This window comes from Arachis hypogaea, chromosome 16 (genome assembly GCF_003086295.3).
Source record: "Arachis hypogaea cultivar Tifrunner chromosome 16, arahy.Tifrunner.gnm2.J5K5, whole genome shotgun sequence".
Classification (NCBI taxonomy): Eukaryota; Viridiplantae; Streptophyta; class Magnoliopsida; order Fabales; family Fabaceae; genus Arachis; species Arachis hypogaea.
In genome coordinates, this window is record NC_092051.1 from 2,073,755 (window position 1) to 2,217,933 (window position 144,179).

Genomic DNA, 144,179 nt, shown 5'->3' on the forward strand with positions numbered 1-144,179 from the left:
CAAGTGAGTCTAACTCAGTTTTCATAGCTTCTTTCCATTTTGGCCAATCATTTCTTCGTCGACATTCTTCAACTGTTCTTGGATCAATATTCTTACTTTCATGCATGATATTTAATGTCACATCATAGGCAAATATTTCATTAACAATTGTCTTATTTCGGTCCTATTTTTCTCCTGTAAAGACATAATTTATTGAGATCTCGTTATTTTTACAATTTTTATGTACCTGAACGTCTTTTGGCATTAAAACTATATCAAAATTTTGGACAACTGCAGGTGTCTCTACTATATCTTTTTTAACAAGAATAGTATTTACCTCTTTTCTTTTTCGAGAATTTTTGTCTTTGGAACCGACATGCCTGCCACGCTTCTGGTGTGAATTTGTTTCAGTGGCTATTTGTCCGACTGGGACATCAATTCAAATTGGGGCATTTTTCGCTGGTATATAAGATTTGGTTATCCTCTTTGTATCGAAAAATGCATCAGGCAATTTATTTGCTATTCTTTGCAAATGTATAAGCTTTTGAACTTCTAGTTCACATTGCCCTAATCGAGGATCTAAATGCATTAAGGATGATGCATTCCAATTAAGTTCTGAAGGTTTTATAAGGCTTAGACAAGGGGTTGAATTTATGACCTTCTTTAACTTTAATAAAATAACCTTTCAAAACAAACTTTTAGTCTGATTCTGTTTGAACTCAGCAGCGAAAAATTTATGAGACAATTTCATTTTGTCTCATGATTATCAGAAAACAGAACAGAGAAGGGAAGAGAGAAGCTGACACCATCATGTATCCTAGTTCAGTTGCCTTGTGCAATGCAACCTACATCCAGTCTCCACTACAACAGTGGTAAAATTTCCATTATAGTTAAAGTATTACATACACCAATTCCACAGGATTGACACAATCCTTTCACTCTCAAATTCTAACCAATCTGATTTGGTTATGCTAATACCTAACTCTTCACTCTTAGTGCTCACCCAACAAAAAAAGGGGTACCTCACTGGTACAAGATACAAGACACTTAACCAACCTAAAGAAATCTGAAATCACTCTAAGCTTTTCACTCAAGTGTTTCTCTCTGCCTCTTTCTACTCTTAGGCTCTTTCAAAAACTCTCTCATTCAGCCTTTTACCTCAAGAAATTACAGAAAAATAAACATTGAAAAGAAAATTACAATCTGTAAAACATGAAGGAGATTGATGCTTCAACAGCCTCTTTGCTATGTGATGAACCAAATTTACTTGCCTCTGATTTAGTTCCTCATTCTGGCGGAATGCTCCTTTGACTAGGAAGCACTGTCCAAGTTAATGAACTTCTTCAGAAAACTCTTCTCAGAACATAAACTTCAAAATACTGGTTCTCTCTCCTTGTCTTCAGAAAAATGAACAAATTTTCTTTTGTATCTCTTTGCATGTTGTTGAGTTGCTCTCTCTTAGGTCAACTCCTTGAGCTGTGTGCTACCAACTTACCACATCACTTTTTCAGTTAATTCCTAAATTAGAAAGTTAAGTCTGACTTTCTCTTACTTGACCGAAAGTCTCAGGGAAGCATTCAAGAACAGTATTTTAATGGCAATCCCACATATGAATCCTTGAGATATTACTTTGTCCCCAAGAAACAAATTTGACCATTGATTTACAGCAGTGGTGAACAGAGATCACTTTCTTCATTTATCTCAATTTAGAGTAGTAGAGAGTTTGAGAAGAAGAGAAGAAAATTAGATATATGCAAAGGAAAATAAATTACCTTTAGCTTGATATGGTTTGATTTTTGGTGATTAGACTTTTATTTTTTGGATTGAGCTTTCTCTTTCTTTCTTCTTTGATGAATGGCTTAGGGACGAAGCTCTCTCTCTCTCTCTCTCTCTCTCTCTCTCTCTGAGTTCTAATTGAATAAAAAAGGTGAACGTTGCTTTAGTGGAAGCAATTTGGAGGGATTGGCTTGAGAGATGAATTCGGGCTTGGGTTGATTTCTTTCTGGTTCAGCCCATTTGAATTTCTTGCTTTGTTTTCTTTGGGATTCCATTGTTTTGACAGCCCACGAGCAGATTCATTTTGTTTCATATTAGGTTGCTGCTATGTTTGCTTATTATGGCCTGCATCACTGAATCAAAAATAATCAACACTAATTGGGTAATTTGCCTAATAAAATAATATTTGTCATCATCAATTAATTTAGTTAATTACTTAACTCAACAAGTTCCTTTTCAGGAAGCTTATTCTCTCTCTCTAATGTTGGAAATTTTGATTCATCAAAATGACAATCCATAATCCGGACTTTAAATACATCTCCAGTTTGTATCTCAAGATACCTCACTATAGAGAGAGAATCATATCCAACATATATCCCCAATTTTTTTTTGGGGTCCCATTTTGGTGCGAGAAGGTGGTGCAATGGGAACATATATCGCACACCTAAATATTCTTAAATGGGAAATATTTGGCTACTGGCCAAAGGCTAATTGCATAGGAGAGAACCGATGGTAACTCGTTAGTCTCAAACAAATAAGTGCTGCGGCATGTAAAGTAACATGCCCCCAAGCTGAAGTTGGGAGATTTGTTCTCATAAGTAAGGGTCTAACAATTAATTGGAGGCGTTTAATAAGTAATTCTTCTAACCCAGCTACTGGATGTTCAACACTTATTCCATTAGCCATACAATAAGCATCAAAAGCTTGAGAAGTAAATTCACCAGCATTATTAAGACGAATTGATTTGATTGGATTTTCTGAAAATTGTGCTTTTAATCGAATAATTTAAGCAAGTAATCTCGCAAACGCCAAGTTGCGAGAAGACAATAAGCACACATGTGACTATCTCAAATATGCGTCTATTAGGACCATAAAATATCTAAAAGATCCACATGGTGGATGAATAGGTCCACATATATCACCTTGAATCCTTTCTAGGAATTCAAGGGATTCAAATCCAATCTTTACTGGTGATGGCCTTAAAATTAAGTTTCTCTAAAAACATGCAGCACAACAAAATTCACTAGATTTAAGAATCTTCTGGTACTTTAGTGAATGTCCATGTGAGTTTTCAATAATTCTCCGCATCATGGTTGTTTCCGGATGACCCAATCGATCATGCCAAGTTATGAATTCATTTGGGTTAGTAAACTTTTGGTTTACAATAGCATGTGATTCAATTGCACTAATTTTAGTGTAATATAACCCAGATGAAAGTGAGGGTAACTTTTCTAATATCACATTTTTATTTAAATCATGAGTTGTGATACATAAGTACTCATGATTTTCCTCATTCATTGTTTCAATATTATATCCATTTCGGCGAATATCTTTAAAATTCAATAAGTTTCTTAGAGACTTGGTAGACAATTGTGCATTATTTATTATGAATTTTGTTTCTCCGGAAAATACAATTATAGCTCTTCTAGAGCATTCTATCACATTGCTTGAGCCAATAATAGTATTAACATATTCTTCTTTTGGACACAATATGGATAAAATATATATCACTTTTGAGAATGGTGTGTGAACTTGCACTATCCGCAAGGCAAACATCTTCACTATATGTCCTTGTCATTCTCTTCAAAGACAAATAATAATAAAATGAATAGAAATATTTACGCAGTAAAATTATTTCCTTAATTGAAAATATATTTTTCTAAGAAGTATAATATATACTAAAAATTTTATTATTATTATCTTGACACATTCAGTAATTTTGAAATTTATAAGTATTTTATTATACATCATATTTAAAATTCAGATGCATAAAAATAAAACTTAACAATAAATTTCTTACGTTATTATTTACATAAATATTTAACAATCTCACATATTAAACTATTCTATCATTGATCAAATGACCAATATTTCCTTCAGGACACTCAAAGAAATCAGATACATCATAATGAATGGTATAATTTTCAGCATCATTTGAAACAAAATTTGTTTCCTTTCCTTTGTCATCCTTTTTCAAAGATGCTTGATAAAGATCGACTAGGTGTCTTGGTGTACGACAGGTACGCGACCAATGACCCTTTTCACCACAACGGAAACATTTATCCTCTGCTGATTTATTTTGCCAATTGTTTGTTTGTTTATCCCACTTCTGGTGAGATCCTTTATTGTGAATATATAATTCTTCTTCCTTCTATAATTTTTCTTGTTACTAAAACCTTGCCATTTATCTCTCTTGGGGGAATGATTTGCCGCATTTGCTTCAGAAAATGGGACGGCGCCAGTTGGGCACGCTTCATGATTTTTTAAGAGCAACTTATTGTTTCCTTCAGCAACAAGAAGACAAGAAATTAACTCAGAATACTTTTTAAATACTTTTTCTTGATACTGCTGCTGCAGGAGTACATTCGAGGCATGGAAGGTCGAGAAAGTTTTCTCTAACATATCATTATCATATATCTTTTTTCCACATAATTTCATTCGTAAGGTAATTCGAAACATTGCTAAATTATATTTATTTATGGATTTAAAATCCTGTAGACGCAAGTGCGTCCATTCATATTGGGCTTGAGGAAGTATTACCGTCTTTTGATGATTGTACCTTTCTTCAAGGTCTTTCCACAGATCTGCAGGATCTTTTAATGTGAGATATTCATTTTTCAATCCTTCGTCAAGATGACGACGAAGGAAAATCATGACCTTGACTTTATTCTTTTGGGATACATTATTTTCAGCCTTAATAGTATCTCCAAGATCCATTAAATCAAGATGAATTTTAGCATCTAGTATCCATGATAAATAGTTATTTTCAGATATATCAAGAGTATTAAATTCAAGACGAGAGAACTTCGACATAAAGAAAATTTATTACCTGAGTCTTCCAAAAATTTGATTAGAGTCTCGTGCTGATAACGTATTGTAAAATAAAAAAACAAGAAAGATAAAATAAATAAATATAAAAAGAAGACTCTAGTATTAATATTAGCCAATATAATTATCTCAATATAATAAAGATAATTTATATATATCTACTAATATATGTAGCAACTTATTTGTAAAAGAGAGAAAGAAAAAAACAGTATATAAAGAAAGAGGGAATGATTTTATTGTTGATTGTATTGTTCCTCAATTACTTCTCTATTTATAGGTCTCTGAAATTTACATTTTCAACTTCATTCAATATTAAAAACAAAATTAACCACCCATATTAATGGACATCCAATTTAATTTTAATACAACAATTTGGACTCTTTTTGTCTCAAGGCAATTGATTCGATATTTATTTGTTCAGATTTTGTCAATAAATAGGGTCAAAACATGATAAAAAAATAATAATTGATAAAAAAAAGTTAAAAAAAAAAATGCGCTCTAGATGAGTAAACTATTATTTTTATTCAAAAAGTTTAAAATGTTGATAAATTTATTCAAAAAAATTAAAATTAATTTTATATTTATAAAAAATAGACTTTTGTTAATAAAACAATTCAAACTCTAAAAAATTATTTAAAATTTTTAAACTATCCTCTTTACTTATCTTAACCCACTCTCAATCCTTAATCCTTCATTCCTAATGCTCAAGTTTTCAATCCTTGACCATTAATATAAAAGTCTATCGTCATCCAAATTTCATTCTCAATTACTACTATTGTCATTGCTGTTGTCTATCTCTGCAGTGGACAGGATGAATATGGTGGTGGCTAATCTCACTCGCCATTCCCAAATAGCAACTCTTCTTATATATATTCTCTTCTTCTCATTACACAACGTTCTTTCTCTTCGCCTCAACGGTAGCGATAATGACTCCTTCTGTCATTGTCGTCCTTATTCATCACCATCGTTCCTTTTTTCTTTTTCTCTCATTTTTTCTATTTGGTCTTTATCTCTTTCTATCCTTCGGATATCTCAATATGGCCGTAAATTGCATTGGAGCGTTGAGAAGAATCGAGGTTGAAGAAAGAAAATTGTTTATTTGCATGTTCAGATCGTTTAATCCAAAAGTAGTAATCGTTATTGAGGAAGAAGCAAATTTTAAGAACAATCAAAATGACTTTGTTTAATGATTTGAAGAGTGTATTAAATTTTACTGCGTATACTTCAAGATGTTAGACGAGTTTTTCATTAACGAGTAATGAAAAACTGATGTTGGAGAGGGATTGTTTTAGAAGCATAGTTAGAATTTTGGCTTGTGACGATGATAATGATGAACAAAATAATAATTATCATAATAATGAATAATAGTTTAAAGATTGTTGTGAGAGAAAAGAGAGAAAAACACAGTAATGTAAGAAGTTAACAAAATTTTCAATTTGTAATTTGTTCCCACATGATACTAAGAAGATTTGTGGTTTATTCCAAATGAGGCAAAAGATGAGTTCAATGGCAGTGAATTGGAGGGAGATGAGATAATGGGATGATGGAAGTGGTGGCAACAGAGACAGTAATAGTGGCAACTGAAAACTAAAAGAGTGGTGAGAGAGAATTTGGATGGTGGGACTTTGGAATGAGGGTGATAGTGGTGGTGTGAATTAAAATTAGAATTTAGGATTAGGTTATATAATAAGGTAGTTTGAAAATTTTAAATAATATTTTACGATTTAAATAGATTTTTTAATAAAATCTTATCTTTCATAAATTTAAAGTCAATTTTATTTTTTCATTCATAGATTTGTCAGTATTTTGACCTTTCATGAGTGAAAATGATAATTTATTTGCCGTAAATTGATAAAGAAAATTATGAGAATGGTACAGTTGGATGGAATTTTATAGCGAAAAGAAGAAGAAGAAAAAAGTATGATAAAAAAAATCGAAATTTTAAGTAAAATAAAAAAATAAATTAAATATATAAAACATAATATTATAACAAGATTCAAATCTTAAAATCATAAGTTCTAGTACAAATTTTAGACAATTGATTTGACCTATTTAAAATTATAATATCAAAAAATTTTAAGAGTTAAATCAAATTCTATCCATTGTGATTAGAAGTGTTTTGGACTTTTCATTTTTAAAAGTAAAATTAAAACAAAAATACAAATTTGGATATAATTAAAAATAATTAAACTTATGAAATAAATTTAAAATAAAATAAAAGAGTCGGACTATAATGGTAATATATTTATATTGATATCTCTTTTGTTGCTTTTTTTTTTTCCTTGAAAAAAGTCATATTGACTTCCAATTAAAAATAAAAAAAATTAGCTGTAAAATTGATTTTATCCATTTATGAAATGGTTTAAAAAAATTAAGAAAATATATATTTTTTTAATTAAATTCAAATGGTCCAAAATATTAAGGGACCATCAAATTATGTGCCTTGATGGTTATCGTTGTATTGATAACAATGAGCGAAATGTCATGCTTTCATCCTATGCTTTTCAAATCATTATAGGTTTATCATTTGATTGGCCAAAAAATTTTAATGCGAAAGGATGGTGGGTGTGTATGTCTAAATATGATTTTCATGATGTGATTCCCGCATATATAAAAACCTGAAATTTGTTGGAGTAAAGAGTTTTCTTAATGTAAGAACTAAAAACACGAATTAACAGCAGCAGAGTTAATAGATTTTTTGTTTCTAGTATAATTACTTAATTACATTTCGTTTCTAACAATTTCTCATTTTTCATATTTTTGTATAAAAACATTTTGATCCATTTTTTCCATCTATTAAATGTTAGAATATAATTATGATCAATTATGATCAATTAGTATTGTTTAGTATATGTGAGTATTATTATAAGAGATTACGTCTTTATTATTATGATTTTTTTAGTACCTATAAATACCATTTTATATTGTATTATTCTAAACAACTTGAATAGACAACTACAACACATTCAATAATATACAAATCATTTCTCGTGTTTAATCTCTTGTTTCTAACATGGTATCAGAACCATGATATCCTCCTGGAAGAGGATAGATTGTTTTCCTTGCGATGAAATCGCCGTAGTTTTTGTATTTTTTTCTATGCCATTTTTCTTTCCCTTTTGTCACTCTTTTGATGGTTTTTCACCTCAGCGACTAGCCTATTTTCTCTGTCTTGTTTTTTTTAAGTCGTATGATCAAACACCATTGTCACCCGCGGCATGAAGAAATCATATAGTTTTCGCTCTCCTTCGACAGTTCTGTCTGCGTTCTCTCGTGGCAGTTCCGTCTGTGCTTCCTTCAGACGTTTTATCAATTTATGCAATTTTTTTAGTTGTTTTAAATAAGTTTCAAACTCAATTTGTCACTTGAGTTTGAGGAGGGATATTATAATATAATTAGGATCAATTAGGATTAATTAGTATTGTTTAGTATATCTGAATATTTATTATAAGAGATTACGTTTTTATTATTACGATTCTTTTAGTACTTATAAATACCCTTTTATATTGTATCATTCTAAACAACTTGAATAGACAACTACAACACACTCAATAATATACAAATATTTTTTCTAATTTAATCTCTTATTTCTAACATTAAAAAAACAAGAAGTCGTTCATTTTCAACATTTTTATTTTTATTTGTGTCGATGAGTGTTGATTTTCATTAGCTTCTAAATTTTTTAGAAGTATATTTTATAATTTATACAAAAGAAAAGTAAGAGAGAAAAATCTAATCCGTGGTCCGTACGAAACCGAGAGTCAAGATCCAAATTAGCCAGCTAAGGTTGAATGGGTCAGTGTCATATAATTTTGTTTTTGTTCAACTGATTTTTATTTTCTGATTAAAACTGATTTTCATTTTCTGAATTAAGAAGAAAATATAAAAGAGAGAAAAAAAAAAGGAATTTAGAATATGCGAAGATGTATTCTTCTCTCTATTGACAAGTGAGGAGGCTGCCCGGGCACGCAACCCAACCCAAAACCCCCCATGCAATTTGCAAATTCAACATTTTAATTTTTAACTTTTAGATACAATTTTACATTATCAATAAATCTAAACTAAATTCTCAAATAATTTTGTTAACAAAATATTCGACAATTTTACTTTAGCCAGTAAATTATTCTTTTTTTTTTCTTATACGCAAACTCTTCTTATGAGACCCCTCTCATTTTTTCAATTATTATCTATGATAAAACGAAAAATATTAAACATATTGTGTATTATTTTAATTAATTTTTATTTTGACAAATAAGTTTGCTTACCAGTAAAACAATCTCTAAGTTTAATTTATCTGCATTAGAAGGAAGTCTTATAAATGCAATGATGAATTAAACTTATTGTGTATTATAATTTAGCATTTTTCATCAAATTTTCTTATGAATTATAAATCTTTTAATGAAATTGGATGAACTATTGAGACACAATAATAATCAAAATAGATGAAAATTCGTACGCATATAAAGTTAATAGTAAAAAATTATTAAATAATTTCTTAACTATTAATTTCACATAATGATATATATGTAAATTTTTATTGTAGAAATAATATAAAATAGAATTTAATATCATATATTAATAGTATAATACAAAAATATTGAATTATATATTTTGACATAAGTTAAAAATAAAAAAATCTAAAGAATTAACTATAATATAAGTCAACTTTTTATATTTCTAATTTTAAAATTTGAAAAATTAAGATAGTAGAAAATAATTTTTTTTCTTTTTAATAAGAGAAAATGACAAATAGATTCCTGATCTTTTGCCTCACGGACATTTTCGTCCCTAACTATTGAAAAATACTTTTAAGTTCCTGACCCTTTACAAAATTTGGACAAATCAGTCCCTGACGGAGGCATTTGGACGGATCGGTCCCTGATGGAGGTATTTGGACGGAGGGACTGATCCGTCCAAATTTTGTGAAGGTCAGGAATTTAAAAGTATTTTTCAATAGTCAGGGACGAAAATGTCCGCAGGACAAAAGGTTAGGGACCTATTTGTCCTTTTCTCTTTTAATAACAAATCTCCTATTTTTCAACTATTTAATTCTAGTTGGCTATTCTCTTTGTTATTTTCCAGCGGAACCGAATAAATAACTAGTAATTTGTAAATGGTAAAAATTCAAGTGGAATCAATTTTATATAAAGTTGATAATTGAAAATTGTTAGATAAAAATTTAGTCAAATTAATTAAATTATTAATTATTTTCAATTATCAATTTTACTTAAAATTAACAGCACTGAATTTTCAACTTTGTAAAATTCAACTTTGTAAATACCTAAGTTAAAAAATAAATAGTGTGCTATAAGAATTAAGAAATTAGTGAGATGGAGAATGGAGGAAGGGATTTGGCAAGTAAAGAGCAGCATAGCGTAGAGCATTGATTCACATTGATTGATAATTGCATTGGCCTCTCTGTCACTGGGGTTTCATTCATTCATCAAATGCAATGCAATTTGTATAATCATTCATGTAACCAACCATAACTCATCGTTGCCGTTTCCATAGCCTCGCTCGCACCCAATTCCTTACCCTCTCTTCTCTCTTCTCTCTTCATATTCCCCTCTTTGTTTCTCTCCGTACACTCGATTCCGTTCCTTCTTCGCTGTTAGGTAAATTTTCCTTCTCTCCTTCTCTCTCTACTATCTTTCCCTTTCTCGTTTTCAATTTTTCTTCGAATCTTTACCCTCACAAGATGCTTAATTTATGCGTTTTTCTTTTCTTTCTCATTTTCACTTGATCGATTACCCCTTACTTAATACTGTTCCTCAATTTCAACTCAGTTTCCCCTTTACCACTTCACAATCCTTCTTCTACTTGTATTCCTTTGTTCAAATTAATTAAGAATTGTAGTACTTACAAATGTTAGGGCTGGAATCCTAATTTGAATTCCATCAGCTGTCTTGTGTTCTACTGCTTTTGCATGTCAAAGGTTTTTACTTTCTTTTCAGTTTTGTTTTGGGAGGAAAGAGGCGCGTTTGGGGTGAATGCATTTTCGGAAAATTTCAGTTCACGGGTTTTGGTTTTGGATCATGTTTTAGAAAAACCGTGGGAAGCACTATTGGCAAAGCTAGTGCATTTTCCTCATCTTGTGAATTCAGATGATGATCATATTTGCTTCCGTTTCTCGCTTTTCCTTTTACATTTACCCATGGATGTATTTATTTTATTTATTTCTCTCTTTATTGTCTTGTTACAGATCAATCATCGATATCCTCTTTGCCATTGACTTTGCTTTGGAACATCAGGTATATTGCATTATGTGGCTGGATTTATGCCATTCGTAGTTCCCTATTAAACATTGTGCTTTAATTTGTGCCTGATTAGAAAATGGGTGTGTGGTATGAATATTACTCTTTTGCAATTTCAGTGACTTAGGCGTCTCTGACCTAGTTCTTCCATTCGTGGCTGATTTATCAGTTGTTTTCGCCTTTTATTTTCTCTTAGAGTTGGACATTCGGTACTCAAAGTTTTAAGAGATGAATATAATCATAATCCCTGACTTTTAATTTTGGAGCAAGTGCATTGGCTGTGTCCAGTTCAAGTTAATGCAGCGTAGAGAGGACCTATTTATAGGAATGGGAATGTAACTGGTCTGTTTATAAGTTATAACCCATCCATACTCCATAATCTCATATATTAAGTTGCCTCCCCTCTGCTGGGGCCAAGGTTCACCACAATGTCAATATTGAAAAAATGAAGTTGGAAGTTAAAACACATGTCAGAGTCCAGTAACAGATGGTTATTAAGCCATTAAGCTAGCTCTTTTTTTGTGTCCTTCATATTAGAACTATCAACATAAATTGCTAGGTTGCACTATTGTGCTTCTCAAGTTCATTTCCTTTAAAATCTTGAATAGCCTCTGATTGTTGTTATTCATTTGTCTAGAATGAATTAATGTCCCTAATATTAGATGTGTAAGTGTAAACCATTTAAACTTTGAGGGTTGGGTGGGTTGATTTAAACACTTAAGTACTTAACTTATGCTTTTTTATGCTTTTTTAAAGGCTGAGCAATCAAGCAAGGGTTGGGTGGGTTGATTTAAACACTTAACTCATGCTTTTTTTAAAGGCTGAGCAATCAAGCAGCAACTTTAATCTGCTTGCTAATTTTTTATGTTTTTTTATTTTTTTGGAGAGAATGAGACAGAAAGAACTTTCTGCAAATCATATGCAATCTCAGTTATACAATGGTGGTAGGCAAACACATAAAATGCAAGCTGTTAACTGAAAAGTATTGTAGAACATCCCAACATGGGGCAATTGCTTTGTGTGATGAAAAAAAAAAAAAAAAAAAAAAAAACATAAGAGATATCTCAAACTATTATGTTGAGTGTCTACAGTATCATCATGTCTTCTACCATCAGCCTATAAGGTTGAGGCAGGGACCACTCATTTGAAAACTTTTATCTCTATTGTCTCTATATGAGACCTACTAGTTATTATCTCATCTATCATTCACAATGAGTTTGGAATGCTTTATGTTTGTTGTCACTATGTGAGCCTTACTAGTCATGGTATATCATTCCAATGATAAAACTTGTTGAATATGTTTCTATATCCAGTTCAAACATTCTATTTCCTAGCATTGTTGCTACTTCAATGATCTGCATCTTTTCTGAAGTTCATATATATATATAGTTTACTTATAAAAGTACTCTTTGATGAAACAACACAATATAATCATAAAACTATATTCAACTGCATTCTTTGGTTATACTTACTAATGTTTCTACTTCGTATTGGATTTGAGTTTTCTCAAGTATAGCTTACAAAATTTGTATACATTGCTGGATATATATTGTGATTTCAGGGGTGGCTTCCTTTATAGCAGGAAATCACAGTTGGAAAGTTATCTGTGTCGGATGAAAGAGTGGCTATCCACTTACAATGGCTGGACTTATTGAAGGACTCCCTGATGCTGTTGCAATAAGGTGCCTTGCTCGGGTTCCCTTCTACCTCCATCCGAAGTTAGAGGTTGTCTGCCGTTCTTGGCAAGCAGCTGTTCGTAGCCCTGAACTATTTAAAGCTCGGCAGGAGGTTGGTTCATCAGAGGAGTTGTTATGTGTCTGTGCTTTTGACCCAGAGAATGTGTGGCAGCTGTATGACCCTCTACGAGATCTGTGGATTACACTTCCGGTTCTTCCCTCAAAAATAAGGCATCTTTCGCACTTTGGTGCTGTTTCCACTGCTGGAAAGTTGTTTGTGATTGGCGGTGGCAGTGACGCAGTTGATCCCTTGACTGGTGACCAAGACGGCTGTTTTGCAACAGATGAAGTCTGGTCATATGATCCGGTAGTCCGGCAGTGGGCCCCTCGAGCATCAATGCTGGTTCCGCGCTCTATGTTTGCATGCTGTGTTTTGAATGGGAAAATTGTTGTGGCTGGGGGCTTCACCAGCTGCCGAAAATCAATATCTCAAGCAGAAATGTATGACCCTGAGAAGGATGTATGGATTCCAATGGCTGATCTTCATCGCACCCACAATTCAGCCTGTTCAGGAGTAGTGATAGGTGGAAAGGTGCATGTGCTGCACAAGGACATGTCAACAGTTCAAGTTTTAGACAATGCGGGGCCTGGATGGATTGTTGAGGAATGCGGGTGGCTCCAAGGTCCTATGGCGGTTGTTCAAGATGCACTTTATGTGATTAGCCATGGATTCATCTTCAAGCAGGACAAAGAAGGGAGAAAGGTGGTAGGTTCAGCTTCCGAGTTCCGAAGGAGAATTGGGTTTGCAATGATAGGGGTGGTTGATGATCTATACGTGATTGGAGGCTTCATTGGCCCTGACAGATGGGACTGGGACATTAAGCCATTATCAGATGTCGATATTCTCACACTTGGGAGTGAGAGACCAAATTGGCGTCAGGCAGCTCCAATGACAAGATGTCGTGGTACTATTCTTGGTTGTACACTGCTGAGAATTTAGACCTTGGCAACTTTCTTAGGCCTTTGTGTAATTTGTGGCTCATGGGGGATTTGGGTCCCCTAAACTAGACAAAGAATTAGTTGTTTCAATGGCTTCCTTATTTTGTATGTAAGCCATAATATTTATCCTTGTCTTTGTGATGATTACATGCTGGTAAATTAGGCAAGCCCTTTGTCTGTTCTGTTCGAAACAAAACAGTAGGTGAAGGACCATCAGTTAGGCAGGAACAAGCCGGTTCTACAACAATTGCAAGTTTGTCACCTTTCTTTAGGAAAAAGGACCACTTCATAGTTCATAGTTCCTTTTTGTCATAGGTCATAGACTCATAGTCATAGGGTTAATGTTCGTAAACTTCATAACCAGGTCAACCGATAAAATGTGACAATTAAACTAGCAGTGAAAATGGAGTTTCACTTTGCAAATTATTTCTGTAAATTGTGTTCGTGTGTTTGAGTTCTGCATTTCAGCTGTATATCTATTTTTGTATTTTGGTGTTTAACTTTTTGGTCTTAAAAAAGAAGTTACTTTTATTTCTGATTTTCTATGATGATATATATATTTCAATTAGACGGTGACCAAGTGTTATTTTTTTTTGTGGTGCACAGGAGTGTATCTTGTTTGATTCATCCGTACAAACATTAAGCAAGTGTCGGTTGCATGCAGTAACTATTTGTTAGACAAACTTGATTTGAAAACTGAAAAAAAAGTTTAAAAAAGATAGTGTTGTAAATCACTAAAACAACAACTATTTAAATTTTTTATAATCTTTTAATTTTGATGGACTAGAATAAAATTTTTCATATAGTCATAACATTTACATGAGTTTTTGACTTTTTTCAAATATGTGAAAACTAAATAGTTTTACTAACATGTCAATATGTAATTGGATTTTTTATTAAAATTAAATTCTTCTAATTAATATAAAACAAGTGTATCAAAATGACTTTAATTGTAGGAATAGTCAAAATATTACTTTTCTTTACCTAATTCATATCTTAAATATAAACTTTTTTCAAAAAATATTATGTGTACTATATTGTGTATGAATATATATTATTTTTTTATTTTAATATATATTTTGCATTTCAATATATAGTCTATAATTTATTTGGTAACTAATTTTTTATATACATGTAAGATAATTATATTTTTGTACAATGGAATTTGGATATTGAGTTTTTGTCAGAATATTTTTCATTTTGGGCCATATATAAGACGTTGATTGGGCTTAATTAGAGTGACGAAAGCCCAAAAGAAGGAGTAGTGAAGCGCGAAAACCCTAACACGATACTACGTGTTTGCGGAAATGACGAAACTGCTATCCACGCTCTTTCGTTCGTAAATCCAACTTTGAAAAAAGTCAGTGAAAACAAACAGAAATGGAAGAAACAGAAGCAGAAGCAGAAGTAGAATCAAACCGAGACAACGTTGAAGTAGCTCCGGCGCTAATCGCGGTTCACCCGGAACAAACCTCCGTCGCCGTCGCCGTTGGACCCGACCTCCGTGTCTTCGACCTCCTGTAAGTTTCTCCCAACCCAAACCCCCAAGTAACGACAAACCTAACCGTTTTCTCAACTTTTTTTCATACACACGCACAGTGCTGGTTCCGCTGCTTCTCTAGTCGACGAGTGCGGTGCACCCTTCCACAAGGACTCAATCAGAGCTATCAGATTTGGCTCCAGAGGGAAGCTCTTCGTGTCCGCCGGCGACGACAAAACTGTCAAGATTTGGTCCACGGAATCGTGGCGCTGCGTCTGCACGGTGTCGTCGGAGAAGAGGGTGAGTGCGGTTGCGATAAGTGAGGACGGTTGCCACGTGTGTTTCGCTGACAAGTTCGGTGTTGTGTGGGTTGTGGACGTGGCTGGGTCCCATGAACACGTGGCATTAGGTGATAGGAAACCGACGCCGCTTCTTTCTCACTATTGCAGTATCATCCCTAGCTTGGTCAGATTTTTTATCAACTTGTTTTCTTTTTTACAATGTGACTTATGTTTTCTATTTCATTTTCTTATGTTATTATTTGTGCTGTGCAGGAATTTTCCCCTGATGGCAGGTTTATTTTAAGTGCTGATCGGGATTCTAAAATTCGGGTAAGCTAATTTAGTTTATGATTGATTGATTATGCTGCTTTTTGTTTAGAGTACTTTGTGTAATTGTGTGAATGCAACAGGTTACTAATTTTCCCAAGAAGCCGTTGAATGGAGCTCACGAGATACAAAGTTTCTGCCTTGGTCATACAGAGTGAGTTTTGATTCTATTTAATCATCATGCTTACTGCTGTGTTTGATTTCTTGATGATTCACAATGCTCACTTTGTATGATCGTAAGGACTAGTTTACCTTTCTGCCCATTTGGTTATAACTCATGTCAAATGATTAAGATTCCATTATGCAGTTTTTACTTTTAGAATTTTACATCCTAACAAAATTGTGAAGCTGACATTTCTTTTTTTATCCTAAGGAGGGAGGTTTCTTCCTATTCGTAGATTTTGACATGTCCCTATTTGCAGGTTTGTATCCTGCCTTGCCTTTGTTCATGCTCGGGAATGCCCTCAAGGCCTTCTTGTCTCTGGCAGTGGTGATTCAACGGTCAGTAACCAATTCTATCCTTAGGGACTCAGACATTGTTTTTATGTCTTATACTTAAATTGTTCCGTGTTAGGCAAAAGTAATGCGGAACTGATTTCTGCAGGTTCGATTGTGGGATATCTCCTCTGGGGTGCTCCTAGATACTTGTGAGGTTGCTGCTAAGGTATAGCTATTGTATATATCCCGTTGATCCTAGGGTTGTATGTTTTTTATTTCTTAGTCAATTATGAATGCATTTTGTTAATTATTGCTTGACTTGTCAAATACTCATTAAAATTTGTAAAATAATGTTGGTGATTAAATAAGGCTCCGCTCACTTACTATTTCCCGGGGTGATGAGTCTGACTTTCTTGATCCTCACCTTCTGTTTCTAAAGGCAGGACTTCTAGAGTCTAATGGTGAAGCAGAGGAGCATGGCCATGCTGTTACTGATTTGTGCACCACCATCAGTGGTTTGCTTATTGCTGTGGCCATTCAAAGGTAAGTCTTTCATTCTTCAGTCATGCCATATTAGTCCGGTATAGTTTTATGTTCATTACCTGACATGTTTATATTTGATACAACTCTAGCTTGCAAGGACTAGTATTGTTGAGCTGTGATGTTTCTGCACAAACACTTTCTGTTTCCAAGGTAAGAAATATGATAACACATTTTTCAAATGACACTCATTTGCATGATTACTGTCATATTTAGTGTGCCTTCTTTCATTTTGTGATCTATTCTTCATGTATAATGTTAGATTTCTAAAATCAACTCATGCATTATCTGTGTAAGAGTGTAGCAACCACAAAACCTTTTCTAGAGACAGGAATTTAAACTGATGGGAACACTGCAGGTGGTTTCTATTGCGGGAGAGGCCTTTGTTCCTACCTGCTTGGGGTTCAGCCCCGCCGAAGGGAAATTGTGGATGGTAACTGGTGTTTCTAGTTTACCTGCTTGTAACTACCCGCCGTTGTCTCGCGTGCGAGTAATCTCTGCTATTGATGCTGAGCAAGAGCCAGTAGTTTTGGGAGATGATGAGATACCTGGTGGAGAGAAGCTGCTAGAAACGTTGCAAGGAAGTGCTTCTGTTGATGAGAGTGCTTTCTTGGCTGCAGCTGAAGCTGTCAAAACAGCAATGCGCAACCTATTGATTAAAAAGCAATACCCTGCAGATAATAGAGAATCTAGGAAGAAAACTAGAAATGATAGAAAACTGAAAATGTGACAGTATTTTTTCCTTTTTCGTTAATTGTTGTTTCTATTAATATAAATGTTGATTTCCTTGATTTGATTTTATCACTAGTTCTATTATTGGTTCCTTGTGACCCATTTCATTTATTTTCTCATCAGTGAGTCCGAAAATTTCAAACCAAACTGCCATCAATTTTCTGTCTGCTCTTTTACTAGTAATTGTCGCAAGCATTTTAACTATATTAACTGTGGTATGATTAGACCTGATCCAGTGTAATTAGTGTGATGAGTTACACATCAGTGATGCATTTTGGACCGTCGTCATCATGGCAAATTGGTAATTAGAGTTGATAGACTATCGCGTCAAGATAGAACTTCTTGTAATTTGATTTAAAAATAAGTTTTCCGATGAGAAACTTGAATTTATTTTGTCAGATTAACCATGAAATGTAAAGCTAAAATCTCATTCATTTGTTGTAGGTACACCATGTGTAATTGTTCATTTATTAATTGGTAGTAGATAAGGCTTATCCTGAATTTAACGTAACCATCACATTCACAATAACCATTACAGTCGTACACACTTTGTGACTTTCCACTAAATTCAAGTTAGTGACTCACTCTAGCTAAAATTACCACTGATACTAAATAAAAACCATAGCCTCTAACAAGTAATTTTATTATTTTAAACTAAATTTTTTAATATAATTTTAAATATATTGTCAGTATAAATTAATTTTACATGTACATTTCAATTACATATTATTGCATCAACAAAATTAATTAATTTTTATATTTATTACATGAATTATCATCTAAATGAACATATATAACTGAATAACTGTACAATATTTTATATGGTTAGTTTATTAAAATTAATCTTATTTGATATATTAAATATGTTGATATCTTCAAAATATTTTATCTTAGATTTCTTAATCAATCAACAATTTAACAACTCTATATAGGCTCCACCTAGTTCCTCATAGCCACCTGTTGGTTTCCCCTGCAGAAAAATTCAAAAATAATGATGATGAATTGATGATAATATTTTACTTATTTCCTTCAAAATGAAAATGAAATATCCTACCCGAAATTATTTGCCTATTGGACTTATCTCTTGTATAATTTTAATTTGCTTAATTATGTGCCGTATATGACCAAGCAACACACACGTTAATGTTATCCAAAAATGTATGAAGAAAAATGCCGGAGAGAGAGAACTCTATTTTCTATCCTCCAACCGTAAATTTTACTTTATTTTTTTGATGCATGTTTAACAGAAGGTGAAAACTCAGGTGAAGTCGACTTCACGTGAGATTGATACTTAAGAGTCGTTAGATGAAAATTTAGTCAAATAAGTCAAATCATCTAACAATTCTCAAATATCAACTTCACGTGAAGTCGACTTCATCTGAATTTTCACCTTAATAGAAACCTAGAATATTATTTTTTAAACAATTTCTTGATAAAGAAAAACATAACCATACCTTGACAATTAATGTAGTATCCTATATATGATTTTTTTTTCTCTTTTGAAATTTTTATGCAGTCCTTATGCAATAAAATTGATAAAAGGATCATACACGAAGAGATTTTTTTTAACTCTTTAAGAACATTTTTTGTCCAAAACAGTCACATACAAAAAGTAAAAAAAAAAAAAAAGGAAGAAAATCCATACCAAAAAGTAAAAGAAAAAAGAAGAAATAACTGATTTGACCAAACTCTATTGCCCACTAGTAAAATTGGTTGTAACATCATTTCGTTGTTTGCCACATGATTCTTAAATTAATAAATGCATCTCAATTGATTATAAATAGTTCCCTTCTATAGTATATTTAATAATTTAAAACTTTTTTCGACAGAGTTAATAATTTTGAGACATAAAACTGACTAAAGAAAAGACATACATCAAAATAAATTAATAATAAAGAAAATAAAGTTTTCTTTCCACTGTAAAAAGAACCGAGAATAATAGGAGTGTTAATTTTGGTCGTGACATGGGGGAATAAATTCAAGAAACATAATAAGCATATTTTTTGTCTTACTACATCACCCGATATACATTCAGCCCAATAAGGCAAAATGTGGGCCTATGAATCATAAAGATGGCTCCCTTTTGGTGGGGCCCATATTGGGCCCATGGGTGAAAAAAGTACGTTATGTGGGGCAGGTAGGTTACATGGTGGGTCCCTTCCCACGAGCACATTAGTATTCTTTACCAAAATGTTGTCTATAAAATTGACATAAAATAAATAAGTCTTATTCTTGGCGAGTCCTAATGCGTTTCAAAATAAATAAATAAATAGTAGAAAAAAAGTAGAAATATGTCCCTAACTTTTTGATTCGCAAACATTTAAATCTTCGAGAATTTGAAAATACAGTTAAGTTTATGACCTTTTCAAAACCTAGACATATTGATTTTTCATGTTCACTTGGGTCTGTCAGATTCAACGGAAAAATCAAGCGTAACTCCTGTTGTACTGACCTGGTTTATACGAATGTACACGTGAGAGAGATTTTAAAATTGAACAAATGAAACTCAATAATCGATATGTTCAGAATTTGAAGAGGTCAGAGACTTAAATATATTTTTAAATCCGTGTTATTTTTAAATCCCCAAGAATTTAAATTTCTACGGACCAAAAGTCAGGATCGATCTGTCATTCTCTCTAAAGACTATAATATTTTTAAAATTTTAAATCAGATCTTAATTTTAAATTATAAAATTATAAATTCTAAATCTTAGAATATTAGAATCTACATTTTAAATTTTAGATTTAAATTATTAATATAAAATATAATAAATGAAAAATTAAATATTTATTTAATTAACAAAAAACGACATTTATTTTCCAATAAGAAGTATTTAAATATGAATCTTTATTTTTTATATAATAATTAAAAAAATATAAATAACGAGTGTTATTTCTTGCTGCTGTCTATATATGAATTTGGCCTCTGCAATAAGATGTATATAAAGGGTGCCAAATAATATATAACTTTGTTATTATCTAAATTTAAGTTTGAAATTGATTTGATTATTTAGTTTTAGCATCTCAGATTTAATTTTTATGTTTTTTTTTTATTCATTGAAATATATATAATAACTCTGATATAATTTGTATATGAGTTCGACCAACTTTTATTCAAAATATTTTAATAATATCAGAATATTTTATTTCTTAATATTAAAATTAATATCACATAACATCTTCCAATGGATAATCCCTCCCAAGCACAAAAATATCCTTAAAAATAGGTTTGACCAATTAATTAAATTTAGACTTCTGTATTGGCAATTTTGTTTTAATTTCCTCTACTGTCGGCTTTTAGTTTAAGAAAATTAATTACAAAAAAAACACATTTTTCTGAAACTTGGTAAATCTCTTTCTATGGTGCAGTGAAGTTGCTGCCCCTCCCCATCAAATGGGGCTCACTAGTGCCTCACTGCCTTTTTTTTTATTAGCAATGAGATAACGACACAACACAAGATCTTTGAATAAGAAAATATAATAATTAATAAATAAACAAAACAAAGAAAAATATTGTAATTGGAATTCAGGATTACTATTTTACCTAATCTTATATTTTAGAGTTTGGACATAGCATGGAGTATAAGAAACCAGAAGTGTTACATATATTGCTAAAAATATCAGAACTATTATTGCATTTTGTATACAATAATTTAGGGATGTCCCTGATCCAAATTGATCCAAAGCAAAAACCTTACTTGTCTTGAACACTTTGAATTAGATTTGACTCCCCATATAATTTTTGTTTAGCTGGATTGGAATATTCCGATCCAACTCAAATAATATACATATATAATATAAAATTTAATTTTAATGCGTTATTAGTGTGTTTCAGTCCGGCCCGCTTGATGCAGCGTCCCGGCCCGAGTGGCCGATTCAGCGAGTGGCTGACAAACGACCTGATAAGAACGCTCAAGTACCTCCTCTCTTCTAGCATTGTTCATTACAGCCAGAAGGGAAAAACTGACAGAATATATAAGGGGAGCGCCCTACCCCTCTTCCTAGGTACGTCACTAACCCGTTACTTTTACTGCCACCTATACGACCCCTGACTAGAGCGTTGGAGTGTCATTGCAGGTGACTCTCCCCTTTCTCAACACCACAGCTCGGGAGGTCGTCAAGTTTCTGTCTTCCACTCTCCAACACCACAACTCAAAAAATCCGTCCGTTCGTCATCTAGGTCCAGATCCTCCTCATCTCATTTGTCCATTCCACTTACCTGATCCGTTTGGGACCCGAGAACCGAACATAGTATAAAACCGTTATATATATATATATATCCAACCATATATATAACGTTAATATTAATAAAAATAACTACATTTTATATTAATTGGGTGAATGTTTATTTAAAAAAATAGTTGTGATTATACGACTGTGTAAAACGTTTTATATTGTCAGTACATTCAAATTAAACTCATATAATATAATCCTTTAAATGGTGTATGTTTTAATAATAAAACTTGTGATGACTTATTAATTTTTTATGCTTCAAATTATTACTTATTGCTACGTATGTTAATTTATATTGAAATGGATTTACTTAAAAAGTGTTCTAAAGATATTGATTAAGAGAGTAAAAAAAAAGTTTTAACTCTTTTAAATTTTAATACATTTGTAATGCATTTAATGCATTAGAAAGTGTCTTTACGATGCTTATTAATATAAGACTCTATTTATTTTTACGACAATTTTTTCGATGATTAAAGATGCAATTACACATTGACAATTACATTCAAATTTCAATTATGCTTATATGTATATAAAAAACTAATAATTAAATTATTTATTAATATAAAATATATATTAAAAATAATAATTACATGATTAATTTAGTAGCTAATATATGCATAGTATACACATAATATTTTTAGTTAATAAAAAAATTATATGCATATAAAAAATAATTACTAAATATTTTATTTAATTTATTTTTAATCTATATTTTATATTATTATGTAATTTAGTAATTAATTTTTGGTGTACATTTAGTATATATAAGAAGGAAAACAGCACACATGCATTATAAGGATAGATAGAGAGCTTAGTAATGTATAGATCATAGACATTTTTGTTGTTGCATGCAACAGTGCGTTGATTGAATGCTAACAATGACATTTTATTGCAGCAAAAGACCAAACACCTTTAAGTTTTGGTTGAGTTTGGTAATGTTTTATCTTTTCAAAAGTTGTAACAAGAATATTGTTTGTAAATTAAAATTAAAATATTTTTAATAAGTCCAAATTATAAAAAAATATACTTGAAAATTTTATTTTTAAATATTAAAATAATTTTAGTAGATAGATATACATATAATAAAGAATTGTAAATGTAGATATTTATTAATATAAGTTATATTAGATTTTTGGTTTCGCTATAATAAAAATTATTTTTGGTGGCAAATTTTTAGTGACAATAATATAATAGTCATTATATGTCTTATTTAACTTATATTTTTACGACAATTATATATTTGTCGTTATTATTATAACATATAATATAAATTATATATTTTTTGCGACTATTAAAAAGGTCTTTTTTGACAATTATATAATTGTCGCTAAAATCTTTTAAGGACAAAATATAAGATGGCTAATGTCTTATTATTGTTAAATATATTAGTGACTATTTTTGTTATTACTAAAAATAATTTTTTTTAATAGTGCTTTAAAAAGCATTTTTATAAATGCTTTCAAGATTACTTTTAAATTTTCAAAATTAAAAACATATATACATGATTCTTTTTGTTTCTCAAATATAAAATGAAGTATTTGTATTTTTTAAAAATACAAAATACTTCTTAATAAAAAAATTATACTAAATGGGAGTTTTCTCATCCATGGTGTTTCCTTACTAAATAATTGTTTCTTGCTCCATCTTCTGGTTTTTCCAATATCTAATTTTACACTTTGCCGCAATCGCAGACTTATAAGTGAAGAAACAGGGTTGTGGCATGATTGAATCATCATTTGAGAACAAATTATTCGCCCAAGTCATTAACATGCAAATATTTCACGCATTTATTTAAAAGATTAACTCAACTAATTAACTACCTTAAGAGATTCATTTATATATAGTTTTATAAAAATATTATTTGTACACTAAAATTAGTTATTAATATATATTTGTATATAAATATATGTATAGTTTAATTTATTTTTAGTGTATTTATATTTTAATATATATTTTATATTAGTAATTGATTTTGATGACTGATTTTAATGTACACGTAATATAGTTATAGATTTATACTCATAGGTGTTTATTTTATTTTATTTAATTACTATCTACCAACGATTATTTTGGGAGTGTTCTCTTAAAATCAAAGGAGTGTATATATGTGAAATAAATTTAATTTTTTCAATTGAAAACATTCTACGATATGAAAGGATGGAAATAATTTCATTTTTGTCTACTAGTTTAGTGTCAGCTGGAATATTTTGTAAGGTATTTAAGGGGTGACATATTATTCTTTCAAAAAAAAAAATTAGAAAGTTCAAGAAAAACATTTATACATTTTAAAATAATAAATGTAATACGCGTTATATATTAAGATGAAATTGAAGAGTGTATATTATAAAGTGTAAACTATATAACTTGCTTAAAAAATAAACAACTCTAAGAAAATAACAAGTAATTGAAAGATTGAAACTGATGGTAGGTAGAAGATAAAACCTGTACGACATTATGACGGCGATGACGATGATGCTCCGATCCATGTACTGAATTATGAAGAAGATAAAAATAAGACAGGTTTGGTTGACCTAAGTTTTCGGTTAAAATTGCGTGAGCTGCGTGTTTATATATAATTTTATTTTAATCTAATTAATCTAACTAACTAATTTGTAAATAAAGTCATGATAAGACACGTTGTCATGAATCATGTCATTTACTTTTACTTATCCATCCGGGACTAGCACCCAGATATTTTGTTCCTAGATCCAAAATTATTTTACCTTTTTGCCGAAATACAATATTTATTTAAAGAGAAAATATCTAGTGTTTTGTAATTACAAGCTTTACAAACTTGAAGAGAACGAAATTTACTAAACGTGTTGTTTATGTTATATGCATCTTTAACAGACTTTTAAATCAATTCAAATTAATTAACGCGTAAATATATAACTTCTATTTTTTAAAAGATTTCGTTTCTTTTTTCGAGTTTCTTGTCAAATTTGTTGGATCTCCTTCGTGCGTTTTCTCTTTGCCTTTTCATTCGTTGTTTTACCAGCGTTTATCACTGGTTTCTTCTTCGTTATTTACGTGCGTTTTCTCTCTCTATATTCTTGCTTAGTTTTTTTTTTTCGATTTTCATGGTTTTCTGAAATCAAGCTTTGAAATCGTTTTGAAGATAATGGAACTTAGAAATACACCCAAACGATTACAGAAATACACCAAAACGATTACAAAAATACACCCAAACGGTTACAGAAATACACCCAAAGAATTACAAAAATACAACCAAAACATGGGAGAGACAGTATATTTCTTCTTGAAATCTTTTAATGTTTTACTGGTTAAGGATGAGGCACATGACAGAGACAATCTAGAAAAAAAAACCTAGAAAAACAGTAAAACAATACCTTGAATAATGTTTCTTCGTTTTTTCTGGTGATTTTTTATGGAGATTTGTATCTTTTCTTCTTGATTTCTTCTACTCTTCGCAAGGAGTTGGAACGTTTCTGCAAAATCATAGTTTGTTTCAAATGTTGCTTGAATCTTGATGATTTGCGTTTTGATTGAGTAAGAAGAGGAAGAGTGAACGTGTTGTGGAAGGGTGATTAAGGCGCGTGCGTTGGACGCTCGATTCTAAAAGAGTGGTGCGCGTATTTTTTCTTGAACTTGGACCAACTTATATAGCTTACAAGCCAAAAAAGCTTGTATATATAGCAGACCTGTTATTTAAAAGATAGTTAATTAATTGTTACATGACTTATGAACAAATTTTAATTAAAAGAATCATTCTTTTTTTTTTTTTTGCGAGACAGATTGAACCGTCTCCAATCCAAAATATTACATCACAAACTTATATATTATTTACTCACACATAAAAAAATATTCTAATATGTCATCTCAACTGCAAAAATAATGCATATTTAATAAGTACCTATGCAAACAAAATAATCTTCAATGAGAACATCTCTTTGAACTTTGAAGGAAAAAATGTACAAATCCATTAGATTTTAGTTTTGATGAATGCACTACTATTCGTGTGTTTATTTAGTGCTCTTCTATCTAGTATCTAGGCAAAAGTAGGATTTTTTATTTATAAATAAAATAAATTTTTTATTTATCAATATGTAATTTTTATATTATTTACAAATTTAAAATCTAATATACATTTTAGACGCAATACATATAAGATAAATATACATATACGTCGGATACACTGAATTCGAGATATAAAAAGAATTTACACATTTTGTTAAAAGTAGATTCTTTTTTTTAAAAAAAAAACTATTACTTTTAACTATGTGAAAATATGTTTAATTAGTTAGGTTTAGGTGTAAATTTCTTTTCAATATCTACGTAGAACTTTTTAGGATAAAACTGTGTATACAAATTAAATCTTAATGGTAATGTTAATTAGAGGCGCTTAAATAAATTTAATGTTACATAAAGTACGTTGTTTATAAATAAAGGGTTATGCTTTGTGTATACTAAAATTAACCATTAAAGTTATTTATCAGTATAAAATATATGTTAAAATATAAATATACATTGAAAATAAATTAAACCACACATATATTTATATACAAATACATTGATAACTGATTTTAGTGTTTAATTTTGGTGTAGAAATAGCATTTCTCATCAATAAATAAATAAATAAATAAATAAGGAGAAGAGCTTTCGTTTCCGTTCCCTTGTCTTATGTCACTATTGAAGCGAATATGGACAAAATACATTCCATCAAATGAAGAAAGAATTAGAAAAAGACAAAAACTAGGCTGTTTAATGACACACTTATGATCACAAGAGAGAGAAAGAAATACAAAACAATTCAGATTGGAAAATGGGAGATAAAGTTATGCCCATGCCACTCACTTTATTTATATGTGCTCATTTATAATTAATCACATTGTTATTAATGTAATTTATATCCAACTCTATAGGACTAAGATAATAAGTTTTTATTAAAATAATCCTAGATATACATTTAAATTAATATTTATTTGGAATATTAAGTTAAATATACAGTCTAATTATGAGAGTATACAAAAGATGAGTTATTATTTTATTAAGTAGTGGTCAAATTATATATTATAACTTACCATCTATTATGTATTATCTATAAAAGGAATAAAAAAATTAATTTTGTATACAAATTTTAGTTTTTAAACTTCTTTTTATTGTTATATATTAATCCATTAAAATATTTTTTAAAAAAAACTTAAATTCAAGACTTCTTAATTAAAACATTACTATTTATATTTTAATTAATTTCATATTTATTATTATATATAATAATTAAAAATGTTAATTAATAGTATTAGTTAATTAATTTACTAATATAAATAATGATGACAATTGTGCAGTTAAATACATAGGTGTACAATTAAAATATTTATAAAAATTAAAGATAAGAGAAAAAAAATAACTATGGTAATATATGTATTTTATATTTATAATTAATATGTATTTTATATTTATAATTAATTTTAGTAGTTGAATTTAGTGTACAGATAATATTTTTATAAAAAAATAAAAAAAAAGTAAAAAGTAAAAATGTATGAATAATATTAAGGATGTATAAAAATAAAACACTTATTTTAGAATCCATAAGAGATATTTTGTACTAAGAAAACAATATTATAGGCCTTATTAACAATTATTTCTCAGTTTAACCAGATCCAATTCGTGTTTAACAATTATTTTGATTTTCATGCACACGACTCTCTCTCTCTCTCTCTCTTAAGCTCAAAGTTTCTCTCTTTTTTCCTCTCTTTCTGTTTTTTCTCCATAAAGCTGCACACTTTCTCAGCATCAAAATTGAAACTCTTTTTTCTCTCTCTCTCTCTCTCTCTCTCTCTCTCTCTTTTTCTCTCCAAAAAAAAAACATGAATTATGGTGATTCGTGAAGTTGCACTTAGCTTAGCTAGGTAACAAAAACCAAACGAAAGGGTTCAATAATTTTGAGTATCCGTTTCATGGTGCCTTGTATCCATCAAAAACCGTTTCTTTATCTTCTTCTTATTCTGTGATCTACTATTGGTTCCTGAAAACACATGTCAATGGTGTTATGGTGCTTGAACTGTTCTTAGATCACATGTCTCACACTGTTTCCTCTCTTGTTCATTAACATTCACTAAAAACCAATACGCAATTCAGTTTCCCTGACACTACTCTCAGATCACATAACATAGCTTCTCTGTTAAGTCCCTTTTCTCTGTTCTTGACATTCTCATCAGTATTCAGTGCTCTATAGGATTCTCGCAAAAAAGTATCCGACTTTGATCCTCAATTTCAAACTGAAAAGACCAATTTTGGGTGAGTCATGAGTGAGTTTCTTCATGGGGATGGATGAATAATAAATATCTTATTCAATTATTATTTATATAATTGTTATTGTTTTTGGGTTTTGTAGGACTGAGTTTGTTCCTTATGCTGCTGAGGAACAGATCAAGGGCAGTGACCAAGCCAAGTTTGATGGCTGATCACAGCTCTTCTTCACAGCAATCTTCTCAAAATCAAAGCTTTTCAAAGAGGACAATCCCTTCCCTTTTTGGGTCACCAAAGTTCATCAGAGATTTCACCTCAAAGTGCCTTTCTCTCTCACCACCACCGCCAACTGAATCCTTGAGGAGCCCAACTTCAATCCTTGATGCAAGGGCAGTGTCCCCTTTTGCCTTTGGGAACCCATTTTCACATGAAAACAACACCAAAAAAAAGTGCACACAAACTGTTCACCGAAATGCCTCATCGGAAAACACAGCCTCTGCTGATGATTCCAGAGGCATTGGCCTTGCTCTTGTAAAAAATTCTGCTGAACAAAACAAAGGGAATGTCCTCTTTGGGACACGTCTTAGAGTGAAGATCCCTCCCCTTCCACCACCCTCCACATTTTCCCCACAAACATGTGATGCTGATGATGTTGTGGTTGGAGGCAGAACCAGCAAGGATTCTCAAAATTCAGGAATCTATGCAAATGATTCTCCTCCTACCAAGGTTGTTTTTAAGGATGGTGTTCTGTCTCTGAGTGAGATGGAGCTTTCTGAGGAGTACACACGTGTCATATCCCATGGACCTAACCCAAGAACAACCCACATATTCAACAATTGCATTGTAGAAGGCTATTTTTCCCTACCCAGAAAACCTCCACTTCCTTCTGGGAATTTCCTCAGCTTCTGTTACACTTGCAACAAACACCTTGATCATACACAAGACATTTTTATCTATAGGTATAAAAAATTCCACTTTATTTTCAGTTCTTAATAATGTTCTATATATATGTTTATCACTATCCCAAAATGAAAATAATTGTGTATGTGATCTTCTATATTTTCTACTATATATTGATTAGTTTTATTGATCTTAGATTATCTTTGTTACTTTTTGCAGAGGAGAGAAAGCTTTTTGCAGCCCTGAATGCCGCCACAAAGAGATGGTGTTAGATGGTGTAGAAAATATTTAGTAGGAGGATTTTGATAGTAACGGACGTTATTATTCTTGACTTCAACATCCTTTACATGCACCTTTGCCGCAAAGTCCTGCATTTTGAGGAGGATAAGAATAAGATAACCAACCAGCAGCAACAGCAGAAAAAGTCAAGTCAAAATTTTTCCCATTTCTTCATCATGGGTTTCATGACCTGTAGTATATATATGTTTCATCATGTAATCAGTGTATGATCTTTTACCCCTTTTTGAAGTCTTTTTTTTTAAATCTTTTTTGCCTCTCCCTGCAAATAAAGAGATAAGAGAGGATGTAGAGTTCAATCCAAGTGAAGTAATGACCAATTTGATTGCTTCTGGTTTTTGCCCCCATTGTTTTCGGCTGAAGCAGATGATGATGTGTGATTGATGAAAACTGAAAACAGTGTCTTTTTTTCCCTTTCTTTTTTCCTTTTTTAATCTTTTTCTTCTGCTATAAGTTGATGATAATGATGATGCTGCCTATTATCTTAAGATGGGGACCGGTTAATTATTTCTCACAAAGATTCCCTCTTTGCATGAACTCTATTATTATCTTCCCTTTCCTCTCACTATTCATCTATGGGTTGAGAGAGAATTCAGCAAACTAATATAATACTCTAAATAACCCTGACATTGACAGAAAAATATACATTTTGTTATGAGTCCTTTTCCTTACCCATTACTTCATTATCCAATTATTTGAATATTAGGTTAATACTTAGAAACTTTGATACGTATATGACAGAGAGGATCCCCATATATTTTTCAAACTTGGGAGGGTTAAGAGTTAAGACTTAAAAAGCAGTTCCTGATTAATTAAATTATCCCTCACTCCTAAGCCATTATAAACAATGATGGGAATAATTACTGTGTGTTCTGATCAGGCATAGACAAGAAAAAGGTATAAAATAACTGGAGTCATCATTAAAGGGAACCATCATAGCAGAAGTAAATGGACTTGAAAATGCAAAAAGGGTCATGTACCACAAAAGCAAAAAGCCAAAAGAGTTATGGTTAAAGGTGTCTATACTCTATACCATGATAGGCCTTAATAAGCTTCTTCATTCATCTTTTTATTTGATTATTAGTTATGCTTTGATTGAATCATATTTGGCTTTGAATCTCCTGCAATATAAGTACATTTTGTAATTTGGATTTAAATTTGAAATAACTGCTTAATTTAGAGCCTGCCACAAGTGAAACATAATGCACTCTTGAAATAAGTTAATATACAAACCATCATTCATTCTTTGACTTACATCCAATTTTAAACATATAAACAACACAGTCAAAATGGTATTAGTGCAAACCATGAGTTACCACACATGTGTCCAATAACTAAAGAAAAGGGACAACATATATATAATTACTATATAATAAGATTTAACTAACAAATGATCTTATAATACAGCTTATGGAAAACAAGCAGCAACCTTAAAAGTAAAAATTGCCCTGTGAACACATTGGGATGGGGATGGGACCCATGGAAGCAAAAAAGCACGCATGCTAATATGCCAAGATGCTCAGGAAAATGATGATAAAGAACAAGGCAAGCTAATAAGGAAAAGGAACCTTAGAGATGGCGACTCCTTTGGCATCTTTCAGTGTCCCTGACACACATCATGAGATTGATTGAGAAACAGTTAAATGCATGTCGTTCTGACATCTATGGACATGCTTCATGTATTTTCATAAGAGAAATCATCTCAAGGGTGGTAACATAAATAAAACCAATCATTCAATTCAAAACCATCACTACTAGAGTAGTTGTTGTAAGTTGAAGCTTTAAATTAAACAAGTGTCTATGCTCTAAATTTGTAAACATTAGGTGTAGTAGTAACTAACATAACCTCCCAAATCGGCTGAGTCAATAAGATAATTGCATTCAGACTTTGGTAAAGTCCGACAGGAAATCAAATCAGTGAGGGGGGGCCAAAATTTTTTTAGTTGATATGATGGATAAGACAAAGGAGGAAAAAGAAAGAGTTTTCTTAATCAGCTTTTAAGATGCTCATTAAATTTTTAATAATAAAAACTTTCAACAAGAAAATTCATTGATTTGATCCTTATGAAGAGTATCTATAAAAGCTATTCCAGATATAGTAGGACATGTTCTCTTCGAATGATTTCGTGTACTTTGAAAACGGATAGAAATACATTAATTGAGTATGTATTTATTTTATTTCTTAACATATTTTATTCTTTAATTTAATCAATAAATTAATTCTTTATCAAATTATAAGATTAAATAAATTGAAGTCTTTTTTTTTGTCAGATGGATTGAACAACCTCTAATTTTTAGTTTTTGATACTGATGGGACTCGAACTTGAGACTTTCAAGTAAGGAGGCAGAGATTATGGGTCAGTTTGGCTAAACTTCTTAAATAAATTCTATTAAAATAGGAGTTTAAAATATAAGAACTTTTATTAATAACAACTTTTAAATAAGTTATTTTGTGTTTGAAAATTATTATAAAATTCTTTGTTTTAAAGTTGTGCATTAAATAGGAGTGATAAAATAGCTTTTGAAAATAGAAAAAGTCACATTTTTTAACTTCTTCAAAAACTCTTAAATAACTTTTTGAAAAATTAAAAATTTATCTAAAAAATTGTATCAAACACTGTTAATATAACTTTTTATAAGTAAAAGCTAAAAAAAAGTAGTTTTGGACTTTTCAAAAGGACCTATGTCACTTAAACTATAGTTTTTTTACTTTAAGTCATTTAAAACGGATAACACACTTGTTCCTATCTAGGTCCAAGACTAAAGCCCAAAGGTCCACTAAGTCCATCTATTCACTACCAACAACACCCTTTAAGGGAATCAACTTAGGCCCAAGGACACGTGTCTGACTTGGCCCAAAAACAAAATTGGATCGCATCAACACAATTGGGTTTTAGCTTGGGTCCTCCAAACTCGACACCTGACCCGACTTGAGGAGTATGCAAGTAACCTGCCACTTAAGAGAGGATCTCACAGCACTGCAAGGCTTGGTTTGTGTATGTCTGGCTGAAAAGTAGTTTTGGACTTTTCAAAAGGACCTATGTCACTTAAACTATAGTTTTTTTACTTTAAGTCATTTAAAACGGATAACACACTTGTTCCTATCTAGGTCCAAGACTAAAGCCCAAAGGTCCACTAAGTCCATCTATTCACTACCAACAACACCCTTTAAGGGAATCAACTTAGGCCCAAGGACACGTGTCTGACTTGGCCCAAAAACAAAATTGGATCGCATCAACACAATTGGGTTTTAGCTTGGGTCCTCCAAACTCGACACCTGACCCGACTTGAGGAGTATGCAAGTAACCTGCCACTTAAGAGAGGATCTCACAGCACTGCAAGGCTTGGTTTGTGTATGTCTGGCTGGAGAGTGCATCAGGATTCAAATCATAACTATGACTAGGAAGTAGTTATATGGAACCCAAAGAGAGAATCTCACACAACAAATGTAATTTAACCTGCTACAACATGAATGGCGACTTTACTAGGAATGGTAACCATTGCTCAATCTTCAATTATTTTTGTCTAGAATCAAAATCATTTCTAATATTTTTTTTTCTTTCAAAATCGTCCCTAGTCATTCTGTTAAGAAATCTTGATTTTTTATGTCATTTACCCTAGTAAATAAAGATTTAGTTAATTTATACACTAAAACCACATTTTAAAAATATAATAATAAAAACCTTTTAATACTTGATCTATTCAATGCATTAGAAATATATAAAAAAATGCATTAGAAATATGAAAACGTTCATTTTTTCAACTTCTATAAAACACTTTCTCATATGGTGTTCTTAACTCATGCCCTTACAGCACAAACTAGCAAAATCCAAAGTCCAAAATCCATTAGTTCGGCAAAAACCAAACAATTCAATTGAAGTGCGTGGTATTGTAAGAAATCCACACCTCTTAACAGTAACTTTCATCGGACTCCAATAAATTAATGAGATCAGAGCCTTAGTTGGCCTTCAATTTCTATTGTTTTGTACCGTTTTTTATTTCCTCGTGCAGCAAGTTATATATCAATACCCGAATCATAGTGATATAATTCCTTTATCAAAATGCTTAAGCCATGGTTTTATGGATTTCCAAGAAAATGCTATATAAATAACAAGTACTTAATTCTGATAATAACATAGTAGAATTACAAATACCAACATAGTAGCATTATAGATATCATAGTCACAAACTCTATTTCCAAAGGATTATCGAACTATAAAGCACATAAATAAACACAACAAAACAAATAACTGAACTGATTTGCATTCTAACTAACAACTTTGGAAGGCCATGACCACACCTTCGAACAAAGCAGCTGATGCCATTTCGCCGACCTGATTCACATATCGAAACGATTTATCATTCAACAGTGATGAATGAATAAATGGCAGTAACAATTAAAGCAGAATATAAATTGATCTCGAAGTAAGATCTTACCTTGATGCCGGAGCATGGTATGATCAACATTCTCCATGGAAGATAAGCCGAGTGAAGACTAAAGGAAAGAAGCATTTACCAAAGGCAGAATAATGGAAGAACATCAAGGACTTACTGTATTGCTAACAGGTAATGTAACATGGATTGACCCTAAAAAACTAAAGCAATCAGCTATAGAAGATTATGACTAAAGTAGAAAACCCTTCCAACTTTTCTTTGAAAAAAAAACCAGAAAAGATTGTGAAGGGGCAAAGTGAAAGATAACTAGAAGAGGAGGATCAGTAGGCAGGGGAATAAAACTACTAACTAGCAAGGGGGAGAGAGAGAGAGAGTTATCAGACAAGAAAGAAAGCAAGGTAGTAAAACACTATCTACTAAGACAAAGGAGAAGGAAGGAAAACACAATGAAATAAGTAAGAAAGGCAGATAAAGTGATAAACTACTAGATATCTAAACATTAGATCACCTATGGATATTGAAATATATGTTAGAAAAGGTTGAGAGGCCTAAAGGGTTTCTGAAAGTTTGAGATTCTACACCCTACAATATGTACTTAGTATAAGAGGGGTACTAAATCCTATGTCAATTTAGAAGTTAACCATTTCTATGAAGAGATTATGCCTTTAAGCATATCTAACATGAAACCATGAGTCGGCTGGAATATATAAATTTCTTCAGGATAGGTATAACCAAAGTCTATTCCATTCCAAGCCACTCCAACCAGTTACCATCATTCAACTTCTATAATTTCCCAACCATTTTCATGGCAGCTTCTTCCCAACCATTTTGATGGAAGCTTCCATCCACATCACCTGAGTCACATGAGTCATAGTAAACCCTGTGCCCCCCATAAGAGCCTTGAATACCTCTCTCCACTACTAAGCTTGATCCAATTCCCAAAAGTCCGGAGATTGTTAACCCACCACACCACAGCCATCGATCAACATTGTCATCACACCACTACTGACAACTACACAAACTCAAGAGCTACATACTTTTATTTGGTCACTCTATATACATCTAACACTAACCCAGCTTCACTGAAAATAAAAACATATTTACAAGAAACCAGTTTCCCCTTCAACCTCATTCCCCATCCAAGTTAAGATTGAGAATTCGACACAGGGTCTTCGTGGCAGAATCAGCATTAGCAAAGATGTCTCTGGTGGAAGGGGAATACTCCCTGCGTGGGGATGAGGGAGCAGACTTGGCAACCGGATGCAGCTCAATCTCAGGGGAGGACCGAGGCAGCTCGAGGGACACAGTCCTCTTTGGCCTAACTGAGAATTTCGGGATAGGCAATGAACTAGGTGGCGGCGAATTCGAATAGGTAGGTCCAGCCCAAAGCTCTGAGAGAGAAATGCATCTTCCACCAGGAAAATGATGCCCTTCACTGAAATCATCAACCTTTCTACACGGTTTGCCATGGATAGCAACTGGGGCACTCCTTGGTGTGGCAATTTTGCTGCGGGGTTTGTTATCTGGGACAATACTAGATGGTGTTCTAGGGGAAGGTGATGGTGGAGATGCCATTTTGGCCATAGGTGAAATAGTATCAGATTTCAATGGTGTTGGTAGAATACCAGTCCCAGTTTGAAAAGTTCTACAATTGATGCCCCTAAAATCCCTAGAAGGAGAAGAAGGACCAAACCTAGGATGGCCTTGGGTCTTAGACCTGTGGAATTGGTTCCTATGCTGTGCCACAACAACAAGCGTTTCCATGGTTCACAAAAGAGCACAAATTCACAGAGATTCAAAACTTGTGTTTTTTTCCACTAGATCTCACTGCTACAACAGCACCAACAAGAAATGAGAGTGTTTCACAAAACCAACGGTTGTCGCCACGATTACCAACACAAATCTTCTCCCACTAAGTGGATCCAAAACTGAACATGCAATTTATCCAAAACCCCGTTTCTTAAACCACCCTAGATTGTTACGAATCTCAGTGATCCAGATCTCCCAAGTAACGAATCGGAACCAGAGACAAAAAGCTTTTTCAGAACTGAAAACATAGAAACGAAAACAAAAAAATTAAAAATTAAAAATGAACAAACAGTAAATCATCATCTAATAAAACAGTTGGGGGAAAAAGAGGCAAAAAAACCCGGAAATGATTTAATCCGATAAAAAAGATCAGAACTTTGAATTCGGATATGAACAATTTTGTTTCGAAGTGAGAGAGAGAGAGAGAGAGAACGAAATTACCTAATAGAAATGAAAGTTTAGAAGACTGAAAGAGAGAGTGTGAGGGTAGATGTCGGTGATTGTTCCGTTTTGTTGGAGCTGGTGGTGTGTTTGTTTCAGATGGAACTGCCACGGTAGATCGGAGGAGGGGTTGGTGGTGGCCTTGAAGAAGAAGAAGAGGTACAGAGAGGGTTTGATAGGGATCTGAATTCTGAAGAGAAGAACAGTGAATAGTGATATTATATATATTGATATTTTTTCAGTGTTTGCCAAATTGCACTTAGGTTTTGAGACTATTTACAAAACATGCCATTTTCTACTCTACTCACTCACTCATCATATAAAACGACCACTCTTTGCTATCCTATATTTGCCCCCCATACTTCCTTGTTTCTCGGCCAATAAAGTTAGATATTTTTTGTTTGCTTGTTTGAACTTTAATTTTGCTTTCAATGGAGATGATGTAACCAGGTGAACCAATGCCTAATGTCATGCCATCTTCTTGACCAAGCTTTTGTTTACTCGTTCCTTTACCTTAAACCCTAAAAATAAAGAAGAAAATATCCAATTTATTAATTTGAATTTGATTTATGTATTCTATAATTTTGTGTTAAATGGACTTTGGATAGTGGATACCAATGAGGAACAACAAAATAGGTCTTATGTGGATATATTGCTATATTATTGAAAAAATAAAATAAGTAGCTAGCATTTATTATTTTTTACCTTTAATATACAAATATAGAGTATAACCAGATTATGGGAGTGTAAGAGACTTCACGAAGATATGACGGTTGTGATAAAAAAATCGGACAGTCCAATTTGAATTAGGTCTAATTAGAGGCATGGCATGTACACAAATTTGATTGTTCGATTTGCGCATCCCAACTATGCGTCAAACATGCATGCACTCCAATCTTCCTGTTTGTATACTTCCTGCTGAATGCCTCATTCCTTTCACTCTCGTTCCAACCTTCTCTCACTCACCCCAAGTCTCCAACCCCACCTTCAACCCCACTTATTTTACTCTCCATTGTTGATTAAATCAGATCTTTAAAAAAAAAAAAAAAGAAATTGGACCACCAATCTTTAATAATGCCAAGGAGAAGGAGAATAAAAGACATCAATCGTTTGAAACTCTACATTACTAATTATCTTGATCATCTTAATTATATAAATTTTTATTTTTAAATATTTTGATTTAATTAAAATAATAATGATAATGTTAGAAATTAGTAAAATAGTGTAGTAATAATTTTTATTAAGATTATGGATGTATGATAATAAATTAATTATTATTAATTGTTATTAATAGATTGTAGTAATAATTTCTATTAAGATATAGGTATGATAATATAATTATTATTAATTGTTATTAATAAATTTATTGTATTAATAATTTGTTATTAATATAGTAATAATTTTTATTAAGATTATAGGTATGATAATAAATAAATTAATTAACGAATTATCTGATGTCAGGTGGCGTAATTGGGAGCGTGCTGATCTTGAAAATTTGTGGCCCTAGTACAAGTGTGACTATCATTGTACCTCTTTATCTCCCAACAGTATTTTCTGGACATTTTACTAACCCTGATCAGCCAATCACAATCTGCGCCGTACTAAGTACATTTAGTATAGAATGTCGTCGGTTCTGACTCATGTACCCGATAATTTATACCTCTACGAATGGTATAATCTTTCATCGCCTTAATTACTACCTCCCTAGAATTGAATTTCATTTCCACGATGAATTCACCATCCATCATAACAGAAAGTTCTGCTGCAAACACACCACAAAATTTATATTTCAATAAATAATTCTTAAATACGTTTCTCATTAATAAAATCTATCTATCATTCGTAAATCAAGAATAAATCATTCAAAAGTTAATAAATTAATCAACTAGGTTATCAAATGCTATTTAATAAATTAATAATCACACAAAAATGCGAAATACTAAATTTATCAACATACATATTTACTTGATAATTAAAAATTAAACAATTACTAATTATACGCTATATTTTATCTATTTATCGTTGCCTTAAATATTTGTCTCAAACTCAAAACCTACGTATAAATCATAATTTAAAATTATTACATACCTGCATTTATATATTGAGAAAACTTCGATGCATGCATGACCTCAAAATCTAACGACCGCATGAAAGTCGACTCCTCAAACGGCTGCTGGTTTGCTAGTGCATTTGCCACATCCGCTATATCTGCCGCTATAGTATCGTCAGCTTGATCTTCGTCTACACCCGGATCAACGACCTCATAATTAATTTCAAACTCTTCCTCGCTATCACTTTTGTATTCTTCCAATTCAATATCTCGGTCCGCTGCAGGTTGCTTGAACTCAATATACAGTTCGATGAATGATATTTAGGACCGACTTTCAAGATATATACACTGAAAACATTTTTTTCATGCTCGCTTCATTGGTCACGTATTTCGTTTGAAATTGAACGAACCCACCAAATACAGATACAGGATATCTGTACAGAATACACAACACTCTCCTAGATATTTGAGAATCCATCTTCTCATAAATCATATCTTTTAATTCTTCAAATGACAGTGTGAATAGAATTATAATATCTAATGGATTTTCACACACAAATTTTACTCCTTCAGATGTTTGTAATAAAATTTGACCATGATAATACACTTTTAACATAACTCTATGATCCATGATAATATACTAACATTGCACACTCTCAACTTTGGTTTTAATCTTTTTCAAACAATAAAGAAGAAGAGAAAGATCAGAGAGGAGTTTCAGAAATTTGAAGAGTGTGAAAAGAAGAAAATGAAGTGGATAGCTCGGTTATGGAGTTGGTATATATAAAACTAAAATCGGACCGTTCGACCGCCTTCTTGACAGTTCACATTTTTTGAAAACTTAAACCGGACAGTCCGATTAGAGGCACGACCTGCCAAAAAATTTGTTTGCATGAAATCGGTGGGTTTAATTTCATTGTCCAACAAAAATTTTGTCCTATAGCCTAGAAATCAGTGGATCTAATTTCTTTAGACAAAAAAAATTTCACTCTGTAAGCATGAAATTAGTGGATCCAATTTCTTTGCAATCAAAATGTATATCCAGCACAAATCAAACAGTCCGATTTGTGTCCCTTCTCACTTCCAAAAAATTGAACTGTCCAAATTTTTTTCATCAATTAACTATCGTCACAGCAGTGTAAAATACCCTAACTTTTATAACTCAGTATTACAACAACCTAAATGTCATATCCCAAAAAAAATAGCCTCAATATTCAATCCTCTTTTTCTCATAAAAAAAGATGATAAACAACCATCTTAACTTTAAGAGATTGAGTCATATTATTATACAATGAATAATATCATAAAAGAAAAGTCTAGGGCCAGCAATTTTTGTATTTTTTGGCCAGCACTTAACCATCAAAAGAAAAGATAGTGATTTTTCACCATTAGATGTAATCTCACATTATTAAAAACACTATTGATGGCTAATTGATGGTTACAAAATACCAAAATTTCTACCCCTAACATTACTCTATTATAAATTCATAATTAATATATAGTTAATAAATAATTAAAATAATAATGAAACTTCCTTTCTCACTAAAAAATTATAAAAGTAATTTTTTTTTTCATGTAAACTTACACACAAATTAGTACATACAATATATCACATTTACCAAAATACTATCTAAAATTTCAATTCTATTTGTCATGTCTATATCTATAACGAAATCCACTAGTATTGGTATCAAATCATCCTTGCACCAAAGTTCAAACCACTATATATATACTCAGGAGAGAGAAAGCAATAATACACTGATACACTACAGCCATGTAATGCACAATAAATTTCAACTATTTGCCTTCTTTACACGTAACCTTTGAGGATGCAATAAGGTTGTGCTTCACCATTACACTAACATGCATATATACATGATCTATTCCATCCTTTTTGTTGCAAAACCCAACAGTCCCCACAAACAAAATTTTGTTAATATAATAATAAATGATATCACTCAAACAAGGATAATAAAACATAGCTTCTTATTATTCATATATTATTTTATAAATATGTGTATGTAACATATGTAAACCGCTATTAGAATTTAGAAGAAGTTAAAATGCTTTTAAATTTAGAGAAAAGAGTCAAAGCTTTTTTTAAAGAAAAGTCTATAGAATTAGTAATTTTGTTAAATTTTGGCTAGTATATAACTAATAAAAAAAAAGTAAGTTATTGGATAAAATCTCACACCAATCTCACATCATTAAAATCATCATTGATGATTATTTGATGACTACAAATCACAAAAATTACTGGCCCATAATATTTCTTTTATTTTAATACTACTTAATATATATTTAATAAAAATTTCTAATGCATATTTTAATGTTTATGTATTTATTATATATAAAAGTGATGAGTCATGAATTAGGATATGAATCAATCAATGAGAATTTGCCAAGTAGTCACCAGGTGTCACCATTGCTGCATGCGGTTCAAATGCTATCGGTCGCCGCTTACTCTAACCACAACATCATACGACACCTATGAACTCCTAACACTCTCAATTATAAGTTCATGATCTTCTTGGGAAGGTATACGAATATATTTAGAATAATATTTTGTTTAAGTAGCCAAACAATATCTTTAATGAATTAAACTCCTATGTTGTAGCTCTCTGCTTTGGAATTTACATAGACTCACGTGAATTTCGTTCGTAGTCATAAAATTAGAAACTCCTTAACGGTCAAACCCACTGTTTGACTGCAACGAACTACGATGACGAAATTTGATCCTTGGGGAGAAGAAAGCTAATTAACACTGCATAATAAGCATATATAATAAGTCACAGTAACACTTTGGCTATATTTGGTTGAAAGAAAAAAAAAATTAAGTGAATTTTTATTTTTTTAGATGTATTTAGATAAAAAAAATAAAAAAAATAATATAAAAAAATAATTTTATTCTTATATTATAAAATATATTGAAAAAAATAAATAGATAATATTAGAAGTAGAGAGAGAAATAGTTTTTTTTTATTTTTTTTATTATTGGAGAGAAAGAAAATGATTGGTCTCACCAATATTTTTTTATTTATTTTTTTTTCTTCCATTTTTTCCCTCAATCAAATAAAGAAAAATAACTATTTTTCTTTCAATTTATTTCCCTTCTTTTTCCTTCCTCCCATTTTCACCTCAAACAAACACATCATTAGAATTTATTAGGAAATTTGGTAAACTACCATTTAATTATAAAAATTTAAAATATTAACAAATATATTATAAATAGAATTAGTTTTCTATTTAAAAAATATGTATATAAATTTTTTAATTATATTAAATATATATTAGAATTAACTATAAAAATCAATCGATAATATAAAATTTATTAATAGTTAAAATTTTAATATACAAATAATATATTTGAATAATTTTTATACATAAAAAGAAATTTTTATTATTATTAAAGTTTCCACAACAATATAAAATATATAATTCTATATATGTGTGCAGGATAATGTGATAGTTATCCACTTCAATTCCTCTTATAAAGGTGACAATTTCCAGCAAAAAATGCAAGGCTGAAGGAAAACAAAATAGCTGAAATATAGGCAGAGAAAGCTATTAGAATACAATATCTTGATAATAATTATGAGCCAGCAGAAATCACGGAGAGATGAGGATGAAGCAATCAAGTATGGGGAAGTGTTCAACGTGTCCGGGGAGCTAGCATGCAAGCCTATCACCCCAAGAGACGCAGCCACGTTGCAATCCGTCGAAGGCCAAATTCTCGGAGAAACCCGAAAGGGTGGCCCTGCTGCCGTGATGGAATCTGCGGCTGCAAAAAACCAGAGAGCCGGTGTTGTTGGCCGCAAAGACGTCACAAACATCGCCCGAAACGAAGGGGTTACCATATCGATACAGAAAAATGAAAGGGGCAACCGTGTCGTCACCGAAACTCTTGGTGGACAGGTTTATATGCTAAAGAAAATTGTTAAATTATTTATAATTGTTAATTTACATAAAGATAAGAGTATTCACCTGATAAAATATATATTGTTAGAATTCAAATTTTTAATATTTGTTCAAGCTTTCGTATATAAGCATGAGAATAGATGAGCATAAGTAGATGAAAGAGCTTAATTACTTGATCAATTTAAAGAAAAAAAAAAAAGAGATAGTTCTTATATATTATTTGTTGGACAATTTTATAATGTTTTTATTTTGATGTTTAAATTATTTAATTTATTATTTAAAATAAAAATTTTAAATATTTAAAATATTTAAAATTTATTAAATATTATTTTTTTTAACAAATTAAATACTAAGTTAAAAATTCCATAAAAACGAACAATCACTTTATTTATTATAGTCACCAAAAAAAAAAAATCACTTTATTTATTATACTATCGAAATATTTATTATTAGTAATGTTACGTGGTTAATAAATGTAGTTATTTTAAATAAAAATATTATTTGTACATTAAAATAAGTCACTAAAATTAATCACTAATTTATTTATGTATAAATATATGTATAGTTTAATTTATTTTTAATGTGTATTTGTATTTCAACATGTACTTTATACTGATGACTAATTTTGATGACTGAGTTTAGTGTACATGTAGCATAATTCTATTTTAAATTACTATTTGAACATTAATAATTTATATTTATCAAAATTTATACATATAAATTAATAAAATTTATTTATTAATAATAATTTAATATTTGTGTTAGTAAATTACCGGATTAAATTACTAAAATTTCTTAGCATCCAAGACTTTAATTTCTGATTTTCTAAAGCGACGAAAAGTATTTGTTTAATTCTGGGAAATAGGTTGTGGCCGCAGTACGAAGCAGCAGATGAGGCAAAGGATGAGTTAGATTTTAATTATGGTGGTGATAGTGGCGGCGGTGCTTTAACCCAAGCTCCACATGTGAAACCAACGAAAGATGATGAGTACGATTTCATAAATAACCAAGACGATGCTACTTCTCTTAATCCGCGCCTTTTTGCCACTGACCACCTACAACAGAATACACTGCCTACTGTTTCAACGGTATATCAATTATTTTCTGTTCCTGCTTTATTAACCTGAACATTTTTTGGGATAGCAATATATATTGATGAATTTGGCAATTGCATGGAAACAGGGTCAGGAGAATCCGAATGTTACTATAAGTAGCGTACCTGGTGGCATGGCAGCATCCATGGCCACCGCTGATCAGAGGCTCACAAAAAATAAGTGACACACTTTCTTAAACTTAATTACTCTCTACCTTGCCCTTATAAGTTATAATCTGGTTGTGCCTCTCTCTCTATGCATGTACATTTTATAATATATGATAAATAAATTAGGGTGTTTTTAATTACTTTTCTTTTGTATATATTTTATGATTCCTTTAATTGCTACCTTATACTTGATTAAGTATCATCCAAATATACATGATCTATTCCATCCTTTTTGTTGCAAAACCCAACACACTACCGCAGAAGCGGAGAGTAGTGGCGGAGAAACAGCGGCTGTGGCCAAAATCGCCACATATTGGACGGATAGCTGCAGAGATGACCGGCGGTCTGGATAAATGACGCAAAACGCTCCTGGATAGCGGCTGGGCAGCGAAGACCGCAGCTAAATCAGGATATATATCATCAACATTCCTCATCTGACCCTATATTCTTGGCGCGCACCAAAGCAGAGCAGAGGCGCGAAACACACCCACCCCCTGTGCCACAATATACCCGGCGACTACTTCCATAAACGCCGCTAGGTGAGTTTTGATTCAGTGTTCCAATTCCCCCTTTTATATCACAACCAATAATTTTTTCCCCCCAATTGTGCAGAAACCCGCGAGTTTCTTTTAGCAGCGCGCCAACCAAGAGCAAGAACAGAGCCGTGAACTTCAGCGCAGGAACCCACCCAGGTGAGGATCTTATCATAATTCATTGTGTCTATTCCCCCCCCCCCCGTCATCTTATACCCTTTAATTGAGTCCCCCAATTTTGCAGAAATCCCTAAAATTTTCGAGCTATTGCCTGTCATCCACGAGTCCTGAAACCATACTCTCTCAGCCATTGTGTGCAAAATCCCTGAACTTTGCTCCACCTTGCGCTTTCGTGTTGGTTGTCGAGCCGCACAGCTGCCATCAGTGCTTCTCTCACCGGGGTTGAAGTTGAGCATATCCCCCTTCACTGGTTCGTTCATCTATATTGACCTCTTTTTCGTGTTTTCATTCTTGGTTCAGACTTTTGAACAATAATTTGTCTATATCTTCTATGTGTTGGGGTTAATTGCTGTTGTTTAGAGTTAGGGATTTGATTCATGTGACTTGATCCACTATGAGCAAGCTCAGCTGCCTAATCATTTATCTGTTGTTGTCATTACTTTAACTATTTGAACAATAGAGAGTTGATTATCTAGATAGATAATTCAGTATGATTAATTAGTGTATTACTCTATGTATGATTAGCAAGAATTGAGTATGATGAGTTAGCATATTACTCTGTCCATGATCAACAAGAATTGAGTATGGTTAATTAGCTATGTTAAAAGATTAATCTAATTAGAGTATACATACAGCTGCACATCTGTGTATGATCAGCCTGAATAAATTGATCTGTTAATATTACTATGGTTGTCTACCCCTAATAACTTACTTTTTACTATGGACTTAGTATAGACCTTGCTTGTTTAATTTAATTTATCATTTATTTAATTGACCTCAATTTCTTTGCCTTCACGAAAGTTTCCTCTTTCTTTTTCATATTTGGTTAATACAGTTTACCGTTTCATTGCAAATGAAGACAAAATTTCAATTGAACTCAGTTATATGCTTCCTTATTGTTACTATAATTATCATTGTTATAGCATTTTCCTTCCATGGCTCAAATCCTCATAATGGTATCCCAATAATCAGCTGTGAATCCCATTATCTCTATTCTATTATTCTTGTTCCCTGCAGAAAATTGAATTTTCAGTTAGATTTGTTGGTCAAAATATTAACTAAGTTGTTAGTGTGTTTCTCACAAATACTAAATTTCTATTTGTGGAGTTTTATAACAAAATTCTTTAAGTCATGGAATACAAAAAAAAAACAGGGCTAATATATTCGATGGAGGGTTGGTGGATTGCCAAATAAAATTAGCAATGTTTATGTTTACCAAAGAATTATTTATTTTTGTTTTCTCAAATGTGATAATGTGATTCTTCTGCAGTTTATTTTTTTTTTTTGTATTTATAAATTCAGTACTTAGTAATAATTGGTTACTTAGTTGTGATTATTTGATTATAACGTTTAATTAATTGGTGTTAGTTTTTTTTTATGAACTGTGATATTACTTCCGCAGTTTGATCTCAGTTCAAGTGAGAACATTTAAATTCCTTTTGAACCTTGAGATGTGTTTTTCAAATCTACTACTACTAGTGCATTTCAACAAAGATGCATTTGATATAGTTTTACCTGGATTGGATTCTTGCAGCAACTAATTTTATTCTGTTGCATTAACAAAGTGGTTTTTTTCCAAACCTTACAATAAAAATCTATTTGGTTAACACTTATAAATCAGTACTATATAAAACCTTTCTTTTTATTCCTGTGTTTCTTAAAACTGCCTTCTTTTTTTTACCTTCAACTTGGCTGATTTTTTACTAGCATGAAAAGTGATCTAATGTTGACTTTTTTTGGTATTTATTGTGCTGTCTATTTATTTTATATGTAATACTAAATGTAATCTTATAACAACTATTTCAAGGTGTTTTTTACTTATGCACACACACAGTTTTCAACATCGTGGACATGATTTTTTGGGTGGTGCTATTTTATACGAATGTTTTCTGCATGAGAAGTGTTGAACATTAGTGGTCTGTGATGTAAAAATATATTATTAAAAAGTTGGCTGATATCATTAGAAGAGGTGAAATTAAACTTTGTGAAGCTGAATTTGTTATTTCATTAATTATGTATTGGTACATAGGATTTTGCTGCATATTGGTTAAAATAGCTTAGGACAAATTTAGAGTAATGCACTTGTGCCATGCTTATACAGTGCTACTCTGTTAACTCTAAGCATATAATAACAGATGGAAAAGGGCCAAAGGGCTAAAGTGATAGTGTCCCAATTCTTATATATAACAAGCTGCTTTATCAGTGTCTTTTTGCTTCCTTTCAATTGGCGAATAGAAGATACTGTTAGTACAATACACATCTGTGTCATGACACATGTTTGAAATGCTCATCTACATGATGCATGGGCTTCACACACAGCTTGTGCCTTTCTTTCCTCTCATCATTTACCATTTTTAAATTCCTGTACTATTGTTATCAAGTTAGTCATAAAATGGGGCTTTTCTTAAATAAGTAGTTAATTAAGAACCCATCTTTAAATACTCTTAGTTAGCTAGTAAAGAAGATTCTATTATTTTTTTTAATTAAACAAATATTATAACTTTATGCCAATAATTTAAGGTTACGATTTAGATCTTATAATAAGTTAATTATCCGTGACCAATTTTATTCAATAATTTTCATTGCTTTATGATTAAGATCAATGATCAATCATGTACTAGATCACATGTAGTTTCAGTTAATATATAATCCCATAGGCATAACCAAACCAAGTGCTTAGCTTTTCAAATAGTAAAGAACAAAAATTCTATTCTTTCTATCTCTCGCATTAACAGTTAATACCAAGAGCATATCATAAACTAATCTGTTTCCTTTTTCATGATAAATCCATTTTGACCTCCACTTTTGACTTTCAAATTCCAAACACTACTCCAGCATATATTCTTTGTATATTACATTAGTCTTGAATTTATTTTTCCACTATACATGATGCCTGTTGACAATTTGTTATGCTTATACTAATTCAAAAAATTCAGTGCTATTTTCTTTTTTCATGACTGTTTAGTTATAATTTTTTTTTCATTATTTTTTAAATCTAACTTTCATTTTTATTTTCTTTTTTTAATTTTTAAGGAAGCTTTTATTTTCTTTTCACTTTTTGGACTTGGAACCAGCAAATCTTTCACCCAGTAATTTTTTAGAAAGCACAGAATTTTGCAATGAGTAAGCCTCCTCCCCAATATCTTTCGTGTGCTACATGTTATCTGGGATGCAAGTAAATTTTATTTCTGTTTCCATTTTGAGTTATTCCGTCGCTCCCTACATGGTTTTGCTTGTAATATATTGTCGAGTTTATTACGTATGGTACTCTCCCATCTCATAATTGTAATAAATTGTTATTGGTTCTCTTGACACACACCCCATTTTTCCCTTATTTTTTATAAGTTCTATGTTTTTTTACTATTTTGTTATTTATTTCTGCTATTTCATTTATTTAGACATTGATAAGAGCTGGATTACAAAGGCACGAGGGAGTGTAGAATATAGGAATGGTCTAAATAGATTCCTTGACTTTGCATTTGCCAATGCATCATCCGATGGGATGATACATTGTCCATGCCCTTTGTGTGGGTTTCGGTGTTACCAAACTAGAGAAGACGCCTACGATCATCTTTTGATGAAACCCTTTCCCCCTAACTATACCTTTTGGTTACATCACGGTGAGAGGATCGTAGACGAGAGATCCAACGGTAGGGAAGAAATAGAACCCATTGTAAATTTAGGAGATCAAATGCGTGACATGGTCCACGACGCATTCAACTTGCCAGGACTGCATAATGAGGATGAAGACTCGATGAATGGGCATGTCGGAGACGTTGCGGAGGGGTTGCCGTACCTATCTGACGAACCTAGCCGTGAGGCTCGTGCCTTTCACGACTTGCTGGAGGATGGCGAGCAGGAGTTGTACCCGGGATGCTCAAAATTCTCGAAACTGTCTTTCTTGGTGAGGCTGTACCATATCAAGTGCATGTGCGGAGTGAGCGACAAGGCTTTTGGTTTGATTCTAGAGCTACTGAGGGATGCCTTTGAGCATGCAGGGATTCCGAAGACGTTGCACGATGCCAAGAGGATCATAAGGAAGCTCGGTATTGAGTATAAGAAGATAGATGCATGTCCAAATGACTGCATGCTGTATCAGGGCTCCGATCAAGACCTGTCTAAATGCAAACGGTGTGGAGCATCCAGGTGGAAGCAAAAGACCCGGAAGAATTCCTTATTAAGGATCAACGCCGTTGTCAAGAAGAATGGGAAACCTCTGCCGGCGAAGATTCTCCGTTACTTTCCTCTGATTCCACGGTTACAGCGATTATTCATGTCCAGCAAGACATCCGTGGACATGTTGTGGCACAAGAGAGGAACCAACACTGACGGTTCCTTGAGGCATCCCAGGGACGGCGAGGGTTGGAAAGCATTTGACAGGAGATATACTGAATTTTCTCGTGATCCGCGCAATGTTCGCTTAGCCCTGGCTAGTGATGGCTTCAATCCTTATGGAAACCTCAGTTCAAAGTACTCAATATGGCCAGTGATTCTTATTCCGTACAACCTACCCCCATGGATTTGCATGAAACAAACCAACTTCATTCTCTCTATGATTATTTCCGGTCCTAAAATGCCTGGTAATGACATAGATGTCTACCTACAGCCCCTGATCGATGAGCTGAAGCAGTTGTGGGCCGGTGTTGATACGTACGACGCTAGTGAGAAGAAAACATTCAAGATGCGAGCTGCACTGATGTGGACTATCAGTGATTTTCCTGGCTTGGGCAATTTATCTGGCTGGAATACTTACGGCGGGAGAGCTTGCCCCACGTGTAATTTGGATGCCGAGACTATGCGACTCACCTTCAGTCAAAAATGGTGTTATATGGGTCATCGTCGCTTCTTGAATCGCGATCACAGATACAGACAGGATCGGAGTAGATTCGATGGCAAGGTAGAGGATAGATCCCCACCTACCAAATTGACTGGTAGGGATGTCCTGAGACAATTGGAGGGTGTTCCCGTCTCACAAGGCAAGGTGCAAGCGGTGGGTGGTAAAAGAAGGCGCGGACAGCAGACCGTGGTGCAAGACGAGTCTCCCTGGAAAAAGAGGAGTGTATTTTTTGACCTGCCGTACTGGGAGAACAACGAATTACGTCACAACCTTGACGTGATGCACATAGAGAAGAATGTATGCGACAACATTGTTTTCACCATGTTGAACGAGAGCGGTAAGTCCAAAGACCATCTAAAAGCTCGAAAAGATCTCCAGTTGATGGGCATCCGGCAGGATATGTGGCCACTTGAAGGTGGAAAGTATCCCGCTGCAGTATTTACCATGCGGAATCCAGAGAAGGATGTCTTTCTTAGGACAATCAAGAATGTGGTCTTTCCAGACGGATACTCTAGTAACATCTCTCGCTGTGTTGATTTAAAACAGCGCAAGTTATTCGGCTTGAAGAGTCATGACTGTCATATTCTAATGGAACATTTACTGCCAATTGCGTCAAAACACGTGTTGCCCACCCCAGTGTCCGCCGTCTTGGCTGAGTTATCAGCCTTTTTCCGACTAATATGCAGTAAATCCATAGATCCTCAACAACTTCCTCTCCTTCAGGATCGTGTGGTCCATACTTTGTGCCACATGGAGATGATATTTCCACCTTCCTTCTTCACAGTTATGGTTCATCTAACGGTGCACTTGGTCGAGGAGGTACGTCTCGGTGGTCCAGTGCATTACCGGTGGATGTACCCAATTGAGAGGTATTGATCTACTTAAGGTTTCTCGACCTGTTTTATTAGGACAGCTGTCATATAGTAATTTATATGTTATGTTCTCAAAGGTACCTATGTCGTCTCAAGCAGTACGTGCGTAACAGGGCACAACCGGAAGGATCGATTGCAGAGGGCTACTTATCCGAGGAGATTCTCACATTCTGTTCGAGATACCTAGATAACGTCGAGACTAGGATCAACCGACCGACACGCGTTGACGACCGGCCGACCGATGCTCCGCCGTGCGAGATTGCCAATATGTTCCCAGAGGTTGGAAAGGCGGTCGGGGCAGCTTCATTTTTTACTCTAACAGCAACCGAAAAGCATCAAGCACATCGTCATGTACTGGTCAATTGCATTGCTGTAGAGAAATTCTTGGAGTAAGTACAGAGACTGAGTTCTAAAATTATACAGTGAGCCAACTTGGTATTGGTAGTACTAAACTTGAACAAACTTTTTGTATGCACAGTGAGTACAGAGCCATGACAAAGAGAAAACTGCGAAGTAAAACAAGGTCCCAGTCTCAGGTAGATAGTGCTGTGCACAGAGGATTTTCCAACTGGTTTAGACATCAGGTAATCTTTAATATCTCAGGATCCTACTACCATTCGATGCCATCTTGCCTCTAATGGTTCAATGCCAGGTCCCATTTGGAAGCACCAATCATTCGAATGAGTTGCAGTGGCTCGCCTGCGGTCCCCTTGCTCAAGCCAAACGCTATCAGGCTTACAACGTCAATGGATTTAAATTTAGAACCATGTCGAGGGAGGAAGGGATGAAAACACAGAATAGCGGGGTTTATGTCACTTCGGATACTAGAAGTTATGCAAGTAAACGGGATGCCAATGTTGCTGTTGGCGGGGTCTCGTATTACGGCAAATTAGTAGACATCATCGAGCTAAATTACAGTGGTCAATTCACTGTAGTCTTGTTCAAGTGTCTTTGGGCAGACACCACGTCAGGCAGAGGCATCCGGCAAGACGTTTTGGGCCACACCTGTGTCAATTTTGCCACTCCGATTCACACAGGTGATCGAGAAGACGATGAGCCGTATATATTGGCATCTGAGGCGCGTCTTGTGTTTTACGTGGAGGATGTGGTGGAGAATGGATGGAGTGTAGTAGTCCATGTGAAGCCAAGAGATTTGTTTGACATAGGCGAAGAATATGAATATTGTGAGGTCGACCTTAATCCACAGTCCTGTATGACTAGCTTGCCTGAATTTGATGTCGAAGGCCTGCGGTTGACAAGAGACGGCGATTTAGAGGAGTCCACTAGTGAAAGGGTTGAAGATTGTGATGAGGCCGCCGATTCCTAAAACATTGTTCTCCATCATGCATGTATCTCATATTCATTGGAGTTCTGGATATATACTACTATCATGATTCACCTACGATAGATATTGGATTGTATTTTAGTCATATCAATAGACAATATGTTGATTTTATAGAGTTATTTGAGATTTTTTAAAACTTATCCTCTCATATAAAGCTCTTTTATTCAACTAGGTCTTCACAATGCTGTTCTGTCTCCTTCAAGACTTCTTATAATCACATTTTTATATTGTTCTTGTACATTCTTTCTATTTTTGGTGGACTATCAGGGAAATTGGAGAGCAGAGACTTCTTTCTCATTACCAGAAGCCATTTGTTCGCAGAGAAGATGATAGATGCGTCTCCATTCTCTTCGTTGGACCATGCAACCTCCTTTGCAAGGCAGTTGTGGTTCAAAGAGTCCTGTATACAATCATGGTTGGATGCGTTTTCTGGACAGAGTCACCTTTATCGAGCCATTAGTCATGCACCGGGTTCAATGATGAGGGTTTGTTTGCTGCTGCCCAGTTTCATTTTGTGAACCCTTTTCTTATTCGTGGAAAGAAACCATATTCATGTGGTTATTCTAAAATTTTAGGAAATGCTTCAATGGGACCGAAAATACCGGGCTAAATTTGGGTTTGAGTTTAGAACAAGTACGGAAACGTGGTGCTCACAGGAAATACTTGACGAGGTGAAGGTAAATATTCATGTTTTACTTTTCTTTGCCTTGGCATGATGTGCACCTGCTCAAGTTGGGTTTCATGTTCTACTTACTGCTCAATGTTTTATAATAAGAAAAGGTGAAATTTCTTTTTTTTCTAGCTGCAGTACTTATACATTTTGAGTTATGCTTCTTTCTGCAGTCACGCTATGAGAACACTCTTGTTGTTGAACTGGATATTGCAGCACGGGAGGAATTCAAACTCATAGCACATGGTCTTGAGCGACTATGGGATAGTAAGAAAGACTCGGATTTTGTAATGTTTATATGATCTGTTTCTATCTAATCCACTATAAGCTTAACAAATCTAATTAAGAATTATTTAATTAATACATACATGAATTCAGACTTATATATATATTATCACTCTAACTAATTTCATGTACATATAAGATTTTATCGTTTTTATATCAATTCTAAAGGTGCCAGGCCTAGTTGAGTTGCATAGAGTCTCAATCCCAATCTGCAGCTTATTTGAAGTAGGGGTCACCCCTTGGCTTCCCAATGTTGTCTGATTAAAGTAGCAATTGATTCTAAATGTTAAGCCTTTTGATTAGTCAATTCACACACTAATTCTTCCTAATCTGAGCTTGTTTGGCTACGTTGCACCTGTCAGGAATGTCTCGAGACAATATACAAAAGGAATCTGAAGACCTGGTGGAGGTGGTTCCAGATTCATTGGAAGGAGAGAATGTTGTCTCCTCCGATATCTCTGAGGGCGAAGATTCTGGTGGACGAACGGCTTCAATGTTGTCCTACGATCTCAATAGAACACCCGAAGAGAATGAATATCCTTATAGTGGAATGTCTCCCGAGAAGAAGAATGCGTGGCACTTGGCTATGTGGGCAACAAGATACTTAAATCCTTAAGGGGAAAGCTTTGGTTTAGGTGAAGAACTTCGAGGCCGGTTGCATATGATAGCCGAGACAAAACTATGCAATATTAATTAAGGAGATTATATTTTCATAACTAATTTATCATGCCACTGTCTGATATTTAATTTTTTATGTAGTTCTTGTTTTAAAGATTTTACTATTTGGTTAATTTACTATACATGCACTATAACAATATCATGAAATATGGATGACTCATTGCTAATAAGTATGTTAGTAATACTTATCAGATATATACTTATTAAACTTGCTCACGACAATTGACACTTTCTTTGTTCAATAATTATATGGACAATATAAATCTAACATACTCATTGTCAGGTTTCGTATAAATATATTCAAATACTCAAACTTTATATATTGTTATCATTTTAGCCAATTTTTTACGTTAATACAAAGAGAAAAAAAAAAAAGAATTGGAGTGTTAAATGCACTTGGCTATTTTGGAGATTTTAAGAAGAATAAAAGTAAATATATGAAGGAACTTAGAACTTAAAGTGCTGATTTTAAGTTTTTTCTTTTTAAGTTGTTACTGCTTCTAGATATATTTCCCTGTTAACAATAAAATCTAGGAGTTAGCCTAAATAACATGCACTCATTTCGAAAGAAAAATTTCACATGAACATTTTAACCACATATATATGAATCAAAATATTCTTCTATACAAATCCACAAAGTATTGATCTCAGCAAACACAGCCATAGCCAGTAGACCAAGTTTGGGTATTTCTTTGGTGGTGCTGCCTGTTTCAATGAATTTTGATTTCTATAGAAATGGACAAAAGAAGATATAATAGTTTTTGTAATTAAGATAGTCTAAAAATATTATGGCTGGGTATTTAAAAAATTAGAAAGGAGCATGGTTGATTTGCCTTATTGTGGGTGGCAGAAGAGGTAAGAGAAATCGAAGTGGAGGGATTAAAAGTAGTTGCAAAAGCAGAGAGGCCAACATTACAAGCTTCTTGTTTTAATCGGGTTTACCGACTCAATAGCAACATCTTTCAGAAGCTGCACCTGGCTTCAACTCTTCATAGCACAATGCAACCAAATAAGCCTCCAATCTCATCCTTCGGTTCGATGGTGTTCCCTCATTTTCCATTTGTCTCATAAATAAGTTCCTATTGTATGTTGGTGCAGCCTGCAATGTTGCTTCTGCAACATCAATGTCCCCCTCTGAAGGCCACCCTCTTTTTGGAACCCTAATTTCAATATCATTGAACACTAAGTTTGCAATTTCAAAGGGTGACTGCATCTACCTGAGCATATAGCATCTTGTTGGGTATTTCTATTTTGTCATATTTTACCTAATGGGATTTCATTTGGGCTGTTTTTGTATGCAAAGAAAGGGTATGCATTGAAAGAAAATGGTGACTTTGTTTTCGATGAGAACCTATAGAATTGTTTCATGGTTTCATTTATGTCGTTTTTGAAGGTGCCAGCTGAAGGAGGGTATGATTCTTGAAGAACTGCAAGGGAGCTTGGTGACGCGACTTGGATGTTCGATGAAAGGCCAAGCTGAGAGTCATGCATGTTGGATGTTGATCACTGCTGGAACAAGGTGCTAAAACATTGTTGTAATTTCATCTATGTAAACTTCGTTGCCTACTTGGACTCCTATGATTTTTGTGTCTGGTAGGTAGGGTTCGATGTTGTTGCTCTCCCATTAGAAGTGCTTGTTCAATATGGCATTAGAAGTGCTTGTTTTTGTATGGATGAATTTCACTTCACTTAGATTGCGGTCTAGAATCACATAACAGTGACAATTATGGCCTGTTCTCTATGATTTCTGCATTCTAGGGCAGTTTCAATTTCATTTCAATACAAATCAAACTTCTTTGCCCTTTTTTCCTTTGATTGATATCAAAGTTGGTGAAGCTAAAAAATTCATGAGACATGCAAAAACAACAACAAAACATGCATAGAGAGAGCAGGGAAATACAGGGAGAAAGATAGATAGATAGGTATGGAGGTTTGGTTTGCCTTAGCAGCAAGGGCTCGTCAAAGTTACTCGTATTTGGATAATTGGGTAGTCCTTGTGTTTATAACTTGGTCAATATTATGATATTAATTTTCAGATAATTTATTTATCTAATTATGTATGAAATATGGCATTTATAGTTATGCAGTAATACAAGTTTGAATGAGTGAGCTATTAGATAGGGATGCTATATTAATTGGTACAATAAGAAGACATTTTTGATATATTCGATACGAGAATAATATCCCCTTTTTAATAGTAATAGAGGTCACTATAATTTATATTTATCTGAAAATTATATCTTGAAAAAGATGTGACAACTAATTTTTGGTTCAGATATAGTTAACCCCTATATTATCATTCCTATGTTTATATATACATTAACACTCCCCGATACTTGTACTTAAGGCGGTGTGCAGGTGTGAATTAATAAGGACATGCCTTTGTTACACATGGCTGTTTTTATTATTATCCTTTTAGTATTATTATTATTATTATTATTATTATTATTATTATTATAAAAGAGTGGGAACCCAATTTTTCACACTAACAAATTGCTAAAGCCAAATTTGAGATGAAATAAGGAACGGCGCCCAAATCCTTATTTATCCTTGCGAGACTCCATTTGAACCTACCTCCAGCGGTGTCTCACATAGTCCCAAGCAGTCGAAGCCCCTTCCTGACGAAGGCCTCAAACCTATTGCTTCTCTCGTCTATCGCAACCCTTCCACTTCAAAGCACTGCTGTCTCGCTTTCTCTTCTCAGGTAAGGGTCCGTCCTCTAATTATTTCTTGTGTATTTTGACCGAAGCATGAGTTTACCTGGACATGGCAAAATGCATGGCTGATATAATTTGCTCATAGATGACCCAGGGGTATAGTTCATGAACCTGCATTGTCATAGGAGCATGTTGCTAAAAATTCCTCTGTTTTTGGAAACCTCGTAATTCTGCCGATTACGTAGAAATAAAAATAACAAGGATTAAAAAACAAGTATTGGATCTCATGAGCTGCTTGAGATTATGAATCCGAGATAACAACTATGGACCATGACTATTCATATTCCTTTTTGTGTGCTTGTTGGTGTCAGGATTGTAAGATGGCCCGGAAAGGTCGATTCACAAAAAAATCAAAGTTTGGACCAGGGTTTCAGCAACCTCAAACGGAAGCGAATGCGACTTCGGACCCCCACCATGATGGCTCTCAAATTCACCCGAACAATGGGGATAGTGTCCCTGCAAGCGGTGATTTGGTTTCCGCTACTTCACGCCCTTTCCATCCCCCGCGAAGTGAACCAAGGCCTGCTCCACAGATGAGCACAAACAGTGTCCGGAACTCGCTGCCAGGCCATCTAAACTTGGACGCTAATGCAAATGAGGAAACTCTTCTTGATGAAGAAGTTGACAACCTTCATGATGCTTCTGGAGCTCAGAGCCGCAAAGGACGCAAGACTACAGAGTTTTGGGCGGTTAAGACCATCGGTATGGTATTTAATTATTTTTTCTTTCATCAACATGACTTAGGCTCCATCCATTATTAACTTACAATATACTCTAATTCGGTCATTCCAAAATATATTATGTGGGCTATCAAAATATTTTAAAAATATTCTGAATTATTACCCTAATTTAATTTTTGCCTCCCACATTTAAAATTAATTTTAAGTTTGTCATTGTACTTAGTTTTTTACAATAAAAGTCAAGCAGTTTTTGTTAAATTTTTTTCAAGTGCTGCAATTCTGTACCAATTTAAACATGTTTTATGCTGGTTTGATCCATCATGCTTCCTTTGCTAGGCGCACAATAAGGTATTATGTTGAAATTATTATGTTATATAATAAATTTATGACATGCTGTTTACAACGTAAATGTTATGTTTGGCTTATAGATTCTGACGGCACAATCAAGCCGGCAAAATTAAGCGTGAGGGAGGCTATGGAACGGCCTAACGGTAGGAAGGTCGTGCTCAGGTTCAACAATGCAAAGCAAGCTATTGGGGACGAAGCTGGACTGTTGAGTGGCGTGCTTGGTCTGTTGGGGTCTGATTTTGGAAAATTTCCCATCTGTAGAACAAGTTGGCGTGAGATTACTACGAAAGACAAGGTCTATAACGAATGTGTCAAGGTAAAAGTTTATACCCCGGGTAAATTAAATCTGCTTATTTTTACAATTATTGATTATTATTATTATTATTATCTGTGTAGCAAATATTCCACTTTGATGAAGACAGCGAAGGAATTATAAAGAAAAATATTTTGAAAAGTATGGGGAAGTCTTGGAAGGAAACAAGGCTGAGGTTGTATGACCGTTTTTATGAGCCAACATTCACGACTGAACAAAATCTTGAGAATCGACCGCCGGGAATTGATCGAGAGCATTGGAGATGGTACCTTGACTATCGCGCCAAACCTGAGACGAAGGTAATATACTGTATCGTTGTTACACAAGAATACCAATTATGTTGCATTGAGTCCTTTTCTATCATATTGTAATCGCCCTTTGTCTCGGATGGACCAATAGGAGAAGTGCAAGAAAAACGCGGTCAATCGATCAAAACAACAATATACTCACACTGGCGGCTCGAAAAGTTTCGCACGGCGGATGGAAGAAGAGGTACTCTACTTGTTTTATTTAGTTATTGAACTCTCTCTATGATTTAATTTTTATTGATTTTGTGAAAAATTTCAATGCAAAAACTTTGTTGTTACAGTCGGAAGAACAAGGAAGGATAGTCGGTAGAGGGGAGTTGTGGATCAAGGTGCACAAGAAAAAGGATGGCTCATATATCAATGATGAAGCGAGAGCAATTGGTGTAAGTACTACTCGTTAATTGCAGCCTATATTTTTAATAATTTTTTTAATTTATAACGACTAAAATATTTGAGAACTAATTTAAAAAAACAAGTGAACTTTCAAAAACGAATTTGACTATTAACTCAATCTTTTATTCCATGTCTGGCGGTATCCAATTATTTACATTACATATATCTAAAGTATTAAGGATATGAATAAGTGCAGACAATAGTTAGTTGGGCACACGTGCTTATTATTACCATGCATTACATCCATGTCAGGTTGAAATTAAATATCTTCGAAGCAAAAATATTTGTGTGTGATTTATTAACGGGTGTACTTATAGTATATTTATAATTAAGGTGATCTCTTTAAATTTCAATATTGAGAGTCGATGTGTTTGACTGGGTGTGCGAGGAGTTTTGGTGGATGACACGGGAGTCTACCACCATATATGAGTCTAGTCTTTAGTTAATTAGTAGTCTTGCTTGAACAAATAAAATAATAATTTAACTGACTATATTATCTTAATCTACTAGAATTTTTATTACTATAGCCACTTTTTATTTTTCTACGTAGAACCTACGGAAACCACTGGTGCTTCTCTGATCCACTATCATTAGCTTTACGTTGCATTTCATTTACTATCAGAAATCAAATTTAATTTTTCGATTGTTTGTTATTTTTGTTTTCATTCGCCTTTGGATTTTTTATTGATTGGGAGTTATGTGTAATCCTAAATTTTTTTGCTACTATATTTGTGTGTTTTTTATCATGATGTAAGTGATAAGTTAGTTGAGGAGATTGCTAATTTGTGTATGTAGGAAAGAATTGAGGAGATCGAGCAACATGATGAGTCTTCTAGAATGTTGTCTCAGAATGATTCCATTGCTCAGGTTTTCGGAAAAGAGAAACCGGGCAGAGTACGTGGTGTGGGTTCTGGACCGACTCCTAGCCAACTCTTCGGTCCGAATTCACATGCATCTGGCAACGGAGTCCAACAAGAGGAGACCCAGAGGAAGCTGCTTGAACTGCAGGCAGAGCTAGAAGGCGAGAAGTTGAAGAGAAAGGCGATGGAGGATGAGGCAGCATCAGATAAGAAAAAGTTGAAGGCGATGGAGAGTGCTCTAATTTATCTGTTTCAACGGCAGGGTGAGGAGCTTCCCCCAGAAATCGCTGCAGGGATGAGTTTCGTGGAATGATAGAGTGAAAATAGAATATTAGGATTTTACCTTATTTTGCATTGAAGCAAACATTTTATTGAATTAGACTGAGCAACTCTACAGAATAGATTTATTTACTTCGTATTTTGATGGATAAATAACTTTGTTTTGCTTATATAGTCAATTTTGTTTTTGTTACAAGTTTAGCTTCCATGTTTGTTGAAAATACTCACTTTTAAAATAATAATAAATATAAAAAGAATTAAAAAAATTCCATAATACTTTAAATAAATTGGACGGGTTTTTTTGAAAGACCGAAATTTTTTTTTTCTTAAATTGGCGGCGGTTTTAAACCGCCTCTGTTTGGATTTAAAAAGTGTAGAAACTTCTAGATTTGGCGGCGGTTTGCAACCGCCGGTAACATTGAGTGAAACTAATGTCCTATATAGCGGCGGTTTTATAAAATGCCCTTAAATTGGTTTCAACTTGGACATATCGTGCTAACTTGCGGCGGTTCGAAAACCGCCGGTAAATATGAAGTAAATCGTGTCAGAGTCATTTGGCGGCGGTTTTATATTGTGTGCCGCAAAAATTTGATTTTGCGGCGGTTATACCGGCGGTTTGTGAAAATCGCCGCCAAACGCAATCCCGGCGCCCATATCCATGGCGATTCTATTAACCGCCGGCATTTGATTTTGCGGCGGTTTAAAACCGCCGCTAATCAAAGAAAAAACCGCCGCCAATTCCCGCCTCTCTTGTAGTGACAGTCCCCACAAACAAAATTTTGTTAATATAATAATAAATGATATCACTTAAACAAGGATAATAAATAGCTAGTAAAAAAATAAAACAAAAAGCAACATAGCTTCTTATTACTCATATATTATTTCATGAATATGATGTATGTAAATCGCTATTAGAATTTAGAAGAAGTTAAAATGCTTTTAAATTTAGAGAAAAAAGTCAAAGGTTGCTTTAATACTACTTAATATATATTTAATAAAAATTTCTATGCATATTTCAACTTTTAGGTATTTATTATATATAGAAGTGATGAGTCATGAATCAGGATATGAATCAATCAATGAAAATTTGCCAAGTAGTCACCAGGTGTCACCATTGCTGCATGCGGTTCAAATGCTCTCGGTCGCCGCTTACTCTAACCACAACATCATACGACACCTATGAACTCCTAACACTCTCAATTATAAGTTCATGATCTTCTTGGGAAGGAATACGAATATATTTAGAATAATATATAGTTTAAGTAGCCAAACAATATCTTTAAATTTGATCGCCTAAGTGGAAATTAAACTCCGATATTGTAGCTCTCTGCTTTGGAATTTACATAGACTCACGTGAATTTTGTTGGTAGTCATAAAATTAGAAACTCCTTAACGGTCAAACCCACTGTTTGACTGCAACGAACTACGATGACGAAATTTGATCTTTGGAGAGAAGAAAGCTAATTAACACTGCATAATAAGCATATATAATAAGAGATAGAATATTGAAATAGAGATACTAAAATACAAATCATATTTAGTAAAAGAGATATGAATAGAGATATTGTGTATTTTATGTTTATCTTGACAGAATAATAAAGGATATAATTTTTTTTTTATTTTTTTTATTAATTTTGTTAAATTTTTATAATTATATTTTTTTATTATTATATTTTTTATCTTAAATTTTTTAAATAAAAAATAAAAATAAATTAAATTTTTATAATTTGTTTTAATTTATTACAAAATAAAATATAAGAATATAAAATTTTATATTTTTGTCTATTAATGTCTTGTACTATTTTATTCTTAAAAATAAACGCAACCGTTTATTAGAAAATTTGATAAACTACAATTTAATTATAAAAATTTAAAATATTAACAAATATATTATAAATAGAATTAGTTTTCTATTTAAAAAATATGTATATAAATTTTTCAATTATATGAAATATATATTAGAATTAATTATAAAAATTAATTGATAATATAAAATATATATTAAAATATAAATTTATTAATAGTTAAAATTTTAATATACAAATAATATATTTGAATAATTTTTATACATAAAAAAAATTATTATTATTAAAGTTTCCACAACAACACAAAATATATAATTCTATATATGTGTGCAGAATAATGTGATAGTTATCCACTTCAATTCCTCTTATAAAGGTGACAATTTCCAGCAGAAAAGGCAAGGATGAAGGAAAATAAAATAGCTGAAATATAGGCAGAGAAAGTTATTAGAATAGAATATCTTGATAATAATTATGAGCCAGCAGAAATCACGGAGAGATGAGGATGAAGCAATCAAGTATGGAGAAGTGTTCAACGTGTTTGGGAGTTAGCATGCAAGCCTATCACCCCAAGAGACGCAGCCACGTTGCAATCCATCGAAGGCTAAATTCTCAGGGAAACCCGAAAGGGTGGCCCTGCCGCCATGATGGAATCTGCGACGGCAAAAAACTAGAGAGCCGTTATTGTTGGCCGCAAAGACGTCACAAACATCGTCCAAAACGAAGGGATTACGATATCGATTAAAAAAAATGAAAGGGGCAACCGTGTCGTCACCAAAACCCTTGGTGGACAGGTTTATATATATATATATATATATATATATATATATATATATATATGCTAAACAGGTTTATATATATATGCTAAAGAAAATTGTTAAATTATTTAACATATTTGATTAAATTCATAATTACCTGATGAAATAGATATTGTTAGAATTTAAATTTTTAATATTTGTTTAAGCATTCGTATATAAGCATAAGTATAGATAAGCATAAGTAGATGAAAGCTAAGAGTTGAATTACTTGATCAATTCAAAGGAAAAAAAAAAGAGATAGTTCTTATATATTATTTGTTGGACAATTTTATAATGTTTTTATTTTAATGTTTAAATTGTTTAATTTATTATTTAAAATAAAAATTTTAAATATTTAAAATTTATTAAATATTATTTTTTTAACAAACTAAATACTAAGTTAAAAATTTCATAAAAACGAACAATCACTTTAGGAAAAGTCTAGGGATTAGTAATTTTTGTGTTTTGTAGTCAGCACTTAACCATAAAAAAAAAGTGAGTGATCTTCTACCATTAGATATAATCTCTCACCATTAAAAATATTATTAATGGCCAATTGATGGTTACAGAACATAAAAGGTGCTGGCCTCTAGCACTCTTTATCACTTTATTATTATACTATCTAAATATTTATTATTAGTAATGTTACGTGGTTACTAAATGTTTTTATTTTGAACAAAAATGTTAAATATAAGTGTAATTTAATTTATTTTTAATGTGTATTTATATTTCAACACATAAACTGATTTTGGTGACTAATTTTAGTATACACTTAATATAATTCTATTTTGAATTACTATTTGAACATGAATAATTTATATTTATCAAAAATTTATACATATAAATTAATAAAATTTATTTATAATGATAATTTAATATTTGTGTTAGTAAATTACCGGATTAAATTACTAAAATCTTTTAGCCTCCAAGACTTTAATTTCTGATTTTCTAAAGCGACGACAAGTATTTATTTAGTTCTGGGAAATAGGTTGTGCGGCAGTACGAAGAAGCTGATGAGGCAAAGGATGAGTTAGATGTTAATTATGGTGGTGGTAGCGGCGGCCGTGCTTTAACCCAAGCTCCACACGTGAAACCAACGAAAGATGATGAGTACGATTTCATAAGTAACCAAGATGATACTACTTCTCTTAATCCGCGCCTTTCTGCCATTGACCACCTACAACAAAATACACTACTGTCTACTGTTTCAACGGTATATCAATTATTCTGTTCCTGCTTTATTAACTTGAACATTTTTTGAAATAGCAATATATATTGATGAATTTGGCAATTGCATGGAAACAGGGGGCAGGAGAATCCCAATGTTACTACAAGTAGCGTACCTGGTGGCATGGGAGCATCCATGGCCACCGCTCATCAGGCTCACAAAAAATAAGTGACACACTTTCTTAAACTTAATTACTCTCTACCTTGCCCTTTTAAGTTATAATCTGGTTGTGCCTCTCTCTCTATGCGTGTACATTTTATAATATATGATAAATAAATGAGGGTGTTTTTAATTACTTTTCTTTTGTATATATTTAGGTAGAAACTCAGGTGCAGACATGCAGTCGACTTTATATAAAGTTGATACCTAAGAGTCATTAAATAATTTGACTGATTTAACTAAATTTTTATCTAACGGCTCTCAAATATTAACTTCACGTAAAGTCGACTTCACCTGAGTTTTTACCGTATATTTTATGATTCCTTTAATTGCTACCTTCATACATATAGCATATTACGGGAAAATATAGATACTCGATTAAGTATCATCCAAATTTTTGCATATATAGTTGTCCTTGTTTTGGGCCCATTCTTTCGGTTAGAAGGCCCATAAGCCCATGTTGGGTGACTTTATCCCGTAGCCCAGGTGTTTCGCCCATGACTCCATGAGTGAGAGTAGGTAGATCGAGATTTAGCATTTGGTTTAGTTGTCACGTACATTAAGATATTTTTTTAAAGCTGAAAATTATTGGATGCACGGATTGCGAAATTAGTTTGTTCAAACTGCAAGTTACATGTTGCTGATTTATTTAAAAAAAATAAGAATAATGGATTTATTAGTCTGTAATTTTAAGTGGATAGGAGGCAATTAGAATTAGAATTAATATGTATATATATAAGAACAAGTGAATACGGCCTTATATTGACGTTATTGAGAAAGACGTACACTTCCGTCCTAATCATCCTTCCATCTTTAATTAATTGGTGTCCTTTTTTCCCATAACAGAGAAAACCATATTTCTTTCACTTACCGCGCACATGCCCTATGTTTGTTTCATTTTGCAATTAATGCTGACGCACCAAATCACTCTTTCGGTCTTTCCCCAAAACTTAATCCAACTTAATATGTGTGTGTGAAAAGCAAAAATATGAATTATGCATTGCATAGTTTAATTTGGAGCCAAAGTATTTCTTCATCATGATCAAATTATACTAGTAGATATATATATATATATATATATATATATATATATATATATATATATATATATGATTTCAAAGAAAAATAAGTTTCTAATAATTTATTTTGAACCTCACCGGATTTTGTAGTATAAATTAATTAACCGAATCATGTGGAACAAAAAAAATCATGTCCTCATCGTTACAAGAATAACTTGTATACATTATCTTATTGTCTATATACGTCACCTTGTTAAACATTAATATAGAGTATTCTATCTTCTACCAGCTGTACTCAGGTTAATGTCCTTCTCCATACCATACTTCATTAATCCCAGTGCATATTGAAAACGGCATGCCACCTATTATGTTCGTATCAAACAGACAATTAAGGCCCTGAAATATACATAATTAATCAAGAAAAATTAAGCTAACTAACTTCGAGTTATATACATTGTTAGAATATAATTAGAATCAATTAGTATTATTTAGTATATCTAAATATTTATTATAGAGATTACGTCTTTATTATTTCGATTATCTTAGCATTTATAAATATCCTTCTATATTGTATCATTTTATACAATTTAAATAGACAATTTGAATACACTCAATAATACATAAATCTTTTTTTTAGTTTAGTCTCTTGTTTCTAACATGGTATCAGAGCCATGGTATTTTCCTTGAAGAGGATAAGTTGTTTTTCTTGCGGTGAAATTACCGTAGATTTTTACTTTTTTTTTAATAATAAAGACGTAATTTCCTATAATAAATATTCAAATATACTAAATAATATTAATTGATCTTAATTATATTCTAACATACATAGTTAAATTTTTAATTGTTTAATCCGTGGTTTGCTATGAGAATTGACTGACATGGTAAAAATTGAAAAAAAGATTATACAAAATAAATAAATATTGCTATTTATATTTTGATAATATTACTTTTTTTTTTATAAATTTATATAAGCATATGTAAAGTGACATTATAAAAAATTATCAAAAATAGGAATGATAATATATATCTAAGGCTTTTTTAATAGATGGTATATATGTAATTAGTTTTGTAATAAGCTAGCACTTATTGTTAAATCAAAAGACAATGTCACGAGTCCCTCGTCGGAATGTCTAACTGAAAAATAGCCTTATCATCAATGTCTAATGATACGGACAACAAACTTACCCAAACTTCTATTATTCACGTTTTTAAAAAAAAAACTGTTTAACAAGATTATTATGAAAAATGTTTTGACTTGGTGGCATAAACTTTGATTATTTGATGGTTATGACCAACAGAAGGAGTGAGATGAGATGTTGGATGCAAATTGAAGCAAAGTGTGTTCATCCAAACGGTAGATTAACTTAGTAGTTAATACCAAGCCAAACACTCCCACACACATGCTTGCAGCGAACATAGCTATTACTCTATTAGCAGTTATAAAGTTAGTTGGACCATCCAGGACTTCTACTAGGTCGTGCATATGTTTTCCCCGCTACAATTAGATATCTTTTAAAAATTATCCATAATTTAATCTTTAAAAAAAAAAACTAAAAAATAAGTAACTTTCTATAAAAATAAATATTTAGATTAATTAAATAATATTATTTAAATTAAAAAATTGACTAAAAACTGAAAATTTAAAAGACAAGTAACATTTCTCTTTTTTCTCTTTAAATTCTCCACGTATATATGTTTTTTAGTTTCGTTAAAGAATTAATTAGAAATAAAAACAACTAGAGTTAACTATTTGAAAAATATGTTTATTATAAAAAAAAGGAAAAGACTCTTTATTATTCTAATTTTTCGGATTTTAAAATTAAAAATATAAGAAATTGACTTAAATTGGCTTATATTATAGTTGGTTCTTTAAACTTTTTCTATGTTTTCTAATAGAAAAATAATATAAGAAATTAACTTTTACATGGATAAGATTAGATTTTTTATTTTTAAAATTATTTTTTTAACTATTATTTTTAGAAAATTTAAGATTTTATAATTTAGGAATGTTAAAAATTCAGTAAAATTTATTATTTTTTATCAACAATAAAATAATGTTTAAAAAGTATGAATTAAAAATATATTATTAAATTTAAAAAATTAAACTGATAAAAATATTTAAAAAAACAATAAATTCTCCTGGAATTAAAAAAATTATAATTAGTCTTTAATTTTTCTCTTTACAATTAGAATTTAGGTATAGAAGAATTTAAAATTTTAAATAGTTTAAAATTAAAAATAAAAAACTAAGCTTATATTAGCCAAAATATATAATTGGAATATATTTGATCAAGATATTTTTTATTTTATTTATTTTTAGTTTAACACAGTGGTACATACTCTTTGTTGGTATATTATATAGTAGACGTCGTCTACCTCTAAATTTTTCATACCGACAGATATAATTAATTATGTTATATATAGAGTTATATATGAATGGAAAACAACATTTATGATGAAAATAATATATAATCTGTTTTGTAGATTAGTGGATGAGTGGTACCATACTAGGGTTCTATAGTTAAGAAACTTATATTGCCCTGCATGCTATTTGAGGCCACATAATATAAACACACACATGGCCAATCAAAGTGACTAGAGCATTTGGTTTGTCTGTCGTTTATATAGCTTCCTTGAAAAGTAACTATATATGTATTTGATACATGATAAATATAGCCATAATATATATAAATTAAATCACCAGTAGCATGGATATTATATTCCTCCAAAAGATAATGTCTTTAGCTACTTCATTATTTCTTCATCTGGTGTATGTGTGTTTATATATTCCAATCCAGCTCCCACTACTGTTGTGTCACGTACATTAATATATCATCGGACTTTAGAACGAAGTAGGGGTCGGTTTTTGTTGTGTCACGGAAATTGCAGGAAGATGCAGATCTAGCTGGCCAACCTATATGATCATCGTGTTTCAACATGGATAAGACATCAAATAATGTCGTTACTCTAGATCTCTCTATACCATATCCTACTTATTACTATTTCATTATTTTTTACAAACTTTTCTTTTTGTTGAAACACCCGATTGAATTGTGTACAATACAATGTCGTCATAATGGATAAAGATGATTTTGATCGATATGATATATGTAGGTATGTGGTTGAACTTATATGCATGCATGCGGCAAGATTATATTATTATTAGGATATGTAGTAGTCCTCACTCCGATAAAATCTTGCAATACATGTACATCATCACTATTTTGCTGTGTGATGATTTCAAAATAAAGTGGACCAGCACATTTCAATGCATTAAAATTGTCTCCTAGTGTTTGGAATTGATGATCTTTATTTTCATGTGTTGCATATAGTGGTATATTTGTTTTGGTGGAGGGTCATTCCTCAATATAATTCGGATTCACCATATGGCAATGATTTGTGTGCGAGTTTTATTTTGTTTGATACCTCTTAACCGTTCCCCATGTGCTATTCTTGCTTTCATCCCAAACAAAATCTGCTCAAAATCCAAACGGCTTCTCTTTAGTAGTAATTAACTGTTACGCGCTCGCTACCACTTCCAACTTCCAACCCCTTCATCCATATCATGACTTATGAGTGAAGTATCTATCTTTCTTTCCCTTTTGTACATGTAGTTAGGAGCGTGTGTGTACGCGCTTTAAGAGGCAAGGGAGGGGAGTGGAGAAACAAACAGGGGTCCAATTGGAAAACTACAGTGTTTTACGGCTGTCGCGTCACCGTTGAACTCACAATATCCATATATTCGTACGCACAAAAAAAAAAAACTACCGATTTTCTTTCACCAATCTTTAAAATTTGAAAGAGAAGGTCTTCTACTACTTAACTTAGCCTTGCTATCTGGTTGTTTACATTAATTTGATTAGATTACTCTAGTGTGGGAAAATCAACAACAGTAATACTAGCTATACAATATATATAGTTAGTAGTAGTTTCTATATTTTAAATCTTCCATAATTCTTAGTTTCTTTGAAACTGACACAAACTATGCGAAGGAGGAGAAGGAACAACCTCACGCACTTGGACCAATGCTTCTCAAATTTCATAAACCCTTTCATTCTTCATCAATCTCAATTATCCTCTAATAATAATAATTCCCCGCCATCATCCATCGTCAATCACGATCGCCACCAGATCAATCACAACCGTCCATCATCATCAACCTCAATCATCAAGAACTTCAACACTATCTACGACAATAACACCACCGAACCCGAACCCGAACCTGCAGACTTCGCCACCGCATTTGCCTCCCAACGCTTCTTCTTCTCCTCCCCCGGCCGATCCAACTCCATCGTCGAATCCACCCCGTCCTCTTCCTCCTCTTCATCACTAACTTCGTCGTTAACCACCACTGCGCCGGCGGAAGCTTCCTTGGCTTCGGCCGGCGACGAAAGTAAGGCGGTGTTGTTTGAGGGGAGCGTGGCGGTGCCGACGTACTCGCCGGATCCTTACTTGGACTTCCGGCAATCCATGGAGGAGATGGTGGAGGCTCGACCGGAGCTCATGGCGGACGTGAAGTCCAACTGGCACGTGCTGCAGGAGCTTCTGATGTGCTACCTTGCTCTGAACCCGAAGAGCACGCACAAATTCATTCTCGGTGCCTTCGCTGATCTTCTCGTTACACGCATGGCGTTTTCTGACGGTGGCGGTGGCGGTGGCGAAGAATAATAAGTTGTGTGGGTACGTAACGTAATTACTCTATCTTGCATATGTAAGTTGAGAAGGTAACACGTGGGTGACAGATAATCATTGTCTCATTAATTAATGCTCTCCCTTCACCAATCACCATTCACCATTTTATTATTATTATTCAATTGTGAGTATGTACCGCCAAGTAACGTCTTTTCTTTTTTATTATTTTTTCGTTTTTTATATATATATCTCTTCATTTTGTGGGTGGATGAGTAGAACTGCGATGTGAAGCCTGAACCCAATTTTAGTTGTGTTGTTGGTCCCCGTAGCCATGCATTTCTTGTCTTCTACTACTCCTTTATCCCTATTAGAATATTATAATTAAGGAATAAAATCAAAAAAATATTAAAGAGGATTAAAAAAAATTAATGTAAATTATTAGAATATTATTTCATAACGAGTGTACTCTTAACGTATTGTTGGTTTATATATTAGTAAAAATTTTATAATTATAGATTAAAAAAATAAATAATAAAAGTTTTTTTTCTAAACTCTTTGTACTATGGTAACAATCCCTCCATCTCCATTTCATTTATAATTCTTGTTTTATTTCACAATTTGGAAATTCAACAAGGCCTACCTTCATCATCAATCACATGCATTAACACTAAATCTTGTAAGGAGAAACTATATATTACTGTTAGCTCCCCTTTTAAACGTCATATAAATTACTAGTATTTGGTAACGTAACTCTTCAATCATGGGTACTCACTTGTTATTTCTCACCAATTTTGGCCTGGGACCATTATAGTCTATACATACACACTTTATGTATAATATATAGTGCAACTAGTTTAATTTTGACGTGTTCAATGTAATTTAGGGTGTGCCTAGATAAACAAATACGGAAAACTTCCCCAACTTGGTAAGTTAACTAGCTAGGTTGGGCTTATGAGGGAAATTAAAACACATGATTATTGTCTATTAATAGAAGCTCAATTTAGCTAAAGTATGCTTGTTATTTAATTCACAAGTTATTATCAAACCATTTGTAGCCATACAAAAACAACGGTATATATGTGTGATCTGCAATAGTTCCACACAAGAGCACAACACTAATTGAATTCGTATCCTCTAAATTTTGAATTTTTACTTTAGAAGTTAAAGTGTGACTTCTTATCATTGAATAATTTTTTTTATCTCAAAATAAATAATGAAAGATCATATTTTATTATTTAAAATAAAATTTAAAATTTAGAGGATCTAAATTCAAATTAATTAATTAAGCTGAACCCTCTATGATTGCCACCGTACCACTGCTATTAATTATACACCAAATCCCACTTAGGTTTGTTGGTCAAAAGATTTATTAATTAATTTCAAAATATGCAAATTGCAATTAATAACCATGGTTTCTTTATTGATCTTGAATCATTATTAACACGATGATCTTACTTTACTTATATTATCACTCTGCCTTCATTATTGTGCAACTTGTTGTCATATTCTGGTGTTGTGTGTGGCCTAATATGATTAAGAACTGTTGATTTATATTATTGAGGCGATTTAATTTGTCGTAATTATATTTTAGTTGCTGTTACGGTTGTTGGACGTATACAGTAGTGAAAATTGTGATGATGAAATGTCTATATCAATAAACAAGATCTACGTACCAGTTTATCCGTTAATCATCTTTGGATTTGTGCAAAACCAATGCATCGATCCAGACAGTGAATAGTATGATAAGAAAAATGCCAAACCAATCAAAGTAAAATAATTAACAATTTGGTGAACATAGAGAATCGCATACAGTTTTCGAAAAATATATTTTTTTATCATATAATTTTTTTATTTTTATTGATCGCTTTAAATATTAAAAATAAAAAATATAAAAATATAATTAAAGCAAAATTAAGACATATAATATAACATAACTCGTTTTGAAAACCGTACCTCCTTCCCTACGAGTATCTCAAATTTTGAATGATGAAATTATAACAAGTCATATGCAGAAGATTCAGTGAATTTTATATACGGTCCTTTATTTAATTATTATCTCCCTAAAGATTCACTACACCATTTTAGCTGGGTTACGTTTTGGTGTAGAATATTATAAAGAAAATTTTATAGTATTATAATTTCAGAAGTGATTTAATTTGTTAACATTGAAAAACAACGTAATAATGAGTGTTAGAGAAGCAAATTCTTTTTATTTATTATTAACAAGAACTTTTTAAGTTCGGTATTGGATATTGCATTGGTTAATTAGTATATAAAAGCCACCAGAATGCCAGATATATTTTCAAATTGAGTAATGTTAAATAATTGATTATTTTAAAATTATTTTATTTATTTTAAATTTTAAACTTTGAATTATTAAACTTTTATTTTTAAAATTTAAATTATAAATTCAAACATTAAAATTAGTTAATGTTGGTTAATTAAAATTTAATTCCTTTATACTTTTTCCTTTAAAACAAGCCTATGAAAATCTTATATAAAATATTTATTTTATATATATATAATATACGAATTTTTTATGGTGGAAACTCAGGTGCAGTCAACTTCACGTAAAGTTGATAACTGATGTTAAATGATTTAATTGATTTGACTAAATTTTCATTTGACGATTCTCAACTATCAACAATCATCTAACAACTCTCAACTATCAGTGTAAACTGCACCTGAGTTTTCACTTTAAATTGATAAGAATTTTCAAACCCTTTTGACTTGAAATTTTGCATAAAGTGCTACGCACAAATTAAATCTCTTCATGAGTAAATTAAATACTTGTGATTGTTAATTGTTATGGCAAAAGTAAATTATACATAAAATGGTGAGATTAAGGTACGATAGATATGTGAATAATTGAATGCATGAACTCAACGAAGAGGAATAATGAATATTTAACAACAATAAGACACGGCAATGATACAATGTGTCTAAAATTGAAGTTACAAATCATGGCTACACTTTGGTTCATATAGATTACCAGAAAACGTGACGATTTTAACAAGAGGGTCGTCGTTGGGTTTGAAGCACAGTAATTGGACTATTAATATTATTGCTCCTCATCACGTAAGTGCAATCATGAACAAAACATGCCATGTGTGTTGTTTTTGTCTCACATTATGAAAGTAGATATATGAATCCACAAATGTTGAAAATACCAAAGTATATACCAAATTATTTGGACTAATATGTTGCAGTACTAAGCTTAATTTAAGAGTTTACTGTTAGTAAATAAATTGCTGCATACATAATGATTGATTTGACTTGGTTTATCCAAATCATTCCTTAAAAAGAAACCAATTTATTTTAATTAAACTGAAACATAAGATGTGTTTATCGTTAAATTTGTATTTTTATATAAAGACAACTTTAACTACATTGATGATATTTTTTTTAATAAAAAGAAAAGAATTATAGGTAAGTAAATAATTTAAAATGTGATCATAAATAATTAAAATATTCATACAACATAAGAAGTTACTTCGATTATTGAAAACAGATAAAATCTCTTATACATGCAGTTGTCTTAATATTTTTATCAAACATATTAAATTATCCAACAACTTTTAACCATTAATTTTACATTAAAACAATCCCATCGTCTGAGATTTTATTTAAAGATAACAAGTATTATTATTATTACTATTATTCTTTTGGAGATGTGTTTGCTCATCATGTTCATCATCAGCATCTCCAATGTCACTATCATTTGGGACACACAGGATTCGCATTAGAATTGGTTCTTCTCAGTATTAGGAACTGCAATCAAATTATCACAAAACAATTAGTTCAGAAATTGAGAATATACACAAAATTTACTTAAAAAAGAAAAATGATTACTCACATGAATATATAGAGATGATAGCTGAAACGTACATATATTTTATATCAAACTATTTTATCAATATGGAAACTCAGGTGCAGTTGACTTCACGTGAAGTTGATAACTGAGAGTCGTTAGATAGTTTGACTGATTTGACTCTCAGCTATCAACTATACGTGAAGTTGACTGCACCTGAGTTTCCACCTTTTATCAAACATATTAAATTATTAACGACTTTCAACTATTATTTTCATATAAAAACATGTTCTGATAAATAATAATAATAATAATAATAAGAAGAAATTGTCCAGTTTCAAATGTATACATACCTTCTTCTCAAACAACCCTGTTAATGTTTTTCTTCAGCATAACCGAGTCAGGGCAAACTAAAATTTTCATTTTTTCAGTTCTAGTTTTCGTTTCCAGATCAAAGGGTTCAAACCCAAACACTGAAACCCAAATCTTCTCGCGTTCTTTGATTGATGGTATGACCAATAAGTCAACACCCAAACTGCTTAGTACCTGATACAAACATATACTAATAGTGAAAAAAAAAAAGATAATAATGTTTTTCAAATTAGTAGAATGAACTATGAAACTGAGAAGGCCTTATTTTCATTATTATTATTATTAGGTGGAAACTCAGATGAAGTTGACTTCACGTAAAGTTGATACCTGAAAGTCATTGGATAAAAATTTAGTCAAAGCAGTCAAATTATCTAACGGCTCTCAGCTATCGACTTCGCCTGAGTTTTCACCTTATTATTATTATTATTGTATGAACTCACAGATTCGATGACTGTCATGAAGCGGGTACACATTCCTTGTCGCCTATACATACCACGGGTTGTAATGAGTGGCATCTCTGCTACTTTGTTTTCATGAACCCTGTTTGCAAAAAACAAACATTTAATTAATATTGAACTTAGTCTTCAAAATTTACATTTCATAATATATAATTAGAGTATTAATAATTAGATAAGCATTCCATCAATCTATCTAGCATAATATCTATGATTATTGGGGTTGAGAGATTCGAATCAATTTTAAATTTTATATTATATATTATGTTATATAGACATTTTTACCTTAGAGATGCCACACATATAATCTCGTCGTCCCGTTCCATAATTGCAGTAAAGAACATTGTATGATTCATGCGATTGAACTTTGACCTGACCCAAAAAAATATATATATATATATACATATACATATATATAACTGTCACTTCCAATGAACAAATAAACCAACCTCCTTCACAAATTTTTTGTTAGCCAGAAATCATTTAACAAGGCTCTTGAAATGGTTGCGTTAAGAGATTTGTTTTCTAATGTAGAGAGTCCTTATGCTAATTTGATGCTAAAAAAATTTATAAATTTCTGAAAGATTTAAAATTAATCATGTTTAATCTCTTGAACTAATTAACTTAAAACAAATTTTAAATTTTTTTCGAAGAATAAATTAATTTCATAAACTTTTAGATAACTAATAAATTGATGCTACCATAAGTCCATAACTACTCTTTAAGGCACAAATTAAAATTGATGATTTGAAACCCTACCTACTCTTTTCCTTCAAGAAGAGGGTTACTAATGAACCATAGGTATAAACATATATGATGAAAATTCTGGTGGAATCAACTTCACGTGAAGTTGATAGTTGAAAGTCGTAGGTGAAAATTTAGTCAAATCAATCAAATCATCTAACAATTCTCAGTTATCAACTTCACGTGAAGTCAACTGTACCTGAGTTTCCACCCCTATATATATATATCCTAGAGAAATAGTTGAAGGCATATAGAAAAGAAAGGCTAAGTGGCCCTTACCCACGACTGTATACAACATTTTGTATCAAATTTACTCCTGTTCTATGATCATATCCAGGTTTGAATCCATCTTGCATTATTTTCAGTGCACTAAACAGCTTGTCATGACATTCTGGAAGTTGGGAAGGACGATTATTCTCAAATCCAGATAAAAAAGTGCAAGAAAACCCATCTCCAATTTCATGTTTGATCCCAAGAAGCCCTTGAACTCTCGCAAACAACTATGAGGACAAAATAGCAAATGAACATTAGCTTTTAACTACATTTAATTGAATGGATAATAGTCATAATACCATCATCAATGTAAAAAGTGATACTTTTTAATGTAACAAAATTTAGAGGGATAGATTCACGATTTAGGGTTTTACTAAGCATAAACTTTATACTTGATAGCAAATTTAGTTGATGTTGTTTTCCAAATCCCAGTAATATATGGCTTGTAAGTTATTTAATTACATTGTATTGTCAATAAAAAACAATCTTTCTTTGATAGATTTTTAGACATACATTACAATCTAATCTAATAAATAATATTATTTAATAATCTCATATTATCATCCTTTTCATGAACAAAACAAAGGTCTTGATTTGAAAGGCCTCAATCAATTTTACAATTAATTAAACATTAAACATAGTTAAGATAGAGTAATAAATTGAGGCAACTACTCAAATGAAGATCGTAAAAATATCTTCTCATAAAGATGCTTTGTTTAAAATTGTGTTTTATTTATTTAGCCACACTTTAAACAAAAACAACATTTTTATAAATATCAAAATCTAACCATACAATCTATCATCCAAGGGTCAAAAAGAAATATATTCACACGAAGATAATTATAAAATCTTCATTGTAGTATCACCATAAATTAAACCTGACCTGTTCGCATTTGTTACTGCAAAAGTGTAACGGATTATCTGAAAGATCAATGATGATACCACCAGTCATGGGTGAACAGAACCTATGATCTACATACAAGAAGAAAATAAAATCATCATATGAGAAAATAAGAAACATCAATGAGTAATCAAGAAGAAAAATATGATACATTTATGCTCGCAAAAGCAACATGTGCGTGACATAGGATCATCAGCTGCACCAGTCATCAACCCACAAAATTTGCATCTGCAATAACTGCAGTACCAGTCACCAGGTGGAACCCCCTGCAATGCAAGTATATATGAGCATCTTAACACATTTTTTCAATTACTAATTCATCAATCATATGTATGTTTCTACTCAGAATGAAATTGAGAATGAGTTGAGTTCGTCCTTATAAATGTATTAAAATGGTTTAAGATTTTAATCGTATTAATTATGCTTTTAAAATTAATAAAAATATATCATATTAATCTTTTGATGAGTCATTTGGTACGGACAGAAATAGAGTAATATAAAGTATTTTTGTTAATTTTAAAAATATAATCAATACAATTAAAATCTCAATTACCATTTCAATATGCATACAACTAATCTAAAAATAAGAATGAAATTGAGAATGAGTTGAGCTAATCTTTGTGAATGTATTAAAATGGTTTAAAATTTTAAATGTATTAATTATGTTTTTAAAATTGATAAAAATATATCATATTAAAATTTTTTTGATGAGTCATTTGATACTAATAGAAATAGAGTAATATAATACGTTTTGTCAATTTCAAAAACATAATTAATACAGTTAAAATCTCGATCATAATTTCAATTTGCATACAACTAATCTAAAAAATAAGAATGAAACTGAGAATGAGTTGAGCTGGTCTTTGTGAATGTATTAAAATGTTAAGATTTTAATTATATTAATTATGTTTTTAAAATTGACAAAAGTATATCATATTAATCTCTTGATAAGTCATTTGATACTGATAGAAACAGAATAATTTGATGAGTTTTTGTCAATTTCAAAAACATAATCAATACCATTAAAATCTCGACCACTATTTCAATATGCATACAACTAATCTAACAAATAAGAATAAAATTGAAAATGAGTTGAACTGGTCTTTTTGAACGTATTAAAAAAATTTAAGATTTTAGTTGTATTAATTATGTTTTTAAAATTGACAAAAATATATCATATTAATCTCTTGATGAATCATTTGATACTAAAAGAAATAGAATAATATGATGCGTTTTTGTTAATTTTAAAAATATAATCAATACAATTAAAATCTCGACCACTATTTCAACATGCAAACAACTAATCTAAAAAATAAGAATGAAATTAAAAATGAGTTGAGTTGGTCTTTTTGAACGTGTTAAAATATTTTAAGATTTTAGTTGTATTAATTATATTTTTAAAATTGACAAAAATATATCATATTAATCTTTTAATTAGTCAGTTGATATTGACAGAAATAGAATAATATGATACATTTTTGTCAATTTTAAGAACATAATCAATACAATTAAAATCTCGACCACTATTTCAATTTGCATACAACTAATCTAAAAAATAAGAATGAAAGTGAGAATGAGTTGAGTTAGTCTTTATGACTATATTAAAATGGTTTAAGATTTTAATTGTATGAATTATGTTTTTAAAATTGACAAAAATATATCATATTAATCTCTTGATGAATTATTTGACACGGATAGAAATAATACTATAATGCGTTTTTGTTAATTTCAAAAACATAATCAATACCATTAAAATCTTGACCACTATTATATGCATACAACTAATCTAAAAAATAAGAATGAAACTGAGAATGAGTTGAGCTTATCTTTGTGAATGTATTAAAATGGTTTAAGATTTTAATTGTATTAATTACGTTTTTAAAATTGACAAAAACATATCATATTACTCTTGATGAATCATTTGACACTGACAGAAACAAAGTTATATGATACGTTTTTGTTAATTTTAAAAACATAATCAATACAATTAAAATCTAAACCACTATTTCAATATGCATACAACTAATCTAAAAAATAAGAATGAAATTGAAAATGAATTGAACTGATTTTTTTAAATATATTAAAATAGTTTAAGATTTTAGTTGTATTAATTATGTTTTTAAAATTTACAAAAACATATCATATTAATCTCTTGATGAGTTATTTGACACTGATAGAAACAGAGTAATATGATACGTTTTTATCAATTTCAAAAATATAATCAATACAATTAAAATCTCGACCATTATTTCAACATGCATACAATTAATAAGAATGAAATTGAAAATGAGTTGAGCTAGTCTTCTTGAACGTATTAAAATAATTTAATATTTTAATTGTATTAATTATATTTTTAAAATTGACAAAAATATATTATATTAATCTCTTAATAAGTCATTTGATACTGACAGAAACAGAATAATATGATGTGTTTTTGTCAATTTTAAAAACATAATCAATATAATTAAAATCTCGACCACTATTTCAATATGCATACAACTAATCTAAAAAATAAGAATGAGATTGAAAATGAGTTGAGCTGGTCTTTTTAAACATATTAAAATACTTTAAGATTTTAATTGTATTAATTATATTTTTAAAATTGACAAAAATATATCATATTACTCTTGATGAGTTATTTGACATTGACAGAAACAGAGTTATATGAGACCTTTTTGTTACTTTTAAAAACATAATCAATACAATTAAAATTTCGACCACTATTTCAATTTGCATACAACTAATCTAAAAACATAAGAATGAAAATGAGAATGAGTTGAGTTGGTCTTTGTGACTATATTAAAATGGTTTAAGATTTTAATTGTATTAATTATGTTTTTAAAATTGACAAAAATATATCATATAAATCTCTCGATGAGTTATTTGACACTGATAGAAACAGTAATATAATGCATTTTTGTCAATTTCAAAATCATAATCAATACCATTAAAATCTCGACCACTATTTCAATATGCATACAACTAATCTAAAAAATAGGAATGAAACTGAGAATTAGTTGAGCTGGTCTTTGTGAATGTATTAAAATGGTTTAAGATTTTAATTGTATTAATTATGTTTTTAAAATTGACAAAAATATATCATATTACTCTTGATGAGTTATATAGGACGTTTTTGTCAATTTTAAAAACATAATCAATACAATTAAAATCTGAACCACTATTTCAATATGCATACAACTAATCTAAAGAAAATGAATTGTGCTGGTCTTTTTAAAAGTATTAAAATAGTTTAAGATTTTAGTTATATTAATTATGTTTTTAAAATTGACAAAAATATATAATATTTATCTCTTGATGAGTCAATTGATATTGATAGAAACAGAGTAATATAATGCATTTTTCTCAATTTTAAAAATATAATCAATACAATTGAAATTTAGACCACTATTTCAATATGCATACAACTAATCTAAAAAATAAAAATGAAATTGAAAATGAGTTGAGTTGGTCCTTTTGAACGTATTAAAATAATTTAAGATTTTAGTTGTATTAATTATGTTTTTAAAATTGACAAAAATATATCATATTAATCTCTTGATGAATCATTTGATACTGACAGAAACAGAGTAACATGATGCATTTTTGTCAATTTTAAAAACATAATCAACACAACTAAAGTTTTGACCACTATTTCAATATGCATACAACTAATCTAAAAAATAAGAATAAAAGTGAGAATGAGTTGAGCTGGTCTTTGTGAATGTATTAAAATGGTTTAAGATTTTAATTGTATTAATTATATTTTTAAAATTTGACAAAAATATATCATATTAATCTCTTGTTGAGTTATCTGATTCTGACAAAAACAGAGTAGTATAATACATTTTTGTTAATTTTAAAAATATAATTAATATAATTAAAATTTTAACCATTATTTCAATATGCATACAACTAATAATCTAAAAAATAAGAATGAAATTAAGAATGAGTTGAGTTGACCTTTTGTGAATATACTTAAAAAAGTTTAAGATTTTAATATAATCAATACAATTAAAATATTGATCACTCTTTCAATATGCATACGACCAATCTAAAAATTATTTTTTTTGACTTAATTCAATTGAGATTTGAGAATAAAAAATTAATTTTAATAATATATAAATTTGATTTTAATACACTACTAAAAAAAATTTACTTACATCTAATTAATAATAATAATAATAATAATAATAATAATAATAATAATAATAATAATAATAATAATAATTATAACGTATAATCCTATGAAATTATTTACAATATTAAGACATCAAAACTAAATTATCATTTTAAAAAATTATAATATTTACATATAACGAAATCTATGGTAGCTATAGAGTAACAACCTGTTAACATATATAACTACTTCACTCTATTATCCATGAGTGTTATGCAATTTAGTGATTAATTAACATGTTAATTAATATGAAAGTAACTAATTTGGTGATTGAATATTTGTATATAGCAAACATGTTGATCAATATCAAAGTTTGAAAGAAGCATGAGAAATTGAGAAATCTTACAGGTAATTTCAAGCAGCTCAGATGAAAAGAAGAAGGACAACCGTCGCAACAAACTAGAGTGCCTTCTCGAGCATTTGCACAGAGAAGACACGTGTTATCATTTGGATCCTTGTCAGAATCAGAATCAGAATCAGAATCAGATTCATCGTAAACAACCTTCTCTTTTCCTTTCCTGCTCGTTTCCACCCTCTGTTTCTGCTTCTTCTTGTTCGCGTCTTCCCTGCTATTCTTTCCCCTCTTATTACGATCGTTATTATTAGGGTTTGGGTCATGAGCTTCATCTTTTCTTTTTCTCTTCTTAGCATCTTTCCATGACAGAAGCTTCTCGAAATCATCATCCTTGATGGGAGTAAACTTGAAATTCTTCAAATAATAGATCCCTCTTCCTTTGTGCTCCTCATACTTCTTTTTCAAACACTCGTACGCAGCTATGATGCAATTGGTATAAGCTCTCCCTTTCAGATCATAGAAAACAGTTTCTTCATCTTTTTCATCAATCCCAATTTCCCAACCGGCGCGTAGCAACTTATTCCTCATTTCATCCAAAACATCGTCGTTCTCCTTCTTCTTCTTCTTCCTCCCCCTCTTCTTCGTCTTCCTCTTTTGGATTTTGCTGCTCTCACCGACTTGAAAGTTTGCATCACCACTCTTTCTTACTTGACCTGCTGCCTTCTTAGTCGCTGTAGTACTCTCTTCAGAAGCGTTGCCGTCACGGTTAGGCTGGTTATTACCCGTCACGGTCCTCCTCGCACGCAGATCATGACCTCCAACGATTAGGCTACGGTTATCGTTAGGGTTAGGGTTGGCAGGTATTCCGTTGTCACCTTCAAGCATGCGTCGACGCACACGACGGTAACGGTTACGGTTACGGTTACCTTGGGGTGTAACATCCCCCAAGAACACAACCGAATCATCGTCAGAACTCGAGATTGATGAATCTTTCGACATGGAAGAGCTATAAAAAGATCTTCCACAAAACCAGCACCCTAGCTCTTAATTACTCACTCACTCACTCACTCACACACAATAGTAGTAGCTGGTGATGAAAAACTGATACAAAAGGAACAGAGAAAGAGAGAGAAATGATGAAATTTGAGTATGAGATTTGATTGACACTGCAAGAGAATTTATAATACTAGGGTTTGAACCTTAACGATGGTTTTATTCTTAAAATAATGGTTTTCTACAAAACCATGTTCTGGAATCTGCTGGAGGAAGTAAAAGCAATTCAACCATTAGATTCGAAATAATTTATGAGCTAATTTGGATTAGATTTTTTTCTGAAAATAATAATTTTAATTTTTTTTAAAAAGGTAAAAAATATTTTTATGTTTGACTGTAATTAATATTATATTATTCAAATGTTTTTCTCTTCTCTTTTTGTACATTTCTATGTTATTAAAAACAATCTTCAATCATTTTAAAATATGTCGCTTTAAATGTATATTCAACCAATTATGTTTATACAGTCACCAAAAAAACCAATTATGTTTATACTAAAAATTCTACACCGGTATACAAAACAAACTTTTTTTTTAAAAGAAAATTTGGTTAAACAATAAACTTTTTTTTAAATGAAAATAATCGCATTCAACAAGTAATAAGCATTATATACAGAATCACATTTTTATATACAGACATATGATTCTTATTTATATAATTTTTACATAAAATGAAAATTATAACTTTAAAAGAATTACATTTATTAATATTTTACTGTTACTAGAAAATTTTATCTTTTCAATAGAATATTTTATCTTACAAAATTATGACACCCAAATAAGTATAATAAACTCACATAACCAGTCAATAAAATATAAAGGAAAACACACAGCATACATAGAAAAGTACTGTTTCATTTTTAATTAGCTAATGTTAATTGAATCTTTAAAAATGAGTCAACATTTCTTCAATAATGAAGAATAGAGTATTTTTTAGTGTTTTTTTCCTCCTTCTTTTTTAGTTTTTTTTTTTATTTTTCTCTCGTTTTATTTTTTTATAAATAATAAATGCAATGACATTAGGTGTCAATGTTAATTCATTCATTCATACTTATCCTCTAAATTTTAATATGACTATTTTTTCAATACCGAAATTGTTTTGTTTATGAATTGAAATTCTATTAATTTTGGAATCATTAAAAAAACATAGTATAATTTTGAATGTACAATAATTCAATTAAATAATAAATTCTTATCTCTTTGTTTCAAACACAATTTTATTACGTCTACACCCTTTATAATAAATACTATTTTGATGTAAATATTTTTTTTAACAAACAAATATGTGTTTTTTTATTTTGTTAATTAAAAATAATTTAAATACACAATTGATTAGTAACAATTATATTTTTATATAGATGTAAAAAATATTTAATATATAAATAATATTTTTTTTAAAATATAACTATTTCTGTGTCTCTTTTTATCATTATAAGTTTTTGGAATAAAAATAAAATTTAATGACATAATACAAAAATTTATATGATTATGTTAATAAAAAACAATATAAAATAAATAAAAATAGAAAAAATCTATACTAAAATTTTTAACATCTATAGTCATTCTTAATTAAGTAAATTTATAACATTCTTTGATGATTTATATTTTTAAAAGATTTGAGAATTTTATCATTTTAAATGATATGCAGATTAATATAAACAGAAAATTCTCCCTTCTTTTTGAATAAGTTTTTCCTCTTTGATAGATATTTAAAATTAAACAAATCTAAACATTTTTTTATTGTTTTATATATAAACACGGTAGTAAACCGAGTTAGACATAATAAGGCTTATATATTAAATAGGTTTTTAGATTATTAGATTTTGATCATAATATATGAAGGACTCACTTAGATGTATATAGAAAATTAATTATTAAATCGGTTATAAATATAAAATATATATTAAAATATAAGATATACGTTAAAAAAATTAAATAATATATACATATATATATATATATATATATATATATATATAAAAGTATATGATAATTAATTTGGTTGCTTACTCTTTATACTAGTGTCCTTCATTCGGAGATATATAGTATATTTCAATTCCCCTATGATCTGACCTTTAAACAAGCAAGATATATAATGGATTAAATAATAACATGTAATAGAAGGCTTAAATTTAGTCACTACTTTACAATGTGATGAATCATATTAGTATAAGGTATAAACCAAAATTCGGTTTAATTTGACCCATAAAATTACATTTTTAAAACCTTTCACATAAAGGTTTTCGCTAGATTAAAAATAGAAAAGATCTTAATTAAAATTCTTACAATATTCTTAAGAGACCCTAGATTTTATGGAGAGATCGAGTACTACTTATTAAGAGAATAGGTAGTCTAACTATGCTTAAAAGAAGATAATATATATATTAGCTTTCTCTAATAATAATAGGGAAGGGATTCAGGCACCCTTAAAAAATGGGGTAATAACGATGGTTAATAATGGTGATAATTATATTAACGGTTCCGCTATGTTACCAACAGCATATCTGCCAACTTCTGCTAACTCTTATTTATAATTGTGTTTTATGGAAGTGTCTTTATAGATGTGTCTAATAAAAATGTCTTTTTTATAGTTGTGTTTAATAGAAGTGTCTTTATAGATATATTTTCTGGATGTGTCTCTTTATATATGTATTTAAAATATAATAATTAATTATTGTTGGCAATAAATTGGCAGATAATATGTTGGTACCCTATACTTTTCTTTATATTAACTATTGCTAGTTTTTGACGTAATCTATCAAATATACTTTTATATGCCATATAATAATAATAACAGAGTAATGCTAGACAAGAGTAATACTAGATAATCATTTTTTAATCAATATCATTATTTTAACTAATAGTAACTAATTAAAAGTTAATTTTTATATTTTCTTGTATAATAATATATAAATAAATAAGAACACTTGATGATGATATTCCTATATTGAATGCTCTCATCAATTACTTTGACAAAAAATTACAATAAATGGTTTAAATCTTCATTCACTATTATTGTACTTTATTCAAGTAATTCATTTTTGTTTTATAAATTTTAGAGTATTTGAGTAATAAACATATAGTATACAATCAGTGAATCGAGTGGTTAAATAAAATAAATATACAGATTTACTTTTAGTTAAACATACTTAACCCCATGTGCATTGTATAAAATCTATATTTACAACGTAAGGTCAAAATAGACTGCACACATAAAACTTAAGGAGTAGTGTTTAGAGAGCCAATGGCCTAAGCGTACAATGTGTACAATGGACTAAATCTTTGGTTTATGAATAAAATGAACATCACCTATACTATCCAGAATAACCATCCGGATACCACCTATACTATCCAGAATAATCATCCGGATACCAGGGATAATAAACATCTCATGTTATAAAAAGCCAATTTTGGATTCACCAAGGTTCAAACTCTTGACCTTCCGGATTTGGAACTCTAATACCATGTCCTGAAATCACTCATCCCAAAAACGTAACCTGACAGGATAATGTAACACTAATAATCATATCTCTAATACTTTCTAAACCTTCATTATACACATTGTACGCTTAGGTCATTGGCTCCCTATACTTTCTCAAACTTAAGACATTTTGGAGAGAGACAAATTTTAAAGAATTAGTTGTATTGTGTTATGATGTGTTTCAGTAATTCAGTAACGAAGAATAGAGTGTTTTTTTATAAATTTTTCCCCTTCTTTTGCCCTTGATTCTTAAGAGTGTCTTTAGTATTGTCTTGAGGAATATTATATATATTGTGGTAATGTGTTAATTTAGCTTGACCTTTTTTTATTGTTTTTTCTATTGTCTCTCTTTTTTATTTTAATATTTTTTTTATTTTTTAAAAAAATATTATAAAAAATCATTAGAGAGATTTAATTATTAAAAAGAATTTTTAATATAAAATATATTAAAAAAGATTTATTTTTATAATATTTAGAGAGAATAACTAAATCTTTTTTTAGAAAGACAAATATATTTTTAGGTGATCTTTTCATTTTTTTATAAATATATTTTTTTTAAATTTTTATTATATTCAAATCTTTATTTACACGCCTATATCTATAACAATAATTTGTTATTAGTGAATTTTCTAATCTCTAATTCACCATTAGTAAGTCTTTTTATTCATATTTTTTCTTATTTGTTTATCTTTTTAAAAAGATTGCTTTTCTTGATCTTTGTATGTAACAACAATCTATCATCAGCTAATTTATCATAAATGCTTGTTCAATATGTTTTCAATTTATAAGACTGTTTATTTTAACTGATGATTATATATATATATATATATATATATATATATGTTTAGTGCCAAACGACATAGCTAAAACAACTAAAAATTAATATTCAAGAAGAGCTGAAGATTACCTAATTCAATTGAAGCAATTGGTTTCTTGAATTTTTGTACTTGTTATGATATAGTGTCAAACACCATAACACTCTTGGATTAGATTTTTTTCATCATATCTGTAGATATAGATTGATATGATATTAGCCCTAATAGATCCAATTAATAGAAGTAGAATTTAGTTATGATACAAAATGCTATAAATAGGCTAATGATTGTAATTGCACATCAAATGAAATATGAAAAGTAATTTGAAAAGAAAATTCAACATAACATTATTAATAAAATATCTACATCAATTAAAGTTTAGAATCTCACTAAAGTTAAAGAAAACATTATTTACTGTCAAAGTTTATTAGCATTTTTCACTAAATAGTTAACTTCAAATCATAGTCACTAATTTATTCACATTTAAGACCAAGAACTTTGCTGTAAATTTTTGAACTAGTTGTGCAGTTATCATGTTTTACTCATAGTTAGTATATTTTACCAATTGCTTAGCTTAAATTTTGGTTTAAAATATTTATTATTTCCAATACTATTAGAAGTTTTCTAACTTATTAGTATAACAATTAGGTCTCAGAGACATAGATAAGATGAAAATAAAATAATCAATAGACAAGAGTGAAGAGTCGTTTGATGATGAGCAGAATAGAATTTTATTAAACTCGAAATAAAATAATTAAGCTAACAATAGAAACATATACTATAATTGATAATTTGGGAGATTTTCTTATGTTGAAAGATTTTTCATTTCCTAAATTTTAAAAACAAAATGATGAAGTTACAATCGACTATACATATCAGACAAAGTATATAATTATACAAGTTTCATGAGTAAGACATTGTTTTTCAATTTAGATAAAAGATTATCAATACAAAAAATAACAAAATACAGAATATGAGATTGAAAATTTTAAATTCTCCTAACATATATAACGTAAGACATAAAAATCTTTTAAAATACTAGCTGAATTTTGCTTTGGCTTCCAGTCAAGTGCCTATTTCAATTTGTAATCAAGGTGAACGGATAGTATACTCAATAAAGTAAATTATTTATTTTTTAGAATAGTAAAATGAAATTAAAATAGAACATATATAGGTCTTTGGTGATATCTCTCTCTGTTCATCGTAGTCAAACAAGTAAATATAGGTTCTTCCATTCAATTCAAACAAATAATAAAACACATAATTCATCAAACTTCATAACATGAAAAAGAAGTTAATAATTTTGGCAAAATTTACATGATGCACCTGAGAAAGTAAATTCATGGAAAACTCATAAATGGAGAGAAATTCATCGTAAGAGCCCCACAGTGACAAAGACAGGAACAAAATCACCAAAGTGTGTAGTAAATGTATCTGTGGATAAGAAGATGAAGCCAATAGATCAGACCATAAATGAAGAGAATGTGCCGAGAAAGAGAAAGGGGAAGCAAAGTGACAACAGAGATTATGGAGGTGAGGAGAAAACACAGAGCAAATGATAAAGTACAGAATCCATCAAACTTTATAACATAAAAAAAGTTAATAATTTTGGCAAACTTTGCATGGTGCACCAGAGAAAGTGAATTCATGGAGAACTTGGAGACGGAGAGAAATTCATCGCAAGAGTCCCATCAGTGATAAAGACAGAAACAGAATTACCTAAATATGACAAAAGTATATGTGTACAAAAAGATGAATCTAATAGATCAAATAAAAAAAAATGAAGATGTGCTGAAAAGGAGAAAGGAGAAGCAAAGTGACAAGAAGATGTGCTGAAAAGGAGAAAGGAAAAACAAAATGACAATAAAAATGATGGAAGTGAGGAGAAAATATGGAACAAATATTAAGGAGAGGAGAAGAGACTAATTAATATGATAATTGCTATTTCAAATCTTGTTGGTCCTTCTTTAACTTAGCTTGACTTATCTTTTCATTTTTTCCATTATTTCTTCCATTATTTTGCTCTCTCATATTAATATTTTCTTCTTTTTTCTCTTATTTTTTTTGATAAACAATAAATGTAATGGCATTTAATTTGGTGTCAATATTGACTTCTCCATTTTTACTTATTCCCTAAATTTTAATATGAATATTATTTCAACATTGAAACTGTTTTTTGTGATGGATTGAAATTCTATTAATAGATATACATAACATAATTTTAAAGTCATTAAAAAACCATAGCATAATTTTAAATGTTCAATTCAATTAAATAATACATTCTTATTTCTTTGTTTCAAACACAATTTTACTATATCTATACCCTTTATAATATAATAAATATTATTTTGATAATTTATTTAACAAACAAATATGTGTTTTTTTTCATTTGGTTAATTAAAAAATAATTTAAATATATATTTTATTAATAATAACTATATTTTATATAAATTTAAAAAATATTTATATGTATAAATAATATTTTTTAAAATATAATTATTCATGTATTTTATTTTATCATCATAAATTTTTGGGATAAAAATAAAGTTTTATGATATAATACAAAAATTTATATGACTATGTTGATAAAAAAATAGTATAAGATAAATAGAAATAGAAAAAAATTTATGCTAAAATTCTTGACATATATAGTCATTCTTAATTAGGTAAATTTATAATACTCTTTAATGATTTATATTTTTAAAAGATTTGAGAATCTTATCATTTTAAATTATATATAGATTAATCTAAAATTTTAATTTTGATGCACTATCAGTGTAAAGTAATTTTAGGGTTAAGTACTTTTCTCGTCCCTAAGGTTTGGAGTGAAAATCAAATTCGTCACCGACCTTTTTTTGTTAATAAAATCATCATCAACGTTACAAAACGTTATAAAATCATCCTTTTGTCCAGGAACAACATTTTTTGGACGATTTTACCTTTAAACAAAAAAAAGGCTTTAAAAGCTGGGTTCCACCAATTACCAAATCCATCCCCTTTTCCACGCCATACTCCCTCATCTCCTTCAGAAGCCGCAAGCTCTTCCCTTAGCTACGGCACTTCACGCTACGGTTACCTTTTACGCCACAACGACGATGTAGGTTCCAGCTCCGCCGCAACTTCGACAGGGAGAATCGGCCAGAGCAGAAAGTAGAGAAGCTCGCGGATCTGCTGAATGAGGCGGAGGCATAATGGTGGAAAACGGCACCACCAACCCTCTCACTACAAAAAAAAGGTTTAAAATGGCATTAATAAAATGGCGATTTTATAAATCTGCCATAATATTCAGATACTATGGCATAATCTGTTATTGCCATAATGAGTTTGTGCAAAATGGCGGTTTTCGATGATTATGGCGGTTTAAAACCGCCCTTATCTGGGGCCATAATTTAAAAATAACCACACAATATCTGATTCCAACCCTAATTGAAGAACTAACGTGCTGCCGCATACACTGTTTATGTAAGGTAACGACGCCTACCACTGGGATCTACTCCGGCGCGATCTGCTTCAGTGACAACTTTCTCCACCAAGAATCTCCTCAGCAGCGTTCTCCTCCGACTAGAATCTCCTCGCCGTTCACCGCTATCGTTCATCTCCTCGCTGCTGCCTTCAATGAGCTTCTACGATCTTGTTCTGGTTTCGATCTAAAGGTTAGCCATCGCCGCTCATCTACCTTGCTGCTTCGTTTATCACCTCGCCGCCGCAAGCAACATTGTTGCTGCTTTAGCGAGCTTCGACAAATCTCTTCACTTTTGTGATTACGTCCTTGCTCTCACTGTCGATAACTTCCTCAAGCGCCACCTCCAGACTCTCGTCTTCAATCCCAACATGGCCAAGTCAATCCACCACGCCAGGTCCTGATCCGCTAGCGCCACATTAGGTCTTCTTTTCTTCTGTTCACTTTTTTTTTCCTGAAATTTAGGGTTTTTAAATTCCTAATTTAGTATCAATTGTTGTTTGCTTTCAAATTAAGAATATAATTTCCTTGATTTCTAGGCTTTTGATAAAATTTTCTAATGTCAGATTAACCTCTCTGTATAATTGCTCTTAGATATATAATATCAGTATTACTGAAGGCATAGGATCATCACAATTCCGGTTAGATCTTCTATAATTGCTCTTAGATTTTTTCACTCAAAAATCTAACTAGAATGCCTTATTAGCTTAAAAATATTTTGAAAATATTAAATTTTGTGATTATAAAAGATCTGTTCAATATAAAATTAGGCAGATAATTGCTTCTGAGCATTTTTGTTTGCTGAAGTAGGAGATCTTATGTTATGTTTTGATCTTTGATTTAGTAATTAATAGTTGAAACACTTGCCTGATTTGCTTTCTATATGCATGTACTTATATAATTGCAAGAATGTAATTGGATCTTATGAAAAATCAATTTTACATAGCTTTTGGTGTACTTGGTCATGTCAATTTCTATTCCTCACTACAATCCTTGTTTTGTCTTGATTATTTGCTTTTAGAGTGCTTATTTTAATTTTGATTTTGAATATTTTTGGGTATAAGTTTGCTTTCTATTCATTTAGCATGTATATACATTTCATACTAGAAATGCCTGATTACCTAGAGTTTGATTTTGATTTGTTTATTCAAAATCTGGTATTTGGTCTTGCCTTGAATAACTGAGTTCACCAACATGTTCCATGTTACTGCAAGTAAACTAGATTCCTTATCATCGTAAGTAATTTGAGCTTATTGTTATATGCCCTTGTAGCTTCAATCCTTTCAATTTTTTTCCATTGCTTCTGGTTTTTAAATGGAAATCTCTTGGAGCAATCTAGTAGGTTTTGAAATTCCTTTCCGTTTTCATTATTTGATTAATCGATGCTACCTTTGTGCTTTAGCTTTTGGTAATGAATTTATATCTATCCAGGTTTCTTTCCTACACTATCTAATACTTTGTGACTGATATTAGATAGATGAGAGGTAGGCTTACACTAGAGAAGGTGAATGCAGCAATCAATGACATGGCATCCTATGCTAAAGCAAATGCTTACACTAGAGAAGTTGAAGCTTTCTGATGCATTTATGGAACTCTTATCGCAACAACAATTTCAATGGAGAGAAGTATGAATTTTATTTTATAATTTTATCTATTTAAGTAGTTCTATTTAATGTCTTATTTTGTATCATTCTTTTGTTAGTCAATTGATAATTTGATATTTATGCTGATGCTGTTTACTATATTTTTGTATATCTTAATTCACAAACCGAGGAGGTAATAAATCTGAAAGTGATTAGTGTTGCATTTGAGAAGGGGAGAGTGATGTGAATGACAACCCTAATCTCTTGTCGCCGTTCATCTTCCACCTCTCTCATACATCTCTTTGCTGCCGCTTGTTGCACCTCATCTCCTCGCCAGCTTCGCCGCTGCAAACAATGTCGTTGTTGCTGCCTTGAACGAGTTCTGCAATTTGGTTGCGCCTTCTCTGTCACTTCCAATAGGTATTTATTTCATCTTCTTCTTTTGATTTTTCTTCTCACTACATACTATTTATGATCTAGTAGGAAAAAATAGTATGTGTTTTACTTAGATATGGGGCAGTGGTGTTGTCATTCAGTTTATTTTATGCTGCACTGATTTGAGATTGAACCAGATACGTGAATGTCTACTCTGTTATTTGTAGGGATACAAATACTGTATCTGATGCTGTAGAGTTTGTACTCCAAAATTTCACATAAATGAACAAACTTTGGGTGCAGATGCAATATCAGGTTGGTTAAATTGCCTGTAGAGTGTTTCTGCTCTCATGTTTGGACATGCATGTCGTCACAATAGTTGCATGTCATGAGGGCATGATTTCTGGTCACGCAGGTTTAGTAATGCATGCGAATCATTCATACTCTTAGCTGACCCTGAGTTGAGGCTTGCTGTCGGGCTTTCTGGTCTGCAGGGGCCTACCCGGGAGAAGGAGAAACGGGAGAAAGAAAGGAGTGAGCTGTGCGATCTTGTAAAGGGTGTTGATCTTGATATGTACAAAGATATTGTGCTTCCCATAGTATTAGAGCAAGTCTTATTTGTTGCTTTGTTATTTCTATTTTGTTTGTCAAAGACGTTATTCACTTTTTAACTGAATCTTTCTTTTTCCCTTGTGCTTGATTATCTTTGACAGGTTGTAAATTTCAAAGATGAGTTGGCCCAGTTTTACTTGATGGATTGCATAATTCAAGTCTTCCCAGATGAGTATCACTTGCAAACTCTTGATGTATTGTTGGGTGCATGCCCTCTGCTTCAGGTTAGTGAACTTGGTTAAACACGAGGTTTTGTTCAATAAATAGAGTTGCAAAGAAGCTCCAAAAAAGTATAAGCAAGATGATTACCCATAGAAAGATTTGACAAAACAACTACAAAATAACATGTGTAAGAACCAGCTACCCATAGAAAGTATCTGCATGCCCTCTGTTTTGAATTGTATTTGTAATCTAATGCAGCCATTTGAATAAGAACCAGCTTTCAGGTGCCGCCAAACTTTTCAGCTCTGACATGGTGCTCATACATGTGTAAGTTCATATATTTTATTTTATTTTTCCAAAAATTATTGTTATAAGCTTGTGATGTCATCTATTTTACCATTTTTAACAACCTTTTCTTTTTTCATGCAGATTATTTGATGGAAATAATTTATCTGGTTCTATACCAGAAACATTAGGACTAGTTCAGACACTTGAGGTTCTGTAAGTAATTGCCTCATATTTCAGTTTTTTAATAAATTTTCTCGACTCTTTCTACCAATCTAATTTTATTTTTTCTCTTTATATTATTTGACTAGTTATATGTTGTTTCTAATGACATCTTTTCATTGTTATAATTTCAATTTATAACAGCCGACTTGATAGAAATTTCCTGACAGGAGAGGTTCCTACAAATCTTTGTAAGAGATGAGTTTGGATAATGAAGTTGGAGTGTTGGAGCAAGAAACAAAGATGTTGGAGCAAGTTCCCGGGATGAAACTTACACAAGAGACCAAGAAACTAAGGCATGCTTGTTTTAAAGTTAATTACAAAAGGAGGAAAGTTTTGGCCTCCAAATCTTATTCATCATCACTTAGCTAAGCTACTTGTCTTGTATATTCATATTCTAAGTAGTAAAAACAACACTTATTAGATGGTTTAAATACATTATTAGATATTAACATAGTTTAGAAAACTGGATGGTAGATTTGACTGATTAGTATTTATTGCAGTGCTTGTATTTTGGTAAGTTTAGTAAGACAAGGTTTTGTATAGGAGTTATTACTTTTGATTTTCAATAATAAAAAATTATATATTATAGAGTAAAGTATCGTTTTTGTCCCCAACGTTTGGGGTGAGTCCCAAAGTTGTCCCTAACGTTTCAATCGTCCTATTTAAGTCCCTAACGTTTCAAAATTGACTCAATGTTGTCCTGCCGTTAGGGATCCATTAACAGCATTGACGGCGGGACAAAATTGAGACAATTTTGAAACGTTAGGGACTTAAATAGGATGAAAACGTTAGGGACAAAAACGATACATAAAAATAAATTTTAATTTAATTTTATCTTTCAATAATATTAATTTTTTATTGTACATAATATTCAATTATTTTTAATTACATCTAAATAAATTATACTTAATCACATTACTTTCATTTTAAATAAATTTATTTTTTATAACTTAATTTAAAGAATTTTAATACATTAGAGACAAGAGATATAATTTATATATATATATATATATATATATATATATATATATATATATTAGTTTTTTCTTTTCTACAAGTTTATATACTAGTCATTCTACAAATATTTCATGATAAATAAAAATCTTTAAGAGTGAAATTATAAAAAAATTAATTTATTTAAAATGAAAGTAATATGATTAAGTGTAATTTACTTAGATGTGATTAAAAAAAATAATTGAATACTATGTATAGTAAAAAATTGATATTATTTAAAGATAAAATTAAAATTTATTTCTATGTATCATTTTTGTCCCCAACGTTTTCGTCCTATTTAAGTCCCCAACGTTTCAAAATCGTTTCAATTTTGTCCCGCCGTCAATTCTGTTAATGGATCCCTAACGGCAGGACAACATTGAGTCGGTTTTGAAACGTTAGGAACTTAAATAGGACGATTGAAACGTTAGGGACAACTTTGGGACTTACCCCAAACGTTGGGGACAAAAACGATACTTTACTCTATAGTATATTAATATTTTTTTGTGAGTTATATAATATTTCATTTATGGATTATGATTTTTTGCTATTGTAAAATTTTAATCACAATTATTTATTCAACGTGATAAAAATGACGGTAAAAATTATTTTTTTAAACGATAAAAAATGTCACTGTCAGGGTAAAACGGCGGTTCAAAATGTCATTTTAACCAACCAAAACGCTACTGTCAGGATAAAAATGACGATTCAAAAATACCGTTTTAATCAATCAAAATGCCACTCTGTCAGGGTAATAATGGCGGTTCAAATCGCCGTTTTAACCTATCCAAAAACCGCCATTTAACCTTGGAAATAACGGCAGTTTGAACCGCCGTTTTAACCAACCAAAACGCCACTCTGTTAGGGTAATAATGGCGGTTCAAACCGTCGTTTTAACCTATCCAAGAACCGCCATTTTAACCTTAGAAATAACGACAGTTTGAACCGCCGTTTTAACCTATTCAAAAAATGGCCGTTTTAACCTAGGAAATTGTGGCGGTTTTCAGGAAACCGCTGTAATAACCAGAATGGCGCCCAGAATTACATCGCTTTATGAAACCGTCATTATTGGTAATAATGACGGTTCAAACCGCCGTAAATACAAAAAAACCGCCGTTTTTACCAAAATTTTTTGTAGTGTCTACTCCCTCTATCCTCTTCCTCTAACCATATAATCCTCAACCTCTCCGAGTCCCAATTCCCCCAACCCGATTCAGTTCATCGGATGCTCCGAACCCCTAATCATTCCTCCTGCTTCAACCGTAGACCCCTTCTGAAACGGCACGCAGAAAGTGGAGGAAGTGTATGAGTGGGTAAAAATCCTTACCTTTGGTGCTTGTTCAAGTGGTGGTGTTTGTCTGTTTTAGGGGATTTTGGGTTCATCTTCGTACCTCCTATTTTCGTTCTTCCTTTTTTTTTTTGAAGAACATAAACATCATTTTTTTTTTATTTTTGTGGTTGCTGATTTTGAATTTAAAGTTGCGATTGATGATTGTTGAATTTTTGTTAAATATAAAATTTTTAGTGATTTATTTTGTGGATGTTGCTATTGATTTTTATGGTTGTTGTTGTTGCTGAATTTGCTATTGTGAATTTGCTCAATTTGTTGTTTGCTGAATTTGGTTGTTGTTGTTGCTAAAGAAGGGAAGAAGAATTGGGATTTTTTGGGTGGGAGAGGGGGAGGAAGGGGAAATTCGAAGAGAGTAGGAGGAAAGGGATGGAAAAGGAAGAGGGAAGAGAGATCAGGGATGAGGGTGGGGTACTAGGGTGTGAGGATGGGGTGTTTTTGTTTTTTTAATATTAGTTTTATTATTTTTATTAATTGTTAAGGGTAATTTGGTCAAAAAAATAAAATTGAAGTAAAAAATGACGATTTTATAACGTTTTGTAACGTTGAGAATTATTTTAATAACAAAAAAAAGTCGGGGACAAATTTGATTTTCACCCCAAACCTTAGAGACGAAAAAATAGTTAATCCGTAGATTTACATGTGTATTCAATAATTACGTAATACCACATTAACAAAAATAACTATCTTTCACATTGACCATGTAAATGGTCATCTAAAAGAACAGATGTGATTGCACAACTGTATACAATATTTTAACACTGTCAGTGTAACAAAATTAAACTCTTAATCTGAATAGAAAATTCTCCCTTCCATTTTAATAAAATTTTTCTCTTTGATAGATATCCAAAAAACTAAATAAATCTAACAATTTTTTATTCTTTTGTGGGAGAAGATTTCATTAGGTGCTGAAGCTGCGTGTCAGCGTAGAAGGAGCAACACGCGGAAAAGTGAGGCATCGAAAAAGTTATGGAAGTAAAATATGGTCCTATTATTTCTCTCTTACTAATGTTATAATTGGAGTTTAATTAATTTAGAAATAACTTTATTTAATCAATTTTAAGCACTACAATAAAATCTATCAAAAAAATTAATTATTGACACTATTTCAACTATGAAAATACGTTAATAAATATTTTTAAAAAAATAGTATTTTAACATATAAGTAATTATGAAAAAATTTAATCTTATGTTAATAATTATTGACCGTAAAAAATAATTGGTTACAAAAATTTGAGAATATATTTTTTTACGATACTTATTAACCATCAACAATACTATTTATTTTAATATTTATTGACCATAAAAAATACTCAACAAAATTTTTTTACGATTATATATTGTCTTGTTCTTTTTCATGTTAATGGTTTCTCCTTTTTCCCTTGTTTTATTGGATGATCCTGATACTATCAACCTGATAAAAGTGAATGTATATAATTGAGGATGAAAAGTAGTTGTGTTGTGGTGATATATTAGCTTAACTTATCCTTTTAGTTTTTTCATTATTTTCTGTATTATTTTGTTCTCTTTTATATTAATGATTTTTTCTTTTTTATCTCTTATTTTATTTGATAATCCTGATACTATTAGCCTGATAGAGGTGAATATATATGTATAATTGAGTGTGATAAATGGTTGCGTTGTGGTGATTTGTTAGCTTAACTTATCCGCTCAGTTTTTACATTATTTTTTTCATTATCTTGTTCTCTCTCGTATTAATAGTTTTACCTTTTTCTCTTATTTTATTTAATGATCCTGATACTATCAGCCTAATAGAGGTGAATGTATATAATTGAGGGTGAGAAATGGTTGCTTCGTGGTGATGTGTTAGCTTGACTTATCCTTTCAATTTTTTCATTATTTTCTCCATTGTCTTATTCTCTATATCATATTAATAATTTTTCCTTTTTTTTCTTGTTTTATTTGATGGTCCTGATACTATCAGTCTCATAAAGGTGAATGTGTATAATTGAAGGTGAGAATTGTAAATCTCGTTAAATTAGTAAATAATTAGTCAATAAATTAAATTCTAATAAAGAAAATTAGAAATGTGAATTTTATATTAAATTAAGATAGAACTCATTAAAACAAGAATTTTAATACTAATTTTAAAAAATTTGGCCCAAAATTGGAACAAACAGGCCGAACCGGACCCAAAATGGGCCCAAGGCCCAACCCACAACCCATTAACCAAATGAGATTTTGCTCATTTCATCTCAAACCAAGGAAACACGTTCCTGGAAAGGGAGAGCAAGGAAGAAGGGTTCCAAACCCTTGAATCCATTCCAACCTCTATAACTTCTCGCTCCGATTGCCGCACCATTTGTGGCATCGCGACCACCGCATCGAGCTCTACGATTCTACCGAAACAATTTTATAGGTAAGCTACTCTATCATCCTAGTTTTTCTACCCCTTAAATTTCAAAAATCTTGAATACCCATGTTGAGATTTTGTTGAATTTGGTACTTTAGGTTCGGTCTAGCTTGCGAGTATTAGTGGACTTGGTTTGTTTGGTCTGTGGGTACGGTAAGAATCACTAATCCTAGTCAATTTCTTGGATTTAGTGTGTTGGGTATTGAAATTAGGTGTGTATGTGTGATATATGTGAATTAGGCTTGTATATGTGTATGTTGGAGCTTGCTTGAGTACATTGGAGGCTTGGTGAAGCTTGGGAGACCTTGCCTTGAAGATTTTGAACCTTGAGGGTTGTGTTTGGTGCCTTGGTGGTGTCTTAAGAAATACGTGGAAATCAGCCAATGTATAGTTTAGGTTTCACGTATATAATATATAATGTTCTGTGAAGACTTAGGCTAGTTGACTATAAGATAGGAATGAATATATGAGCATGTAAATTGATTAGTATTTAATGATAAATGTTGAGTTTTGGTTTAATTGTTGATGTTGGAATTGGAATGCTAGTTGATGACTTATTGGTGCTTGTAAAGTGGGAAAATGAATGAATATGAGTTGTGGTGGTATGTTGGTGTATGTTGTGACTAAGGTCATGAAATTTAGGTATGATATTATGTACATATTGATGTATAATTGATTGAAGCAGGTTGTGGATGACTTTGGTAACATAAATGGTATGTGGCTATGTTAAATATATGTAATGGAAGTATGAATTAAGTTTGGTTTAATGAAAATTGAGGTTTGAAGTTTTTTGTGTAAAATTGATTTTTGGCCGAAATTCGGTAAAGTTTCAAATTTATTTTATATGAAATTGGGTCTGTGAAGTTTACGCCGTTCAAAGAACGGATGAAAAATGTTTTAAAACGAAAAAGTTATGCGCGTCAGAAGTTCAAAGGGTAAAACTGAAAATTCTGTAGCATTAAGCATTTTGCTGATTCTGCACAGCTTGCGTACGCAACCACTGCACGCGACGCGACCAAACTCTTCGGGTTTGGCTGCTTGCGTATGCGAGCAGTATGTTTGCGTATGCGAACATTGATTTTTAAGGGGTTGCGTACGCAACTACCTGCACGTGACGCGACAAACCTCTTCGGGTTGGGATACTCATGTACGCAAGCAAGGAGCTTGCGTACGCGAGCACAGTTTTTCGCACGCCCACGCGTATGCATGGCCCCTGTTCCAGCAAAAATGGACTTTGTATTTTTAAGGCAAATTTCAAACTTCTAAACCCCTATTTTCATCCTCTTAGCCTCAAATAATAGTATTAACTCTAGTAGTAAGATGGAGATAGGAAATTGAGGTAACTTAGGGGCGAAGTAAAGTAGGAAAATTAATGAAGTAAATATGGAAATGAGTATATTTGGAGTGTCTATATATGATACCATGGCTTATATGATATGGTTATGCAAAGATTATAATGATTATGAATGTTATTTGACATTATACACTCAATTGATTTGAGATACAAGTTTCCTTGGGTAAAGTACCGTAGCTTGTCACCATGTGTTCCAGATCGAGACTCGATACTCTGTTGACCCTACGACGTAAGATGTGACCGGGCACTCTAAATTTCTGGGAAGGTTGACCCCATTGAGCAATTTTATATATTTGAGAAAAAGCTATGCATAGACTCTTGGGGATGCGCGTCGGGGGACAGTCCAGGGTTTAGCAAACCGGACTTGTTGGGTTGGCTTAATAATCGACAGATGAGCCTCATCAGCCATAGGACAGGCATTCATCATGTGCATTATGTTTGCTTTGTTTGTTATGCATTATTTGGAAATGCCTAGCTGAATATATTATGTTATTTGTTATATCTGTTACTTGTACTACTTGTCTGCTACCTGTGCTTGCAATTCTCTGTTTGTCTGTCGTTGTAAACTCACCGGGGATGGAGGAACGGAGGAAATGTGAAAGTGACTTAGTAATAAGTTTAAGTTTAAGCTAGACTTAGAACTCTTTAGATAACCACCTTTTTTATGGTTTCTGTTTAGTATTTTAAGCTTTATAATATGAGTGTTGGCGTTTTAGGGTTGCCTCTGACATTTTCCAGTACCTTATATACTATGTGCGTGGCACTTTTACCATGCTGAGAACCTCCTATTATTACCCCATACTGTGTTATTATTTTTCAGATGCAGGTCGAAAGGCACCTCGCTAGACGTCTGAACTTTTGAAGCGAAGTAGTTTCTAGGTTTTATTTTGATGTACAGTTATGTATATATGTACTTAACTTTCTCTCTGAATAACGTGTTTATTTTACTCCTCTTAGAGGTTTATGGAGAGTTAGGATTTTTGGCTATGTATTTTGGGTTTTGGGATATATATATATATGTAAATATTCTCCAGCCAACCTGAGCTTCGCATGCTAAGTTAGGAGCTTGTTATTTTGTACTTTTGACCCTCTATTCCCACTTTCTGTTTAGTTATACCTATCGTTTTAATATTTCTTCGCATGCAAGTTATCTCGTTTCCTGTATTTTGCTTTCATCTTACTTGCCATAAGGCTTATGCTCAAATCATTATCATCACGATATTGTTGAATCCTCCTTCATAGAGCAAACACTTCTTTCTTGTATAAGTTACTAGTGACATAAGAAGATCCAGAGATGCGAAGTGTAGCATCGTAAAACATCTCTAAAAATGGTAAGACGGACTTAGTATAATCCCAATCTTGAATTGAAGGTAGCCCTCTTCCCTTGTTTTATTCTTCAACAAATTTTTTGTCTTGCATCTCTAATAGCTTACATGCCTTCTGATGCTTTAAGACTGCTACTAACATGAAGTATGTAGAGTTTCATCGCGTTTCAACATCTAGGCAAACAAGAGTCTTATGTAGAATATTCTCTTGTGAAATACATGCCTTAAACCTAATTAATCTTAAATTTGAAGATCTGACATACTTCACAGCATCTCAAATTTTGGCGACCGAATCATCAATCTTCTTCAATCCATCCTTCACAATCAGGTTTAAAATATACGCACAACACCGCATATGGAGATACTTTCCATTTAAAACTGAACTCTTCCAAGATTTTAGTCTTCTTTGTAAATACATAACTCCTACATCGTTAGACGATGCATTATCAACTGTCAAACTCAAGATCTTGTTCAACTTCCAGCTATTCAAGCAAGTTTCAACATTTTGAGCCATAATCTCTCCCGTGTGGTCGGTGATTTGGCAAAAATTTAGTATTTTCTTTTACAACTTCTAGTCCACATCGATGAAATAAGTAGTCAAACACATATACGTCATATTCTGACACGAACTTCAATTATCAGTTGTAAGATAAAAAAAAAAACATTAACATGAGAGAGAGAAAAAATAAAATAAGAAAAAAAAAACATTAATATTCCCTTTTTTATTTTATTTTTTCTTAAACAATAAATACAATAACATTTGACGTTAATATTAACTCCTCTATTCATATTTGCTTTCTACACTTTAATATGACTATTATTTTAACACTGAAATTATTTTGGTTATGGATTAAAATTTTGTTAATAGATATACATAGCATAATTTTGTAGTCACAAAAAAATATAATATAATTTCAAATGTTCAATTCAATTAAATAATATATTCTTATCTCCTTGTTTTAAACACAATTTTGTTATGTCTATCTTTTTTATAATAAATACTATTTTGATACAAATACTTCTTTAACAAATAAATATGTGCTTTTTTTTATTTTGTTTACTAAAAAATAATTTAAATACACAATTTAATAGTAATAATTGTTATTTTATATAGATATAAAAAATATTTTAAGTATAAATAATATTTTTCTTTTAAATATAACTATTTTTGTCTCTCTTTTTATCATTATAAGTTTTTGGAATAAAATTAAAATTTTATGACAATACAAAAATTTATATGATTATATTAATAAAAAAAATCAGTATAAGATAAATAAAAATAGAAAAAATCTATACTAAAATTCTTGACATCTAGTCATTCTTAATTAAGTAAATTTATAAAATCTTTTGATGATTTATATTTTTAAAAAATTTATAATAATTAATATGAAGGTAAAATTCTCCCTTCTATTTTAACATTTTTTCCTCTTTGATAGATATTTAAAATTAAACAAATCTAAATATTTTTTATTTTTTATATATAAAGTTATAAACACCGTAGTGAATCGAGTTAGACATAAAAAGGCTTATTAAATAGGTTTTTAGTATGGTGTTTAAATTTAAACTGATCCAAATTAAATTGTTATCCAATTCAATTCAAATTGAAAACCGATTAAAACTGCACTAATTTGAATTTGATTAGATTCTATTTTTTTACAAATCGCTGGATCGAATCGAATTTCGGATATACTTTTTATAACCGATCCAATCCAATTCAAACAGCACAATGTATACTATAATATTATTATTTTATTATTATATTTACAATTTTATTTATAACATATTCAATTTGTTATACATTTTTATATAAATAATAAATAAATAATATAAGATTTTCTTGTATAATAATAAATAAATAATGAGCACTTAATATTCCCATTGAATGCTCCCATCAATTACTTTGACAAAAAATGATAATAAATGGTCTTTAAAATTTCATTCAATATTATTATTGTCCTTTACTCAAGTACTATTTATATTCATTTTTGTTTTTATGGTAAGTATTCATTTTTCATTTGTTTTTGGAAAACCTACGAGACCTAAACCCAAAAGAATGAAATCACAGATTTATATTCATTAAATGGGATATTATAGTGCAGCCAAGACTTAAATCCAAATGAAAGACTTAGGTGTCTCATAAAGTGTTGTACAAGAATTCGAATCTTGTCTCATCAAGTGTTGTACAAGAATTCGAATCTTGAGTAAGTTCAAAAAATGTAAAAATTATCTTCTTCTTTTACCTCCAAAATTATCGACATGTTACAATAAACCAATGTAACCACTCATGTTGTGAGCATTTTCCAATATTATAATAAATGGTTATCCAATTTTAGAACTGTAAACTAAGGTGATAAAAAAAAATAAAACTTATCTTATTTATTATTTATTAATTATTATAATAATTAATAAATATTAAATAAAATAAATTTTGACTATTTTTAACTAATTTATTTTAGTTACCAAACATTTTCATTTTAAAATCTTGTTATAACACATTTTTTTAATAAAATATATAGTATTTTTTCATATATTTTATTTGTGTAAATTTTGCGTTTCTACTCGTAAGTTCTGTTTTTTAATAAAAGTGTTAGAATATAATTATGATCAATTAGTATTATTTAGTATATTTGGCTTGATTACCTTTCAATCCCTATTCCCTAATAAGCAAGAACAAATTGTATAGAATACTAGAAAAAAAAAAAAAGGTAGTAATAATTTTATATAAAGATTAAAGAGTGTACTCTCCTCTTAATGTACATAAAAATAATACATGTCTAGTTTCTTTTAATCTTATCGTTAACATCACTTCTTTCACTCTTTACTTTGGTTCCCACTCTTATATATAGATGCATTAATGAAAAACAAATTAGGGTGGATGTGACTGTAAAGAATATGTGTTGCTATTGCATGTGGCTCAGATTCTCTTTCATATATACGAGCTCAAGAACGTGTGTGTTTGCAAGGGTTTGAGCAATTTTTGAACACTCATGGTCCCACATGCATTATTGTCTTGATTCTCTCTTTTGATAACTCTTGCAATAGTTATTATTAATGAATTAATCACGGTGAAGATTCTTATTGGAGTGTGGAAAGAAATTTAAGTGAAGTCCGAGCCATTAAATTCGAGTATATTATAGTACAAAAATGTTTAATAATAAAAAAAATTAATCAAAAATAGTTAAAATTTGTCTTATTTAGTATTCGCTATTTGTTGTGACAATTAATGAATATTAAATAAAATAAGTTCTGGCTGTTTTTTTGGCCAATTCTATAGTGTTTTTTGTTTGGTGCCTAACTTTTGCCTAAATTATTTTTTATAATAACTTTAAAATATTTAAAATTTTTTAACTTTTATACTTTTAAATTTAAAATTAATTATTTTACCTATTTTAGTAATTAGGCAATACTTTTTAGGCACCATAGCAAACATTTTTTTTTTCTTTTTAGTATTACCGATTCGATAATATTAGGGAGACAACAAAAAAAATCAAAATTTATCTTATTTAACATTCATTAATTATCGTATCTATTAATAAATACTAAATAAGATAAATTATAGTTATTTTTAACTAATTTCTTTTTAGTTACTAAACATTTTTGTTACCGATTATAGTATGTATAGGGTCAATGATTTAGTTCTTGTAACTCTCAATGCAAGCTGCTTCTCTCTTCAATAAACACAATAAGAAAGGCAACGAGAAATATGTACATGATGGGAAATTGCATTAATATATTTTTGTATATATCTACGTATAATCTGCTTGTTGTATGCAAGGTAATTAAATGAGAGAGTCATTATTTATTTAGAGGGCAAGGAAGAATTTAAGTAATGGTGGCCCCAGACTCAACCAATATTGACCACAGCACTTGAACATCTTCGCATGGACATGACTTCACATATCTTTGTATAAGATGTACATCCCTCTCTCTATAACTCAATCAATAAAATACAGATATTGGTTGTAAGCATGACATGTTTATATATGTGGTGTCATGATAAAATAGAGACGCGTGGAGTTAAAGATAAATTTAAGTACGAAATTTATAAACTGATTCTATTGTTTTTATTTTGTTGTTTTGTAGAGATTAAATAATTAGGAAGTAAGCAATAAATTAGAGATGATTAATGGGTTAATTGATGGATTGAGGTGTGTAATTTTGATCTAAGATAAATGAAAAATAAGGAGGCTTTCAAAAAAAAATAAAGAAGGTCCCAAAAAATTCCAAGCAGCTACATGAGGGACATGAACTGAGAATCCTGCCTGAATGTATGCTTTCTCTCGTGAAACTCAAAACTTGCTTCTCACAATCAACCCATTTCATGTAAATTCCGGAAACCCTATCCTTCCTCACAACATAAAAGTTATATCTACCACTTTCCATTGAGTCTACAGTGAAACTTCACCTCTCCATAATATAACCTCTTTTTTTCAATAAACTACTCTCCTTATATGATATTTTTAATTTTCAGCGAACCTTTTAAACTACTCAGATGGGAGAACATATCTCGTGCAACATGGCATCCTTAATAAAAATTATTGTATGTAGTTTTTATGAAGAGTTAATTTGAATTTAAACTAGTATTTAATTTAGTTATTTTTTTTTTTGTTTATATGTGATTAAGTATTAAGATTGTTACACAAATAAAAATAATTAATTATTATATTTATTAACAGTTATAAAATTAATTCAAGAAAATTTGGTTTTAATACAGTTGAATTTTAATTCTAATTATTAATCATAATATTAGTATTCACTCTAAACATTTTTAATAAATATCTAAAGAAAATAAAAATATATATTATAAATATAAACAGTGAAAATTTCAAACTAAATCAAAAAATAATGAAATATGTACAACACAATAATATATTTTTTATTTGAATAATATTGTAGTATTATATTTTTAATTAAATTTACTTATAAATTAAAAACATCTAAAAAAATGAAAATATATATTACAAGGATAAACAGTAAAAATTTTAAATTAAATAAAAAAGTACTAAAATGTGTATATAATAACAATATATGTTTTATTTGAATAATATTATAGTGTTAACTTTTTAATTACATTTACTTATAAATAGCCATGTATTTTTCATAATGTTACAAAATTTATTCAAACTATATAATTTTATCAACTTTAGTTTTCGTGGAATATAAACGTAGAGAGAAATATGAAATGAATGTCAATACAGAGAGAAAGAGTCTATGTTTAATTATTATGTTTGATTTAATATACTCATAATTTATAATGTGTCTAGTTAAATAATTTATAACATTTTCTATTAATTAAAATCAATTTTTTCAAAAATTTTAAAAAACCTAAAAATAAATACAAACTATCAATTACTACAAAAGTAAAATATTTTTATAGAATATAAAATTTTAATATCAAAATAAAATAATTGCTGACTTTAAATTACTTCAAGAAGAATACATTTAGGTTAGGATTCTCAGTTCATGTCTTTCATGTAGCTGCTTGAAATTTTTTGGGATCTTATTTTTTTTGGAATTCTCCTTATTTTTCATTTATTTTGAATCAACATCACACATCTCAACTCATTAATTGGTCCATTACTTAATCATCTCTAATTTATTGCTTATCTCCTAATTATTTAATCTCTGCAAAACAACAAAATAGAAACAACAAAGTCACTTTACAAATCTCATATTCAAATCTATCTTCAACTCCACGCGTCTCCATTTTACCATGACACCACATATAAATATGTCATGCTTGCAACCACCATTAGCATCATAAATATACTACTTACTTTATTAATTTGATAAATTCTATATTTTTCTGGATATTATAATATAATAATATATAAAATGCTATTGTATACGACAAAAATCACATAATTTTTCAATTAAATTGTTTAACTAAAGAGAAATTAAGACTCTCAATCTATCAATTCAAACCAAATAAAATTATCTTAATTTGTGTGTGCATATATTAAATAATTTTAAATATATATAATAGTACTAGTTTATTTAATTTTATCATTCATGCCAAGATAAACTTTCATTGGGTCTCTTTTCCTCAAAATTATTTAAAGATGAAAAGAATTGAAGGAGTAGGGTAAGTAAACTAATAGTAGATCAACTTTGACATATGAACCGCACATTTTTCATCTAGAAATCAATAAACTAATAGTAGCTATAATTGAAATAATAAAAAATAATCAGCTCAAATTCAATCTAAAATTATTTTATTTAATATTTATTATTAAAATAATTATACAATTTTAAATATAAGAGATACATCATTATAAATATTATAGATATAAAATTATAAATATTATAATATATAAAATAATTTTAGATATTATCTTTTTAATATTATATATAATATTAAAAAAAATAATATTTATATATAATGCACGTAGAACTTTTTCGATTTGTGTTAATCTTCATTGAGACGCCCCGAGCTTTTATTGTGGTTGATGTTATATTTTTGGGTGTGTGACCTAGGTTTAATATGACCAACTATTATATTTGAAAGTAAACTGGCAATCTAATTGAATAAATAATTTAAATAAATTAAAAAAAAGTTTAAAATATAATTTTTTTATTAATAATAGCTTATAAATAAATTATTTTGTGTTTAAATTTTTAATTATAGATCAGAAATATTTTAAAGTTATAGTATTTGAAGAAATGAATCAAAAAATATAATTTTTTATACAAGAAAATAGATATTAAAATAATAATGATAACAAATACCTTTTAATAAAATTTTAATTCACAATAATTTTGATGATAATGTCAAAAAAATTATTGCGTAGTTAGTGTTTAGTATTTAATTGTGTATGATATGATAGGTGTAAAAATAGAAAACAAATGTAAAATATATGACATGTATGTTTTGTTATTTTATTTTATGTGCTATTTTTACTAGAATTTTCTCCTCTTTTATGGGGTTGAGAACTTGCTTTAACAATTATAAAAAAATAGCAAGCTATATATATAAAAACAAAATCACATGAAAAAAAATAAAATTAAAGTTGAGATTTCATACCACACATAATTTTAAATACAAATTTAATAATAAAAATAGAGAGACAGAATGATAAAAAAAATACATGAAAAGGACATATGCTTCAGATAGTTTAGATAGAACATTGTGTGAAAATTATGGTGGAAGGACGGTAAACAATTAAACATGATCTGAAGATGGTGGTGGAGAGCCAGTATTTTTAATAAAAACAGAAAATATTTTTCATAGAGCTTTTTTTTTATTTTGAAGTCAAAATTTTTTTAAATAAAATTGATAAAATAACCCATCGAAAATGAGAAAAGTAATATTTTTATATTTTTTAAAAATTTTAAATTAACTTTTTAAAAAATTAAAAATATTTTTCAAAAATAATACTAAACAGCATAATATGAATTTTTATAATTTAAAAATAGTAATTTTTGTTACTTTGCATATTTGAATATTTTTTTAATTTTTCTTTAGGCTAAACCCTTAAATCCTTTTCAAACTGAACAATAATCTATCAATCCCAAATTTAGACTCCTTCTCTGTACTTAAACAATTAAACTACATTATTTCATATGAAATTGAAAGTAATGTCTTCATAACTTCGTTCTTAAAAACACGATCCTCTTCTTTTGAACACATTCATATGAATCGAGTGCAGGAATTGCAACAGCTAGTAACTACTTGACAAATTTTTAGTTAGTTAATTTATATCCTAATTTATGACTAACATCACCTCTCTATATAAATATAAAAATACGTTACAAAAGTTTTTGTCTATATATATATATACGTTACAAAAGTTTTTGTCTATATATATATATATATATATTAAGTAGCATTAAAACAAATTTTGACTCTTTTCTCTAAATTCAAGAGCATCTTAGTTTCTTTCAAATTTTAATAGTGGCTGGTTTACATATATTATATACGCATATTTATGAAATAATTAATTATTATTAATAAGAAACTTTGTTGCTTTTTGTTTTATTTTCCTTCTAGTTATTTGATTTTTATTTTTTTGGTCAAATTTTTCAACTATTTGTTATCTTGTTAACTTACGGGTGATGTGGGATGAGATTTGTTAAGTAATCTTATAAACCCAAAATTTAAATCATTTTAATTGTTTTTATAATTTGTGTTTAGCTTATTGGGAGTCACCCAAATAGGTTTATAATTTTTCTGGTAAAGAAAAGAAAGCCCAAATGCCTCTTTATTATCCTGAGCCAGTTTCATTACATCTAAGTTCTAAAATTTTTCTATAACCCAATTTTATTTTTTGGTAAAACTCCTGTAACCCAATTACATTAGGAAGAATTGGTATAAAAAACAAACTAGGTTTTGGGTCGAATTTCAAATAGCTTAATTATATTATATTTTTGTTACTTTGCAAATTCGAATATTTTTTTTCTTTAGGCTAAACCCTTGAACTTTATTCAAATCCAACAGTCTACCGGCCTCAAATACAGATCCTTTTTCTATATTTAGACAGTGAAACTACGTTATTTCATATGAACTTGAAAGCAATGTTTCCATGACGTCGTTCTTAAAAACACGATTCTCTTCTCTTGGACACATTCACATGAACCGCATGCAATTGGTGACAAGTAAATTCTCAGTTGGTTAATTCATATCTTAATTCATAACTGACATCACCTCTACATATAAATATAAAAATATGTATGGAAGTTTTTGTTCTTTTTCTATATATATATTAAGTAGCATTAAAGCAAGCTTTGAATCTTTTGTCTAAATTCAAGAACATCTTAACTTCTTCCAAATTTCAATAGTAATTTACATATATTACATACACATATTCATGAAATAATAAATTATTATTAATAAGAAATTTTTGTGTTTGGACTTATTGGGAGTCACCCAAATAGGTTATATTTTTTCTGATTTTGAAAAGAACAGCCCAAATACTTTTTTATTATCCTGTGTCAGTATAACCCAATTTTATTTTTTGGTAAAACTCCTGTAACCCAATTACATTAGAAAGGATTGGTATAAAAAACAAACTAGATTTTGGGTCGGATTTTAAATAGCCCAATTACATTATATTTTGTTACTTTGCAAATTTGAATATTTTTTTCTTTAGGCTAAACTCTTGAACCTTATTCAAATTTAATGGTCTACCATATTCAAATACATATCCTTTTTCTGTACTTAGACAGTTAAACTACGTTATTTCATATGAATTTGAAAGCAATGTTTTCATGACTTCGTTCTTAAAAATACAATTCTCTTCCCTTAGACACATTCACATGAACTGCATGCAGTAATTACAACAACTGGTGACTAACAAATTCTCAGTTGGTTGATTCATATCCTAATTTATGACTGACATCGCTCTATATATAAATATAGAAATATGTTTAAAATTTTTTGTCTCTAATATATATATTAAGTAGCATTAAAGCAAGCTTTGACTCTTTTGTCCAAATTCAAGAGCATCTTAACTTCTTTCAAATTCCAATATTGATTTACATATATTATATACACATATTCATGAAATAATAAATTTTTTTAATAATAAGCTTTTTACTTTTTGTTTTATTTTTCTTCTAGCTATTTTGTTTTTAATTTTTTGGTTAGATTTTCTAACTATTTGTTATCTTGTTAACTTTTGGGTAATGTGGGATGAGATTTACTAAGTGACCTTACAAACCCTAAATTTAAATAATTTTAATTGTTTTAATAATTTGTGTTTGGGCTTATTAGGAGTCACCGAAACAGATTTATATTTTTTCTGGTATGAAAAGAACAGCTCAAATACTTCTTTATTATCCTGAACCAGTTTTATTACATCTAAGTCCTAAGATTTTTCTATAACCCAATTTTGTATTTTGGTAAAACACCCTGTAACCCAATTATATTAGAAAAGATTGGTATAAAAAATAAACTAGGTTTTGGATCAGATTTCAAATAGTCCAATTACATTATATTTTTGTTACTTTGCAAATTTAAATATTTTTTTTTTCTTTAGACTAAACCGTTGAACCTTATTTAAATCCAACAATCTACTGGCCTCAAATACAGATCTTTTTTCTGTACTTATACAGTTAAACTACGTTATTTCATATGAACCTGAAAGCATTGTTTTCATGACTTCGTTCTTAAAAACATGATTCTTTTCTCTTGAATTGCAACAACTGGTGACGAGCAAATTTTTAGTTGGTTGATTCATATCCTAATTCATAACTCACATCACCTCTATATATAAATATAGAAATATGTATGGAAGTTTTTGTATATATATATTAAGTAGCATCAAAGCAAGCTTTGACTTTTTTATCTAAATTCAAGAGCATCTTAGTTTCTTCTAAATTTCAATAGTGGTTTACATATATTATATACACATATTCATGAAATAATAAATTATTATTAATAAGAAGCTTTGTTATTTTTTGTTTTATTTTTTTCTGGCTATTTTGTTTTTATTTTTTGGTCAAGCTTTTCAGCTATTTGTTATCATGTTAACTTATGAGTGATGTGGAATGAGATCTGCTAAGTAACCTTATAAATTCTAAATTTGAATCATTTTAATTGTTTTTATAATTTGTATTTGGACTTATTGGGAGTCACCCAAATAGGTTATATTTTTTTTGGTATTGAAAAGAACAGTCTAAATGCCTCTTTATTATCCTGAGCCAGTTTTATTACATCTAAGTCCTAAGATTTTTTTATAACCTAATTTTATTTTTTGGTAAAACTCCTGTAACCTAATTACATTAGGAAGGATTGGTATAAAAAACAAACTAGGTTTTGAGTCGAATTTCAAATAGTCTAATTATATTATATTTTTGTTACTTTGTAAATTTGAATATTTTTTTTCTTTAGGCTAAATCCTTGAACCTTATTCAAACCCAATGGTCTACCAGCCTCAAATACAAATCTTTTTTCTGTACTTAGACAGTTAAACTACGTTATTTCATTTGAATTTAAAAGCAATGTTTCCATGACTTCGTTCTTAAAAATATGATCCTCTTCTCTTGGACACATTCACATGAATCCAATGCAGCAATTACAATAACTGGTGACTAACAAATTCTCAGTTGGTTGATTCATATCTTAATTTATGACTGATATCACCTCTATATATAAATATAGAAATATGTATAAAAGTTTGTCTTTAATATATATATATAGTGGCATTAACGCAAATTTTGACTCTTTTGTCTAAATTCAAGAACATCTTAACTTCTTTCAAATTCCAATAGTGGTTTATATATATTACATACATATATTCATGAAATAATAAATTATTATTAATAAGAAGCTTTGTTATTTTTTGTTTTATTTTCTTCCTAGCTATTTTGTTTTTTTTTTTTTTTGTCAAACTTTTCAACTATTTATTATCTTGTTAATTTATGGGTGATGTAGGATGAAATTTGTTAAGTGACCATACAAACTCTAAATTTGAATCATTTTAATTATTTTTATAATTTGTGTTTGGGCTGATTGAAAGTCACCCAAATAAGTTTATATTTTTTTGGTATTGAAAACAACAACCTAAAAATCTCTTTAGTTTTATTACATCTAAGTCTTAAGATTTTCCTATAACCTAATTTTATATTATTGGTAAAATTCTTATAACCCAATTACATTAAGAAAGATCGGTATAAAAAATAAACTAGATTTTGGGTCAGATTTCAAATATCCCAATTAATACCTCATTGGTATAACCAAAACTACTACTTTAACAAAAAAAAAAAAAAAATTTTTTGTTTTTTTTTTGTCAAACTTTTCAACTATTTGTTATCTTGTTAACTTATGGGTGATGTAGGATGAAATTTGCTAAGTGACCATACAAACTCTAAATTTGAATCATTTTAATTATTTTTATAATTTGTGTTTGGGCTGATTGAAAGTCACCTAAATAAGTTTATATTTTTTTGGTATTGAAAAGAACAACCTAAAAACCTCTTTAGTTTTATTACATCTAAGTCTTAAGATTTTTCTATAACCTAATTTTATATTATTGGTAAAATTCTTATAACCCAATTACATTAGGAAGGATCGGTATAAAAAATAAACTATATTTGGGTCGAATTTCAAATATCCCAATTAATTCCTCATTGGTATAACTAAAACTACTACTTTAACAAAAAAAAAATTACAAAATACAAGGTAAACCATTGTTATAAAAATTGGACCGGACTGGCCGATTCAACCGAAAAATCGGTAAACCGAATCCTATACCAATTTGGTGTTTAGACTGTACAAGGAATCGAACCGGTGCAAATCGGTCCGTAAAATTCTTATAACCCAATTACATTAGGAAGGATCGGTATAAAAAATAAACTAGATTTTGGGTCGAATTTCAAATATCCCAATTAATTCCTCATTGGTATAACTAAAACTACTACTTTAACAAAAAAAAAAAAATTACAAAATACAAGGTAAACCATTGTTATAAAAATTGGACCGGACTGACCGATTCAACCGAAAAATCGATGAACCGAATCCTATACCAATTTGGTGTTTAGACTGTACAAGGAATCGAACTGGTGCAAACCGGTCCGACCGAACTATTGGGAGTGAAAATATTTCCAAAATGCTTGAGGTAAGGTTCGGACCCTTGCCCTCAAGGAAACAAAAACACTCTACAACCACCAGACCACTAAACTTCTTATTAAAATTTATGCAAATTATAATACATATAGATATTTTTCATCAAATAATTTATTTTAATTTAATTTATTTTTATTTTAATTATAAACTCACTTATCTTTTTATAATTATACAATATCTATTAATATTATTTTTTAATAAATATTTGTAGTATCTAATAGTATAATAGATATAAACTAATTAATAAATTATTAAAATTTAAAAATAATAGTTATTTTAATATAAAAACAAAATAAAAATATTTATGATAGTGTAAAAATAATAAAATATTTATTGTTCATATTTCATATTGTTTTAAAATAACTTGATATTTTTACAATGTTAGTAAAAATATGTATTTTAAATTTTAATTTTAAACTTTTAACTATTTTTTATTTTTTATTTACATAGGACCGGATCAACCGGTTCAACCAGTAACTCATCGGTTGAACCAGTGACCCATGCCATAGAGTGCGCTACTGGGGTGTAGATGACACGGCATCCCAGTCCGGCAGTTGACATACTCTCCAACACCCTTTAATCTTGCTGCATTGTAGAAGTATGCTGAGCAAATTGCTTTTCTGACTATGTCTGTATCAGGCCAACAGGTGGTTAGAGAGATCTTCAGTGTCTTGAGAATATCAAGCAGCTGGGATCTCACCTCTCTGGCCTTTCTTAGACCTTTAACATGCAAAAAATGATCATTACACCAGTCACCTCTGTAATCATGCTGTTTCCATTGCTGATAGACATTGTACAGGGTTAAGTGATCAGATTCTGGCACAAAAAATCTTTCGCGTGCAGCATCACTCTCCTCTGCTCGGTCCTTGGGTCTAAAGAAAACTGACGGTACTGAAAGCATGGAAACAATCGTCAGAACCTCCTCAAGGCACCCTAGCTGTTCACCCATCAAAAGCATCTTGGCAAGTGGAGGGTCCAGTGGAAACTCAACCATTTTCCAGCCAAGATCTGTTAAGGCACCCACATTGTTAACGGCACCCAATACCCACAACTGGTACATAGAATTGAGAATATTATCTTGCGGAGGTGGGTCCATGAAATCAAAATCAAGTAAATTATCAACTTTAAGAGATTTCAGCAACAAGACCACATTGCCGAGGTTAGTCCTTTGAATCTCAGGGACAGGGCTGGGCAACATTTCATTTAGGTAAGCACTCTCTGTGTACAGTCGACAACATGTACCAGGCCCAGCTCGACCAGCACGCTGATCAGCAGCAGCACGGCTGACGGGGAAGACTTGGAGAGCGTCCATTCCCATCCTTGGGTTATACACCTTCATTTTACCATAACCTGTGTCTATGACATAGAAGATACCATCCACAGTCAATGATGTCTCAGCGATGTTAGTGGCAACGATGCATTTTCGGGCTCCATCTTCAGCTCTCTGGAATATCTTAGCCTGCAATCAGCAGGAAGCTGAGAGTATATGGGTAGAATCAAGAGTTTAGGGAATGCTTTCTTTGAAGAAGAGACCATCTGCTCCATTCTTTCTGCAAGGGCGTAGCAAGCTGCCTCAATCTCATCTTGGCTAGTCATGAAGATAAGAATGTCACCTGGAGGACTAGTAATGTGAATCCTCATGGCCTGCTGCACTGCACCTTCAACATAATCTTCAACTGGAGTTTTCCTCCATAATGTAGTCGCAGGAAATGTTCTCCCAGGAATATGATAAATTGGCACACTGCAAGAATGCCCTAATTAGATCGTGAACCAACCAAAATGTGGAAAATGAGATATTAGACAAGATTGAGGAGCTGAAACTCACCTTCCGAAGAAATGTGAAAATTTCTGTGCATTCAGAGTTGCTGATGTGACAATCAACTTCAATCACGACGCCGAGCTACAACTTTCTTCAATATTCCAAAAAGAACATCCGTGTTTAATGATCTTTCATGGGCTTCATCCATGACAATAACCCTGCAATAGTTTCAGATACTAACGTTATTTTTTTTGCAGAAACACCATAAATGTCATTGTTGAGGGTGAATTTTCTCAATATTTTCGTACCGATACTTGTCTAGATCAGAGTCTTTGAGTGTTTCTCGTAGAAGAACCCCATCTGTCATGTACTGTAAAATTCAACCATTTTAGTTTAGAGTACATAGCAACAAAAGTTAATAATGTGTCCACATAACTAATGTATATGCTAGACTTGTGTATGCTCAAAGGATAAATACAATGAAAAGAAACCACACTCAATAGCACAATAGTTCCAGTGTCATAAAATAAGTGTTTACCTTTATAATGGTATTTGGCCCAGTCACATCCTCAAACCGTATAGCATAGCCAACCTTCTCACCCAGCTCTGTCTCCATCTCCTCACTGACTCTCTTGGCCACACTCATAGCTGCCACACGCCTGGGTTGGGTGCAACCTACTATACCTTTTATAGTGTAGCCATCCTCATGCAGATACTGTTCAGAAAACTCAAATGTCAAATTTCTGTCTTGATTGGACAAACATGATCATGTAAATAATTGAAAAGAAAAGAAAAGGACAATGCACCTGTGTCAATTGGGTTGTCTTTCCTGAGCCAGTTTCTCCAACCACTACCACAATCTGATTTTCTCGAATTACCTACACAAGTGTATATCAACAAATTATTGCAACATATATGAACCACTGGCTCTATTTGCTTCTCACTTTCTTCACAAGTGAGAGGGCAAAACGTTTTTGTGGGTACCACATTCAATTTTTAATATTAATCTCCCACTTTTTCTCTTAGTTGATTATGAGATACACATACAATAAAGAAAAAACCAACCTGTAATAGGTCATCTCGCACTGAAAAAATGGGCAGATATTGCCTTTGCTCTGCAATACTCTTTGACTTGGCAAGATCACTCACAGCCTCTTCCTTTTTCAAATGCTGTGAAAACTTAGCTTCTTCCTTAAAATCTATTTCACCCTGTTCACCCACTGTAGCAGTGTCTGCATCAATCTGCATTTGAAAGGATTTTAAAAAGGATAAGTCTTTATACACCAGTAAGAGAAAGCAAAGATCACAACTGTTCCAGAAGAATACCTGTTCTGCTGTCTTTTCAACACCTAAGATATCGCCAAGTTTTGAGCCTGCAAGCTCCCAAAAACGTTGGCGAGACTTATTTGAACTCTGTTTCTCACGTATTTCTCTGACCAGAGTAGATCCTTTACGAGAAATTATAGCCATGTCAGATGTTGGATCTTTTATTGGCATAATTGGCTCTGCCTGCTTAGTAAAGACAACTCTGCCATCAAGGAATGGAGGTTTTGTATCTGTAAATGTTGGTAAAAAATAATCAAAGAGGTGAATGCCATACAAACTGCATAAAACATCAATTAGCCAGATGAAGATTTACCATGCACCAGAAGAATAAAGTTGCGTTCTTCCTCATCATCAAACTCAGTCTAAACCTCTGTACCTCTAACGGCTCCTGATCTCAGCAGTTGTCTGTCCTCCCATTGAGCATTATCAGCTGTGAGCTGAGACAATTTCTTGCTCTGAGCAAGGGACATCTTGGTCCCATCTCTTCTAGTCTGTTATTTGTTAACAACTCCTGATTACTTTAACAAGATAACTAAATGCAAGTTGCTAAAATCAATGCACAATCCATGCTGCATATATAAGATATATAACACGGTGTATAGAACATCTTCATATGTGACATTTCAGTTTTAATATGTATCAGTTCTACTTATGACAAGGAAGTGAGGAACTATCTTTAATTTATCCAAGAAAAATTTGCAAGTAACAAGAAGCTCTGTGTATAACGGTTTGCAGCAAATATTAGTTTACATTATAATTAGAATTCTTAATGTTTAGTTATTTAGCAGTCTTTTGGCAAGCTCAGCCTCTTTTTTTTGAAAGGTAGCCTCGTCTCCAAGAAAAAAGGGATGAGTTATCTCCACCATCGAACATTGTGCTACCTTCCTCTCTATCATACCTACACAAAGATAATCTTAATCAGATTGATGTATTATACATCAAAAAGTGAAAGTTTGAAAATTACACAATATATGTTAAGGCTTAAAAGGTCATCTATAACTTCAACCCTATCAGAAGGTCAAACTTGTATGATGTGTCAAAATCTCAAATTTTGGATCTTTTCAAAGAACTAAAATTTTAACCTAAATTTGACCGAGCACGTATTATAGAAGACAAGCATAGAAAAGGAACCAAATTATTTTCCAAGAACTTAACACCACACATGTCAAATACAAGGATTTAACACAACCTCAAAATGGATACTTCTCAAAATGAAGTTTAATTATCATAATTACCATGCCCGGTCAGCATCATATTCCATCTCTGCGCGCATGCTTTCAGTAATCTCATACTTGTGTTCTTCGCCAAACTCGGACTTATCAGTCACTTCATCCTGAACACATGACAAGATGTACATGCATATTATTAGAAACGACCATAATGAAACCATGGAACCTTTCTAGACATTTTGTTAGTGATCAGCTTAAAATCATCTATTTAAAGTATCTCAGATCAATTATCAACTAAACAAGGGCAAAACAGATATTATTAAGCACAAAATAAGGCTCCTTACTTTCAAAATTGTCAACATGTTGCAGTCTTCTGCTACCACTTCTGGACTCATCTCTGTGATGCCTCCTCTCATTCCTATAATTCTCCCTTTCATATCCAGAAGGTGAAGCAGGGACCTTCAAAGTTGAAATATCATAACGAGACATGCAGCAAAACTTCAAAATAAATTTTAATTGAACAAGAATTGCTAACTGATGAAAGCAACAGTAAGAAGTGATATAATACTGAGCAGTGAAAATGTAGGAACACTTATTTTGGACAGAAAAATATTGTATTGATTATTTATTGGAGAGATTAACAAAAGCAATCATTGGCATATTCAATAATGACTAAAAATATTCTTCATAAAACAAATATACATTCAAGGGTCAGTTTCACAAAAAATATACTAGGCACTAGGACAACATCATGACAAACTAAATATTTCTCCTAAAAGAGCAAAAGGAATAGGGCCATGAAATATGAAAGCGAAAACCCAGAGAAAGAGAGAATAATCTTACATCAGAACCCGATGCTCCTTTGAACGAGTCCCATATGAATCACCATCATGTGAATCCCTTGGTTATCTTTCACCACCAAATTCATTACCACCTACATCATAATTCCTCTATTATCCACTCCATTCCTTCAGCAATTGCTCGTACACCAGTCACCATATCATCAACCGTATCACTTTACTCGCGTCCACGAGACGCTCTTTGGGTCTTGTCCACACCGAACAGTTGATATTAAGGTGATCAGTCTTAATATCTAAAGTCCAGTGCTTCAAATCTCTAAAGGTAATGCTCATGAACATTTATGCTATATATGTCAAGAAGACATCCTAAATAGCATGTACACACAGCCAGAGTATGCTCAGAAGTATAGTCAGTCTATTCCCCAGGCTCTACGGGAACGAACTGCTCTGATACAATAATGTAACACCCTACCACACAAAGTCTTATGCTTAAGTCATAAAGCTGAGGTGGCAAGGTATTACGACCTCTAAAAGTAATAATAGTTGAAAGAAATTTTATCTAGAAGCCTGTGAAGAAAAGTTAAGCAAAGCGTTAACTAGAAAATCGCATCACTCACGTAAGCGATAAATATGAGAGAAGAAATCCAAAGATACATATAGCAAGGCTTCTGACTCGGCTTGCGAAGCTAGAACCGGCCAAAGCAAATAAGTATATACATACATATATATAAGAGAATCCCAAAATGACCCAAAGTAGAAAATGACAACCTGTTTCTCCGAGTCAACCTCTAAGAGGGACAAACATAAAATACAAGGTAGAGAATCTATATACATACATAAATATAAACAAAATACGTCTCCGAGCCCCAAAAGTTCTTCGCTTCACCCGAGTCTCCAGAATACAGAGTGGTGCTTCTCAACCTGAATCTGAAAAACAACAATATTGTATGGAATGAAAACCGGAAATTCTTAGTATGGTTAAGGTGCCCACATATATAATAAATAAGGTCCCGGGAAAGTCAAAGGCAATCTTAGAACTCCGACGCTCTTGATTATAAAACTTAAAGAATTCAAATACAAAAGCCATAATCAGGGTGGTCCACTAAGGTTCTCCATTCTAACTCAACTCTCACTAAAACCCTCAATTATTCTCCTTCCTTAACTTCCCTCTAAAATACCAGAAGATCCACACAGGCAAACAAAGCAAACAAAGTAAATGCAAGTAGAATACAGATACAACAAATAGAACATATAGCAGTTAAGCATGAAATAACAAGTAGGCAATCCCAAGAAAGTAAACCAAAGCAAACAGACAAATCCATATGATGCATGCCTTTCCTACTAGCCGTGAGCTCACGCATCGGTTACTTTGTCAGAACCCGACACATCTGGTAGCTAACCCAGATATTTGTCTCTAGGTTGCGCATCTCCAAGAGGATCATAAACGAAGGAGAGTACCTTTCCACATCGAATGAGTGTGCCTTTCCACCTTCTCCTGGAGGAGATACGAAGGAGTGTGTCTTTCTACATCGAAGGAGTGTGCCTTTTCACCTTCACCACACCCTCATCACGACAAGAGAGGGAACTTCCATCCTCAACTTGCCATCCGAATACATTTTCAAGTTAAAACGCAAGCGGGATCACACCCAGACCTTGCCATCTCAACCGTTTCGGCCACACACACATCTCGACCATTATGGCCACACACAGTCATCTCAAATCTCATCATATATCATTATCATTTCCTTACATTCATTCTTTATAGCCATAGTTTATCATGGTCTCATACATACACCTCATATCATCGCAATCTGTACCTAATTCATCATTTAAGATTATTACTTCACCCTCAAGTTATCACATTTTCCTAACTTCAGCTCATTACTAGACTTACTACTATAGTTTAGGCTAAAAGAATGAAAACGGAGGTTTAGAAGTTTGAAATTAGGCTTGGAAACATAAAATACAATTTTGCTGAAATAGGTACGCGTGGGTCACGCGTACGCGTCGATACGCGTTTAGGCCAAGACGCGTACGCATCCCCTGATTACGCGTACGCATGTAAACCAGGCAGTAGTATTTGTCCGTGAAGGGGGTATATGCGTACGCAAAAATTCCATGTCACGCGTACGCGTGGACATGCGTTTTTCCAAAAATTTCACTAAGTTTCAAAAGCTGCAGATTTTCAGTTTTTAACTTCAAACTTCCGACGCGCATAACTTTTTCGTTTTGAATCCTTTTTCTTCCGTTCTTTAAACGGCGTAAACTTCACGGACCCAATTTTTATATAAAATAAATTTAAAATCATTTGGAGGGTTGGAAGCCAAATTATAGCTCGCCAAAATTTGACCAAAAACTAATTTTTCACCAAATTCAAAACCTCAATTTTCTCAAAGAACAACTTCACTCCAACTTACCATACCCCTAATTCATCAATACAGTACACCTTCCTTAACACCACAACAACCATCACATGTTATCATACCTTAATTTCATTTAACAATATCATACATCAATCCTTCAAATGCATCAATTAAATCATGGTATACTTATTCTAAGCATAGACATTCATGTCATAAAACCAACAATCATCAATTCAACATCCATCCAACAACACCAAATCCATATCACAATTCTATTCAAGGTTACTAAGTATTAAATATACTCATATATTTCAACCTATCCTATGGTCATCTAGCATAAGTTTTCACAAAACATTATATATTAAATATGTGAAACCTAAACCATACCTTGGCCGAATTCTCCCCTAAGCTCGGAACGCCACAAATGACCACCGTTCCATAAAACCCAAAGCTCCGAATATTTCCAAACAGAAAATTTAGCTTCCAACTCCACAAATTTGCCACCAATACATATAATTTCATCTAATATCATATAAACACCACTAAATCAATATAGGGTTTGCTATATACACAATTTCACAAGGTTTAAAGATTCCTCACCTTACCCACAGGGAATTGGGACAAGGCCCAGTGATTCCGCACTACTTGAGCACACCTAACATCATTAAATCACAAAATCTCAAAGCCCAAGAACCTAACATTTTCGAATTTAAGGAGAGAGATATTGGGAGAGAAAAAGCTGATTCCTTACCAAATTGTTGGGTGGGTTTCGTAGAGGATTCCGAGACAAACACGTGACCGCTGACGGCTCGTTAATCGAAGCTCCGGATCGAAAGTTATGGCGGAATGAAGTTTGAGTGAGGATTTGGGGTATTTCACTTGTGTTCTTCTCATTTCCCTTTGCTTTCATCGTATTTCTCTTATTTGGGAAAGAAGAAGAGCTGATCCTCTTATGTATTGTGGGCTTAGGTTGGCCTTGGGCCCATTCTGGGCTCGGTTAGGTCCGTTTGGCTCAATTTTGGGCTAAATTCTTTGAAATTAGTGTCAAAATTTTTGTTTTAATTTTCTCTATCATATTAAATTATAAAATTTTATTTTTTTATTTATTTGATTAATAATTAATTTATTAGTTAATTATTCACTAATTACTCGAAGTTTACATTCATATCCTTTTTTATAATTATTTATCTAAAAATAATTTTAAATAATATAATTTAAACAATATTTAATTTTAATCACTAGTAAAATTAGTTATAGGTGATGTTTTAGAACCAGATCGCCTACACATTTAATTTCCTCAATCAAGCAACTGAAGCTATTTCTTTCCAAGAGCATGAAGCAAAGCAATAAGAAAAGGTGAATGCTTCACAAAAGCTTCAACTAGAACCAACAAATGCCTCTTAACTCTTTCAGGATCTATGGAATCGGCTTTTATTCTTTGCTTTATCCCATATGTTGGAAGATTGGCATTCATATAGACTGTTATTGTATTATCTAAATTATTTTTTTATTAGTTTAATGTTGATGATAATTAATTATAATAGAAGTACATAAAGTTAACTACATGTTAGTGAGTAAGATAGTTATAGAGTTAGATATAATTTACTGTTCAATTTTTAGAGGAATTAATTAACTCTCTCAGGTCTACTAAGGGTGTATGTTATATAAACTAGCTAGGCCCAAGTTCTTTGAGTGATATAATTCATTTCAGTCATTACTCCTTCTCTGTTCTCTCTCTATTCTCTTTTATGCTTCTTGGTACAACCCTAATATAGTATCAAGAGCCTGAATTCTCATAAAATTTTTTCATTCTTCCCGTAATCATCTATTCTTCTCTTTGTTCTTCAATATCTGTATTTGTATTTCCTTCATCATTTTTCATTAATGGCGTTAATTCTTGCTGACAATTTTAACAAAGTTTCCCTGGTTCCTCTAATTGATAAATTGGCGAAAAATAATTTTTCTAGTTGGTCTCAACAAGTTCTTCTCACGATTGAGCTTCTTGAGTTGCAAGATCATCTCGATGGATCTAAAGTCCCTTCAAGATTTAGTATTGATGCCGAAAAAGTCGCAAACACTGAATCGCAAACTTTCAAGGAATGGAAGAAGAAGGATATTGCCCTTCTCACTTGGATTCTTGCCTCAATTTCCGATTTGTTCAAGAACAGAATTGTTCAATGCACCTAGTTTTATGAGGCATGGATCATCATTCAGTCCTACTTCACTACCACATCCAAGACCAGAATTCAAAGTCTCAAGTCACAGCTGCGATCTGTAAGAAAAACTGGTTCAGAGAAAAAATATCTTCAGAAAATTCAAAAGCTTGTTGATGCACTCTTCTCAATTGGATATCAACCTCCTGATGATGACCATATCCAAATTATTCTTTATGGTCTTCCAGAAGAATTCTCAGGTTATATCTCATCCGTTATGTCTAGGTTATCTTCCTTTATTGTAGTTGAAGCAGAATCATTTTTGCTAGCATATGAAGATATGCTAGATCGCTTTAAGTGACCAGAAACTGGTATACCCATGGCGAATTTAACTCAGTCATCCATGTTCTTTCCCAATAATGGTAGAGGCACGTTTGTTCGTCGTGCCAGAGGTGGTAGATTTGGAAGAGGGGGAAGATTTTCCTCTCCACGCCTTGTGGCCGCCTTGGCCATGTTGTGCAAACATGTTACTTCCGTTTTGACCAAAGTTTCCAGAATAACTCTTCTCAAAATGCCGCTCAAATCCCCTTTGGCAATTATGTCCCACCACCACCATCTTCCAATTTTCACCAACCTCGCGCATATTACACTGCACCATCATCGTCCTCTGTGGCAGAATCTTCATGGTACCCTGATTCGGGTGCAAGCCACTGCGTGACTAATGATCGCAACAATCTTATGACTGCCACCAATAATGCTCAAGGTCTTGATCTCTTTGTGGGTAATGGTCAAGGTATTTCTGTCCCTACTATAGGTTCCTCTTTGTTATATGATAGTTCTCATAATATGTATTACAAATTGAATAATCTTCTTCATGCACCAACTATCACACAAAATCTTTTAAGCGTCTCGAAATTTGCAGCGGATAATCATGTGTATTTTGAGTTCTGGCCTAACTATTGTGCTGTGCGTGATCAGGATTTCCGGAAGCTTCTTCTCCAAGGCACTGCTGAGGGAGGAATTTATAAGCTTCAAGATTTAGTTATTCCAAGATTGTGTTTGAATAAATCTCTTGTGTCTTCTTTTGCTGATTCAAATTCTGGCTCTTGTTATAATAGTTCTTGTTTGTCAACAAATTCAGTTGTTGTGTCAAGAAACAAATGTGAGCCCTCTCAAAATGAGCATAAATGTGTGTCTAAGTCTGTTAACTCCCCAAATTCTGAAGTTCAGAATGCTATTGATGCCAAGTCTGTACATTCTCTGACTTTTGATAATAAAATCATTGTTGATGTGTCCACTATATCATCTCCATCTACTACTCATCCTAATGCTATTCATAATAATGATTCATCTAATGTTATTACTTCAGCATATACTACTAATACTAATGCCCATCATAATAATGATTCCTGTACTGCTATTTCTTCTCCTTTTGCTTTCAAGTCTATTTTGTGTACACCCAATAATTTTGAAATATGGCATAAAAGACTTGGACATTGTAGCATCAAAACTGTACTTGATGTTCTTAAGAAATGTGATATCAAATCTGATTATAACTCTAATACTCATTTGGTATGTGAATTTTGTTCTATTGCTAAGATGCACAAACAATCATTTCAAACCTCTGAACACAGTTACACTTCTCCCTTGGAATTGGTCTATGGTGATATTTGGGGACCCTCACCAATAGCTTCTAGAAATGATTTCAAATACTATGTGTGCTTCGTTGATGCTTTTTCTAAATTCACTTGTATTTTTCTATTGACTCATAAGTCTCAAGTTTTAACTTCTTTTCAGAATTTTAAAACTTTAATGGAAGTCCAAACAGGTTTCAAATTAAAATCTATTCAAACCGATCATGGCTTAGAATTTTTATCACAAGCTTTTACATGTTTTCTTCAAAATGAAGGTATTGCTCACAGGTTGGCTTGTTCATATACACATGAGTAGCAAGATAGTGTTGAACGCAAACATAGACATATCACAGAGATGGGATTGTCTATACTTGCAACAGCTGGCTTACCTTTTCAATTCTGGAAAGATGCCTTCACCACTGCGGCTCACCTTATTAATAGACTACCAACTCCTGTGTTGCAAGCTAAGTCACCTTTTTGAGGTTATTTTCCATCAAAAACCAGATTATCAATCATTAAAGATCTTCGGGTGTGGATGCTACCCTTATTTAAGGTCATACAACAAGAGGAAGATGGATTACAGATCAGAATTGTGTATATTTCTTGGTTATGACAACCAACACAAGGGATATAAATGTCTATCAAAATCTGAAAAATTGTACCTTGCTCGACATGTGATCTTTGAAGAAAAACTCTTTCCTTACAATGAGCATTTTAGAGAAACACCAGCATCCTCTCCAAATTTCCAACCATCAAGTACTCCTCCATCTGAATCCCTGATTCCAATTCCCTCATCATTTATACCCATCCCATCACATTCTCAACATATACATATTGACAACACTATAAATAATATTCCTGTACCTTCTTATACCTCAGACCATCCACCTTCCAACTCAATTCCAATTAGTGAAAATGAAGTCCATATCCCTTTTAACAATGCACCTACTATTGCCTCTCATCCCACATGTACTCATCAAATGATAATTCGGTCAAAAAATGACATTACCAAGCCAAAAACCTATATCTCCACAACTACAACTGATCCATATTGCTTGAAAACATTACCAAAAAATGCCAAGCATGCTATGCAGTTTGCTCATTAGAAGAAAGCTATGCAAACTGAGTACAATGCTCTTATGAGATGCAAGACATGGTCTTTACAACTTCCTCCACCTAATTCCACAGTGGTGCCTTGTAAATGGGTTTTTGCAATAAAGAAAAACTCAGTTGGGGATATATTACGCTACACGGCACGCCTAGTAGCAAAAGGCTTTCATCAACATGAAGGAATAGATTTTGAGAAAGTCTACAGCCCAGTTATACGACCTCAGACTGTAAGAATTGTACTTTCCCTTGCGCTTACTAATGCCTGGCAGATGCGTCAATTCGACTTTGACAACACATTTCTAAATGGAATGCTTGCTGAAAACGTTTATATGCATCAGCCTGACCAATTTGCATCATCAGATTTATCTCTGGTATGTAAATTGCATAAAGCTATTTATGGCCTTAAACAGGCTCCAAGGGCATGGTTCAATACTCTTGCTAACACTTTAAAACACTTTTACTTTGAAAACACAAAATCTGATCACTCTTTATTTGTTAGAAGAACTAATACATCTGTTTTATATTTACTAGCTTATGTGGATGATATCATTCTAACTGGCAGCTCCAATTCTGATATAGATACTTTAATACTAGAGTTAAATAAAATTTTTTCTTTAAAAGATTTAGGTAAGCTGAGCTACTTTGTTGGATTGGAAGTGAATTATTTTGACAGTGGAAGAGTCTTATTAAGCCAATCCAAGTATGCTAGTGAATTGTTGAAGAAGTCAAGGATGTCTGGTTCGAAATCAATGCCCACTCCCATGATTTCATCTCTTAAGCTAACACAAAATGATTCTGATGTCTATGAAGATCCTAAGCATTATCGATCTATTGTAGGTGCCTTGCAGTATTTGACGATCACTCATCCAGAATTATCCTATTCCGTCAATAGGGTATCTCAATTCATGCACTCTCTAACTATTAATCACTGAAAAGCTGTCAAGCGTATCCTGCACTATATTCAAGGGACGGTAAGTGATGGTTTAGTGTTTCATAAGTGTACTGACTATCGTTTGATTTCCTTTGCTGATGCAGACTAGGGAGCCAATTTGGATGATCGTAGATCCATCAGTGGGTACTGTGTGTTCATGGGAAGTAATTTAATATCTTGGAAGAGTGACAAGCAGTCTAAGGTGTCTAGGTCTACAGAGGCATAGTATCGAGCACTTGCCACTGCTCAAGAAGAACTCATCTTGTTGCAGCAGTTGTTGCAAGAACTTTGTATCTCGCAGCTTATCCCTCCCACTATTTATTCGGATAGCCAAAGTGCGTGTTTGTTGGCAGCAAATCCTGTTCTTCACAGCCGATGCAAGCATTTAGAGCTTGATTTGCATTTCCTACGTGATAGAGTTAACAGTAAAAAATTGTATGTTATCAATATACCTGCCACTGATCAAGTGACTGATACATTTACTAAGCCTCTTTCTATTAGTTTGTTTAATAAGTTCAAATTCAAACTTAGAGTGATTCAAAATCCACTACTAAGTTTGAGGGAGGAATGTTAGTGGGTGGATGTTACAATACTCCCTTATTGTTTGGAGTTTTAAAACTCCTTAAAAGTTTACAAAAAAAAAAATTATTTTTATATTAAATTTAATGCAAAAAGCTCTTTATCTTCAACGTCATTTTTCTCTCCTTCTCTAATACCAAAACCTGCCTCTTCACTTCCTCTCTTTCTTTCTCTCTCATCTTTATTTATTTATTATTTATTAAACAACATTCTTTTTATTTTATTTTAGTGTCTTATTAGTATCGGATGTTTTACTGAACTAAAAATAAGAAATTATTATTTTCTATAATAATTTTTTTAAAAATTCACTTTTTTAAAGAGCTTTATAAAATTTGTCTAACAAATGTAAATTTTTGCATAGCATACAAAATTCGTCTATCACATCAAATTTATTCTTATTACATTATGATTTAGATTGTATTCATATAATTTTATTTTTTTGGTTAATCTAATTTTATTTATATAAAAATTAATTTAAAAATTTTAATTTTAAATTATAAAGTTTCTAATTAATTTAAAATTATAAATAGATATAATTAAATTTAATTTGATAAAAATAAACATAATTGTATTATTATACTTATATGATTAATTATATTTATTCGATTTTGAAAAATTAAGTATTTAAAAGCGTTAATTTAAAATTAGAAAAAAAGGTATTCGTCTATTTTTAATAAATATTCTCGCATTATTTTATTTTGAAAGAGGATTGTAACCACTCTAATCTTTTAAGTGTCTCAAAAAAAATTTCAAAACATAATTACAAAATAATTCCAAACAATTAAAAATAATATCAAATTCAAATAAAAAATATATAGATAATTATAAGCCAGTATGAGTTGTGGCTTAATTTTAATTTTTCATTATTAAAGAAAAATGGGAGATAATAGAATAACAAGCTTTATTTATGTGAAATAATAGAATAATAAGCTTTAAAAACTGAGGCAAATATGTAATTATTAGTTGAAAGTTGATATTTATAATTAATACGATAATATCCTAGTACCAACGATAGTCTAAACTGAATTAGGTTATATGCATGTCTCATTTACAACTCTATGTAAATCGAATCTAATTCAAATATAAATTTTTAATATTTAAAATAATCAAACAACTTTAATTTTAAAAGAATATTTTTGTATTTTAAAAATTAACTAATATTATAGGTTACTTTTTTAAAATTAAATCATATTTTTAATTCAAATTAAATAATTTTAATTTTAAATTATATTTTAGTCTTTTAAAATTAACTGAAAAAAATTCTTATTTTATTAGTTTTTTACCTTTTATTTTTATTTTTATTATAATAGTTCAATATCAATTTTAAAATAAAATAGTACAAAACAAAAATAATAAAACAAAAATTTGTTAATCGAAACAAATTTTAAATAAAAAATTATAAAATTATTTTTTTTTGCTACAGTTTTTAATTTTAACTCACTAAAATTTTAAATAAAAAAATTAATTCTAACTTAAAATGAATTTGAGACAACAAAATGTAAAATAAATTTTAATAACCTAATATTAAAACATTACTGAATTTATCCCAAAATAAAACAAAAACCAATAAAAAATATTTTTCTCTCTCTTCACATTTAAGAGCCTTTGAAATTTTAAATGCTAACTTTACTCTTTCTTTTATTCATGGACTTTTAAAACTCCATTTATCTATGGAGTACCTAATTGCGTCCCGTGTTAGTGAGTGAGATAGTTATAGAATTAGATATAATTTATTGTTCAATTTTTAGAGGAATTAATTAACTCTCTTAGGTCTACTAAGGGTGTATGTTATATAAACTAGCTAGGCCCAAATTTTTTGAGTGATATAATTCATTTCAGTAATACATTACTTCTTCTTTGTTCTCTCTCTATTCTCTTTTATGCTTCTTGGTACAACCCTAATGCTACAAATTAATTTTTTTTTAGTTTTTTTATTTTTTTTATTTAAAATTTTAAAATGAAAAAAATTAATTTTTTTAAAAAAAATATGATTAACCTTATGTACTCTTTATGTACTCCTATTATAATTAATTATTATCAATATTAAACTAATAAAAAATAATCTAAATAAAATAAACAAGTAGTAAAAATTTGCATTGCCTCACACTAATTCTATAGCTAACTTGTCTCATTACGTGCAAAAACCTTTTAGGATATTGCTTTCTTAGCATATTGCTTCATGATAGTATTATAAGAAATGTGTAATGGTCTCACTTTATACGACTGTAGTGCATGCTAGGCTTGTCATTTCTGTGCTTAGGGAATTTTCCTATTGGATTTGCAGGCTCGACTGAGGTTTTTCGACCTTGACTTTGGGAACTTTGTAGCTGATGACTTTGAGCTCTTTCTTCCGGGGGTCTTAGATTTACAGCTGTATCTCGATCAGCCTCATGCCCCCTATCCCAGTCCCAGAGGAGGCTGCTGTCATCATCCTTGTCAGTCCTCCCCCAGCGACTTCGGATGACAGCTCTGATGGTTCGGATGGCTTTGCTGATGATCCTGCTGATGGTCCACCTGGCTTTGCTGACGTAGCTTATCTTTTGACATTGACACTGAGATGTATAGATTTTTGATGTATAGATTTTTGACATTGAGATATGTACTCTTTATATACTCCTATTATAATTAATTATTATCAATATTAAACTAATAAAAATAATCTAAATAAAATAAACAAGTAGTAAAAATTTGCATTGCCTTACACTAATTCTATAGCTGACTTGTCTCATTACGTGCAAAAACTTTTTTGGATCATGGATATCTCCTTTCTTAGTATAATGCTTCTTGATAATATTATAAAAAGTGTGTAATGGTCTCACTTCATACGACTGTAGGGCATGCTAGACTTGTCATTTCTGTGCTCAGGGAATTCCTTATCGGATTTGCAGGCTCGACTGAGGTTTTTCGACCTGACTTTGGGAACTTTGTAGCTGATGCTTTGAACTCTTTCTTCCGGGGGTCTTAGATTTATAGTTGTATTTCAATCAGCCTCATGCCCCCCTCTCCCAGTCCCGGATGGCTTTGCTGATGGTCCTGCTGATGGTGCTGATGGTCCACCTGGTTTTACTGACATAGCTTAGCTTTTGACATTGACATTGAGATGTAGAGATTTTTGACATTGAGATATGTACTCTTTGTGTACTCCTATTATAATTAATTATTATCAATATTAAACTAATAAAAAATAATCTAAATAAAATAAACAAGTAGTAAAAATTTGCATTGCCTCACACTGACTTGTCTCATTACGTGCAAAAATTTTTTAGGATCATGGATATCTCCTTTCTTAGCATAATGCTTCATGATAGTCCACCTGACTTTGCTGACGTAGCTTAGCTTTTGACATTAACATTGAGATGTAAAGATTTTTGATGTAGAGATTTCTGACATTGAGATGTAGAGATTTTTTAGGTGATATTGACTAGTGAGAGATATATCTACATTTTGTTCACCAATCTATTATTTTTTTTAATTTTCGTATTAAAATTTTACAAAATTCATAGATAATTTTAAAATTTAGACAATGACCAATAATTTTAAATCAATTAATCTATCCTTTATAAAGTTGTCACAAAAAAAATGTTTGATCACATACCATGTTCTAACAAAATACCAAAAATCAAAGTATAGGCGGTTATCTTATTATTTAAATTATTTTTTTATTAATTTAATATTAATAATAATTAATTATAATAAAAATACATAAAGAATATACAAAATTAACTATAAAATATTTTTTTTCAGTTTTTTATTTTTTATTTATTTAAAATTTTTAAAAAGAAAAAAATTAATTTTTTTAAAATTATAATTAACCTCATGTACTCTTTATGTAATATTTCTAGTATAATTAATTATTATTAACATTAAACTAATAAAAAATAATCTAAAATAAAAATGTGAAAATTAGAAAAATATATATAGCAGACAAAAAACAAATAACAGCAAATTCCTATTCGAGTCAGAAAAAAGACTCCACCAAGTTACTAAAAGAATAAATCATTCCTCTCACTCACTCCACTTTCTCTATACATACCACTCACTCTATTACGTTAGGAAGGTTATCACCTGTTCCACTGTACGGATTTGGAACTTTTCTCTTCCAATCAGTTGATCCGTGCAGATTTAATATAATTAAAGTGAATGGTGTTGATTCGGTGGAATGAATGTGTCGTGAAAATGCATCAAAAGAGGACTATGATGGGCAAAAAACCGGTCGTCCCGTTGTGCGTACTTGGAAGATTTGAATCTTAGCTTTGTTGACAAAGCTGGCACAAGAGGCACAAGGCAGGCAGCTTGAGAAAATTCAAGATTGTGTGAGTTGGGGTTAGCTAGAGGAGCCGAGTGGAGATTATTTTGGACCGTGGACACTCTGAGTCTTTTGTTTGTGATGACAATATAATGGATGAATGGAGGGCTAGACTCTTTTGGGCACAACAAAGAGATAGTCGATAGAAATAAATTTTGATGAGCACAGATTAGAAAAAATAAAAAGCTACATAAAAATCTGTAAGGGGTTTAAGCGATTTTGATGTGTATTTTTAATTAATTTTTTATTTTGTGTGAATAATTATATTTTGGAATGAGAATTCTTTTGAGATAGAAGTGTGCATGAAGTCTAGAAAAAATAGGCTATTATTAAGATATAGTGAAAATTTTAAGTATGTAAATGCAATTTTATATTGTAATGTTAATTTAGATCATCAGTGTATAAAGCTGACAAAAATCTTTTGTAAAGTTATTTATTTGGTCATAGTTAATTTTTTTTTTAAAAACGTAGGTTAATAATTGAAGCGTAACCTATGAATAAAGTTAAATCAATAAGTAAATTAAAAGATTTAATTAGAGGAATGATTAAATTATCTAAGTTAATAGATCAAAAATTAATAATTCTAACTAATATTACTTGAAACAATACTAAATTTTTTAAATTAATATAAAATATTTTTTCTAAAATCTCAAATTTAGAATAAATTTTATTTTAAGAAATTCAAAATTGAAATAAGAGTCGTTAGACTAAAAATAAAATAATTAGCAATAAGAATTGATAGATCAAAATACAAATCTTTAAAAATTAGATCAAAGAAAAAAGAGTTATAAAAAAATTATGAAAATTATAAATAAAAATTTAACTCGTAAAAAATGTTTAAATTTGCAAATGTAAAAAAATTTCATAATAATACTAAATTAGTATTTTTGCCTATAATATTTTTTTGTCCGTATTGATTTATGTGTATTTTCTAGTGTTTTTATGTAATAGATAATATAATTATCTAGTATACTCAATTATAAGCAGATAAAATTATTTTTATTTGTTGGTATGAATGTTTTTTTAAGATGATATTCTATGGTGTAATTTTGAATTTTAATTATAATTTTTTTAGTTTATGTTTAGAAATAATTAAAGAAAAGAGTTAAAAAAAATGATTAAGAATAAAAATACAAAAAATATAATATAGAAGTATAAATAAACTTTATTAATCATAATATATTAGAATGTATACCAAATAAGTATTTGTTGTTGTCTTAAAACTAAACATACTTAGAGATATTTTAAATAATTTATTTGATCCCGAAGATATAAAATAGAGTAATATTGATGATAAAAGTGTTATTGAATATGTTTAAGTAAATCTAACGTTATATATTCTGAATATTTATAATTAAAAGTTGTTATTATAGCTATTTTAATTAAATATTAATTATAACTATCATATTTTAATTCAATTGAGATGATAAGTATGAAATTTAATTGATTAGTGATATATTATAGCGGATTTAAATTTTAAAATTATTGATAATAAATGATACTCATAAATAGATACAAATGTTTTAAATATTAGAATTTATATTTTTTAAATCATTACTAGGTTGAAATTTATTTATTTATTGTCTTAAAAAATTATAGTTATTATTTATAAAAAATTATTGATAACTTTTACGAACATTTAAGCCAGTTATTGAAAGCCAGCAATCCAAGGAGCAGCGAACCTCTTATAGCTGTCCATTTATGTCATTTAATGTCTAATTTAGAGGATTTTAGAGTCTTTTAAAAAGTTGCTAAACGACAAAATTAATATGGGAACCTTTTGTTTATTGGAACAGCCATGTTCCATAAAAGTACTTGGAACACCTGATAATTTTCCATTACGTTAACTAATTATGACAAATATTCTTCTGCTGCACACTATTTTTAAGTGGAGGCCACTCAGATAAACACGCCTAAAACGTCTTTTTTTAAAGATGTCTTTATGTTGTGTTTTAATTGGTTTTGGTATAATTTATTCGGTGTTCTTCATCACATATTATTAAATTCCTCAAAAGATTTTCTTTTCAAAAACAATAAAAAACATTTAATTTGGACTAAAACAAAAAAGGTAATAGATTAACTATTAGATTTTTTTTTAAAGATTATTTACATAAAAAAATATATCACATTCATCAAAAAAAAAAAATATATATATATATATATATATATATAAAAGCTCTTAAAAAATTTTATAAATAAAAAAATAATTAATTTTTATTCGTATAATATATAAAATAATTATTATATTATTATATTATAGATTAAAATTTACTAATTTAAATTTTGTTTTTATTTTTAATATAAGCATTAGAAATAAATAATTTTTTTATAACAAGATATATTGTAATAAAATATATATAATATTAATTAGTTTTTAAAAAATTCTGAAAAGATGGTTTTTTCTAATAAAGTGTTATTAAAAAAATTAACATTATAAAAACTAATTTCAACCAATATGATATAATATGATATAATAGGTTATTAAATATATTTAATACAAAACACATTGAATATAAATTTTTATTGAGTTTAAATTTTAAATAATTTTTAATTAAATTTCGAATATTTTTATTTTAAAGAGTTAGAATATTTTAACATCATTTTTTTCGTATATTTTTAATTGAGTCTTTGATTTTTTAAATTATAAACCTTATTTATAATTAAGAGTAATGTTTTAACACCACCAATTAGTCACACATATAAAAATACAAGAACAATTCTATTGTCATAATTATAATATAACTTTATAAGCAATACAATACAATGAAACTATATATAAGTAATATAACTAAATTTTATCTACATCTATAGTCACATTTCATAAATAATATAATTAAATTATATTTATGTTTATAATTAAAATATGAATAAAAATACAAAAAAGTATCAGGATGGTTAATTTTTTTCATTCATAATTTTTTATTATTTTTGTTGTGAAAAATTTAATTATTTTAATAATTAATTATTTTTTAAAAAAAGATAATTGAATAACACAAAAAAGTCTTATTAAGAGTAATTTATTTATATATGATTAAAAAATAATTGAATAATTATATACGGTAAAAAATTAATATTATTAAAAAATAAAAATAAAATTTATTTTAAAATTAAAAATAAAGTTTATTTAAAAATAAAATTAAAAATCATGGTTTTTTTTCTTTTTTCCAAAATTTATCTACGAGTAATTCTATAAATATTTTATGATGAATAAAAATATTAAACTCATACTAAAATTTATTCTAATAAAATTTATTTTTATTCTACTAAACGTTAAATAAATTATTGAAAAGAATTTTGTTTCCTCCATTAGAGAAGAATGATAAACTTCCATACTTCTATTATGTTATGGCAATAATTTGGCCTGTTATTTTTTAATGTACATAATAATAATAATAATAAACAAGTATATCACAGTAAAAAAGAAAGCACGTCACCAAATAATTTATCATCCGAATTATATATGAATCAAATTGATAATATGAGCGCTAACACTACAAAAATCGACAACAAAGTTAGAGACTTACAAAACCTTTCTTAAGATCATAGAAAAAAAAACGTTTATATTTGTGTGATATACAAAGCAATTATCATATTATTATTATTATTATTATTATTATTATTATTATTATTATTATTATTATTATTATTATATATATATATATATATATGAGCAAAAAAAGTCCAACTGTATGTTTTAAAGTAAAATTTTTTTTAATATTTGATTAAATGTTCTTGTATTTAGTACTTTTTTTTGCACTTCCTCTTAGTTAAAAATATAATCATTATAATTTTTTAGTTATTATTGCTAGGGGTGTTTACAGAGGGGATATGGCTGAAATTTCGATCCAATCCGCACTAAACTCATTAGATCAAATTCGATATTCGCATTTTTTATGTTTGGATCAGATATCAAATATATCCATAAAATAAAAAAATATAAAAAAATTTTATTTTTATAAAAAAAGTCAATAATTTTTTTTGTTTACTTTTTTAAACATATTTACTTCTATCTGATTAGAGTGTGGATCTGATTCGATCCAATCCGATCATCTTACAGATCAGATCATATTCTCAAATTACAGATCAGATACGGATAAATACTGTGGATTTATATGGATATGATCTAATCTATGAACACCCCTAACTATTACTATAGGTTCATTGTTGCAAAAGAATGTTTCTTTTATTATAAACTATTATTAGATTTTAATTACCATTAAAACAACTGAATGGTCAACTTAATTACCATTATTATATCCATAGTTGTAAAAATCGAACTGGATCGGTTGGTTCGACCAGAAAACTAATGAACCGGATTAGAACTGGATTATAGTCCAGTTTGGTTTACTCTTTGCACCGTTTAAGGAATAAAATCGGTGTGAACTGGTAAGAACCGGTGCAAACCGGTCTAACCAAACTGGTCTGCTTGAAAAAATTTTTTAAATGTCTCCACAAGGTCTCAAACCAAGAACCTTGGAGCAAAAGTAACCTCTACTTGCCACTTAGCCATTGCACTTCTAAGTACTAAATTTGACAAATACTAATTATATAGTATACATAAATATCTAATTTAATTTAATTTTTGTTTTTTCTATTTTAAAATTAATTATATTTTAATTATATACCATTATTAATATAAATATAAATTTTACTAAAAATTTATTAATTTACTTGATCTATTTTATTACTAGTATTGTGATTAAGGTTATTTGTTTTGATATTAGTGTTAAAATCTACTGATATTATAGTTAGATGATAGGCTTTGTGAATTAATTATTTTTTTATTGTGTCAAAATAACATACTATTGTAGTATTAAAATTTTATGGTTTTTTTTATATTAGTTATTTTTAGAAGTTGAGACTTGATTCTTCATAAAATGTTAGTGAAGATATGCATTTCAAATTTTAATTTTAAGTTTTTAACTATTTTATATTTTATATTTACATGAGACCAGTTTTATCGGTTCAACCAGTGATTTATCAGTTGAACCAATAAACCAGTGAACCAGTAGCTTGATCGGTTCGATCACTGGTTCAGTTCTAACAATTATATTTCAATCTAATTTCAAAAATTTCGATTTACTCAATTTAATAGTTATGACTCACAATTGGTTCCTAATCAAGCAACAACAAATTATGTCTCCCAATTGGTTCCTAATCAGTTCTAACAATTATGCCTCCCAACTTAATAGTTATGACTCACATTGGTTCATAATCTTATTTTTGTCACTGTCTCACAAAATCGTTAACGACATGCTGAAATGGACTAACGACTGCTACATTATACATTCTAGCGACTATTTGATGTGACAATTGAAATTTTTTTACCTTATTTTTTATTTTCAACTAAACACTTAAAACCCTAATATGAGTCACGGATATCTAAGTTAAAAAATCAAACTAAGTAAATTGAAACTTTAAAAATCAGATTAAAGCTCAAATATAACTTCAAAACAGAACTTTAACTTATGTAGTGATTAATTTAAATGAAAATCAAATAAATCAAAATTTAACATAATTTTTATCAATGTTTTTAAATTTGAAATTTCTATACCAAAATTAACTAGGATTTTTCTTTAAATTAAAAATTTAATGAAATAGTGACTTTAATTATCTTAACCAATGTCCTAATTAATTGCTTTTATGTCTTAAAAAAACCGTATATGAGAAGAAAATAATTAATTTGTCTACTTTAATAAATAGTTATTTTACTAAAATGAGAAACTATTTTTTTAAAATTTTTAAGAACTAATTAATATTATATATATTTTGTTACACTACATTTAATTATAAAAATTTTATTTATTTCTAATACTTATATTAAAAATAAAAAAAATTAAATTAGTGAATCTTAATCTATAATATAATAATAATATAGTAATTATTTTATATATTGTACGAATATAAATTAATTATTTTTTTTATTTATAAAAATTTTTAAACGCTTGAGCTTGTTTTATATATATATATATATATATATATATATATTTATGAATGTGATATATTTTTTATGTAAATAATCTTTTAAAAAAATCTAATAGTTAATCTATTACTTTTTTTGTTTTAGTCCAAATTAAATATTTTTTAGTGTTTTTGGAAAGAAAATATTTTGAGAAATTTAATAATATGTGATGAGGAATACCGAATAAATTATACAGAAACCAATTAAAACACAATATGAAAACATCTTTAAAAAAAGACGTTTTAAGCGTGTTTATCTGAGTGACCTCCTTTTTAAGTATGGTAGCCCTTAATTCAAATTAGAGGCCTTCTCACTCTTGTTTTAGATTTCATTCTAATTGATAGGCTCAATCCCTTTCTCACTCTCAGATTCTTGGTTCCACCTCTTTGAGTTGGTCTATAGATTGTACCTGAAGGCATCCATTGTTTTATAATAATCGCAAAAATAGTCTCTCCTTGTTAATTTTGTTTAACTTAGCAAAAGCTTTAAGATAGTATTTATTTTTGGTATATAAATCCATCAAAATATAGATACGAAAATACACGAAATTACAGGTATTTTTTTCATTTGAGTTGAAATTGAAATTTTTATTATTATTGTTATTATACATATTGAGTTTTAGTTTGAATCAAAAATTTGTTGTGTCTGATTTTGATTTAAAAGTAGTGGTAGTTTTAGATAATTTATAACACTCTTTAATCATTTACATTTTCAAAAAATTTGAGAATCTTATCATTTTAAATGATATACAGAATAATCTAAGAATTTAATTTGATACACTGTCAGTTTAAAATAATTTTACATATGTATCTAATTACGTAATGTCACATAAAAAAAATAACTACTTTTTACGTAAATGATCATCCAAAAAAACAGATATAATTATACAATTGTATAAAATATTATACGCTGTGAGTGCATCAAAATTAAACTCATGATATAAATAGAAAATTCTCCCTTCAATTTTAATACTTTTCTCCTCTTTGATACATATCCAAAACTAAATAAATCTAACAATTTTTTTTTATTCCTTTACGAGAGATTCTACTATGTCAAAGAAAAAGGATTTCAATAGGTGATGAAGTTGCGTGTTAACGTAAAAAGAGCAACACGTAGAAAGGAGCAACACATATGGAGGAGTGAGGCATGAAGAATTGTGGGAGTAAAATAGAGGTGTGAGTATTTATCTCTTATTAATGTTATAATTGGAGTTTAATTATTTTAGTAATAACTTTATTTAACCAATTTTAGCCACTATAACAAGATAGATTATTTTTTAGGGTCATATGTGTAAAAAAAATTAAAATCGATCAAAAAATAATTTTTGACACTATTTTAATTATGAAAATATGTAAATAAAAATTTTATCAAAAATAATATTTTTAACATATAAGTAATTATAAAAAAAATTTAATTTTATTTTGATAATTATTGACAATAAAAAATAATTTGTTAAAAAAAAATTAAAAATATATATTTTGTAATACTTATTAACCATAAAAAATATTATCTATTTTAATATTTATTGACCGTAAAAAAATACTAAACAAAAGTTTTTTGTAGTTATATATTGTCTTGTTCTCTTTCATATTAATGGTTTTCTCTTTTATCTCTTATTTTATTTGATGATTCTGATACTATTAGCCTGATAGAGGTGAATATGTATAATTCAGTGTGAGAAATGATTGCGTTGAAGTGATTTGTTAGCATGATTTCAATTTTTTTATTATGTTTTCATTGTCTTGTTCTCTCTCATATTAATGGTTTTACCTTTTTTTCTTATTTTATTTGATGGTCCTGATACTATCAGCCTCATAAAGGTGAATGTGTATAATTGAGGGTGAGAAGTGGTTGCATTATAGTGATGTGTTAACTTAACTTATTTTTTCAATTTTTTCGTTATTTTTTCCATTATCTTGTTCCCTTTTATATTAATGGTTTTCTCCTTTTTTTTCTTGTTTTATTTGATGGTTCTGATACTATCATCCTCATAGAAATAAGTGTATATAATTGAGAATGAAAAATGGTTGCATTATAGCCATGTGTTAGCTTAAATTATCCTTTCAATTTTTTCATTATTTTCTCCATCATCTCGCTCTCTTTTATATTAATGATTTCCTCATTTTTCTCTTGTTTTATTTTTTCATAAACAATAAATGCAATAACATCTAGTGTTAGTATTAACTGATCATTCATTCATACTTGCTCTCTAAATTTTTATACGACTATTATTTCAATACCAAAATTATTTTGGTTATGGATTGAAATTCTGTTAATTCTAAAGTCACTAAAAAAATATAATATAATTTTAAATGTACAATTCAATTAAATAATAAACCCTTATCTCTTTATTTAAAATACAATTTTGCTAAGTTTTCATCCTTTATATTGTGGTGATGTGTTAGCTTGATTTATCCTTTCAATTTTTTCATCATTTCTTCCATTGTCTCGCTTTATTTTATATTAATAGTTTTTTCATTTTTCTCTTGTTTTATTTTTCATTAACAATTAATGCAATGACATTTAGTATTAGTGTTAATAAATAATGCTAGGAACCAAAAGGGTATTAGCAAAAAATCAGCTAAATACCTATGAGTGAATCCAAAATTTTTATGAGTTAATATATATGGATGTTTTTTCTGTTAAGTATCAGAATATTTCTTTTTCATACTAAATAGATGTTCTTTTATATATTTTTCGAATTTTTTTGTATTACAAATGTGAATGTCTCTATTTCTTTAAGAATTTCATAATTTTTTTTTTAAATTTTATAGATATTTAATTATTTTTACTAAAATATAACTGGATATTTCTTTTGTTAAGTATTAGAATGTTTTTTTTTTCATATTAAATGAATGTTTTTTTTTATATTTTTGTAATTGCTCAAGAACTCATTTTGATTCTGATGAATATGAACGGGTGGAATGAAGAACTAGAAATGGAGCTGAGGGAGGTTATTGAAGTTGTGAAGAGAAAAGATGTTGAAGATTATGAGAGGCTTGGAAACAAGGCACTGAAAGCAAACAAGACTCTGGCTATTGCAGGTCCCTTGCTCACTGCCATTGCAGCTTTGTGATCTGTGTTTGTGGCGGGAAATAACGGTGCAGGTGTGGTTTCTGCCATGGCTGGGTCAATGGCAGCTGTACTCAACGCTTTTGAGCATGGCGGGCAAGTAGGGATGGTGTTTGAGATGTACAGAAACTGCGGTGGGTTCTTCAAGCAGTTAGAAGAAACAGTTGAAGCCACGCTTGAAGAGAATGAGTTTGACAAGAGAGAGAATGGATAAGTGTTTGAATTGAAGATGGCTTTGCAAGTAAGATGTTCTAATCGTTTATTAACTATATCTATATATTTCTTAACTTCACAGTGAGAGAGAAGGGTCTGTGTTTGTGATTGTTGGAGGTGGGTAGGTTAATGTAAGAGAGAAGATGAATGTTTTTATAGGTTTTAATTATGTTTATTTAATTAATTTTAAATTTTTTAAATTTTGAATTTAAAAAATTTAAAATTAATTAATTATTAATATAAATTAACGTGATTTTGTTTAGTTTTTGGCTGGTAACCTTTTGGTTCCATATACTTTTCCTAGTGTTAACTCATTCATTCATACTTATTTTCTAAATTTTAATACGACTATTATTTCAACACCAAAATTATTTTGGTTATAGATTGAAATTCTATTAATTTTAAAGTCATCACTAAAAAAATATAGTATAATTTTAAATGTACAATTCAATTAAATAATAAACCTTTATCTCCGTATTTTAAAATCCAGCCACATACATACCAAAAGAGTTGAAAAGAAAAGAGAAATAGAAGGAGCATGGATTAATTTGGTATTTCGGGTATAATTACTAATTAGGAGTTAGTTTTGGGTAGAATATCATAAATTATTACTTTGTATTTCATTAGAGATTTATTTAAGGTAGAATAGTTATCCAATTTTAGAACTATAAATTAAGGTGATAAAAAAATAAAATTTATCTTATTTATTAATTATTACAACAATTAATAAATATTAAATAAAATAAATTTTGACTATTTTTAACTAATTTATTTTAGTTACCAAATATTTTCGTTTTAAAATCTTGTTATAACACATTTCTTTAATAAAATATATAGTATTTTTTCATATATTATTTGTGTAAAATTTGCGTTTTTACTCGTAAGTTCTGTTTTTTAATAAAAGTGTTAGAATATAATTATGATCCATTAGTATTATTTAGTATATTTAAATATTTATTATAGGATAAAATTATTAAATTACCCATAAAAAATAAGCTAAGCAAGCAAGCCTAAAGATTAGAATGACTGAATTACCCGGCCATCGCCCGATCTAGTCATAACCAATTTGGCTTGATTACCTTTCAATCCCTATTCCCTAATAAGCAAGAACAAATTAAATTGTGTAGAATACTAGAAAAAGAAAAAGGTAGTAATAATTTTATATATAATGTTCATAAAAATAATACATGTCTAGTTTCTTTTAATCTTATCGTTAACCTCACTTCTTTCACTCTTTACTTTGGTTCCCACTCTTATATATAGATGCATTCATATGAAAAACAAATTAGGGTGGATGTGACTGTAAAGAATATGTGTTGCTATTGCATGTGGCTCAGATTCTCTTTTCATATATACGAGCTCAAGAACGTGTGTGTTTGCAAGGGTTTGAGCAATTTTTGAACACTCATGGTCCCACATGCATTATTGTCTTGATTCTCTCTTTTGATAACTCTTGCAGTAGTTATTATTAATGAATTAATCACGGTGAAGATTCTTATTGGAGTGTGGAAAGAAATTTAAGTGAAGTAGGAGCCATTAAATTCGAGTATATTATAGTACAAAAATATTTAATAACAAAAAAAAATTAACCAAAAATAGTTAAAATTTGTCTTATTTAGTATTCGCTATTTGTTGTGAGAATTAATGAATATTAAATAAAATAAATTTTGACTGTTTTTTTGGCCAATTCTATGGTGCTTTTTGTTTGGTATCTAATTTTTGTCTAAATTGTTTTTTATAGTAACTTTAAAATATTTAAAGTTTTTTAACTTTTATACTTTTAAATTTAAAATTAATTATTTTACCTATTTTAATAATTAGGCAATACTTTTTAGACACCATAGCAAACACTATTTTTTTTTTCTTTTTAGTATTACCGATTCGATAATATTAGGGAGACAACAAAAAAAAGTCAAAATTTATCTTATTTAACATTTATTAATTGTCGTATCCATTAATAAATACTAAATAAGATAAACTATAGTTATTTTTAACTAATTTTTTTTAGTTACTAAAGATTTTTGTTACCGATTATAGTATGTATAGGGTCAACGATTTAGTTCTTGTAACTCTCAATGCAAGCTGCTTCTCTCTTCAATAAACACAATAAGAAAGGCAACGAGAAATATGTAGATGATGGGAAATTGCATTAATATATTTTTGTATATATCTACATATAATCTGCTTGTTGTATGCAAGGTAATTAAATGAGAGAGTCATTATTTATTTAGAGGGCAAGGAAGAATTTAAGTAATGGTGGCCCCAGACTCAACCAATATTGACCACACCACTTGAACATCTTCGCATGGACATGTAAGATTTACATCCCTCTCCCTATAAATCAATCAATAAAAAAATAATATAAAGAAGAAGAATGTATGCGGAGTGAAAACCAATCAAGGAACAACATTAACATGACCTACACAATTAATACAATTTAGAAAAAAAAAAGTTTAAAGAATTAACTACAATCTAAGTCAATTTAAATTAATTATTTGTGTTTTTAGTTAAAATTAAAATTTTAAAAATTAGACTAATGAAAATTTTTTTTATGATAAATTTCTTTTTTTTAACTAGTTGACTTTAGTTAATTGCCTTCTTAATTGATTCTCTAGCAAAATCATTATATATATATAGTAGCTATTTACATAAAGTCTTTTATGTGAAGCTAAAGCTTTGTTTACTATAATTTTTGATGGTTTCAGTGGCTAAGAGAAGGGGGTTGAATCTTAGCCCCCTTTTTGCTTGCTAACACTTGCTGAACTTAGATGGGACTTTTCTGTTTTTATCTCGTCCCTAGCCACGAGACTTTTTCATTTTGTCTCGTCACTTGGCACGAGACATTTTTTATTTTTAGCTCCTGTGCAGCAGAAACAGAAATGGAGTAGAGAAGAGAGAAAATTATACCAAGATATATCCTGGTTCAGCTGCTAAGTGCAGTGCAACCTACATCCAGTCTCCATCACAAACATGATGGAATTTCACTATAATCTTCCAGATTACAAACTGTAAAGTGCTAACCCAACTTACAAGGGGATTCCCACAGAATCATGAAACACAACATAGACGTACAAAGGAACTCTAAGACATTTATGGCTTTTTCTTTTAATTTTGCACTCTCTGCCTTTTTTCGCTCTATGGCTTTTCCATACAAACCTCACTGTTTGCCTTTTTCCATGAGACTCAAGACATGACAAAATTAAATAGAAAGATACTAAGCAGAATACATTGAAGGAGAAGAAAATCTGTAAGCTTAGGTAGCTCTGAGAATCCTGTGCCTTGCACTCTCACTGCTTACTTCTAACTCCTTGCTCCAAACAGTGGTTGTTCTCCCTTTTTATAGAAGAGAGAAGCCTCCACACTTGAAGCCAAAAACCCAAGCCAACTTCTTCTTCCTTCAAGAAACCGGTTCGGCCACACAGAGAGAAAAGAGATAACCATGCAATAACCAACATGCAATTACCTCTAGTCCTTCCTTGGTCATCACTCTTCATCAATCCAAGCTCTCCATCCTTGGCTTGCTTTTCAAGATGGATTTCTGGCCCTTGATGCTTCATGATGATGATGGCTTCATCTGCTCCAATCTCTGCCTCTTCCATCACTTCGTCATTCTAGCTACTTCTTGTGGTGGTTGAGCAGAATCAAAGACAAGCCATGCCTCCAAGAATCTCACCTTACTGGCCGAATTTTCTTCTTCCTTTTTGAGCATGAGGAGCTCAAGATTACTTCACCAAATCTAACCACATTTGGTGAATATCTTAGCCACAGCATGCTTTTATTTTGATATGTTTTCTTGCCATCAACATGATGGTCTTGATACTAGCTCCTTCTTCTTCTTGTTGGTAGCTTGCTAATGCTTCCATGTTTCCTGATGGAAATGACCGAGAGAGAGAAAGAAGAAAGAGTAGAGAAAGAGAAAAGAAAAGCAAAGCTATGAGTGATATCAAGATAAATTAAATTAGGTGCAACTTTTCATGCTTTGTGTGGCAACGTGTAGACTTTCATCAATGCCATCAAATCACTTTGCTTTTTCTCTTTCATGTTTCCAAGACATTAAACACAATTGAATAAATTTGAAATTCATTCCTTAGTGGGAGATTGGTGTCCGTGGAAACATGCAGCTATACAACAAAAAATTAGATTTCACCATGATGATAAAAGAATAGCTTAATCGTTGGGCCCCATTTCCTTTTTTAATTTTTGGACCAACCTATTTGGTCTTGCACCAACAATTGATTTGGGCTTACACCATTAAATCTGACCCAACTATCACAATAAAAAATTCAGCCACATATTCTTAGATATATTTTTGCACAAGGCTGAATTTTATTTCTCCATTGGGCTTGCTATTTTTTTTGGCCCGACACAAAATCTGCACAACAAAATTATTAATTAAGCAAGTATGAATTAAGATCAAATTAATAATTTTGTAATTAATTGTTTTTAATAATGTTTGTTCATCATCAAATTAAATTAGAGTTTTCCAAACTCATCAATCTCCCCCTTGATGACAAACATTATTAAAAATTGAAATGGAAAGAAATTTAAAGTTTGAGTAAAGAATACTCTCTTTGAATTTTTGAATTTCTCCCCCTTTCAAATTGTCACATGGCTCCCCTTAATATATGCCATTTTTACCAAGAGAAGCACTAACCTGTAACAATTTTAATCAAGCTTCAAGTAACAATGTTATTCAACATATTTATTTTGAGATCTTGAATGCTTGATTTATGAGCAGAATTGGATGATAATCAAAACTCATTTGTTATCAATAAATTGATTTTCTGCCCAAACTATAATCAACCAAAAAGTCTTTTGAAAATAAATTGCTGTTTAAAATATTTTCCATTCAAATAAGAGCAAAGTAATTATGATAAGGAAAATATTTTTAATCAAGCTTGATCTTTTCAAACCATAGCAATTTTCAAACTTCATGTTTATACCATAGTTTAAAGGAACTGTCAAAGACAATTCAAAACAGCAACCTAAACAACAATAATTTTATCAAGGTAAGTCAAATGTCACACAACAAATATTTTAACAAGATAAATATTAAATTACAAACTTCAAAGCTTCAAGCATCAACTCAAAACAGCAAGCATCAATTAGATGCATTATTAACATCAAACACATAACAAAATATTGAAACTTAAAACGAGGGAGGTCATGAATCCAAACAAGAATTTTATCCCTGTTTTGTTAATTTCAATTTTCAGCACTTTCTCCCCCTTTTGGCATCAAGGGGCACTGCAAAATAAATGTGAACAATATACAAAAGGTAAAATATTTGTTTTTCACCAAAACACAATGGTCCAGTCAGCACACATGCATTTGAGAAAATGACAATCAAAGCTTATCTCGAAATTAATCCACTAACACAGAGTGTTCCAAACAGAGCCAGATCAGAGCATAAAACAAAGCAAAACAAGTTAATGAAACATAACAGTTTCAATTCAGCCCTTTTTCTCTTCTCCCCCTTTTGTCATTAAGGAGGAACCTTGCAAAGCAACGCAATTCATAATAATTCAAGTATAAAACAAAACAGCATCGAGTTAAGTTTGGTACAGTCATTTAAGACACATGACAATAGTTCTCCTGAGTCAAATACACATAGAGCAAAATAACAGAGCATTCAGCAGCAGCAACAGGTAACCAAAACTCAACATGTTCAAAAATATTTCCTGCCAAACAATTCAATCAAGCAAAAATATCTAGCAACATAAAGTTCAGCCAACATATCAGATCAAATAAAATTGGCAGGCAATAAACATCAGAAAATTCAGAGTA

General features: G+C 30.5%; 10 protein-coding genes, 1 long non-coding RNA gene and 1 pseudogene across 40 annotated transcripts; 8 read left to right on the plus strand and 4 right to left on the minus strand.

The window, feature by feature from the left end:
- Positions 1-10,105: 10,105 nt before the first annotated feature.
- LOC112754434 (F-box/kelch-repeat protein SKIP30) lies at positions 10,106-13,899 on the plus strand. The gene is made up of 3 exons (XM_025802084.3): positions 10,106-10,418; positions 11,006-11,054; positions 12,619-13,899. Exon 3 carries the CDS (start codon positions 12,696-12,698, stop codon positions 13,731-13,733), a length of 1,038 nt encoding a protein of 345 aa, XP_025657869.1. The 5' UTR covers positions 10,106-10,418; positions 11,006-11,054; positions 12,619-12,695; the 3' UTR covers positions 13,734-13,899.
- Positions 13,900-14,972: 1,073 nt separating this feature from the next.
- On the plus strand, positions 14,973-17,599 carry LOC112754433 (uncharacterized). Its single transcript, XM_025802082.3, has 9 exons — positions 14,973-15,252; positions 15,332-15,677; positions 15,767-15,823; positions 15,904-15,974; positions 16,243-16,321; positions 16,425-16,484; positions 16,698-16,801; positions 16,891-16,951; positions 17,157-17,599. The coding sequence occupies exons 1-9, from the start codon at positions 15,113-15,115 to the stop codon at positions 17,526-17,528; spliced, it is 1,290 nt and encodes a 429-aa protein (XP_025657867.1). The 5' UTR covers positions 14,973-15,112; the 3' UTR covers positions 17,529-17,599.
- Positions 17,600-27,370: 9,771 nt separating this feature from the next.
- Positions 27,371-29,559, plus strand: LOC112755163 (FCS-Like Zinc finger 8). Its single transcript, XM_025803083.3, has 3 exons — positions 27,371-28,020; positions 28,118-28,931; positions 29,092-29,559. The coding sequence occupies exons 2-3, from the start codon at positions 28,135-28,137 to the stop codon at positions 29,162-29,164; spliced, it is 870 nt and encodes a 289-aa protein (XP_025658868.1). The 5' UTR covers positions 27,371-28,020; positions 28,118-28,134; the 3' UTR covers positions 29,165-29,559.
- Positions 29,560-33,245: 3,686 nt separating this feature from the next.
- On the minus strand, positions 33,246-36,225 carry LOC112754436 (uncharacterized). Its single transcript, XM_025802085.3, has 3 exons — positions 35,815-36,225; positions 33,607-35,611; positions 33,246-33,503 (listed from the first exon to the last, which is right to left on the minus strand). The coding sequence occupies exon 2, from the start codon at positions 35,326-35,328 to the stop codon at positions 34,693-34,695; it is 636 nt and encodes a 211-aa protein (XP_025657870.1). The 5' UTR covers positions 35,329-35,611; positions 35,815-36,225; the 3' UTR covers positions 33,246-33,503; positions 33,607-34,692.
- Positions 36,226-41,318: 5,093 nt separating this feature from the next.
- Positions 41,319-58,537, plus strand: LOC112754440 (uncharacterized). 14 transcript variants are annotated; one of them, XM_072219646.1, is made up of 13 exons: positions 41,319-41,779; positions 42,648-42,870; positions 42,965-43,582; positions 43,656-43,735; positions 43,821-44,006; positions 53,837-53,962; positions 54,946-55,147; positions 55,472-55,862; positions 56,269-56,504; positions 56,585-56,800; positions 56,901-56,993; positions 57,091-57,192; positions 57,998-58,537. In XM_072219646.1, exons 8-13 carry the CDS (start codon positions 55,481-55,483, stop codon positions 58,373-58,375), a joined length of 1,407 nt encoding a protein of 468 aa, XP_072075747.1. In that variant the 5' UTR covers positions 41,319-41,779; positions 42,648-42,870; positions 42,965-43,582; positions 43,656-43,735; positions 43,821-44,006; positions 53,837-53,962; positions 54,946-55,147; positions 55,472-55,480; the 3' UTR covers positions 58,376-58,537. The 14 variants fall into 14 exon arrangements, with proteins under 14 accessions (XP_072075747.1, XP_072075744.1, XP_072075748.1 ...); XM_072219643.1 differs by having other exon boundaries at positions 54,967-55,147; XM_072219647.1 differs by having other exon boundaries at positions 41,336-41,779; positions 42,661-42,870.
- On the plus strand, positions 46,790-51,075 carry LOC112754442 (uncharacterized). The gene is made up of 4 exons (XM_072219642.1): positions 46,790-49,462; positions 49,543-49,854; positions 49,944-50,049; positions 50,118-51,075. Exons 1-4 carry the CDS (start codon positions 47,106-47,108, stop codon positions 50,790-50,792), a joined length of 3,450 nt encoding a protein of 1,149 aa, XP_072075743.1. The 5' UTR covers positions 46,790-47,105; the 3' UTR covers positions 50,793-51,075.
- Positions 58,538-60,474: 1,937 nt separating the features above from the next.
- On the plus strand, positions 60,475-62,463 carry LOC140179882 (uncharacterized). 2 transcript variants are annotated; one of them, XR_011873738.1, is made up of 3 exons: positions 60,475-60,937; positions 61,929-62,153; positions 62,246-62,463. It is a non-coding gene; the product is annotated as an uncharacterized lncRNA (long non-coding RNA). The 2 variants fall into 2 exon arrangements; XR_011873737.1 differs by lacking the exon at positions 60,475-60,937 and having other exon boundaries at positions 60,963-62,153.
- A 4,704-nt stretch (positions 62,464-67,167) lies between these two features.
- On the plus strand, positions 67,168-68,314 carry LOC112759100 (transcription repressor OFP16). Its single transcript, XM_025807923.3, has one exon. The coding sequence runs from the start codon at positions 67,331-67,333 to the stop codon at positions 68,012-68,014; it is 684 nt and encodes a 227-aa protein (XP_025663708.1). The 5' UTR covers positions 67,168-67,330; the 3' UTR covers positions 68,015-68,314.
- Positions 68,315-72,148: 3,834 nt separating this feature from the next.
- Positions 72,149-74,599, minus strand: LOC112757990 (increased DNA methylation 1). The gene is made up of 5 exons (XM_025806543.3): positions 74,517-74,599; positions 73,640-73,860; positions 72,902-72,988; positions 72,602-72,701; positions 72,149-72,335 (listed from the first exon to the last, which is right to left on the minus strand). The coding sequence occupies exons 1-5, from the start codon at positions 74,583-74,585 to the stop codon at positions 72,150-72,152; spliced, it is 663 nt and encodes a 220-aa protein (XP_025662328.2). The 5' UTR covers positions 74,586-74,599; the 3' UTR covers position 72,149.
- Positions 74,600-78,865: 4,266 nt separating this feature from the next.
- LOC140179807 (uncharacterized) lies at positions 78,866-84,548 on the minus strand. Its single transcript, XM_072219581.1, has 3 exons — positions 84,447-84,548; positions 79,058-80,107; positions 78,866-78,880 (listed from the first exon to the last, which is right to left on the minus strand). Exons 2-3 carry the CDS (start codon positions 80,003-80,005, stop codon positions 78,866-78,868), a joined length of 963 nt encoding a protein of 320 aa, XP_072075682.1. The 5' UTR covers positions 80,006-80,107; positions 84,447-84,548.
- Positions 84,549-87,650: 3,102 nt separating this feature from the next.
- On the plus strand, positions 87,651-91,596 carry LOC112758569 (leucine-rich repeat receptor protein kinase HPCA1). Of its 16 annotated transcripts, none has more exons than XR_011873740.1 (10): positions 87,773-88,007; positions 88,165-88,237; positions 89,288-89,439; positions 89,591-89,817; positions 90,000-90,087; positions 90,188-90,379; positions 90,486-90,608; positions 90,805-90,873; positions 90,976-91,047; positions 91,224-91,596. XR_011873740.1 is itself a non-coding variant. In XM_072219652.1 (10 exons), exons 7-10 carry the CDS (start codon positions 90,553-90,555, stop codon positions 91,253-91,255), a joined length of 255 nt encoding a protein of 84 aa, XP_072075753.1. In that variant the 5' UTR covers positions 87,773-88,007; positions 88,165-88,237; positions 89,288-89,439; positions 89,591-89,817; positions 90,000-90,087; positions 90,188-90,379; positions 90,486-90,552; the 3' UTR covers positions 91,256-91,596. The 16 variants fall into 16 exon arrangements, 12 of the variants coding, with proteins under 12 accessions (XP_072075758.1, XP_072075753.1, XP_072075755.1 ...); XR_011873741.1 differs by having other exon boundaries at positions 90,188-90,346; XM_072219652.1 differs by having other exon boundaries at positions 91,198-91,596.
- Positions 91,597-110,558: 18,962 nt separating this feature from the next.
- LOC112756473 (pre-mRNA-splicing factor ATP-dependent RNA helicase DEAH7-like) lies at positions 110,559-119,380 on the minus strand (annotated as a pseudogene).
- Positions 119,381-144,179: the final 24,799 nt, after the last annotated feature.

Bases quoted from the DNA above. Each gene is read 5' to 3' on its own strand.
- LOC112754433 (XM_025802082.3), top strand. From the start codon at position 15,113: ATGGAAGAAACAGAAGCAGAAGCAGAAGTAGAATCAAACCGAGACAAC. The intron at 15,975-16,242 runs GTGAGTTTTGAT...CCCTATTTGCAG, and splicing joins TTCTGCCTTGGTCATACAGA to GTTTGTATCCTGCCTTGCCT. The intron at 16,322-16,424 runs GTCAGTAACCAA...TGATTTCTGCAG, and splicing joins CTGGCAGTGGTGATTCAACG to GTTCGATTGTGGGATATCTC.
- LOC112754436 (XM_025802085.3), bottom strand. From the start codon at position 35,328: ATGGAAACGCTTGTTGTTGTGGCACAGCATAGGAACCAATTCCACAGG.
- LOC112754442 (XM_072219642.1), top strand. From the start codon at position 47,106: ATGTTTTTTTACTATTTTGTTATTTATTTCTGCTATTTCATTTATTTA. The intron at 49,463-49,542 runs GTATTGATCTAC...ATGTTCTCAAAG, and splicing joins TGGATGTACCCAATTGAGAG to GTACCTATGTCGTCTCAAGC. The intron at 50,050-50,117 runs GTAATCTTTAAT...GTTCAATGCCAG, and splicing joins CCAACTGGTTTAGACATCAG to GTCCCATTTGGAAGCACCAA.
- LOC112758569 (XM_072219657.1), top strand. From the start codon at position 90,553: ATGAGTATCACTTGCAAACTCTTGATGTATTGTTGGGTGCATGCCCTC. The intron at 90,609-90,804 runs GTTAGTGAACTT...AATCTAATGCAG, and splicing joins GTGCATGCCCTCTGCTTCAG to CCATTTGAATAAGAACCAGC. The intron at 91,048-91,197 runs GTAAGTAATTGC...AATTTATAACAG, and splicing joins GTTCAGACACTTGAGGTTCT to CCGACTTGATAGAAATTTCC.
- LOC112759100 (XM_025807923.3), top strand. From the start codon at position 67,331: ATGCGAAGGAGGAGAAGGAACAACCTCACGCACTTGGACCAATGCTTC.
- LOC112757990 (XM_025806543.3), bottom strand. From the start codon at position 74,585: ATGACTGGTGGTATCATCATTGATCTTTCAGATAATCCGTTACACTTT. The intron at 72,702-72,901 runs GTAAAAATGTCT...TTTTGCAAACAG, and splicing joins ATATGTGTGGCATCTCTAAG to GGTTCATGAAAACAAAGTAG. The intron at 72,336-72,601 runs GTGAGTTCATAC...TGTTTGTATCAG, and splicing joins TCATGACAGTCATCGAATCT to GTACTAAGCAGTTTGGGTGT.
- LOC140179807 (XM_072219581.1), bottom strand. From the start codon at position 80,005: ATGTCGAAAGATTCATCAATCTCGAGTTCTGACGATGATTCGGTTGTG.
- LOC112754440 (XM_072219643.1), top strand. From the start codon at position 53,856: ATGATTCTTGAAGAACTGCAAGGGAGCTTGGTGACGCGACTTGGATGT. The intron at 56,801-56,900 runs GTAATATACTGT...ATGGACCAATAG, and splicing joins GCGCCAAACCTGAGACGAAG to GAGAAGTGCAAGAAAAACGC. The intron at 57,193-57,997 runs GTAAGTACTACT...TTGTGTATGTAG, and splicing joins ATGAAGCGAGAGCAATTGGT to GAAAGAATTGAGGAGATCGA.
- LOC112754434 (XM_025802084.3), top strand. From the start codon at position 12,696: ATGGCTGGACTTATTGAAGGACTCCCTGATGCTGTTGCAATAAGGTGC.
- LOC112755163 (XM_025803083.3), top strand. From the start codon at position 28,135: ATGCTGCTGAGGAACAGATCAAGGGCAGTGACCAAGCCAAGTTTGATG. The intron at 28,932-29,091 runs GTATAAAAAATT...TACTTTTTGCAG, and splicing joins CAAGACATTTTTATCTATAG to AGGAGAGAAAGCTTTTTGCA.